This window comes from Syngnathus acus, chromosome 3, assembly GCF_901709675.1.
Source record: "Syngnathus acus chromosome 3, fSynAcu1.2, whole genome shotgun sequence".
Lineage (NCBI taxonomy): Eukaryota > Metazoa > Chordata > Actinopteri > Syngnathiformes > Syngnathidae > Syngnathus > Syngnathus acus.
Window position 1 is genome coordinate 2696349 of NC_051089.1, and position 127127 is coordinate 2823475.

General features: G+C 46.4%; 1 protein-coding gene, 1 long non-coding RNA gene and 1 other non-coding gene across 5 annotated transcripts; all 3 read right to left on the minus strand.

Annotated features, from left to right (window-relative positions):
• Window positions 1–6142: 6142 nt before the first annotated feature.
• LOC119120047 lies at window positions 6143–7169 on the minus strand. Its single transcript, XR_005097421.1, has 2 exons — window positions 7028–7169; window positions 6143–6331 (listed from the first exon to the last, which is right to left on the minus strand). It is a non-coding gene; the product is annotated as an uncharacterized LOC119120047 (long non-coding RNA).
• Window positions 6451–6563, minus strand: LOC119121148. The gene has a single exon (XR_005097634.1). It is a non-coding gene; the product is annotated as a small nucleolar RNA SNORD67 (small nucleolar RNA).
• A 4288-nt stretch (window positions 7170–11457) lies between the features above and the next one.
• lrp4 (low density lipoprotein receptor-related protein 4) lies at window positions 11458–66001 on the minus strand. Of its 3 annotated transcripts, XM_037246513.1 has the most exons (39): window positions 65698–66001; window positions 40763–40909; window positions 33369–33485; window positions 30148–30261; window positions 29952–30068; window positions 29198–29326; window positions 27967–28086; window positions 27764–27889; window positions 26488–26613; window positions 26169–26303; window positions 25455–25580; window positions 24914–25144; window positions 24637–24793; window positions 23777–23994; window positions 21825–22001; window positions 21469–21594; window positions 21068–21276; window positions 20716–20797; window positions 20519–20624; window positions 20243–20444; window positions 19774–19963; window positions 19467–19598; window positions 19231–19371; window positions 19071–19157; window positions 18822–18993; window positions 18578–18740; window positions 18016–18241; window positions 17648–17951; window positions 17359–17577; window positions 17145–17279; window positions 16961–17069; window positions 16502–16694; window positions 16244–16357; window positions 16066–16177; window positions 15513–15577; window positions 15346–15433; window positions 15133–15274; window positions 14967–15019; window positions 13968–14104 (listed from the first exon to the last, which is right to left on the minus strand). In XM_037246513.1, exons 1-38 carry the CDS (start codon window positions 65756–65758, stop codon window positions 14978–14980), a joined length of 5460 nt encoding a protein of 1819 aa, XP_037102408.1. In that variant the 5' UTR covers window positions 65759–66001; the 3' UTR covers window positions 13968–14104; window positions 14967–14977. The 3 variants fall into 3 exon arrangements, with proteins under 3 accessions (XP_037102407.1, XP_037102406.1, XP_037102408.1); XM_037246512.1 differs by lacking the exon at window positions 14967–15019 and having other exon boundaries at window positions 11458–14104; window positions 16502–16646; XM_037246511.1 differs by lacking the exon at window positions 14967–15019 and having other exon boundaries at window positions 11458–14104.
• Window positions 66002–127127: the final 61126 nt, after the last annotated feature.

Sequence of the window (127127 nt, forward strand, 5' to 3'; positions counted from 1 at the left end):
ACAAATTGTCTTCATTTTTTAAAAAAAATAGAGATATTGCTAGCAATTTTTATTATGAAGGAAGGAAATTGTCAGAAATGTATTTATTTTTGCTAAAGACTGAATTTTATTTATTTATTTATTTATGAAAACATTTTGGTTTGACATCAAAAGATCAATTTAGACAAGAGATCAAATTTTTTTGACCGCTTATTAAAATGATTAAAACATTAAAATTATTACAATTGTTAAAATTATTAAAATTATTATTGTTATTAAAATTATTATTAAAAAATTTTTTTTTTTGTAAAAGCTACCTGTAGACAATGCACCAACACGAAATCAACTTAAAGGAGTCTAAAGAGAGCAAAGGTATCTTCTTGCCTAAAATACGGCCGTTAACACTAATCAAAGTTATCGATGAAGGATATTTTTGCAGATTGCTGTGAGGTTTGGCTTCTGAGCGGCACTGTGAAAAAGAGCAAGTGATTAGGCAGCCAGAGAAAAAAAAAGTCTGTTTTAAGAGGTTACAATGTCATTAATGCGTAAATGTGTCCTGGATTACAAAACATTGATCGGTGAAAATGTTGGCTTTGCCTGTCTCTATTACTCTTCTCCTGCCTCTGTGGGGATTTGGACTTTTCACCTTCAACATCCATTAGAATTCCTGACAGACTAATCACCCTCCTCGATATTGTCTTTGACTGCATCTTTTCTGTTGCAGGAGTGTCAAACTCATTTTTTGTTGCGGGCCACATCATAGTTATGATTTCCCTCGTGGGGCCATTAATGACTATCTTATATTATCATACACACAACAGAATCCAGCATCAAAAAAGTTAAACAATTTTCTAATTTATTTTCAAAGTTGGGTTTTTAAAAAAAAAAAAAAAGTAATTATCTCACTGAAAGACAATTTATAATTTTGATGTTTTAACAAGAAACACTGAATAACCTTGCGGGCCACATAAAATGATGTGGCGGATCGGATCAGGCCCCCGGGCCTTGACTTTGACGCCTGTGCTGTAAATGATTCAGTTCGCTTGTGTTTCGATGCCTGGTTGCTTTCAGTCTTTGTCACATTGTTGTTGCTGTCACGTTATTTTGTTCCATCATGTGGTGTGTTTTGTTTTCCAATGTTTTGTTACTACTTTGAGTTTTGGATTGTGAGTCATCCCCAGCAGGTCCTCAATCCTGCCACGACTGTGCCACAATAGACTTTGATAAAGTTCACCTCCCTTCCTCAGCAGAAAAACTCCTCAAATGTTATGAATAGGGATGTGTAATAGTAAATACAATTTTTTTTCCTGCCGTGTCGCATTTAAAGAGGGTCATATAAATAAAATGAGCGAACATTGCTGAGCGAAGTGGATAACATATCAAGCAGCCGAGTGTTAAATTCTGACGGGAAGCCTGATGTGACACGGTCCATCTCCCTGACAATGGAAAGTTTAATCATCTCTCCTCAGCTCGCTTTAGATAAATCACTTCTTTTAATAAAGTGTCTCCGGGAAATTCAAGGCTCTCCGAGGAAGTTGTGATCGACTGCCAATGTCAAATATTTGCGTACGTTCCTTACTAACAATATGCTGGCTAGTTGTTTTTTTGGTCATGGAAGGTTCTGCTAAAATAAAGTAACAAGGAAGGTAAATAAAATAAGGTATTATATGTATTTTCTAACCTCGTCGTTAGGCATACTCCTCCGTAAATTGGTTTAAAAAATTTATTATTCTTTTTATTGTTTTTACTGCTTTTTTTTTTTTTACTGCAAAATACAAGCTCAGCTTGGCTCCGCGGTTTCCATCACATCTCAGTTTGAGCCAGTCGGTAGCTGAGAAAACTGCCAAAAAACATGCCGCATTAGCAGCAGCTATCAAAACAACACACAAAATAACCATTATTGGTGAAGGCAAAAGAAAAACAAAGCCGCTGGAGCAAACTGATGGCTGAATTTTTTAAGGTGGCATCAAAGAGCGCAGCATGTTAAGCTAATGTCAAGTTGTGTTTACTTTTCACATTTAGCGTTAGCCGCGCCATGATTTAGGTCGATCCATCACGAATGGTTCAAATATTTTTTCAGCCTGGAGGACATGATGATATCACCCTTCCTGCTCTTCAAATCTTATAGCTGAATAAAACCCAAGAATGCCCCCCACTCCATTTTTCTTTGAGCGCCTGCCCGATTCGCTAACGATTAAGATGGTCAGCAGAAATAACAATGTAAGTACTGCATTGTTCCCCGTTTTCAAAGTCTCTAATGGCTTCTGAGAGGAACAATGCTCTTTTTTTTTCCCTATAGACTATTTTAGCAGAAAATATACACCATTCTTCTCTTTGAAAATGTATGAAAGTGTGGCACTTTAATTTAAACTGACCTTTTGACTTGAAAGCTTTCGTTTTCAAAGAGAAACATTTGCTGTGCATTTTTCTTTCTTTGCCTGACTCAAGAGATATAATCCTCAATGCCATGATTAATCTCAAAGGGCAGACTCAAAAAATGGAAAAGCGAACACAGCAGTCTCAAAAGGATTTTATAGGGTTAAGGTTAAGGATTAGGAATTTTAAGATGGCAAACCAAAGACCACCAGCAATTTTATTTGCCACTTTCCTATAATTGCTAACTGTCAGCATCTGCAAACTTCAAATGAAATTTCAATCGAATGTTCCTCATTCGTGGCACCATCATGATGCTAGAGCACAGAGTGAATCATAAACACGGCCTTCGGTAAATGACTTCTGGACACCTCCAGTGCACAATAGACAGCCAAACGTCAAAACTCGGACAAATGAACACACGCACGCATCTCAAAAACTAGCCCATGACATTTCACAACTGTCACCGAAGCCCACAACAAAGTGATTGAAGAAAAGGGCATCAATCGGGGGATTAGGGGACTGAGTTGAACAGATTTTCATTACTCTGATCTGTTTATAAGGATGTGTTCTTAATGGGCACAGGAATGGAAAGGAAGCGCAATGTGTGTGTGTGTACGCGCGAAAGAGGTCATCCATCACTCAAGGACCTCTGAGGAGGCGAGGCAGCAGAAGGGAAGGTTAATGTCAGTTGGGAGGCGACTGAAGCGAACATCTATTCCTATCCAAGTCTCGCGTGGCAAGGATAAGCGATTTCGCCGCTGCCTTCCACTGCTCTTGTTGCAGTCATAGAGCCAAGCGAGATCACGAAGATCGCTTGCCTTTAATCACCAGATAGTGACGGGATTTTATTTTGAAAATTCCATTCATATTCCAAGTTGGGCAATTTAACAAAATATTAAGTTTTCAGAATGTGAAAATTGGCTTCCTTGCAGCCAGTAGTCTTTTTGCATTTCTTCTTTGCATTTCTTTTTTTTCAATTTTCAATATTTTGGGTTTCCTAGTTGAAAACACACAGACCAGGTGATAGCTGCTAAAACTTTTGTCATTGGTGTCAATGTGTGAAGCCACCTGTGTGGCGGCCATGGCTCAAGCATCGAGTAGAGCAGGTCGGTCAGTCACCGGAATGTCATCAGTTCAAACCCAGCTCAGTCTGGTAGAATACACAAACGTAATGTTCCTAATTTAATCTCTGTAGCACTTCTGTAGCAACAGTTTCAAAATGTACAGTAAGTTTCCCTCTTTGCCAAGCGAACCGTCTTGTACTATTTTGAAATTGACACTTCCGCGGCAAAACAGATTGACTCAAAGCTGCTTTCCGTTTGTGTGGCTAATTTGAGACAATTTCTTTCATCCTCCTTTCGACCGAGGTTGTACTTTGAGAGGCTGCCATCGAACGACGGCTCCAGAAACTGAGACCTCCTCACCTCCGGCGTGTCATTGCTCGAGCATTTTCTCAGCGCTTATCTCGGAATGCTTGTTGCATTCACCTTGTTGTGGTTCAAGTGGGAAAATCTGAGTGGGTTTTCCAGTCACACTGACATTTCATTCCAAGCACACCGTACGTTTCTTCCTATGTGTCTCCCACACGTACGGCCTGTTGCGTTTAATCTGACAAGTTTTAGCTCCCTTCCGTCTACCCGTGAAAGGAGTTTATCCTCCTATTCAGGAGTGGATAAACAGCACTGGCAGTCAGAAAACAGACGGGATTTGGGATCTGTGTCCGATGTGGTGCAATAAAACATTAACCGAGCACAAGCGGAGTGTTCAACTAGTTTGAAACCCTAACCCTAGTTTGAAACCCTCGGTTGAAACCCTAAACCTGGTTTAAACCCCTAGTTTAAAACCATAACCCTAGTTTTAAACCCTATCTTAAAACCCTAACTCTGGTTTAAAACCCTAGTTTGAAACTCTGACCCTAGTTTGAAGCCCTAATCCTGGTTTAAAACCTTGTTTGGAACCCTAACCCTAGTTTGAAACTCTAATCCAAGTTTTAAACCCAAGTTTGAAAACCTAACCCTGGTTTAAAACCCTAATTTGAAACCCTAACACTGCTTTAAAACTCTAGTGTGAAACCCTAATCTTAGTTTTAAACCCTATCTTGAAACCCCAATCCTGGTTTAAACCCCTAGTTTAAAACCATAACCCTAGTTTTAAACCCTATCTTAAAACCCTAACTCTGGTTTAAAACCCTAGTTTGAAACTCTGACCCTAGTTTGAAGCCCTAATCCTGGTTTAAAACCTTGTTTGGAACCCTAACCCTAGTTTGAAACTCTAATCCAAGTTTTAAACCCAAGTTTGAAAACCTAACCCTGGTTTAAAACCCTAATTTGAAACCCTAACACTGCTTTAAAACTCTAGTGTGAAACCCTAATCTTAGTTTTAAACCCTATCTTGAAACCCCAATCCTGGTTTAAACCCCTAGTTTAAAACCATAACCCTAGTTTTAAACCCTATCTTAAAACCCTAACTCTGGTTTAAAACCCTAGTTTGAAACTCTGACCCTAGTTTGAAGCCCTAATCCTGGTTTAAAACCTTGTTTGGAACCCTAACCCTAGTTTGAAACTCTAATCCAAGTTTTAAACCCAAGTTTGAAAACCTAACCCTGGTTTAAAACCCTAATTTGAAACCCTAACACTGCTTTAAAACTCTAGTGTGAAACCCTAATCTTAGTTTTAAACCCTATCTTGAAACCCCAATCCTGGTTTAAACCCTAGTTCGAAACCCTAACACAGGTTTAAAACCCTAGTTTCAAACCCTAACCCTAGTTTTAAACCCTAACCCTATCTTGGGTCACCAACTCTGGTCCTCAAAGGCTCCTCTTTTAGATGCAGCACTACGACACCTGATACAAATGATTGAGCTTTATTTTGCAAAATATTTTGCATTCCAGCATAGAGCACATTTCTTCTTTTGGAACTTCCTTTCCTCAACAGTTTCACGGATGTATCTCTGAGGTCGCAACACATTGCAGGCAGCCCCTTCGACGTTCTCCAACTCTTTTTCAGTTGTTTGATGTTGCAATTGGATGACTGCAAAATGGACAGCAGCACCTGAAATGCAAAACCTTTATGTACAGACAACCTGGATTGGAAAAAAAAATTCAATAGAACACACTTGTGCATACATCAAAATCTTTAAATGTGAAATTGTGGAGAAATGCATGTTGATTCATTTACCCCTCACGTTATGCTTGGCTTAAAAACAAATGGGGCCACATGAAGGTGGCCTCTCCGAGAAAAGCATATCGCCACATCAGGCCACGTCAAATTTGAAATTTCACTCGCCTCGACTTTGAAGAAAACCTGACACTGTGGTTGGCCCAACCTCATACAGTTGGGTCAGAATGACAGGAGAAGTGCTGCACTGCTCCAACAATGTGGCAGCTTGACGGACAGCCGAGGTTACAAGATTACTGGATGGCTGAAGAATGACAGCTGAACTGACATTAAATGGAAAACCAGCCACTGAAACGTGGCTCCAATGGTCAAACTCCAGTATGATGTCACTTAGAACCTTTCAGGAAATAATAAACCTATTAGCAACTGATTTGTTGTTCATCAAAAGCCACAACTGAAAGACAATAAGGCAAGTAATTGTTTTTTCTTGCATTAAAGTTTAGTTTTAAAATCTAATGCACAATTTTCTTCACAATAATTTGCTTAATCTTCAAATAATTAAATCCAACCTCCAGGTGGTAAGTTAGCACTCTCAAAAGGCATCTCACTAAAATGAAATGGCTGGTGTTTTACTGACACCTTGTGGTAGATCATGGAATTGCAACCAGACGTTGGCAGTTTGTACAAATCTTTATTCAGAGACTACGAAAACAAGGGCAGCAATAATTCCAGCTCTGGGAGTTGTTGAAGGAGCCTGCTTTGATTTTGATACTTTTTGCTTGCAGCAGGACAGCGACGGACGGTCTTGGTCCTCTTGACTCCTTCAGGCACTGTCCATCTTCTGGATACAGCATCACAACCTCAAAGAATAAAACGGAGAAAAGAGTTGTGATATATAAAAAAACAACTGTAAATCACCAATGAATAAATACATTTTTTTTTAAAAAATGGAATAAAGGCAAAGCTCAAGAATGGAAGATTTGAGTCAGATGGCCCCTGTGCACAGCGTGCGTCATCAGGTTGAATCAGATTGAAGTGTTAATGCCACTGCAACACACTCCAATCGATTAAGTGCAACTCATCACTCTCATATCCACTTCCAGGCTTTCAAAGATTCCTCTAAATATATTTAAAGATTGGAAAGGATCACTCGAGGATTTTTGACCCCCAATGAGCCATGCATGGAGCTAACTGCTGCACCCACGTGTAAACTAGTAAGCTACTGAAGTAATTCACCAAGATGTACGTTTATTATTTTAGAAGGAGACGAACCACTATTGCAGAACCGTGTCAATAAAGCACTTAGAAGATCTTTGGTTTTGCAATGAGCCATTGCAACAAGGTTAACGAATGTGTCCGTTTCCTCATTCAGGACAAAGAAAGAAACGAAAGAACTAGCTACTGTCCTAGCCGGACATTTTTGCTCGTATTCGTTGAGGTAACTAAGCCGTATAAGTCTGTAACTAACAAATACGTCATTTTCGTCGTTGAGACTGAGAAATTTGTAGAAAAAAAAAACGCAAATATGACTCTAAAGCGGTACAACAAAAACTTACCAAACATTATCTATCGTTGGAAATGGAGGTCTACATTTTCAACGGGTCGACTTGGCCGGAAACGTTACTTTACTGTGGGCTCGTGAGTGAACGATTCGTTCAAAAGAACGCATTTATTTCAGTGAACGAATCACGAATCCTAAAGTGATCCGTTCTTTTTTCAGTTCATATGACTTCCACCAGTAGGTGTCGGTAATGCCCATTGAAGCTGGTGCCACCCCGCCGTAAAAGAAAACGAAGAAGAAAACGATGTAACTTCCTGTTCCCGAACGAGTCGTGAATTGCATATCCCGTTCATCAACTGAACGGATCTGTGAGTGAACGAGTCAGTGAGTCAGTGATTTGCTTTTCCAGTTCATCGCGAGAACGGATCAGAGAGGGAACCAATCCTGACTTTCCCGTTCGCGAACGAGTCAATGGGTGAACTGCCTTCCTTCCCGTGCATCAACAGATCTGTCAGTGAACGTGTTGCGTCTCCTGGCGTGAACTATGTAAGGCAGAATGTCGATTTGCCATGGGAAGAAAGAACCACTCACTGAAACACCACTTCTTTTATGCACCTTTTCTCCAAGCTAACGGCTAACTTTAATGCATGAAGGGATGCGCCGTTATGCAACAACGGGGAGATTATGCTTCTCTTTGGGTTATCTTGATTTTATAACACTTATAGTAGTTTTAAAATAACGTGTATGCATATATACGCCTAAATATTGTTATCCAATATATCTACTGCAATTTTACATTAGATTGCTGGTTTGAAATGTACTTTTAACATGATTATTATTATTATTTTATTATTATTATTTTAATAAACATTAAAAACCTGTTAAAACTTGTCTGGTGTTTTATTCCTTGTTTTTATTTTTTTGGGCATGAAAACAAAATAGTTTTAAAATAACGTGTATGCATATATACGCCTAAATATTGTTATCCAATATATCTACTGCAATTTCACAGATTGCTGGTTTGAAATGTACTTTTAACGTGATGATTATTTTAATAAACATTAAAACCTGTTAGAACTTGTCTGGTGTTTTATTCCTTGTTTTTATTTTTTTGGGCATGAAAACAAAAATCTGAAATTTGGTTAACTGCTTTATATGACAATATGTATACATTGTGTAATATGTGTTGGTGTCCCCCAAAATAAAGAGCAAGTAGTCAAATACACATTCTTGACACGTACAATAAATGCATAAAGTTATTAGGTGCAACTGAAAATGGTTCCAATGGAGGGTCCGTGTGACGTCACAGATCAACCAGCCAATCAGGAAAACATGTTGGAATGCGGCCCCAAGTCCTAGAGCTTGACACTTGTGACCTTTGACCATAATATTTCCCTAATAAAGTGGCCTGTTATTAGGTACACTTGAAAATGGCGGTGTACCTAATGGAGTGTCCGTGTGATTCCCTCGTTAAGTGCACCTGCGTGAAAAGTTTTAGCTCCTGTAGAACGTGAAAGAAGCTAAAACTTTTCACGCAGGTGCGCTTAACGAGGGTCACTTGGAAAACATGTTGGAACGCGGCCCCGAGGACTAGAGCTTGACATCTGTGACCTTTGACCATGATATTTCCCTAATAAAGTGGCCTGTTATTAGGTACACTTGAAAATGGCGGTGTACCTAATGGAGTGTCCGTGTGATTCCCTCGTTAAGTGCACCTGCGTGAAAAGTTTTAGCTCCTGTAGCACGTGAAAGAAGCTAAAACTTTTCACGCAGGTGCGCTTAACGAGGGTCACTTGGAAAACATGTTAGAACACGGCCCCGAGGACTAGAGCTTGACACCTGTGACCTTTGACCATGATATTTCCCTAATAAAGTGGCCTGTTATTAGGTACACTTGAAAATGGCGGTGTACCTAATGGAGTGTCCGTGTGATTCCCTCGTTAAGTGCACCTGCGTGAAAAGTTTTAGCTCCTGTAGAACGTGAAAGAAGCTAAAACTTTTCACGCAGGTGCGCTTAACGAGGGTCACTTGGAAAACATGTTGGAACGCGGCCCCGAGGACTAGAGCTTGACATCTGTGACCTTTGACCATTATATTTCCCTAATAAAGTGGCCTGTTATTAGGTACACTTGAAAATGGTGGTGTACCTAATGGAGTGTCCGTGTGATTCCCTCGTTAAGTGCACCTGCGTGAAAAGTTTTAGCTCCTGTAGAACGTGAAAGAAGCTAAAACTTTTCACGCAGGTGCGCTTAACGAGGGTCACTTCGAAAACATGTTGGAACGCGGCCCCGAGGACTAGCGCTTGACATCTGTGACCTTTGACCATGATATTTCCCTAATAAAGTGGCCTGTTATTAGGTACACTTGAAAATGGCGGTGTACCTAATGGAGTGTCCGTGTGATTCCCTCGTTAAGTGCACCTGCGTGAAAAGTTTTAGCTCCTGTAGAACGTGAAAGAAGCTAAAACTTTTCACGCAGGTGCGCTTAACGAGGGTCACTTGGAAAACATGTTGGAACGCGGCCCCGAGGACTAGAGCTTGACACCTGTGACCTTTGACCATGATATTTCCCTAATAAAGTGGCCTGTTATTAGGTACACTTGAAAATGGCGGTGTACCTAATGGAGTGTCCGTGTGATTCCCTCGTTAAGTGCACCTGCGTGAAAAGTTTTAGCTCCTGTAGAACGTGAAAGAAGCTAAAACTTTTCACGCAGGTGCGCTTAACGAGGGTCACTTGGAAAACATGTTGGAACGCGGCCCCGAGGACTAGAGCTTGACATCTGTGACCTTTGACCATAATATTTCCCTAATAAAGTGGCCTGTTATTAGGTACACTTGAAAATGGTGGTGTACCTAATGGAGTGTCCGTGTGATTCCCTCGTTAAGTGCACCTGCGTGAAAAGTTTTAGCTCCTGTAGAACGTGAAAGAAGCTAAAACTTTTCACGCAGGTGCGCTTAACGAGGGTCACTTGGAAAACATGTTGGAACGCGGCCCCGAGGACTAGAGCTTGACATCTGTGACCTTTGACCATGATATTTCCCAAATGAAGTGGCCTGTTATTAGGTACACTTGAAAATGGCGGTGTACCTAATGGAGTGTCCGTGTGATTCCCTCGTTAAGTGCACCTGCGTGAAAAGTTTTAGCTCCTGTAGAACGTGAAAGAAGCTAAAACTTTTCACGCAGGTGCGCTTAACGAGGGTCACTTGGAAATCATGTTGGAACGCGGCCCCGAGGACTAGAGCTTGACATCTGTGACCTTTGACCATAATATTTCCCTAATAAAGTGGCCTGTTATTAGGTACACTTGAAAATGGCGGTGTACCTAATGGAGTGTCCGTGTGATTCCCTCGTTAAGTGCACCTGCGTGAAAAGTTTTAGCTCCTGTAGAACGTGAAAGAAGCTAAAACTTTTCACGCAGGTGCGCTTAACGAGGGTCACTTGGAAAACATGTTGGAACGCGGCCCCGAGGACTAGAGCTTGACATCTGTGACCTTTGACCATAATATTTCCCTAATAAAGTGGCCTGTTATTAGGTACACTTGAAAATGGTGGTGTACCTAATGGAGTGTCCGTGTGACTCCCTCGTTAAGTGCACCTGCGCGAAAAGTTTTTAGCTCCTGTAGAACGTGAAAGAAGCTAAAACTTTTCACGCAGGTGCGCTTAACGAGGGTCACTTGGAAAACATGTTGGAACGCGGCCCCGAGGACTAGAGCTTGACACCTGTGACCTTTGACCATGATATTTCCCTAATAAAGTGGCCTGTTATTAGGTACACTTGAAAATGGCGGTGTACCTAATGGAGTGTCCATGTGACGTCACAAATCAACCAGCCAATCAGAAAGTGGGGGTGAGGGTGGGTGTGGCACTTTTCACTTTCATTTAAGCTTTGACCATGATTTTTCCCTAATGAAGTGGCCTGTGATTAGGTACACCTGAAAATGGCGGTGTACTTTATGGAGTGTCCGAATGACGTCACAGATCAAGCAGCCAATCAGGAGGTGGGGGTGAGGGCGGGTGTGGCACTTTTCACTTTCACTTAAGCTTTTTCCCTAATGAAGTGGCCTGTGGTTAGGTACATCTCATGGACACTTCAATAGGTACACTACACGAGGTAAAATAAATAAATAAATAAATAAATAAATAAATAAATAAATAAAGTGTAGCGAACGATTCGGTGAACGATTCTTTTGAACAAATCCTTTGATTGAACCGATTCTAAAGATTCAGTTCACTTAAAAGAACTGGAATGCACATCACTACTGGCCAGAAACGACACTTCCGCTTTGAACGCCTCTTGACGCTGATTGGCTCAAAAGCTATGGCAACGTTGATTGGTCACATTTATTCACGTGACTAAAAACTTGGAAATAAGACTCAAAACTTGCGTTTTGTTGGTTAAAATCAAGATGTCAGTGGTCATTTTTGGCTTACAAAAATAAAAGCCTTATTATACATATGATTTACAAAAGATGCACCAGACAAGAGTTTCATTGAAATGCCTTTTTATATTAAAAGATAGCAAAGGGATAATTCACTATATCACACAACACAGCTTGTTAGTACTGCCATGGAAATACATATAGCGTCTGTTCATATTTACACATCAAATGACATCCAAACAAATCATAAATACCTCTTATTGTTAACTTTACAACAGCTATGAGACCTGTAATTCATAACATAAAGGGGAACTATTAAATAAATGGCATATTCCCTATCATTTACAAGGCTTGGAAACAGTGGTTAAAATAATCCAGCAAATGTTAAACAAAATGTTCTCCAGTGAGTACAATTAATGCAAGTCTAATTACAGTCATGAAATCCCTTTGTACAAAAACTATACAGCTCAACCAAACAGTATTTTCAACTGAAATGTCATATATCCGAAAAATACAATTTGTACAGTTTTAGCATTCCTGCAGCAGAGTCGGAGGGACTGTGAGTTGGGATGATGACGATAGGTTGGGTCACTATATGATACTCTGTAGGCCGACTGTCAACCAATTGTCAGAGATAAGTTTCTGTAGCTGCCAAGACCCTCTTCCATTGGCTTCAGTGCTTTGTCTAGCAGCAAAACAGCAAGTTGCTGAGCTCTAAGCAGATTCTTCAAAAATACATTGTTCTAGAAACATAGTTGAGGAGCATTGTAGTTGTGTCAACAGAATGGAGGGGGGGGGGGGGGGCGGGCATTCTAAAAGATAAACAATGTAGCGACAGGTTAAATATTTTCAAGTGATATGTTGCTAAACTACAACCCTCACTGTGGTCCATCTTGCAGACTTTCTAAATTATGCTACACTACTGTTGCAAATACTGCAAGTGCATTTTTGCACCACAGATTTGGAGTTTACCTCCTACAATAAAATGATAATAGTGTTTACTGATTTTGCATTCATATATTTTTGTTCCATAGAGAACGAAGAAAATTGCACCGGTTGAAAGATATGCTAATATTACTGTGATCGACAGCGTTTCTAAAAAAGTGTGTTCAATTTGCAGGTAATGTGATAATGTAAAATGTGATAGTTTTTTTTTTTTATGCCAAAACGAGTCAGAATATATATACTGTATATAATGTAGCAGCCTTCGAAACATTGAATGGAAAAGAATTTGGGGTTTTCTATAGCGATGCACTAAAAGACGTTACAATTAATGCACTTTTATATTACCAAAAAAGGAAATTGGCAAAGTTGAGATATTTTGTAACATTGTTAAAACCAAGAAGCTTTATGTCACAATCATAAGTGCTGTGTAGATTTTAAAATGACATGAACTAATGAGCGGTGACATAATTGTTCTGATAAAATTACAATTTTGTCTACAACAAACTTGCTAGCTATGACCAACCAAGACGCAAAATAATTAAATGCCAGAAAACATTTCTACTTTGTGTCACCTACTTTCTGCCTTTATGGTCTTATGTGTGCTTTTTCTTAAAATTTGTGGCACAAAGTATATATAGTATATACATATTTAAAAGCACAACTACCTGCATGGTGAGATGATATTTCATGTAAAATGGTTCTAACAAATGAGTTAAAAATAATGTACAGGAACATTTTCGTGACTTTTAAAATACTCTTGCGCAATCAACTTGGGAGTTAGCTTGTTCAAAAAAATATTATCAAAGAGGGTTTCTACTGTTGTGAAATGAAAATTGTGACAACTTAATATCGACTTGTAAATGTGAGAAGAAACACGGGGACTTGTTCAAGCCCCACCCTTTGGCACTGTCATAAATACAACGCTTGAATATCTGCTGCCCAAAGCTCGACACAACACTCACTGTTTCCGTGAAAGTCGGGAAGCCCACTCAGAAGTACAAAAATCATTAATAAATAGAGTTCATAAAGAGATGAGTGGTTTTAGGGTACCATAGTTAAGAATCCTGGGAGAGGGGGGGAAAAAAAAACTCTCCTAAAAATGGCGATGTTGTACACTGAGATATTTGTCGCAATGAGTCTGCATCCTTTAGTGTTTGCATCGCTCCTCGCTTCCTCCCAAGAGTCCTTTGCCTTTTCTGATTCCAGCATACTAATTAGTTTACAAATTTGCCTGAAGACATTTTAGCACAGCACGATTGGGGCCTGTGTGTGTGTCTGTGTGTGTCTGTGTGTATACACAAGTAGGACGGAGCAGCAGTTGGCAACTTGTTTGTTTGCTTTTGACTCTAAATTTACATCCACACTAGTACCTTGAAACATCTGTCCGGAACAACCGAGACAACAGACGGACGCACTTGCGTGTTTTTGCAATATAGGCCGATCGATATAAAATACACGGGCCGGCCTCAATTCTCGCTCTCCGTGGAGGGCTTGCACATGGACATCCATCCGGTGTCGGGCAGGCAACGCTGGGAGTGACGCTGAGGGGTGATGGCCGAAGGGGTGAGGGTGCTGATGGAGGAGCATTCGGACGCCTCCTCCTGAAGGAGTTGCTCCGTCTCGCCGTCATCCAGTGAAGCGCTGCTGGCCTGTAGAGAAACGGTGTCCGTGCGCATGCAGGTGTGCAGACCCCCTCGCGACGGTTTGATTTGTTTCAGATCATCCCAGTAAAGCTCCTCAGTGGACAGAAGACACACGCCCTCCACGATACGGATTTTCTCCTTGGTGTACCCTCCATCCACACCACCCTGGAGAAAAAAATGATATCAGTTAGTTAGAGAGCATCTAAAATGCTGTTCGACACCACCAAGGTGTTTGAAGATCAAGTTTTGTTTCCAATCTCCGTTGATATCAACCATGAGAGTGACCAAGCAATTATTCACTCAAAGCAAAACAACTCGCAAACAATTCAGGTCAATGTTAACCAACCCAGACATCGCATTTCTCTCTGTGGAGATTTTTTTTGTCTCACGTTTTCTTTTTTATTCTACAAAAATCGAAGTCATAGGTGTCAAACTCAAGGCAAGGGGGGCAGAAATCATTTTATGTGGCCCGCGAAGACAAATTTTTCATCGACTTTGTGTCATTACTAAAATTACAAATGTCTTCACTTTTGAAAAATAGAGACATTGCTAAAATTTTTTATTACCTTTTATAATATTTGAAAAAAATTTACAAGTCTCTGATTCCAAAACTAGTTATTTATCTGTTTGTTGTGTTTTTTTTGTGACAGTCATAATGGCCCTCCGAGGGAAACTATGACTATGATGCAGCCCTCGACAAAAATGAATGACACCCATTTTTAAATCTTCATGCTTACTGATTCTCAGAAAATAAAAAAATTGGTCCCAGTTTACTAAGTGCTCACTCTGCCATCTTTAACGGAGACATTAAAAGCGATCAAACACAGCTTCCATATTCTTTCGGCAAGACTTTGATATGGTACCGACACCTCAAGCAACTTGTTAGTCGCACTCACTACAGCAAACGTCAAAAGAAAAACAGATCTAAGAAAATGTCTCCGACACAGCATCTGGTTGTCTAGAATCGAGTAGTAAAGAAAGAAAACCAAGCTGGCACACTTTCATTCATGCCGTCATGTATCTATACCTCTCCACGTCTCAAAAGATAAAGGGGGAGAGGGAGTTGTAGGGGTGAGAGAGCTGCGGGGAGTAAAAGAGAGGCAGGAAAAGATGAGTGCGCTGGTTTAAAATCCATCCAGGTGATAAAGATCAACCCTCAAATCAACTCATTTTCAAATCAAACTTTTTATTACCTCTTTCTTATATCGAAGTTGATTATATATGGGAGGCTTCTGCGAGGCCTCGATCTTGACCTCTTGTGTGGAGGTCCGGTAGGAAGGGTTACTATAGGTCAGGTTGCTGACCCCTGGCTCGGCAAACTTGGACTTTTTGTGACTGTTGGTCGAAAATACAACAATTAAATTTCAGGCTTCAGTACATAAAATGATGTCGCATGAGAGACTCACCGGTAAATAATCAAAGCAATGATAAGAATGAGAATGGCCAGTATGGTCAAAACGCCTCCAATCACATAGCTGACGTGAAGTCCTTCACCTGTAACATCAAACATGTGTTGACTGCTCGGATTTTACGTGCTCGACTTGTCCCACAGAAGGATCTGCTGAATACTGACCATGTGGAGCAGTGACCACGTTACTCTGTAAGCAGCCATCTACATTCGGGTTCTTGTTAGTGCAGCTGCGGATTAAAATATGAAAACAATTTGAGAGAGTGAACAGATCATTTTGTGTTTATAACACGAAAAAATTCTAAAAAAAAAAAAAGTTACAATTAAATGAAATTTATTTTGTGTGTTTATAATCCAAAAAAATTCTAAAAAAAAAAGTTTGTGTTTGTGCAGCTGTGGACCAAAATATGAAAAGCGAACGGAGCATTTTGTGTGTTTATAAACCGAAAGAATTCTAAAAAAAAATTAAAATTAAATTAAATTATATTTTGTGTGTTTATAATCTGAAAAATTCTAAAAAAAAAACAAAAATTCTTGTAAGTGCAGCTGCGGACCAAGATATGAAAACAACTTGAGAGAGCGAGCATTTTGCGTGTTTAAAATCCGAAAAAAAATCTAAAAAAAGAAAAGTTACAATTAAATGAAATTATATTTTCTGTGTTTATGATCCAAAAAAAAAAAGTCCAAATTAAGCAGGAATGAAAATGTGTGGCCATACTTGATCAGTGAGGGTTCTCTTTGGGAGGTCTCAGTTGAAGTTTTGGGGATCTTATTAGGAACTGGGGTGCTGCTGGATTCTCTGCTGGGAGAAGTTGGGATGTAGCCTGCGACTAGTTAAAGAAGATGGTTTAAATATCAAAACCTTGGCCATAAAGTAATTGAGCGGGAGCACTCACTAGTGGAGCAAGGACGTCCGTCTGGTTCGTCTGGGCATGCGCAGACAAAAGTGTTGGTCTTGGCAAAGCATAGATGAGTGCAGCCTCCATTGTTTACCCCGCAGAGGTTGGTACCTGACAAAAGAGGGAGGAACTTTCAGCCAAAGAGGTCTTTTGAACCATTTTGGGACAAATCGAGCTTTGCAAACCATGTGACCTTCAACGACAGCTGCTATGGAATCACGGTGTAGTCTTTTACCACGTGAACGTATCTCTTACCCGTCTGCCTGTTAGGTGATACCACTATAATGTCCATGAGACCCTCAACATTGGCCAGCACAGTTTCCTTGTTACGGCCCGTGTGTTTGTCCACCCGCTGGATGGACTTAGTCTGCCAATCAGTCCAATAGATCCAACGGTCTTGCTGCGAGAGTCGGGAGAAAGGGGTTAGAGGGGAGGACACCGGCTTCAACTGGGGAAACGAAGAGAGGAAAGGAAAACACAGACAAGGAGAGGGGGGATGGGAGGAATAAAGGGGGGGAGGAGAAGGAGGAAGAAAAATGAGGGTCAGAGTGGAAAGGAAGAAGAAATGGTCAAGTCAAATGAGCCAAGTATGAACTGGAGGACGAGCAGATGACCGGTGAGCAGAGGAACACGGCGAGCTGACACGTGACAGAGCAGGTGAGTGGCGGAGGCAGCCATGAGGAAGGGTCAGTCCGGTGATTGCTAGCTAGCTACCTGGGTGAGGGCGAAGGGGTGGGAAACTGGGCTAACGAGGATCTGACGCAATTTTCCGTTCAGGTCAGAACTCTCGATCCGGTCCAAGTGGGCATCAACCCAAAAGATCCTGCAGAATAAAAATAGAATGGTGAGCCTGTAGATAGAGCACATGTTCTGAGACTAAAGGCAGTTCTGTTCTGACCTCCGTGTGTCGTAGTCCAGAGTAAGTCCATTGGGCCAACCAAGGTCAGTATTGATCAGGACTTTGCGATCTGTGCCATCCAGGTGGGATCGCTCGATCTTTGCGATATGACCCCAATCGGTCCAGAATAGGAACCTGCGGAGACAAGGTTGGACAGGTGAGATGAGAAGCAAAATGCTGTGAGATGTTCCATTAGGATTTCGTCCTTGCTCACCCTTTGCTCGGGAACACGGCAATGGCTCTGGGTTCATCCAAACTGTTGTTGACTAGCACTTTGCGGCTGGTTCCATCAATGCGCGCCACCTCGATGGTATTTCGTCCTGTGTCGGTCCAGTACATGTTTCTGGCCACCCAGTCCACAGCCAGCCCATCTGTGGTCTTTAGTCCCTGGCTGATGACAGTCTCCATGCCGGTACCATCCAGGTTTGAACGTCTACAAGTAAAATGAAGAAACCACGGCGGTATTACAAAAACCTTAGACCAGCAGAATTTCGGGCTGGTACCTTATCACGTCCAAGGTGACGTCGGTGTAGTAGAGTTTCCCATCCACACTGTCGTAGTCTAGCGAAATGACATTGTGTAGCTCGGGGATGGGTACATGCACGTCCGTGTGATCGTTAGTGTCCAAGGAGATTCTTCGCACGCTGACACGGTTGGAGAAGACCAGAAAGGTTTCGGGGGAGTTGTCACACGATCTGCCATCTCCCTTGAGCAGGATGCCGGTGGGACAAGCGCAGGAGGTGCCATTGGGACGAGGGAGGCACAAGTGAGTGCAGCCTCCGTTCTTCCTGCTACACTTGTTGAATCCTGAAGAAGGAGGGAGGAGAGAATGATGTTCCTGCAGGAGAAGAGATGCTCATACAAGACTTACCCAGAGGTCTCTCTCTGTCCACAGCCTGAATGTCCATTAGACCAGGCAGGTTGGAACGAACAGTGATAGTGTTATCGCCGGAGATCTTGTCTGCCCGCTGGATGCTGCGGCTCTGCCAGTCAGTCCAATAGATGTGAGAGCCTAAGAGGGTTAAACCGTACGGGTGCTGGACTGGCGTCACGAGGGTGTGGCGGTTCTGACCGTTCAGATCGGCAGCTTCGATGCGCTACGGAGGGTAAGAGGGTGGACAAGATGATTTCAGTAATATTTCGGTCATCTTCCATCAAGTACAGCGTTTTGAAGTGATGGGAAAATGAAGCTTCAAAAATGCTTCATGAATCAGTTGTATTTTTTGACTCCTCTAGATGGCATTGTTGGTTCAAATAAAGGGGTTTACAAAATTGTAAGTCAACGTATTTTTAACCCAATGTTCAACAGACAGTGTCTAGAGGACTGAAAAATACACCCACTTGTTCATGAAGCGAATTTGAAGCTTCATTTTCCCCATCACTAGAATTTTGTCCAAGCGCAACAAAGTGAGGAACAAGGAGTCAACACTCACCTCAGTATGAGCATCAGCCCACAACAACTGCGAGCCGGCCATGTCTATGGCAAGACCATTGGGCCATCCCAGGTTGTTATTGATGAGGATCACTCGATCAGAACCATCCATTGCTGAGCGCTCCAGCTTAGCATGTTCGCCCCAGTCCGACCAGTACATATAACTGTAAGAGATCCACAGACAGGTTCCGAAGTTATGTAAACATCCTGAGTCGAAATATATGCTAACAAAAACAAAGTCTCACCCCATCTCATGGTAAAGAGCAATGGCACGAGGGCTGTCCAGGTTCTGCCACACCAGAACTTTTCTCATGGAGCCATCCAGATTAGCAACTTCTATCCGGTTGGTTCCTGTATCGGTCCAGTAAATTTTCCGGCCGACTGCATCGACTGCCAGACCGTCAGTTGTCATCAGTCCTGCAGAGAGAGAAGTCGATGGATCTCGTCATATTGAAACCAGCTGTGCTTGAAATTGAGTTCTGAACAGGCGTCACCTGAAGAAATGATGTCTTCATGAGCGCTTCCATTGATGTTGGCTCTGCTGATTCTTTTAAGTGTGCTGTCCGACCAGTACACCTTGCCTGCAGAAGAGCCAACATTGAACACCCACTTTACTGAAACTTGAGCTCAGCTTCTTCGACAGGACACACAAACCGTCTTGCGGTTCCACTCCGATAGCAATCGTGTTTTTCATGGACGTGTTGACGGCGAGAACCACGTCGGCGAAATAGGGAATGTCCAAAGACACCATTCTAATGTCCGTTCGCCGTGCAAAGATCAGGAAGCTGTTCATTCCTGTTGAAAAAAAATATTATTATTTTTATTTTTTTAAGTATGGCAACAATTTATCGAAGAGGGTGATGGACTTGTGTAAAAAAAAATGTTCATACCAGGCATGCAAGTCTTTCCATTTGCTTGAAGGTTGATGCCAGTGGGACAAGAACAACTGTAGGCTTTGGGAGCAGGAGCCAACAGGCAGAGATGACTACAACCTCCATTATTCACCGCACATGGGTTGTGTACTACGAGTGGAGGAGCACAAAAAAAAATTCAGCTCACAAACGGAGCTTCCTTTCTCGGCAAATCATAAACATAAGTTATATGTGCTTAGATCTGTCACCAGTTTTGAAAAAGACATGAAACAAGTTGTTTTAAGCAGTGGCTGACTAAAAAATATTTAATTAGGGGGACACGCACCGGTTTCACGGTGTCTCTGGAACATGTGGATATCCATGAGGTTCTCCAGGTTTTCCGCAAGTGTGTGCCGACCCAGGCCGGTCAGTTTGTTAGCACTCTGGATGCTCTTGGACTGCCAGTCAGTCCAGTACAGCATGTCTTCGTGTACGGTGAGGCCAAAGGGGTGAGGCAGCTGACTGCCAATCAGAACCTGGATTGGATGACTTTGATTAATCGTTACTCAAGCAAAACCAGGTTTTGGATTTTTCAATGAGAGTCCTTCAAACTGCTACGGAAACAAAAATAAAATAAAATAAAATAGTATGAAATAAAATAGAGTACCTCAAACTTTCTACTGCTTTATAAGTATATTTACAAATAAAATACAATGAAATAAAATAAATAGAATAATTAAATTAATAAAATAAATAAATTAAATAAATGAAAAAATAAATAAATGAAAAAAAAAAAAAAAAAAATCCTCTCTAACCTGTCGTTCCGAACCATCAAAGTTCCCATATTCAATTGTCTTCATGCCGGCATCGGCCCAGTACAGCCGTTTAGTCTCGTAGTCAATGGCAAGTCCGTTGGGCCATGTCAAGTTGGAAGAGATGATGACTACACGACTCGACGAGTCCATCCCTGCACGCTCAATCTTTGGGTTGGCGCCCCAGTCAGTCCAGTACATGAAACTGTGAGGAAAAAAAAATCAACATTTGAGGAATTCCTGGAGCCTAGGGTCTCTCATATTTTTAAATATGCTCACCCTCCAATAGGGTCCACAACAATATCCCTGGGTCGGTCAAGGTTCTCCCATATGAGGACAGTCCGCATGCTCCCATCGGAATTAGAAACTTCAATGCGATCTGTGCCTGGATTTTAAAAAAAACATGATATAAATCAAATTTGCAGTCCATGTATTATAATGTCATCTAAATTAATTTGTAAAACTGGGTTGGTTACCAGCATCAGTCCAGTAGAGTTTGTTGGTCACCCAATCAATAGCCAAACCTGCTGGACTCTCCAGACTGGTGTCCACCACAACCTGCAAAAAAAAATTAACCAACCTTTTAATATCATTCACAAGACTGGAGACTTCATCGCAAATTTGTTCTTTTGTTTTTTTGTTATGGAGTTGTCTGTACTCTTCAATGGGTTTCATCAAGATAACATTACACTTCTTCATCGCTAGATGGCAGTATTGTACCAAAGAAAAACTCTTCTTGCACCAAAGAAAAACTCTTCTTGCCTTGCTGAAAGTTGGCACTGAATAAACCACACAGAATTGGTCCATTTGGAAGAGTTTTTTGCTTACCTCCTGCTTGCTGCCATTCCAAAGGGCTCTGTTGATGGAGTCAGTGGTAACATCCGTCCAGTAGATGTAGCCATCTTTGGCATCCCAGTCCAGTGCCACAGCGTTGCGCACGTCAGCCAGAGGGATGACATCATCTGACATATCCTCTGTGTCAAAGCTGATTCGTCGGATGTCCGTCCTTCGGGCAAAAAGCAGGAACTTGTCAAGACCTGATTAAAGACCAAAGGTCTTCTGTCAGTCTTCTATTTTTAACAATGGGTCAACAATAAAAAAACAACAACACAATGTACACCACTCATAAATCACCATTTTTATTTTGAAAAATGAATAATACGATGTGACTGGTTTATTCATTCTATCTACATATTAATGTGAATAGTTAGAAGAAGTAAAGAACTCACTGTTAGCGCAGTTGCTGTAGTCCACTTTTTTAAAACCAGTTGGGCAAGCGCAGGTGTAAGTCTTGTTGCCAGGGAGACACAAGTGGCTGCAACCTCCATTGTTAGCACCGCAGCGGTTCTTTCCCCCTACAACAGAGCGAACCACAAAAAGTAAACAACAAAATTGGGGGAAAACGTATGTTGTATTCTAAAACAAATCTAAATGGAAATTAATTTACAAAAAGTTAAATAAGAAAGAAAGCTAAAACGGTTGAAAAAAGAGAGTAGAGAAACTCATTTATTCCCAAAAATGAAAGAGGAGAGAGTAATGCAAAAATTTAATGCAAGCATCCAACATTTCGTAGTTGGTCACTAACCTTCAGGTTGCCTCTGTGGGTGCAAAGTGTGGATATCCATGGGGAAGTGCAGTTTGTTCCGAATAATCTCCTGATTCTTGCCAGTAAATTTATTGGCGCTGTTGATGCTCTTGGTGTGCCAGTCAGTCCAGTAGAGACTGTCCTCAAACACAGTGATGGCAAACGGGTGAGGCAGGCCTAAGAAGGAAAAGACAGAAAAGATGCCTAATGAGAACATTCAACAAGGGCAGCAGTTGCTAAAAAAATAAAATAAAATCCTCTCAAATTTTAAGGACTGCAGTGTTCACTGGTGTTATTATCTTCCATCAGTTGCCAGAGCGACAGAGCAGAGTCCCTTCATGGATTCCGAAATTCTTTTGATTTTCCCAACTCGGTCAGGTCCAGGTGTGCATCTGCCTGTGTTTTCTGATACTATCTCAACATGAGGGCGACAAATAATGGACCTTCTTCCCTCCAGTGAATCACAAAAGCCATAGAGGAAACTAGTTTTGTCATGGTCACCTTCTCCCGTGTCATCAACACGTACTTCTCGTCCCCTCTGCTCTTGTTCTTTTCCGGGACAGCTGGACGAGCAGCTGCGAGCCGACGGGGCATCGAACGCTGCGCCGAGCCTTCACAATAATGTCCCCTTTAACCTACATGTGGCACCTCACACACACACCACTGCGGAATCTGCCCCACTCATCACTGATAGTAGCAAGCATTGCTTCCAGATGGACATAAATGTGCTTGGATCAGAGCGGAAGGGATTACATAACCAACTTTTGCGTGTGGGCTTTTTTTTTTTTTTTTTACTACTTTGTACTTGACTGAAGTTTGTGGTGCTCAATGGCTGACGGGATGAATCAGACTACCGTATTTTCTGGACTATAAGTCGCACCAGCCATAAAATGCATAATAAAGAAGAAAAAGACATATATAAGTTGAAACGGCGTATAAGTAGAATTCTTGGGGGGAAATGTATTTGATAAAATTCAACACCAAGAACAGACATGTCATCTTGAAAGGCAATTTAAAATAAAAATAGAATAGGCAACAACAGGTTGAAGGTAGGGTATGCTCATCATCAGTTGCAATTCCAATTATTCCACAGGCCCAGACCCTCTTTATGCGGTTTAGTGTGAAAATAACATGTGAAATGATATAATTTGTTAATAATTTCACATGTAAGTCGCTCCTGAGTATAAGTCGCACCCCCGGCCAAACTATAAAAAAAGCTTAGAGAAATATGAAGTACTTTTTTACAAAACATCTTTTTTGTTCGCCACAAGGACGCTCCGTTCCGTTGCTCTCTCATCTATGTCCCTGAGGACAAATTACCCCGCATAAAAAAGACGACTCACTCATTGTGAAAGAGGCGTCTTTACCGTGCCGAATAACTCGAGGCACATTTGCTCCGAGATCAAGTTGACATCCCCCACGGAACCCTCATCTTGTCTTTGCCCCCACCCTAGGGGTCCACAGGTGTGTAGGCTGGTAAAAGATTAAACCGCCACACCCACCCACTGCTCGACTCCAGGAAGTTGGCGTATAGCCAGCTGAAGCATGAAACGCAACTGTATTGTAGGTGACTGTAGGGAGATAGTCATTAAAATTCCTTGGCGCAGAAGCCCGGCCAGTGGAAATGAGCGGACGCACACACGCACGTCCCATTTGTCCTGTGTGTTGTCTGAGCAAACAGAGGTTCTGGAGAACAGACAGGGCCAATTACAGCCTTTTATCCTCCGAGCACACATCATTAAGGAGTGCTCACCCGCACAATGGCGCGGGCACGCAAACACACGACGCCCCCCCCCCCCCCCCCCCCCACTTGAACACTCTTGACTGGCGCTGATGTGTTTTGTGGTTCAAAACAGTCGAAAAATACTTTCTTTTATAAATGTATCATCGCCTGTCAAAGTATATTTTATTATTCCAAATGGGAACAATCTTTGTTTAAAAACGACGCTTGCCTTGGTTGATGACAGCTTTACGATTGCGTCCGTCCAGGTCGGCTCTTTCGATGACATGGTGCTTGGCGTCCACCCAGTACATGCGGTGGCCGGCGTAGTCGATCGTCAGGCCGTTCGGCCAGAACAAGTGAGTGTCGGCGATGACTCGGCGATTGGAGCCGTCCATATTGGCGTACTCGATGCGAGGGGTGTTGCCCCAGTCGGTCCAGTAGATCTTACTGAAGAACAAAACAACAGCATCGACGTTAGATGGCTCTTTTTTTTTTAAGACCTCTGGGACAGAATCAGTTAGTTATTTAGGACAAAAATTCAAGTCCAGTCGATGTGGTTGAGTACTTTTAGATGTCTGTATGACTGCCGAAAAAACAATTACCGTATTTTTCGGACTATCAGTTGCTCCGGAGTATAAGTCATATTAGCCATAAAATACATAATAAATAAGAAAAAGACATATATAATAACATGTGAAATGATATAATGTGTTAATAATTTCACACATAAGTCGCTCCTGTGTATAAGTCGCAACCCCAGCCAAACTATGAAAAAAAACTGCGATTTATAGTTCGGAAAATACAGTAAGTGTTCTGCGTTGACATTTTTCAATGGCTTCATCTGGCATGTGTTTTCCTGCCACTGCATTGACATTGAGTCGAGTCAGGGAATCTCAGCCAGCACTTCTTGTATGAAATTTTTGCTCCAGCCACACTTGCCTGTGGGCACTGTGCACCACTGCCAAAGCCTAATCCCCGCTGTGGAACTGCACTACAACTGGGACGCATCCAGAAAGGATGGTGTGCACATTTGAAAGCATTTGCGGTGAATCATTTAGCATGTGTGTGTGTGCGTGTTGGAGCGCCTACCCCTCTATAGGGTGCAGCGCAATGGCCCGGGGCTTCTCCATGTTCTGCCACAGTAACACCTTGCGATGAGTCCCATCCAGGTTGGCCACCTCGATGCGGGATGTGCCGGAGTCTGTCCAGTACAATTTGTTGTGGATCCAATCAATAGCCAGCCCGCCTGTTTGAGAGAAAAGCGATCAATTTCAATATACTGTATATAGAAATGAATTTTTTTAGCGAATAGTTGCCATGACTGCATTGACAGGAACCATTGGAAAATAAGAACTGTGGGGCCCACCTGGGCTCTCCAGGCCCGTTGAGACGACCTCTTCCACATTGGAGCCGTTGAGGTTGGCTTTCATGATGCGGTCCAGCGTCACGTCCGACCAGAAAACCAGCTCTTGGCTGTGATGAAAATCCAGAGCGATGGCATTCTCAAGGTTGTTGAGTAGCAGCGTGTACTCGGAGCGGTGAGGCAGGACCTGACGGATATCGATTCGATTGGCAAACAACAGCACCGGCTCTGGACCTGTTTAAATAAACAAAACAGAAATAGGGGGATGAGAATGGAAAACCAAAACGGAAAAACAGCCTTGATGCCCACCCCCACTTAGTAAGTGGAAGGTTCATTGCATCTGACAGTGACTCAGTATTTGGGTTCTGCAACAGATTGATGGGCTGATGTACCAGCACTCAATTCTCACATCATCTAATCTACTCCAGACCTTCAGAATTTGCAAGCCCCGGAGCCAGCAAATGGATACAGTTACTGCTGAGGAAAATATAAACAAAGAGGTTTTTGCCCTTGTGGTGAAAGTTAGAGAAGAGTGCATCTTTACCCAGCGCCTTGCAGCTCCGCTTGTCAGGCCGCAGTTCATAGCCTTGAACGCACCAGCACTGGAAGCCGCCCTCGACGTTGGTGCAGCCCTGGCTGCAGTAGCCTTCTTCGGCACACTCGTCCACATCTGGAACACACAAACCGTGGAGGCGAAAAGAAAAAGGGAAGGGGGTGGGATGGAAAGCTGTCATAATAGAACATCTGGAGGGTTCAAAAACCATTCAAGGGTCATGACCTCGTAGCATGATAAAAGAACATGGAAGTCATCAAAGATGGATTTTTATGAGATGTGACTTACATTGTCTCATTTGTTAACTTATCACACAACTTTAGGCGTCCAAGCGAAATCACATGGGCTTTATCATATTGCATCATACTGATGAGCCCAACACGCTGTATTTTTCAAATTATAATGCGCATTTAAAATTTTCTCAAAATTGGCAGTGCGCTTTACATTATAAATAGTGCTATAAATAATAAAATATAGATATTAAAAATTAATAATAATAATTATAAATAAAAAAAAATAATAATAAAACAAACTATAATTTTAAATTGAGCTATTTTTTTCTCGCTGTTCACCACCTTGTCTCTCGGGTTTCAGGAATGTGTAATGATACACAATATAAGTAAACAACTGAGCAGTCATTGCTGTGTCAAAGATATCAATTGTGTCAACACGCACACGCGCGCACACACACACACAAATAAATACCCTGGCAGGATCTTCCGTCATCCATCAGTCGGTATCCGGTGTGACAGGTGCACTGGACCAGTCCTCGGACCATTTGACACTTCTGGGAGCACCCGCCGTTATTCTGGTTGCAGTTGCCGTCACTGGAGCGTGGACCTGAATGGTAACATTGAAGAATCACAAACATTGCAGACTCACTTGCTGTGTATACAAACATCCCAGCAGCCATATTCCACCTGGAGTATTTGTGTTTTTGAAATCCCCAGTTGGCCAGGATGCTACTTCCTTCTAGCCACGTTAGGTTGGCAAAGCTGAAGTAACTAAAACATGGTCAACTCACGACATTCATGATGTGGAAGTTCATCCGTCCCATCTTCACAGTCATTGACCTCGTTGCACACCTTCCTCTGGCCGATACAGCGCCCATTCCCGCACTGGAACTGGTCCGGGGCACAAGGTGACGTCTCTGCGGCGACACCAACAGGAACCTCATTTTATTTTGTGTTGACAAAACAAAGTTGTCATAAATGTTCCTACTGGGATGAACCATTTTCTCTCTTTGGCTCTTGTACTTCCATCCATCCATCCATTTTCTGAACCGCTTAGTCCCCACGGGGGTCGCGGGAGTGCTGGAGCCTATCCCAGCCGTCATCGGGCAGTAGGCGGGGGACACCCTGAACCGGTTGCCAGCCAATCGCAGGGCACACAGAGACAAACATCCATTTGCACTCGCACTCACACCTAGGGACAATTTGGAGTCTTCAATCGGCCTACCAAGCATGTTTTTGGGATGTGGGAGGAAACCGGAGTGCCCGGAGAAAACCCATGCGGGCCCGGGGAGAACATGCAAACTCCACACAGGGAGGGCCGGAGGTGGAATCGAACCCGCACCCTCCTAACTGTGAGGCGGACGTGCTACCCGAGCCGCCTGCTCTTGTACTTTTCCTTCTTAATTTTCAGGAAGCATATAAGGCTGTTAACTACATCAATTTAATTATATACAGTAAGCCCATCACTGAGTTAATTACTACATAGGATCATCATTAGTGTCTAATGAATTTACATCTATTTAAGTATACACAAAGATGTAGCAGCATAATGAATCAGTATATATCCAATTAAAAGCAGATTAGCTCATGTGCATATGTGATGTACATCGGGGATTGCATCGTGGATGAGTCATGTTTCCATACATGATTGTACAAAAATAACACTTCAATGATGTTTTGGCCCCCAAGCAATTGAAAGCTTTGAAATCCCCCTGCAATCTCCAGTAGCAAGTTACAGCCTGCACGAGGAGCGGCTCATCAACTACAAACAGGGAAAATAAAATGAAATAAAATTATATTAAATTAAAAATAAATATCATATATTTTACATTTAATGATATAAAAATAATAAATAAAATAAAATAAATTGAATTAAAATTAATCAATAACTACGTTATTTGTGCATGTCTCAAGTGTTTCCTGAAACAATTGGTGGGATTATAAACCCACAGAGACACTCAGGCTCAACTCAAAACACATTTTGGAGAGTTCCACTGTTGCCATGACTACAACTTAAATTCGTCCTATATTTAGCTTCTGACACGATGATAACAAGCACAGTCTCACCAGCTTTTTCACAACCCTCTTCGTCACTGCGGTCTGAACAGTCGTCTTCGCCGTCACATCGCCATGACAACCGGACACAGCGTCCTGTTCCGCACCGGAACTGGTCAGCTGTGCACATGGACGTGGCTGCAGAAGAAAAATGAATTAAGTGTGACGGGAAGCCGACCAACAGGGCAACGGTATGCGCAAATGCGGCTACTCACTGCAATTCAGCTCATCGGATTGATCGTCACAGTCGAACTCGCCGTCGCACCTCCAGCCCGCGTTGATGCACATCCCGCTGCTGCACATGAATTCGACCGACCTGCATGGCTGGTGGGACGCTGCGGGGCAAGCAAAAAAAAATCCAAACATACGTCTTGTTAAAATGGAAGACGAAGATTCAGCAAGAAACGAGAAAATCCTCACTGCGAAACTAAGTGACTAAGAGTTGTCTCCATTTATTGCGCAACTCCCTGCCTTCCTTCTCCAGATCATATATCACGACTTGCAATTAAAGATGGAAGAGATGCTCCAGCTGGCAGCAGATGAGGGCGGAGGTGGGAAGGCAGATTAAAGCGGAATCAAACGCACGCTTCCTAAATCATGGGCGCCTTTTTCTCTGACATGTTTTCTCCTGACAGCACGCGTCTGTTCCCCTTGAAGAGGGGGCCACAGATAAAGCTAGCGGCAAGAGAAAGCAAAAGAAGAGGGTGGAGAAAATGGAGGGGATCAAAACAGCAGGTGGGATACTCGATTGATCCCCTTTGACTTTCAGAACTTTGCAATGTAGCCAAAAGCAGTATCAGCGTTAGCAACAAGCGTATGTGCACATGACAAGTGGAAAGACAGAAACAGTTTTCCCCGAACAAAGAAGCCTTCATGTGTCGGGAGATTGTATGGAATGCTATGCGAGGATGTTTTATGCCTCGGAGGAATGCTTCCAGTATGTGTGCTCGACATTCTTTTTTTTTTTTTTCCTCGCTGCTGAATGAAATGGTTAAGTGTGGGATTCACATTGTAAAACGAGTAAAGCAGGCAGCGCCATTGAGAAACCTGGAACAGAGAGAAGCGTTTAGGCAGCCACGACCTTGGTGACACTCAAATGATGACGGCAAACCTTGAAGTCGTGCTTATCGCCGTGGAGATAAAAACATCAGACGGAAAACCGATGAGAATGTGTGCGTGTGCGAAAAAGTGAATGAGTGAGGAGGTGGACGAGAGAACAAACGTGCGTGTGTGTGTATTTGTGTGTGTGCGCGTATGTGTGTGTGTATATATGCCGGAACAGAACAGTCATTATGTTTTTAATAAACGAGTGAAACAAAGCTATACGAAATGAATAGAGCCCAATTTTTTATGCCGATTTTTGGCTGGAAAAAAAAAAATACTGACTACCTTACCAAGAAATCAGTCAATTTTAAAGTAATATATATAGAGTAGTGACTTTCTTACAGCAATCCGACTCATCCGACCAGTCTCCACAGTCGTCATCTCCGTCACAGTGGTAGATGTCCAGGATGCAGCGGCCATATGCGCACTGGAACTCTTCAACGCTGCAGGTGGCCGCCATCACATCTGAGGCTACTCACACATACGGGAAACAGATGACAGTATTTAGAAAGAGCTTTGGACTGTCAGGAGCATTTTGAAGTACTGTTAGAAATGAAAGACGATTGAAGATCATAATGCACAAGGTCCTTAGTGTCTGCATTCACTATTCATTCATCATCATCATCATCGGTTTAAAGTCCGCTTTCCAGGCGCCGCTGGGTTGGACTGAACACTAGAACAGTATTAGATTATTATATAATATACAATATTACTATTTGTTTTACACCGAAGGAGGACACACCTATACAGGCTATTTAGACTATTTGAATATTTTTGGGAATCTCAGCTACATAATTGGATGGGTAAATTGGCCGGAAAATAAATCAAGTCTAAGTAATAAATTCGTTTTTTTTTTTAAAAAACTTTCTTTTTTATTTCCAATTTCACGGATCACCTGTAATACCGCCACGGACCACTAGAAGGCCGCGGACCACCGATTGACAATCCCTGCACTCGAACATTCATTTCACCTTGATAGATGGGTTTAGAATTTCAATGGTTGCCAAATTTGAAGTAGGCTACTATACGGTAATAGAAAAAAAAACATTTGTTTCTTTGAGAAGAATTCGTCACTCTTTGGGGCCCAGCAACTTACGACAATTTGCCTCGTCAGACCCGTCCTTGCAGTCCGTGTCCCCGTCGCAGTACCAGTGTTCAGCAATGCAGCTGCCGTCAGTGCAGCGAAATTCCTTGTCTGAACATTTGCGCATGTCTAGAAAGACCCAAATGGAAAGTGTTAGCGCTCTTGAATCATGTGCTTACCAGACACGCCGGTGACTTTTTGTACCCACCGCACTGTTCGTCACTGTTGTCCCCGCAGTCGTTGTCTCCATCGCAGTGCCAGAGGCTGCGGATGCAGTAACCGTTTTGGCATTGAAACTCATCTTCCTCGCATTCTCGAGGAGCTGGAGAATGAGATTGCAAAATTGCATTATAGCGGACACAAAATGACACAGATTAATGTAAATTATTTATCGGGGTGGGGTTCCGTCGTCTATTAAACATAGTAGTTAAGATTGTTGTTCCACTTAAATTAAACCAACGATGTGATTTTTAAAAAAAAAAATCAAAATCAGAATGAAATTTGACTTTTTTTAAATTTTATATTTTAATTTTTTTTACTTTTTTTGTTTTAAATCTTATTTTTTTTCTACTTTTAATTTTGATTTGGCCTGATATCGATTGAGGTGTTTCTATGGAGCATTTGCTTTTTTTCATTCCAATTAAAATTCAGCGCTCAATGTAAGTGTCTTGCCATCCCCCCAAAAAAATATCTATGAATAAGCTCGACAAACATATTCAAGTGGAAAACAGAGCCAATTCTACAGAGTCTATCTCATCAAATTTATAGCCACGTTGATGCAATGTATTACTTGGAGAATTCATTTAAAACAAAAATCAATAAGCGGAATAATATCCCATTTGATTTATATGGAAACCCGGTTGAAATTTACAACTACCCCTAAGGCTCACAGCTTGATTTATGCCTTAATTGGGAACCCTGACTGCAATAGAAAAGGAAATGCAATTTCACAAGACAGTTAACCTTGAGACTGGACATAAAAGACGTTCGTCATCCGTGGCCTCTGCCTACATGAGGTCGTTAAGTAAAAAGTCGCAACTTTTGACACCGTGACTTTCACATTGTCTCTATTTTAAACCCTTTTCGCGAAGCCAAACTCCTCCATCTGGCTTTTTAATTAATCACACCCTTATTGATTAAAGCCCCGAATGGATTTTCAAAAACACAGTCTACAGTGGCTGCCGCTGAATCGATAGCAAATCCAAGCTTCGCCAGCCCGGAGGCAGAGTAAACCCGTTAGTCAAGGGGAACCAATGACGAATAGCTCAAGGCAGATGGCGATCTATAATTTATCATTGTTGTCCATGTATCTGTGTGTTTGTGTGATAGACAAACAGAAAAAGATAAAGCCAGAGCGAGGAACACGGAGATGTCGAGAGAGCAGAGATCTCAGCTTTGTTTGAGTTCTTTTAAGCTCCTGCTTCAAAGTGTGAGTCAACTGGGGACGCCAGTGACATGATACAAAGCGGTCCTGGAATGCGAGCAGCTGAAGGGCATAGCTCATAGATCTATGATATGCTATGCCCTGTGGAAGTGGCACAATTCTCAGAATTCAGATTTAGCGGAATGCGGTTCACAAAATCAGCACTCGGAAAATGCCGTCTTGTCTCCATGAAAATTAATGGTCGTAGGAAAAAGTCAATGTATTAAAATTGCAGTATAAACTTAAAATCCAAAACTAATTTGAATGTTTTTTAATCCATATTTGAAAAAGTAAAAGCCACTCCCCCAATGCTTGTGTTATTTGCTGCCATCAGCGAGGTAAACAAAGAAAGGTCAAAGGTGAACAAGCCCTCAAGACCCTTATCAGTCACCCAGCTGCCAAACGGCAAAGGGCAAAGGGTGCTCACTCATTACCTGGCTTCCTGAAAGTGTGCTTGCTTTTAATTTTTTGGTTCCCCCGGAGTTTTCTTTTTTTTAACGAATAGAATCACTGACAAACACACCATGAATAAAAATTCTCTGTTTGTGTGTGTGAATGTGACAGACTCTTTAGGTCACTGTCTCTAAATAATTGAATAAAAGGGAAAAAAAATGTGCGGAAGGGGAAAAAAACCAGGAAAAATGCATGAAATAATAAGTAGTTTGGGGGAAAATCTTTGCTGCAAGATAAAAAATTAAAAGCCGTCTCACAAAGGACAAGTCCATTGGCAGTCTTTGATGAGTGCTTGCTTGTCATTTTTTTTTTTACAAATTTCATGGTCTGCCTCCTTTAGAAGTCAACTCGGTAAATAATTGAGTTGCAAAGCGCAACAAAAGGCTCAAATACAAAGTGGCACTTACAGTTATATTCTACACACAAATAAGAGACGCTCGGTGCTTTTGCTGCTTTTGAATTGACATCATCGCAATTACAAATATTCAGGTGGAGCATAGAAAACAAGCTGATCGTTCAAAAAAGTCTTCTTTATTGCATCTTATGATAAGAAGAGGGGGAGACAATTTGTATTGATCTGTACTGTATGTGATGAAATTGGATTTTTAAAGGGCACTTAGTGACCCTTACTGCCATCAGGGGGAAAAGCACAAAGTGATTAAACTGAATCTTTACACGGACCGAGCGATCATAAATCGCTTTCTGTAATCAGGTTCATTTCCTCCAACGTTGAGGATGTTTAGTCAGTGTCCTCTACAGCTACAGTTCACCTTGCGCAACCATTTTATCAATATCAATGTCTGATGATTATATTTTTTATTATTATTTTTTTTAGCACATGACTCACTATCCTGTACACGCTGCCCAGCTTTAACATTCTGAGTCAATAAAAATCTCGGTCGTGTGTATTTTACAGCAGCCAATTCAAGCAACAAACTAGTTGGCCCGAAACGACTTCAACTCTGGGTGGTCTGTTGATACATAATTCATGTGGCCGGCATATTTCAACAGTTTATTCATCCGTCGGATGGAATTTATTGATATGGAGAAATCTTACCCATCTCAAGTTAACTTTTTCAATAAAAGTGGTTGCAGTGGAAACGCCACAAATTCAAAATATTGCTGATACAGCACAGCACCTAAATTTCACCAAGTTTTCAATAATACATTAAGAAATCTGTCGATGGTGTTTCTCATTTTGTGATGAATGGCCTCAAAATTTTTTTTTTTTAAATGAGGCCACATAAGCACAAGACAAGCTTACATACTGTTTCTGATGCACGCAGTTAAGAATTACTTTCACAGTTTCACTTGACTATCTATCTATCTATCTATCTATCTATCTATCTATCTATCTATCTATCTATCTATCTATCTATCTATCTATTCAGTCATTTATTTATTTATTTATTTATTCATTTGTCTATCATATCATCTATTTATATACTTTATTTATTCATTCATTCATTCATTCTTTTCTTTATTTATTCTTTTATTTATTTATTTTTGCAATCAGTGTGTATGCGCTTTGTAATATTTATACGAGCACTTACGACAGTCCTGCTCATCCGAGTCATCCTCGCAGTCGTTGTCGCCGTCGCAGACCCACGAACGTCGGATGCATTTGCCGTTGTCGCAGTGGAAGTCCAGTGGCGAGCAGGTGGGAAGCACTGCAAACAAAACAAAGCCAAACACGTCCGTTAGTGTCAAAGATAAACAAACGCTTACGCAGCGGAAATGAGGGTGTGTAGATTGCTGGAAAGGTTTTGCTTTTGTTTTTTTTTTAACTTCAGTTGTTGTTCTCTTCCACATGGTCACATTCTGTTAAAGTTCTGCATACAAGCTCAAGTCAACGCATTCCTGCGTAACTTCATATCCGTTCTAAGTGCAGCTCCTCACTGTCTAATGACTGGCTCTTTGTCATACGCAGACAGAGCTAATTTAATTACGGCCGGCCCAGAGATGGATGAAAGTGGGAGGAGGAGGGGGGGAAGCTGCTTGTCTTGCCACCGGCCCCGACTTGTCAATAGCAGATATTAAATATTGACCGGGCTTTGCAGACTTTATGAAAAATGCATGACGTCACCGAGCGAGTTAACCACCATGGCAGACAGGCAGACAACTCGGGGCTCGGGGAGTGAATTAAGTGTGTGTGTGTGTGTGTGTTGGGGCGTGGCGCCCGTCTCTCGGGTAAAGTAAAGCCCCACTGACCCACATACCCTTGCTTGGATTTTACATTATTCAAGATAACGGCGGCGAGACATCATCGGACAGAACTTGTTTGCCCAATCCCTCGACATTCTCTTCGCGTCTGATGGATGGAAATTTTCCATTAAGAGAGCAACGTGATTGGTGAGATAGATACTCTCTCACAAGGCACACCTTGTTGTTGTTGTTTTTTCCCCGTCTCAATATGAGGAGGATCCACCGGGGGCATCGTCGAATGGTTGATGAGCTCTCTTGCTTCTTTGATCCCGCTTATCAGACAGATTACGCTTAACTCAGATTTGCTACCAATGCATTCCTTCCCACTGAGACTGACAAATGTGCACACCCACGCACTCATAAAACCCTCATAACATTTCACGTTTCCCTTTGGTCGTACTTGAACGCATTCCGGGGAATCAACTGACTGTATTTGAACCTTTTTCTCTTTGCGATGATTGTGAAATCATTACCAGCAAGTGGTAAATTTGTTAAACCCACACACAATTCTTCAGGGTGAGGAAGAGGAGGAGACTCCGGGGAGTACTTTGCAAAACAAAACAAGTGGAAGGGCCTCATTTTAAAGCCTAAAAAAAAAACAAGACGGCAAAAGTTTGATGAAGTCGGAGGCTCGATGTAATTCTTGCCTGCTTTGCAACTAAATATTAAGTCTCATTCCCTTTAATCTATCTGAAGCATATCTGTTACGATAGCTTTGCTCACATCTAGAGAGAACTCAAATATTCATTCTTTGATGTTATATAAATAAGTATTGGCCTGCAAATTTGACTGTATAATGGAGCCATTTTTTTTATCATTTTTGGCCAGAGAAATGCAGCAACGCTATCGATCATTCATGTATGGTGAGAGAATTCAGCCGAGTAAAAAAAAAAAAAGTCTGTCCGCAAGTGTACGTGCTGGAAATGAAATGTCTGTGTGCATCTTTAAGTGGCCTTGAGCAGCAAGTTAATGGGGCGCTCTTTCCTGTAGAGCAGCGGAATCAAGTGCCTCTAATGGGAGCAATATATCTGTCTTAAAGCTGCTTATCACCGGGGCTCAACACATCAAGCCAACGTCTTAAGAAGTAAAACCTTGTGGAGAAAACAGATGTGGACTCCCGAGAATGATGGAGGAGCACAAAGAAGGAGGCGAAGGATTTTCAGGAAAGGTATGCTTTATGTGTCCGTCAAATGTCATTTCTTCTGCAGATGACTGTCATCTCCCATGGAAACCGTTAATCACGGCGGAATTATGTTATTCCACACACGGATTGAGGAACACATCCAACATTGTGACAAATATAATTTAGGGTGATGAGCTTCAATAGAATTGTTGATGATTAGTTTGAAAGGAAGAGAACTTGAGGAATTGCATGAATGAAAAATTGTTTGATAGGAATTAAAAAAACTTCCATTTTTGCCCTAACAAAGCTATTGAACATAGAACTGGTTTTTCAATTCCGTGTAATTAGGGTGGCTGCTATTATTGTTGCAGTTTTTTTCTGTAAATTAATTTTTCAAATGTTAAACTGATTTTTATTTTTTATTTATTACTATTTTTATTTATTTATTTCATTTTATTTGGTGGGGGCATTTTGTGCATACAGCCCCCGTTATTTTTATTTTATTTCATTTATTTATTTTATTTGGTGGTGGCATCTTGTGCATACAGTTCCCCATCCCCACCCCTCAAAAAAAAGTGCTCAACCGCAATGGAAAAAATTACCCGGAGGGCACTGGAGGCTGTTGTACTGCAGCCGAAATTGTTCCTGTGGGAATGATTGCTGCTTTCCAGAAAAGCCCGAAAATGCCTCTCTCCTTTGTCAATGTGATCTCTTCTCCTGTGCTTGGGCTTACTTGACACAGAGCCCTTATCTGATTCGAGACAGCTCAAGTCAGCAGCCATAAAAACTTTGACACTGGCAGGGCAGAGTAGAACTACCGGCTGAGTTTTTTTTCTTGGCAGAGTATGTGGCAGCGGCCCGTTTGATGTGTTTTATTAGACATCCTGGACTTCTACCAGCCATAAAAGCATTCATAAGTTTGATATGTGTATCTTAATTTCATTTACCTATTTGCATTACTAGCTTTACAGTTCAAAATGTTGACTCAGGTTTTGAGTCATCTGCTTATGATTATTGTAGAATTAAAAAGCATCCAAGTCATCAGACAACTGGATGAATCCAAATATCTCAAATGTATCATTCATAGTTTTGGAGCGTGAAATTGCAAAGCCAACAATCCCCTAAAACTGTGGCTGAATTCCGAACATTTGTGAGCTGAAGAGCCAGACCTTGCTTGCTCTTGGAGAGCAAAAAGCCAAAGCTGTCAAACTGTACTGATACTAGATCATGGCAGGAGTACAAAATTAAAAAAAAGTCTCTTGTAAGTTGCCAAGAGTAAAACCATCTTCTCCACCCGGATCATGTTTACTGGAGCCGATTGCTGTCATCTCAATTTTTTTCCCGATATTTTTTGGATACAATATAACCACTCAGGGGATGAATTAAGATATCAAATTGTTTCCATATTGGTGATCAAGAGTTCAATATTGGGACCCAAGTTGATGTGGTAACTTTATTTTGTTACTACATAGTTTGAACATTATTATTTTGTCTTTGTACTTTTGACCCATTTAGCGTTTCAAAATAAGGTTGGGCCAACTGTGACCAAAAAAAAACAGCACATAAGCACACTAATTATGTTTAAAATGAAAACAACATCCTAAATTGAAGAACCCGTTTTAAATCCGCTCAAACTAGCTTGTGAAAGATCTCCTTTCTAAGCCCGTATCAGCCTAGATTTTTCTTTTTTCTGTGCCAGCTTCATTTACTGAAGAGGCTGTAAATACTGAAAGAAGAAGTGGCGGAAAGAAAAACAGCCTGGACTAGGTTTGAGGAAAACGGAGGCATGTAGAGGACGAAGAAGAAGAAGGGAGGGGAGGTGGGGGGGATTATGCTAATGTTTCCAAAGCTTCGATCAAAGCTCGAGACAGAAAGACGTAAAAAAGAAAAATACAAGGCGGTAAGGAGATGGACGAGAAGGCAAACATGCTGAGCCAAGCAAGAAAAATTCCACCTTGTGAGAAAGAAATGAGAAAGTCTTGGATTAAAATAAGGTGAGAAGCATGATAAGGGGATGGCGGAGAGGATGCTGAGATGAGCTGATGGAGGTTTGAAGTGAGAAATTGACGTGACAGAGAAGGTGGGGATGGGGTCCTAATCGTCTTCATTCCTGCTTTTGGAGCAGTTGTGCTCCTGCTGGTCCAGTTGCTTTCTGATTGGTGCAGTGGTGGATTCCAGGACAGCGGGGTGATTTCTTATTTTTTGGTACATTGTCTACTTTTCCACATGTGGCAATGGTTCCGGGAGAACCACTTTACATTTTCAACATGTGTAGATATACTGCCATGAATTATTGCATATTTTGTTTCTAAGGAACACTTCTAAGGGACGTAATAGAAATATTTTAAGACGGTCTGAGTTTGCGTGAAATAATTGCAAATGTGGTCATTTATTTGGGAATATTTTTTTAATTTTAAAATATTACCACAAAAATAAGTTAGGAAAAGTCAGTAAAGTAAGTAAAAATAAATATTAAATATACATACATGTATTTTTTTTACAATTTTAAAAAATGTCAGTTAAGTAAATAAAAAATAAATATTAAAAATCACTATTAAATTAATTGCAAAAATTGGAAATATTTTAAAAAGCAAGCTATTGCACTCTTTAGAAAGAAACTCAAGCGTAGTCAGAAATCAAGTAGACTAGTGTCTTTTTCCCCATTTTTTATTTTTTTTATCTTCAACAGTGGTCCTCCTTGAATTGATGCTGCGAGTTAAACCCGACAGAGCAGTGTGTTTGCGCACGCACCCCCTCCACCTCTTCATAAAACGCTTTCTGCGTGGGGATTTTACTCCAGCGGTGATTTAAAACACCAGCAGCACAGAATGCTGGATCAGTACATTTGCACACACTTGGGTACTATATTGCGGTTGTTCATAATATGCCACAAACAAGCAAGGCCGCGTCGAAGTGGGCTCATATTTATAGCAATGCTTTCCAATTTGCGAGTGAAAGAGGCCACACGCTGTATTTGACATCCATCTTCTTTTGCTTTTATGTCCCCCCAAGCTGGAGCTGAAAGCATTTACACTTGAACATGCTCAGCTACTTTCACAGCGGGAATCCGAGCATAGCTCAAGGCCTGCTTACATCAGTGGAGTGTGACCAAAATAAATCCAAATCAATTTGAATGATGTGCAGAACGATGAGGGAGGTGCTGTAAAACTGACAAAGATATATAAATCTTGAACCATTTTTCAGTCACATATTCCGTGTTGAACATGGCGAGTCAGTGTGGGTTGTTTTGTTTTATAACATTGAACTTTGGAAAGAGTTCATGAAAGATAATCCAGATAAGAGATGGGAGACACACGCATTAATCAGTATCAGTTAGTTTGCTTGTTTCCGTTCTACAATGAGGGTAATTGAAGAGTTCAAAGGGACGTGCTGCTTATTTTCCGGAAGAATTTTGCTTGTGGCCCAAAGACAATGGTACACTGCATTAGTTTTACTTCCTCCATTTTCTCCAGGCTGTTTACTGTACAAGTCTGCCAAGATTGTTGTTTGCTTTTAGGACTCTGAAATCACTGCACCAATGCATAATAATAATAATGACAAGTGGTGCAGATGATGGATGGATGGATGGACGGATGGACGGATGGACGGATGGATGGATGGACGGACGGAAGGATAATAATGATAATAATAATAATAATAATGAACATGAGGCTAAATTATTACTTAAGTGAGGATGCCCATTATGATTTACAAGACATGTTTCCTTTCCTACTACTGTATAAGGTGACTGCAAGCTGCAAAGGCCATTTGCCATTTTCTACTCACCTTGAAACTCCATCAACTATATTAGTGTTCCTCGAGTGTCATTTGCTCTGTCTTTCACTTCAACGGACTGGCATGCCTATTAAATAGAAATTTAATGTCCTTTAAAGTCCCTCGTCAACTCTCCTTTTCGCCTTAGTCTCACTACGGCGATGAAAGTTTATCTGGAGGAAGAAGAGCCTCACGTCTATACTTGCGGAAACACATCGAGACAATTTCCATGTGATTCCCACGTTGTAATTAGATCCAAAGTTTACAAAAGGGAGCTTCATAGACTTCTCGTTTCTCCACATTCCTCCAGTGTGATGCAGAACAATGGGCACATTCTCTAAGAAATTTATTAATTGACATCAATGTATAAGTTCAGAAGAAAGTCTCCAGTCGTCACACAATTGCACTGTTCGAAATATGCTGAGAGGAGCCGTCTCTGTGTTTATGACTACAAATGTGTGTGTGTGTGTTGTCATTTTGGGTCTACACTCCCACGGTCACAAATGCCTGTTGTTTCTACTGAGTTACAGAAACTACTTTGTTTAAAGAAAAAAAAAATCAACCATAAATTTCATTTGATTTCCAGTAATCCAGTCCCGGAACAAAACAAGACTTCAGAGATCAAATATGTTAGCGTGGACAGTGTGAGCAGAATTATTGGAATCAACACTTTTATTTCCGCTACTGTAACTGGATCGTTTACTACTGAGGATTTGTAGTGGTACATACAAAATCTATCCACTCAAACTACATGGGGGGAGTACTGATCAAACTGTACTAATGGTTTGGAAAGGGCCCCCACCCCCTACATGCTTTGATATCTGTTGACTGCATCCATGTGTCTCCTCCAATAAGCATCGCACAACGGATCAATACGGCCGCAATCAGACGTTGAACTGGCTGCAGATCAATAACACTTAGTATCCTATCTGCCACTTTCGAACTCATTTGATGTGACAAGACAGATTGCTGGAAACAGAGGATCATCACACCCAAAGAATCCAACAAGATTTTTTTTCCACATTGCTTACATTGACCTTTTGCATTTCTACATAAAATTTTGAAACTGAGAGGACATCCCGCTCCTGACGACTGACATGTTCGTGAAGCACTTGTACTGCAAGGTCACAGACACGGATGCAAAGTGCTTCTGCTTGCTTCTGCACGAGAAATACGAGGCTGCCTGGACCAATGAACCGTTCAGTGTTTCCCTTGGTGATGATGGGATCCATATGGGGCCAATTATACTTGGTCTTTTTATTATTTTCTTCCTATTTATGCAGGAAACGGCTGCCCGGGCACATGCGTGCTTTTCTGGCATTATTTAGAAGTCCAGTCGTCAAATTAGCACCATGCAGGCTAGACTTAAATTGGTACATGTTAAAATTCTGCTAGAATGTGTTCCTGGATTTTTTTTTCAGACTATAAGCGCACATAAAACCTTTTTGTTTTTTCAAAAGAAAAACAGGTGCATGCTTCATATGAAAATTTCCAAAATGAGTTCATTGAGACTGCGCCTTATAATTCAAGTGCACCTTATGGTCCGAAAAAAACCCGCAGTGTGGAGTCTTGAAATGGAAACTATAGAATTGCCAGCTTTGTGTTTGAAATGGAATGTAACAATAGAATAGAAAGAAAGTACAAACCAGTGCAAAAAAACAACTTTGTGTTTGAACCACTTTGTGTGTACGTTTCTTCAAAATCAAAAAACTTGTAGCGTTCATTGTTAATCCTGACCTCGAATTATTTCTGAGTGTTTTGCAAACGGGATATTCCGTGAAACACGGGTCAAGTAAAGAAACGGAAATGGGAGGGAGATGAGATAAAAAGAGTTTTCAAACTTACTACATCCATCCTCATCACTATGGTCCCCGCAGTCGTTGTCTCCGTCGCACTGCCACTGAGCCGGAATGCAGGTGCACTCGCCGAACGCACTGACGGCACACGTGAAGTGGTTCCTCCCACAGGAACACTCAGCACTGCCCTCAACTCCTACACGCACAAAGAAAAAAAATTGATTCAGATTTTTTGCATATTCTTACTAACAATAAAATGGTTGGCAGTTAATATTAAAACTGGTCAGAAGTTTTCAAATGTTTTATAAAAAGAATATACATTGCATGATTCCTGCTAGGCACCAAAACAAACACACAGATCAAGTTACGAGACACGGCTACGATTTCACGTGTGATGGAACATCCATGTGTAACACGGCTTGGGGTAGTTTGCGTTCTCAGAAAGATCAAATCCAGCCCGTGTCTGCCAGTTTGAACAAGCACTGTCGTGTCAACTCGGAGATAACATCTTTCTACAGTAGCACGCCTGTTGATTTATTCACATTTCCTCATTTCTGTAACTCTGTACGACAAAAACACGAGTGCAAAACGTGTTCTAGGGAGAAAGAGATTGACTTGTTTCAAACAAATTAGAAGTTTACAAGAATATTGGATGCATATGTTGTGTTAAGAAAATAAATCAGACCATTTGTTGTTTTGTTTCAGTCTTTAAATAAGATGAGGGCGTTGGAATGGAACAATTAAATTAAGTTATTTCTTGGTTATGTTGTTTTTGAAAAATGTAACAAAATATAGCTAAGGGTCTCTCGCTAAATATAAAGTGTACGATTAGCTAAAATGCTATTGTGGCTACATTATTGTACAGTATGGAGCCTCAGGCATGTCCATTAGAATCATAGAAATAAGTGACCCACACATATTCTGGGAAAGGCATAAATGTTTATTTGAAAGTACATTAATGACCACCTAGTTAGATAAAGCTAGCTTGTATTTAGCAACAAACTCAGTGGATGGTGGATGGTTTTGGATAGTCTGATCATGTGTGTGTGTGTGTGTGTGTGTGTGTGTGTGTGTGTGTGTGTGTGTGTGTGTGTGTGTGTGTGTGTGTGTGTGTGCATGCGGTTTCTGGCCCCTTCACAAAGGCATCAGTCAACCCAGGAGGGCCTGGCAGAGAGAGCTCAGTAACCTTCAGATCCCTCCCACTGCACTAAATTAATGGCCTCTTTCTTTTTTAGTCCCCCATTCTTTCTTCTCATTCCTTTCTTTTCACCATCCCTTCATCACACTTCCCCTAAAGCTGTCCGTCTTATTTCCAGCCCTTCCCCACCTTCTCTTCCTCGCTGACCCTGATTTCCAGACCTCTCTGTCTGATGGAGAAAAAGGGAACACCCTAATTCCAGAGTTTCCTTGCTCATCATTACTTAATGTGGAATAATTAGTCTTTTTTTAATTTCTTTTATAGCCCCCAACCACACACATTTTATATAATACCTAAAACTGCAAATAAATAGTGGCCTGATTCGTTGTTAACACGAAACGGCAAGTGATAAAATTAGGAACATTCCGTAACTAATTCCTCAACACAGAAATGTGATCAGCTCCATTTAAAATAAAATAAATAAAACATATTTTTTTTATAACTCCAGACCAACAGATTATTAGTTGAAGGAGCACATTTGGAAGGGGATCAGAATCAGCATGCAGCTGCCAGGCATGGCAATGTGCTGCTTTGAAGGCAACCAGCATGACTAACCTCCGATTCATCCCACAGATAGCAAATCACATGCCGGCCCCGTTTTGAGGAGACACCGAGCTTTACGTTTTCAGCCGCCATTCAGTCTTTACGAGAATATAGAATCGTGAATGTACAGCAGAGAACATGGGCTGTGCTACTTTAATGGCCTGTAAACTGTCAACTATCCCACAAAGTATCTTCCATTTCTTGTCGTTGATGTCTGAGTTTGAAAATAACAGCTTTTGTCTTTCGGATAAGGCAAAAGTGTTTCTTTCAACATACTACACAAAGGCTTCTTCTTTCTTGGTCGTCAGGCAATTTGCCGACTAAACTCTGCGTTCACCTGCTGCTTCTGCCAGAAGCTTCTCCGTGTGTTGTAACCGGGAACCGTCAGAGAGGGGAAAAAGAAAACAAAGGCCACCATGGATCCACCGCCGCTTCAGCCACAAACTGTCTGAACAGGCCTGCTGTGGAACAGCACAGGTGGTCCCACATCTCAAGCAAATAATACCGCAAAACTCGCCCGAACACCACACCTCGCACCAAAAAAAATTTGCAGTTGTTATAATTGACATGTGTGAGGAATGGAGGAGAGAATGGTGGGGCCAAAACACACAATAGTAAGCCGAGCTTGATGGGGGGCAGGTTTTGAGCTAAAAAAAAGGCTGCAAGTTAATTAGCCGCCGACCGCCCAGGAGACTACCTGGAGGGTCTGAACGACATTTTTATTTTGTTTTTTTTAAAAGTGTCACGCTTTGAAAAGTGATAAGCAAGAAATAAAGGACGGTTGATTGGGTCACCTGACATAGTAACGAGATGGGAATGCCTTTTGGTCACCTTTACGCTGCCGTAATGGCGTAGTTGAAGCAATTGTGTCCCGGCAACTGTTGAGCCTGAAACATCCACGTGGTCCGATATCACAATGGATCCGACTGGAATGCCATTTCATAGTGTTTGTGCTTTGTCACTTTGCAACACTGCTGACACAACGCAAAATAACGACCTATAAAGAAACTCTGAAAAACAATAACAAATACCACAATTTATGAGGACGCATAAAACTCTGGTAATATTTTCATAAAGTGGAAAAATGCGGGCTGGAAATAAAAGCTCAGCGTCGATCCAAACCAAATAGACACTTTGTTACATCAATGGAACTAATTAATCACTATTAAATCTTAAACTAAAATGCTTTGGAGTATTTTTCCATTCAATAGATCAATTTCTTGAATTTCACTTGTGGGACTATAAAGACAACGAGCCAGTTCTGCTCCTGATATCTCGAATTGTAAAAACACAAAAATCTAAGGTAGGCTGACAGGTCCAGTTTAGTTGTAAAGTTAGTGACTGTAACTTTACGGGAAACCGTCCAGAAACAATTCCCGGGTTATACATAACTGAATTTGCAGCTTTAAAAAACATTAATTCCATTCAACTCCAATAAGTGAACATTCCATTTCTCAGGGTCTTTGTTCCTATTTTAACTCCATGCTACACTCTATGACAACATATGGGTACTTTTAAGTTTCTCCATGGCGGCCACAAAGAACACATTCATGACATTCCCTGTGGTTCTGTGGGCTCTGCCACGCTGACATGACTGTAAGATGCTAAACGAGCCAGTTCTTCTGCTCCATTGGCTCATCTACACCTACTAATTTACCCATCATAGGTCAGGCTGCATCAGTGCAGCCGGCCGCTAACCACAGCAGCGGCAAGTTGAGCCTTGCTCAACAAAGTGTATGAAAGAGGTTCGGAGGTTTTGGAATTCACTCCAAAAGAATCGGTTTGGGGACTCGGGAATGTGCTAGTGACAAACAAGCTCTGAGTCGATGCCAAATGTTCAAAGCATAACTAAAAATCTTTCTGGACAGGCTCATCATCACAAGCTCATCCCTCGGGCTCGCACACAACGCGGGTTTTCTTTTCACACCTGCTCATCTCGGACTTTCATTAAAACTCTTATCACACAGTGGCATTCAATCACTTTCTTATAACTCAGCGGGAGGGTGTGTCTTTTTGTTCTGACTGCCGTTGGCCGACCTTTGATGGCAAACAATTTCCAGCCTTGCTGTTGGCTGACCTTTCATGGCAAAACATTCTCCAGCCTAACTTCAATGCAGAGACACATTGCCGTGTTAGTCATGTGCGGTGATTCATTCAAGCACATAAGAGAAAGTACAGAAACAACCGAACAAGTGTCAGTTAACAAAGTGCAACTAAGAAGTACGTGGGGGGGATACCTCCTCTCTTCTCTTGAAAGGAACAAGAACACCATAATTAGAACGATTTATCGCCCTGTTGCTAAAGAGGTTATTAGTTGAAATGAAAAACCAAATGACCAGAACTGCATACAGTCCGGTACTGAAAACCCGCACACACACACGCACGATCCATAACTGGCTCTGAATTCAGTTCAAACATAACACTGACTTGGCCGGCGATAAGTGGACGGCTGCCGGTCATTCTGGCTGGCACTTTGTTGAAGAGGCGAGAGCCAGACAGAATGAGACCAACATAGAAAGGAAAAAGAAAGAACATAATTCTGACATACACAAAGAACTGCGATGGTTTGTGAGGAGCACAATAGTTGTGTGACGACTTCTTGTTTCCAACCAAGAGTTCAATTATCGGCAGACATACACATTTTATATTCGAAATAACAATTCAGTTTTATATGAGTTGAATGTTCTCCGGAATGTTCTCACGACAAAAGACAGACTGCGTGAAAAGTATCACAAGCAGAACTGTAATGACTTGATGACCTTGATGGTGAACTGCAAAGACAACAAACACGACACAGGGTAATGAAGATGCAGATGGTGCTGTTGAATTCCTTAAAAAAAATGGCTGCTGTGTTAGCCATAAAGCGGGAAGATAAGGAAGTACGGGTCCTAACCAGTACTTCCTTATCTTCCAGACCATATGGCACCAGACTGGTGGTCCTAACCGTGAACAGGAAAGCCTCATGTGGTCTTTTTATGAGGTGAGGGTGAGAAACCAGCACTCTGCGTGAAGCCTGAGAGGAAGGGAAATAGAGTGAGAAAGCGAGAGAAAAGTCTATCTATTTGTTCAAGGCCTGCTGAGTCAGCACCGTGACTGTCATAGCAGTCAGATAAATGCTGGGAAAGAATGACACTTTTGACAAGATTGGGTGACAAATTGCAATAAAAGTTGGCAGGGACTGAAATGTGTTTAAAAACGATAAGGTAACGCATGTCGGTGGTTATCAGTTTGTGACCAAGCTCCGTTTTGCCCAATTGGTTGTCGGCCATTTTGAACAGAAATTGAAGCAGTAGCTGAATCGTTTTAAACCACATAAAGCGCCATTAAAATGTGTGATGTGTCTTTCGTATTGAATCTGGAATGTTTACATGCATCTCTGCCTTATAAGAAAGAAAATATTTTCATATTCACCAAAATAGTTCTGACAATGTAATCACAGCAGTGTTCTGCATTTTGCCTCTGGCTGCAAACTCCATACTTGGTGGGTAATGTGCTGAGAGAGCACTTGGTGTCCGAGCTCACCCTAATCCGCAGATTGTCAGACAGATGACACCCCCCACTGACACACACACACATACACACACAACCAAAAGACATCCAAAAACTTTACCCCCAAACTAGGGCCTCTGCTAAGCACACAAGTATCAGAACTTCAATGTGTCCAGAACATCAGTGAGTTTGAGTCGCGATCTCGTCATTCTGCCTTCAGACTAGTATCACCAAATGCTTTGGTGGCTTCCAAGAAAGACAAGAGCACCCACTAGAAGAAAACACATACAATCCAAAAGTCCAACCTGAATTAAACCAATTTTCCAGTAACCCTAATATACAGTTATATATATCTAACACATCATTAAACTTCCCCACAAGTAAATGAAGAGTGTCAGCCTTTTATTTAATGAACAATAAAAAGTTTGCATGTAGGTAGCTACTGACAAAGTTCTTCAAACATCTTAACAGCTGGGTCTCAAACCTCAAACACACACTACGTGACCTAAAACACACATCTTCTACTGTGGAAGCAAGCAAATCCCAAGTAGTCGACCCCCCAAGATCAAGTCGAGCTGAACCAATAGATGTCAGATGGAATTTGAAACCTCTGCCTGTGCGACGACTTGCCGTTTCCAGCCGCACTTGCCCACAATGGACACGCTCTGCTAATTCATGCCTTTCTATTATTTGTGTGTCTGTAAATAATGTTGGCTGGATTGGATCCAGTGCAGAGTCAGACTGGGATTGCTACATGAGTCACTAGTCTGTGCCAAAACATACGCCTTCCCCTCTCCTCCTTGGAATTCATCAATTTTTTACTCTGCGACTGGGTGATGAAAGACTAGAGTCAATCTGGGGAAGAAATCATGTCGATTTACGAGATGAACAGAATGAAAGACAGAGAAGCAGACCTGACCATGATTTTGTCCACTTCCAGATTTTGGATTTCCATACTGAGGCCCCTTCGGTTAAAATTTCCATCCCAAGCACAAATGATTGCAACAATCTAAAAATGGCTCGAAACTGGATGCCTATTTTTAAGTGGCAGTTATCAAGTCTTCAAAAGAACCTCAATTGAAAGATGACAACACGCAGGTTAGCCTTCTCCAATCATCTATTTGAACAGTTGTCTTTTCTGCAGGCTCCAAAGCAAAGATGGATTTTGCACATGAGCAATTTTCTTCATTAAACGTCTTGGAGCGGCTGCAAAAGCCAGATAAATCTGCCAATGTGAACTCACTATGAGGATATAAATGTAATAAGAAGAGATTATTCCATGTGGGCAAGCGCTAACTCGCTTTATGGGGCTTTGCCTGGATGAGAAGAGCAGGAACCGAGGTCCCAGCTCTGCAATCAATATTCAGTTAGAAAACGACACGGCATCGAGGGATTCGCTCGACGGCTTTAACCTGGCATACATTTCGACGTAACGTTAAAACTGCCCGGTTTGGGGCGACGACGGAATTATTAGATTAAAGCTGGAGTTGCCAGCGTGAGTATAAGGAGCCCAGTGTTTTCCACATTTGGTCACACCAATTTGGACTTCAAGGAGCTTGCGTATACAAATGAGGACCTCGTCCGTAAACAATCATCGCAAACCACCACGTCTCCACGGGACAGCAAAATTGCCGAGTATTCTGGCAGAGGTGGGTGTAGAGTCCGCAGGGCATCTGGGGGGGAAGGAGTTTGAATTGGTGACTTGGAAGGCGAAGTTTTTTTTCCAGAATTGAATCCGACAACCTGCGGTTGAGGTTGAATTCTTTCCTTTTCTGCCTCCTTTCAGAATAAGAGGGGAAAAACGGCAAACACAGAGCCTTTCATTCAAAGTAATTTATCCCGATGGCCAAGCCTTGTTTGCCGGCTGCAATGGCCCCCTTCCGGGGCTGCCCAGCAGGATGCCCGCAAGTGGCGTGTGAAACTCTCCTGTGTCGTTCAGCTCCAAAGAGAAGGATGAACAATACTCCACGCCAGGCGCTGGCCCCGAACAATCCCTCTCTCTCGGCCTAACTTTCTCCATCCCAAAAAGCAAATCCACATTCCTTCATCTGTTCACTTTCTTCTCAATTTGTTTACACCATTTCACCCCAGCCTCCTTCCCATCGACATTTCCTATTTTCCGCCACAAAATTTCTGTGCCAAAACTCAAATAGAAGGAAAATACAACTTGTCCATTCCGTTCTGCTCTGGTTTTTCAGGACCCAATTGGACCCTTTTTTCCACCCTTAAATATCAAACCACAGTATGACCCTTCGTCAGGATGAGGAAAAAAATCATTACCTTCCTTTTTTTTTTTTTTTCTTTTTTTTTTCAGAAAACGATCTGCACCGCCTATAGGGCTTTGGAGCAAACATATAAAATCAGATTAATAGCACATTTGGAAGGGATGTAACAACATCTGAGTTTGATTTATCGTACCCCGTGCAAGATCTCCACAACACACCAACCACAAGCATGGTAAGACAGATCGCTGTGTGCCTTGATGAAAAACTTCCATCCACAATGTTGGTAACCACAGCAGAACATTACGTCACAAAAATCAGATCAACCAGGAACTAAAACGCTCTTAAGATCATTCGACGGTGACTAAAGTCCCAGTCGGCGTTTCCCGACACCGCGAACCTCCGAGACAATCCGCGCAGCCATTTTTACTCCCAGTGCACAAGCATTCAGCAGCGTCTCCTACAGAGCTATTGAGCATTCACTCGGCACCTCCACATCCCGACAAGCTCAACAAAAAGCATTTAAAGCAACACCCCCCACAGTTTCCCACACTATTTCACCTGTCAAATGCTTACAAAACACCCGAGGAGGGCCAACTGCTGCTCAGGGGCGCCACAGCACACCTCTTGCCAGCCCATGCGCCACTAAATACATTATCCCCCTTTCCAAGAGAGAATACACTATCAATCTTTCCCACCTACTATCTTGAGAGCACTTTGAGCCACAAAAAAAAAACTTACACCTAAATAAACTTCATCTCAAATGGGTAAGAAAATTAAAGACATCTTAGAATCATTCTCCCAGAACAAGCGAGTGAGTCATTTCAGAAAGATGTCGAAGAAATCAATACGAACCAATTGTATGTCTGAAGAAGGAGACGAGGAAAAACAAAGAAAAGGCAGAACAGGAAATCCATTGTTGTAGAAAATTAGGAGGCACCTGCAGAGTTAAAACTTTGTCTGACTGATTGATTATTTCACTATTGATGCCAATGTGCAAATAGCGTCTCGGGGTGGAGCAGAACGACGTTTCTCAGGACAATTAGTGACTCGAGCTTTTCTCAAGATCTCTTTAGAGGAATGAGGTATTGAAAAACAATTGAAACGCAAAATCCGATTTGTAGCTGGAACTGGTCCTGATTTGAAACGATACTTCCTGAATTTTAAAATGATGTCGGCATACCTTTGGATGAGTCTGTTTAAATCGAGACAAATGCTCCATATATAGTATATATAAGATATGATTTCATTTTAAGAAGCCACGTAACTCCCACTACCTTTGTTTTCTACCGTGTGTAGGATAGCGAGGCGCCGCATCATCCGGCCTAATAATAAGTCCTCACCAACTGCTTTTGTTGCTATGGTGTTATTTGCCAAAACCGGAAAGTCAAATATAGTTTAGCTGAAAGGGCACAGTGGATTTTAACACCTTAAAAAAATGATGTTGTTTTCAAAATGTTGTTCATAATGACATCTAAAACTATTTCCTGCCCTAATGACCTCCCTATTGCGCAACAATTTCCGATGTATGCTTTGTCATTCCTGTCATCGCATAGCACACCTACAACTAAGAATTATTTCAATAATCGTTTGATTTTTCCATTTTTGATGATTAATCAATGAATCGGCTTCAGTTGCTTATTTTCCACCCCTTGGTTCAATTATAAGATATTTTTTCAGTGATAGCGCAAGAAACGGACAAACGGATTATGTTTCAGTTGGTGGTTTGGTCCGTAACATGTCAAAACAGGCCAAAATGTTGATCATTGTTTTCCCAAAGTGAAAACAGATGTTCCAAAAGGCCTTATTTTGATTCATTGCTATGACAAGAAATCTGCGCTGAAATATTTACAGATGAGAGGTTGCAATTCTGAAGATTTGAACAATTATTTCAAGAAAGGTCTCAAAAGAATCAATTTTGAAAAAGAATCCTTGATTAAGATGATAATTGATTAGTTCTCGATTAATTGTTTCACCTCTACTCGTCTTACGACTTCAGTGCTATGATAAGAGTTCACGGACTGTTAACCTTCACATTAAAGTGGGAACATCAAATTCAATTTTTTTTACGAGCATTATAAAATGCTGCAAAAATGAAACGGTGACATCATCCAATTATTCAGTCTGACCACCTCATCTTGATCACCAATTAGACATTAAATTTGGGATTTAATACCTTCCTGGGAAGACCGAGGCGGTTTTAACGAAAGGACTTTTACGTGCGCTGTGTTTCAATAAATGTTAATGTGCCCCAAGGCTTTTGGAAATATAAAGTTATCAATCTTTGATGGCCAGCACACGGGATTAGTAAGTGACAGCTGCACACTCACAGCACCAATATCATTAAGGGGAGAACAAAGAAAAGGTTTCAGGTTGTGCTCATAAAACAAGTTGCTGTATGTTTTCATGTTGATAGCAGGAAGGTTGAATGATATATCGTTTTTCTATCGATATCTAGACATGAACATTCAAGATCATAACACTATCGGGTATCGTGTTGTTTAATCTTGGTATAGCTTAGACGATGCAGTAAACAAAAGTTGGTCCTTACGTAGTTATTCTACACAAAGTTCTACAAAAACATTCCAGCGAGCTTTCAGATAATCTTGCATTCTATATGGATCGCTTCGTCCATACAATACTGTTGACTGACCAAACTGACGACTCCTACAAGTGTTTTCCAGGATCGTCTGTCTGTGTTGATTAAAAGCAACAAGCCCTCCAGGGCACTTCAAACCATAAGGGCAGTGTCATATGACCCAGACGCAAAAGAGAAGACAGTGGAGGTGCCGTCTGACGTCTGAGCGTGGCGAGGGGCCAGCTGTGGCTTGCCTGTTGGCCCGAATTCTTTCAGGCTTGTTTACGGCACGCCGTCGCAGGGATACGACTTCTTTTCTCCATATGAACATAACACCGCGTTAATTTGACAATTATCGAGTGATGACTGTTATTAATGGATGATGCACAATTTGAGACCGCCTTTCCTTAAGCGTTGCATGTCAGAAACACATTTAGAAAATTGTGCTAATACCAAAACACAATATCGTCCTTACAAGACCTGATAGTAATTGACTTTAATCGATAGCCTAACCATGAATTTGATGGCTTAGTTGAAAGTTATAAAGTTCATGGATTAAATTGGACAAAACTTGCTAAAAATGTAGCCAAATTATTTACCTTCAACTTCAGGTTAGCTGAGCAAAGGTTAGTTAAATGTATACATTTCAAGCTAATAGCTAAATTTCTGTGTCAACCAGTGTTGAATCAACCAAAACGTCAACAAGGGGCCTTATTGTCGGCCTTGGGGATACTCAAAACACACAAGAGTGAAAACCAACTTCAGAATGATTTAGAGTTCATAAATCTTTGGCTTATTTTAGGTTTGAGCTCCAACCAAAACTTGGCTTCCATTTTGTGTGTTTGTGATGAACTGCCTGTCTCAGGAGTGAACAAAGCAATGTTTTTGATTTGCCGAGGGGAACCGACAAGATTTAAGGACCGCTAGCCTGCTGAACAGAAATGACTAAGTTGCTTTATTTCATTTCTATGCAGGAATATTTCAGAGGCCGTAACTCTAAGTGGAGCAGAGAAGCTTGGAGCTTTTTTTTGTTGTTTGTTTTATGCCAGTGGGGGAAAAGAAGGGTAAGATTTCGAGAGACGTTAATGAAAAACCCAGCGACCCACATCAGACCTGCTAGAGGAAGACAAGCTGAACCTTCTCAACAGCAGCCTCTTTAGGCTGTCAACAAACTGTTGAATAATGAAGCTGTTTTACTGCTAAGGGAAGAAAAGCGATTGCTGACCTCCAGACAGAAGGGGAGATTAAATGCTGCGATGATTAAAAGAACTTTCAGTAAATCATTGACTACTTTTCATTCAGCTCAATGAAGTGTGCGTGCAATCCTGCACGGCAGAAGTTTAGGAAGGTCCCTTCCAAGTGTAACAGCTGCAGAACATAATGTTATTGAAACTAATAGAAGTGAGAATGGAAATGATTTAACAATCCTTAATCAAATATGAAAGCAGAAGAAAGTTATTGTGTTAAACATTTGTGTTTTAGCCAAAATCACAAACAACCGCCACCACAAAATTCGGAAATTAATTTTGGTAATTTTATTTTTTATTTTACTTTGTAATTTATTTCAGATTTTTCAGACTTTTTTTGGTAATTTAATTTTTTATTTTACTTTTTAATTGTTTTCAGATTTTTTCACTTTCAAATGACAAACTACTGACATTATTTTATTTCAGTATTGATTTATTATCGACACCATAGTGCTAATTATAAGATACTGCAGTATTGTTATAAAAACAGATTCACACATTGAAATACATATCAGCAGCTTGTTGGCCTTTTGGGGAAGTTGAATAGATCTTAAAGGTCAAACGGAACACTTGGCAGTCTGTCGACCAGCAAATTTGACAAAGTGTACTCAAATAAAGCAAAAGGAAATATGCTGAACCAATATCACAGACACAACTACTCGAGAAACACAAATAGTACAGTTGTAAAATTGTTTGAGATGACGAAAAAGCAATTCAGTGGTTTTGATAAGAAACCTATTGATTAAACAAAACCGTGGGCGGAGTCCTGTGTGTCAATTTGCATATTTCAGAGCAGAGGCGACAGCAATTAGCCACTTACTGCACTTGTGGTTAAGAGCGCGTACATACACACACACAAACACAAACACACACCTCTTTTCAATCCTATCACAGGAGCGACCACATCCAACTTGCTAGCTGAAAACCCCAATTTGTTTATTCCTTTGGGGATTACGGGGAGGAGAAGGGATGAAATGCATCCAAACAGAGAGTTGGGGCCCCTTCTCAAAGCTCTTTAATTACCGCTCCTCCTCTTCCCTCCAAGAGCCTCCCAACCAAACCGCCTCCCGGAACTCATATGCAATGAACTTGAGCTCGTGCATGTGCGTGTGACAGGAAGATAGGCAATGAGTAAGGAAGCGATAGATCACTGGCCAAACAGCCATCCTCTCCCCTCCAGTGCACCCTTTTTCATCTCCTATCAAAGCGTTCCAAACCTTGCGGGAGGCCAACGTGCAGGAGCAAAGTGAGAGAAAAGGAACAGCTTCCGATCAGATCTAGCGAGCACAGCGGCGTCACCTGCAGCACACCTGTGGCAAGACTGATAAGAAGTTATGCTGTACTTTCTTCCGAGTACATAACAAGGATTCATTGGCAAAGTGACAATAATAAATCCTTTACCCTAAAGTCAGTTTTATGTTTCGCAAATAATTTGTCTAAGTTGTGATTTCTTGTGTTCATAACACTGAGGAACACAATTTTGGTTGAATTAAGTCTTATAGTACTAGTTATGGACTCCAAAACTGATCTTAGTTTTTCTACATTTCAAAATTTTGAGCCTGGTTTTCTTTAAAAATATGAAATAAATGTGTATGTGTGTGAATTAAACTCTAAAATGGATTAGTTACAGGTGTTAAAAACAAAAACAAAACAATACTAGTTTAGGTCAGTTTCATGATATCGTAGAATCCTTTTTTAAACGCTATAGTAACACTCGTTGACCTTCTTGTTGGATTTTAAACCCCATTTTTCCTTCGTTACTTCTCGCCGCCACCCTCCCCTGTCTTTATAAGACAGACAGAGGAGGGGGTCCGAGAAACTCCTTTTTTCTTCCAAGACAAAATAGAAGAGGAAGACAAACAGTGAGGGTGATGAGTGTGAGGCGCCGTGATTGATTAGAGCCAGGAGGGGGAAAAACGGTGGCATCTCACATGAAACACTGAAGCACTTACAGATGACTATTCACAGTCATTAAAGAGCCGTTTCCAAAGGCCAGGCTCGCTCCACACATACATAAATACAAGACCAAATACTGCACTTGAAGACACTCGGAGAAAGCGAAATAAATGTTCTGACACGCTCAGAAAAGTACAGACAATTTGACGCTTGCATGCAGATTCTAAATAGTTATATTTAGCTGGGGGAAAAAATGACAGAGTACCATTATTACAAAACAGGACAACATGGACACACATGGATGCATCCTGAAGGTACCTATTCTTTCTTTGTATATTTATTATATCATATATCAATTTGCAAAGATGCTGGGAGAAAGCACACAAGACTATCAAGTGGCAGCGGTCCGTCGGCCCATGGACGGAATCAAGCGCAAAGGGAATTTCACTGTGATCTTATGTGTGACTACACAATAGGCGGCACAAGAGGGCTTTTGCTGGGGCCTGTTCTAACAGAAGGCCGATGCAGACTGGTCTTTGAGGGGGCCGTCCCACATTGACTCTTGGGAAGAGAGCAAGGCTGACAGGTCAGTCTTAAAGCTTTCAAAAAAAAAATGGGGCCAGGATCAGGGGGTTCTGTGGGACAGGACTTCTCCCGCCACTCCCAGAGTACTAGCAAAGGCTTATAGACAACATTGAGGGAAGCTAATAGAAAGTGGTGGCTAGGGAGAAGTTATGGCATGGAGAAGGCAGTTGGGGCACACTGATCCAGCTGTCCTATGGAGCCGCACCAGTCTACGTCGGCCATCTTGCCCAAAACAAAGTAAATCAAGTAACAATCAAAACCCCCTCTCCAGACTGGCAGGATAGGCGCTGATTTGGGAGACTAAGGGCCAAAGGATCAAAGCCCATAGGAGAGAAACACAACAGATCCATCCAGCTGGATGCTTCCCTCTTGTCACCTCAAAAGGGGGATGGGGGTGGGGCTTTTCTGATGGGGGAGGGGCTTCAGAACCATAAACCGCAAATCAGCAGGGTACTTGGTTATATAGCGTGTGTATGTCTGTCTATGCCGGTTTATGTGGGAGGGGGTGGCCTAGACTCAGTTGTGACAGAATTCGAGCCAAAGCGCAAATCTGTCACGGTTGTTGCTTAGCAATGGAGCAACTAGAAGAACAAAAAGTGATGAAAGAGTGACGATGGTCGAAGAAAACAAACATCTCAATTTCTGCATGGTAATAATAGCACTTAGGATTCTTCAAGCGTCATACGGCCGCCCAGTCATCCAACTGATGATTGGCTAAGCCCAAGTGTGACCCCTCAGCCCATGTCCATTGACCCGGAAGTTAGATCCATTTGGGGCATCCATTTTGAAACTCTATTAAAGGCAAAAGACAAACTGAAGAAGACTGAGGGGGGAAATGAAGGGGCAGAATTATTGAGTACCAGCACAAGGATGTTTTGGAGAGGTCAAAGTATTTGTGGATTTGAGAGCCCAACAGCAAGCAGCATTCCGAGTCTTAACAGCTGAGGGGGAGGGAGGGAGGGAGGCGCAGCAATAAAGACAGACGAAAGGCAAGAATGGTGGTTTCAATTGTTTCTTGATTTTTATGAGCAGTGTGGAATTCATTAAATGCTCCAAAATGGTTGATGATCATTATTAGTGGTCATATTTTAAAATGTTGTTTTAAGTGAAACGTGTAAATAAATAAATAAAATGTATTAAAATATTTTTAAATGTGTTTTAAGTGAAACATGTCATGTAAATAAATAAATAAATAAAAATTCATTCAATAAAATAAAATGAAATTTAATTACCGTTTTTTTCCGTGTATAATGCGCCCCCATGTATAATACGCACCCTAAAAATGGCATGTTGATGCTGGAAAAAAGCCTGTACCCATGTATAATACGCACCCAATTTTTTATTTTTTTTTTATTTTTTTTTTTTAATTTGTTTTTTTTTTTTAAGTCCCAATGATCGTCACACACGCAGGGAGGCAATGGGTCCCATTTTTATAGTCTTTGGTATGGTCTTAACTAGGCTGGATGTATTTTTTTTTGTTGGCGTTGATTTCTCCGACTGCCCATAAAGGCACCACCGCGATCAGATGAAAAGAGAGGAAAGTGACGTGCGGACATGTGAAAAAGGCGGGCTCTGTATGGGAGAGACGTTGAAGAGGAATAAAAACACCCTTGGAAACCAAAACTTGCCCCTCGTCGTGACTCGGAGCCGCAACAAATGTTTCGGATTTGTGTAGGGTACATTGTGACAGCAAACGAGCAGGTGATCGAGCAAGCGTCTGATACGAGAGCATTGCGTTCGTATGGAGCGTGTTTGAAGTGAACAGCAGAGACGAAAGGAACAAGGCAAAGTGTTGTGAAATAAAATATTACCTGTAATACGCATTTGTTATTTGCTGATTGTATTAAACTATCACATTCATTGTCAGTCAAGAAGAGAAGAGGACTATTATCCCTTCTTTGACGAAATGACCAGAGCACAGTACAAACACACTATTGTTCTTGTAACGTGTTTTGTATTTAAGTCCTGTCTGCCCCTCGCTCACCGTCGGATCATTGCATGTGTTACTGTCATGATGTCTGTTTGGTGTCTGTTCCTGTCTTTGGTAATGTCACCCTGTCTTTTTGTTCCACGTCTTTGTCGGTCAGTCCTGTTGTTGGTTTTGTTGTACCATGATTTTCTTAAAAAAAAAAAAAAAAAAAAAAAAAAAAAAGAAAAAAAAAAAATTAAAAAAAAATTGTACCCATGTATAATGCGCACCCCAGATTTTAGGACAATAAATTAGTTAAATTTTGCGTATTATACACGGAAAAAAACGGTATTAAATAAAATAAATACTGTGCTCAGTAATGTGAATACTCAAATAAAAGTTGTCCTCATACTTGGTCTGAAAAAAAAAGTGGTATTGGTGAACCTCTGACACTCATGTCAGTAATGTCTTCAATGGGTTCATTCTCACCCCAAATTATGAATCAATTTCAGGATAAAAGCATCCGACAGAGTGGCAGTCTCCATGGCAGTCTCCATGGCAGCAGAGTGAATGAGTTACAATTGAGTTTTTGTGTAGCCCACACAGAAAGATTCAGAGCCAAGTATGGGATGAGTATATTTAGCATCCTTTGATTAGGATGTTCTTCACCCGCTACTCCAAAGGCTGACTTTCTTATTGCACTCACAGAAAAAGTGAAATATCAGCAAGGACACTGCATTCAGAATAAATTGAGTATAATAAATACAGTGGAAAATGGGAGAAATAATTCATGTTGGATTGAAAAGAAACTCTGGGCTGGTCTATATGAGAATGACAAGGTAAAAAAAAAATAGTTTTTGGTTCTAAATAAAAACTGTGTCTGCTCTCATTTGGAGCTTTAAGGATTTGGTTGTACCGTCAAAGACTTCATGGTCAAAATTAGGTGGGGGGAGGACAAATATTGGAAATGACGTAATTGACAGGAACAAATGAATAGCATTTGTCTGTGTAGCGGAACTAAAGACGTTGGGATGGTTCAGAGTATCATCATGAGTTCAAGAGTGCTTTAGTGAATGGCGGCTCTGTTACAGCATAGCAAGCCTGATCCAGAACACGAGGTCAGCACTTGATGTCCCCTGGATATTGTTTCATCTCATCATGTGAATTACCTCTGGACGTGCGAAAGGCAAGCGTCACTCTGGGGCTATCAGTTTAAAAAAAATAATAATAATAATAATTATGTGGGCGGGAAAGCGCTTATCTGGCCAGAACATCTCAGACTCAGCGATCGAAATAGTGCGGTGCCTTGAAATAAAACATTTTGGGGGGGGGTTCAAATAACGGAACAGAAATGAACATTTTCCTCGCCAGGTTTCTGAACACCAACAAAGGTCAGAGGCAGTTCAAGGGTAAGTGGGTGATTCGTTTGCATTCCAGGTCGCTTCAATGTTGCTTAAGAAGTCGTCATTTGAGAGACTTGGAGGCACACGCGTTCCTTGTCCTCCTCTAAGGGCAAAAGGTCATCTTATATGGGGTAGGGAGTGGCAGGTGCCTAGAAACCACTACACCTAAGAATAGCCTCCACCACAAACTCTCGAAGCGGTACACAGCGATTCCACTGACACCTTATCTGTAACGGGATTGAAATAGTTGGTCTCTAATGGAGTCCTCCTTGGCTCTTGTTTCAAAGAGAGTTCACAACTTGGTTCATATTTTAGTCCATTATCCCCAAAGAACATTTATAAGGTCAGAGGTCACTGAAAAGACACCACGGCTCACAATCACTGCTCTAGGTCATCCCAAAATTATTTGATGGGACTAATGAGGGTTTCAGCCCAGCCCATTGTCCTTGCGTGAAGAGATTGCTACCAGGGGAAATGACCCAGTAAAATTTCAAATGCAAAGATGGCATAATTTTAGATTATATTTTGGACAGTCGGTATTGCATCCACATGCTGGGTCCATACTGAAGCCATCAGACTAAAAAAATGTAAATCGAGAAAAGTAATCTGCTATATGTAGAAGATCACATGACCTAACCCATAGGTGTCAAACTTTAGGCCTGGGGGCCAGATGCGGCCCGCCATATCATTTTAAGTGGCCCGCGAAGACAGATTTTGCATCGACTTTGTGTCTTACTAAAATTACAAATTGTCTTCACTTTTAAAAAAATTGAGATATTGCTTACAATTTTTTAAAAGTTTTTACTAGTCTCTGATTTCAAAACTAGTTATTCATCACTTTGTTTCGTAGCCTATAGTGTAGATAGAAAACATTGACAATCATAATGGCCCTCCGAGGAAAACTATGACTACGATGCAGCCCGTGACAAAAATGAGTTTGACACCCCTGACCTAACCCAAAAAAACAAGTGTGGGGTTTTTGAGTAGGAAGTGTCGTGACCTGATTAACTAACTAAAGCATATTTCGTTCTCTGTCACTTGCCACAACTCATCTTGTCCTTATCTTGCACTGCCAAAGTTCTATTTCGAAGGTGCTGTTCTGAAGCGTAACGTAGGAGTTGTCGTATTCCACATGGCTTCCTCAGGCCAACTCTTTAATCAGCCGCTGTAATTGCCGAGGATAAATAAGGGGACGAGAGCGAGGCAGCAAGAACCTGAGTCCGTTGCTCGATCTTCCAAGCGTGGAGGAGCAATGAAAGGCTTGCAAACTGACGACATTTTGGCAAATGAGTGGGTGGAGAAGGCGGGAAGGAACAAGATGAAGGGAATCGGGACGGAGGATACAATATTACACGTGTCCCTCAGTAGCACATTTGAGGAGTCCAAACAAGGCTCTCCTCAGAATACTAAGGCCTTTTGACAGAGAAACTGCTATAAAGACCCAACTTTTAAGCCTCCTCCTTCTTCTCCTCTGAGGCCCCAGCGATATATGGGGCTTCCAACCGCTTGTGCAAGAGTATCCCTAATTGGAAGTGGAGGCAATAGGAGGGGTGTTTGGGAGCCCGGGAATGGGGGAAAGAGGCAAGGAGGGGTGCTTGATTTAAGAGGCCATTGTTTTAGCAAGTACTTTTTACCTCCCTCTCCTTTCTCCTCGAGCCCTCCCCTTCAGATGCCCACACTCCGAAGAGTCAAAAGGCGGCGTTTAGCCCCTGTGAGCAGCAAGGGCCCGGGCTTGTTTTGACACTCTGTCCTCCTTAGCCTCGGTGGAAAAAAAGCCCCACTTCTATGGGCCACTCGAGTTCATTAGGGAGCGCGGTGCTTTCACTTGTGTCCCCATTCCAGTTTCGGGCTTCAATGGGGGCTCCAGATCCCTTTGCTGTTGGTTTAATGAAGTCCTCTGCCACCTTCACAACAAGCGGCTCAAAAAGGATCGCGGGTTCTTCACGTTGCGTGCTTGTTGTGTCCAGTGTCAGGTTTCTGCTCTCACACTTTGAGGTGACATCATTGTGCAGCAGTGAGGGACAAAAGTGAAAGATGTCATTCTAGAAGGGCAAAGGCAGTGGCATAACATGCGGTACACACCCTGAGGATGTTTGAGCTGCCTCTGCAAGTGCGTCTCGGGATGCACGGGGATTTCACGCCAGTATCCTCGAGGAACGTGAAACGGCAGATTAAATCGGTTTATGTAATCTAGTAAAATATGTCAGTAGTAAATCAGCTAAAAACTGTAACAAATCAGATTTGATTGATAAAAATATAATTTATATAACAAAATAAATTAAAAAATACAAATAAAATATAATTTAATAATTTTAAAATAAAATAATAAAACACATCATAATAATATATATATATAAAATAATATAATAAATAATATAATAATAAAATAAATAAACATATTAATAAAACAAATTTAAAAACATGACAGCTTTTAAAGGGTTGTTAAAATGTTGACTGATTTCCGCATAAGCAGTTTTATTGAGCGGGTTTCTGCTTCCATATATGCCTCGGTATGCCTTCTACTCATTTCAACAACTCGAAGGACATCAGATATAGAAGCAGGTGCTTTCCTACAGTTGTCTCGGGGAAGTACAGGAGCGAAAAGCGACACTACCACATGCTCATACAGTAAGCGGGCTGACAAAAAAAAAACTCAAATCCAATCAGCTGTTCTAACACTGAGCTAAATGATTGGTTGTCAAATTCCATCTCGTCTCGTTCTGAAAATACAACTGAGCTCTTTGTTTCAATTAAGAAGTAAGTGCTTTTGCTTTTAAAAGCCCATTGGAGCCTCACTTAAAAACAATCCCACTACTTTTAGTCTCGCTAAGTGGTTGGCAATGATGAATAATGTGATCTTGTAGTTATCATTCCATCTAGCAAATGAAAAATCCGCCACTCACGGAACTGCATGTTTGCATTAGTACAAAATGGCATCCTGATGCGATTAAAAGATTATTCAGCTCATCTCCACTCATTTATATATATCGCCAAGACGATTGAAAATTATCTATCGGGCCGTTTCTTTCCTATTGCTTTTTGCTATAAGTTCTGGTTCTGCAATTTTGGTTACATTCCTTTCAGGTCTGATATGATACGATACGATGCAATACGATAGGTGACAGAGCTATATCTGATATGTCCACCAAATGACGAAGCCTGTCTGTCTCTCAGGTTATTTATACACTCAACTCTCACCCAATCCATTTTTGTCTACGGTGAGGTCGGAGGACAAAGCTTAACTGTACTAGCATTTATCGGTGCGCTTCTTTAAAAAGAATACCGCTTACTTCCCTTTTGTCTGCAAATCCTATAAAAAGACAAAAGCCAGCAAGGCATCGAGCCTTGTGCGGCTCCGCGCGACAAGCCCTAACTGTGCCACGATCCCATTTGTTCTTAAGGGAAATGTAAATATATCCATTACAAAGGCAGTGTAGTAATAAGCTCAAACAGCTGGCTAGTGGACAACAAGGTGACAACATTGCGCACTTCTTGCCGGCTATTTAGAGCCTCAAACACATTTGGTGAACATTTATAACAGGAGGGGCATAGCTTTGGATTTTGTCCTACTTTACACATGTTAGCAAAGTCTATTTTTAAGTTTGACAATGTTCATGAGTACTACTGTGGAGAATTGAATATGATAAATACGATTGATGATACACATCACAAATGTGCAGTTCATGTTGAAAGTATGGCTACCCAAAGCGCCAACAATGATAGAATGACATTGGAAGAGTGTCCTACATTTCTCACCAAAGGGCTCCAATGATGTGCATACCACATAAGTGGCTTTTTTATAATGCATGGCGAAGAGTACACTGGGGACGACGAGATTCTTGTAACGCCGCAATCTGCCCAACGTTTAATCTTTTTTTCATGTCAGTGTTTCAAATGTGAGTCACAACTGCCAAGTCAAAGAAAGCAAAGCCAAGCTTGAGAATTAAGTTACTATGGATGTGTGCATGCGTGTGTCCTTCAAAATGCCTTTTGGTCCCCTCCCCCTCCCCTTTCCTCCTCTGGTTGTGCTCAGACAGTGAGTCTCCAGCACCGCTTATCATTCTGTCCTCTACAGCAGCCCCCTGCCGAGACAGAAAAGCAGAGTTTATTACAGCCTGTAATAATCTGCCACCCCCAGGAACTCCACGACGCACTACAGGGGCGATACGCCACATGTGCCCCTTTCCAAACCAAAACGAAAATTTGATTGGCTCCATTTACGTGACTGCCCGTCAAATCGAACCTAAAATAATGTAAAATGGAGGATAAGCTCTTCAGATAATAAATGGATAATGAAAAAAAAATGTAACAACAATTATTTATTGATTAAAATTAATTTTAAAATTTAAATTTTCAATTTTGAAATTTAAATTAATTTTACTGTATTTTTCCCATAAAATATGTTTTTATGATAATGAAAACCTTAACGCAAAATTGCTATAGAGAAAATTCAAATTAGATTTTTTTTTTATTTTATGTATCGAAATTAGTAATAGTATCGGTACTTGGTATCGGTATTGCTGACTCCTCAAAAGTTGAGTGGTCGGACAAAAATTGCAATCAAATCTCCCTACTAAATATATTACTAGATTAAATATGTTATTATTTGCATTATAGAAACATGGCGTGCTACAAACGAGGGCAGATTCTGAATCTATGCAAAAAAAATAGTATACATATCATCAATCGTACTTGCATCCCAATTGTTGACAGGTAAGTTTATACCTTTTATTAAATGCCCACATTTGACCTTAACAGTCTTTTATCAAGTAAATCTTAGGCGCCTACCGACTTGCACTTGTCCAAAGTGTGCTTTACTTTGATTTCTGCCCGTGTGGTCTTAAATCTGACATCTGTACCATATATCATCATAGTGAACATAATTGAAATTGGCCTCTGGGCTATGGCATCATGTTCTGAAATCAGACACGGCCCCAAAAAGAGAGCCTGGAGGACTCTTGCGAGGGAGGTTGGCCTTCTACTGTGAGCGAGCGCTGTGATTTATAGGAAGGTGGAGGAACATGAGCACAGGAATGTGGATCGGGGAAGGGGGGTGTTTGAAACATGACATTTATCCATATGAGAAATGTGTGTGTGTGCGTGTTGAGGGGGGTGAAATCAAGTAATCATAGGTTACTTCCATTGCTACCTTGGAGGTGCAATCGCATCTCTTTAGCTGGGCCAAACAAAGCACAGTGGGGGTATCAGGTGGCTCACTCTGACGGGCCACAGTCAATGCAAAAGCCTGCCTGACACCAACCTAACCAGCAATACCAAAGAGGCCTGGAAAAAAAAAAGTGAGCATCAAACAGTGCTAAATCTGACTTTGTGAAAAGATGAAAAGCTCGCTTGTGTTATGCCAGTGATTTCAGAACTGCAGCACAATTTAGAATATACTACTCGAGGGCGACATTTGGCAGTCTTCATTTAGCCGAGTTTATTAGCTCGGCGGCATTAGTCCAAGTCTTCATAATTGCAACACTGCAATCTAATGAAGAATTTACGCACCTCCAGCTCCACGAGCCCCTGAAGAGGTTAAGCATGGAGAAGAAACTCGAGGGAATGGAAGCTAAATGTTTTATGTACACTATGCATTTTCTGCCAGGAAAAAAAAAGAAAAAAAAGCTAGTGATTCATAGACATCAGTGAGGGCCATATCCTGCAAAAGAGAATATGGCTTTCAGAGTGGAATCTGGACCAAAATCAACTTGTGGCTAACAATGAATCTGTCTGTCTTTTATGGGTGGACGTCAACATTGCCAACATGACTGCCAACCAACCAACTTTGGGAGCACTTAATCTAATGGGGTGCTGTTGCAAAAGCAAGTCCTTAATCTTCATTGAAGGCTCACTGGGTAGGTAAAGCTACATCTGCAAGTTCTTTGAAAGGCTACTAGTAAAGGAAAAATAAATAAAATAAATATATATATGTATATATAATTATTATTATTAATATATGTATATATGTATACATATATAATGTATATAAAAAATATTAAAAAATTAGATATAAAAGGTATCTTTTTTCGTACAATAACATTCTCAAACAGCCTATGTATGTGCAGAAAGGATCGAAATCGACATTTGTTGCAAGTCACATATTGACTTTGTATTCTTCTTCATCTTTTCATTGCTTGGCAGATAAAAACAAACAAAATCCACCCAAGCAGAGAAATGTTGGAACGCTGCCTGGGTGTCAGATTGGTACTGAAGCGTTTGTCTTTGTCTGTCATTCTCTCTGTTCCCCCCCCAAGAAAAAAAATATCTTGAGCAATTCAACCCAAGCCTGCATTGTTAGCAATATGTTTATATTTGAGAAATACGATGCTTTCAATTGTAGTCGACGTAAATTTAACGCAAAGTCGCCTTTAAAGGATGGCGGCATTCAGGTAAACCCGTGAGTCCAATTAACACTTGATGAGTAAAAAAAAAAAAAGAAGGCGGTGGACGGTGAGAAACAGAGGTTGAGATGATCATCCTGTCCCAGAGTGCATTATTAAAAGTGTATCCTCCACCCTCCAGCATACCATTAGTCAAACTCGGCCAATTACCGCAAGGCCACCAGACATATCAAGGAAGGCATCTTGACCTCACACTGATTGCAGACACGCACACACTCAAACAATCGCACGAGTTTTCCAATGTTGTTTCCAGGCAGATGGGACCATCTTGCCTTTAAAATACCAAACGCTCCGCTCCTCTTTGTCAATCAATAATGGTTATCCTTTTATAGATGACAGAGAAGAAATGTCACGTGCACAGTTGCACTTATCTGTATTTTCAAACACAATAATTGCTTGGAGTCATGTTGTCTGTTTATTCACTTTTTTTTTTTTAGTTATTTGACAAAGGAAAATCTGTGGTCTGATTAATTAACATTTATGTACCATGGTCAAAAACAAGACACGGGCCAGCTAAGATAATTGTTTCGTGACAGAAGTGCGCTCATGATTAAAACAAGCACGAGATAAAAAGCTTACAGAGGCAGGGAAACATTGATAATGAAGTCGGAGGTGATGACGAACACACAGAGGGAGGATGTGGATCGAGCAGGGGGTCTTGGATTCATTTCTCTCTCTGCTTGACATTTTGAAGAGAGTCATACGGTGACATTTAGCAGCAGAAACAATCACCGCAGCCTCTATTTGAAGTCCAAATAGCCAATTACAGGTGTGATTTTCGCCTTCCTGTCTGCTATATTTTTAAGGTCATGTCAGAGGGCACGGCATCTGTGGGTGCGTTTGAGCGTCCGTGTGTCAATGCGTGATGCGCGCAGCCTGTTGTGAGAGCTTAGGAATAGCTTCCGTAGGGTCTGTGCATTCCAGCGGCTGTTCTGACATGTTGTAAATACAAGGTGTTAGAGAAAACATTGGAAGGGGGTGGTGGAAATCACTCTCGGCAGCTGAGGGTGGGGAAGGGGGGAGGAAGCAGGCTATCATACATAAACAAACTAGCTCATCTGCAATCAGAAATGGGAAAAACTCTGTTTGGCAATGATATGGAAAATACACCCAAGCCATTGTCACCCAAGATTTAGGCAAGGTTATATTCTCAAAGTACATGCATCTCGTAAGCTCCTGATGTAGCAAGCTTAACCTTCATTTAAACCTCTGAAGTGAAAAAGGTCAAACTCAATAAAAAAGATAATAATTCACTGTTCAGACTAGTATAAGTGCACTATTACTACAGATTCAGAACAAATGTCAAAAGGGACCATAAGTAATGAAAGGGAATTTAAAAAAAAACTAATTACTACAGATACTGGTCTAAAGTTGAGAACCAGCTCTTTATTTGACTATATTGGTATATTGAAGAAGACCACCGGCATGAGACCACCACTGCGGCTCCAAAATGACCTCAGCTCCGCGAGCGTGCACATTTATTTTGCAGCACTTGACGCAAGCATTTTCTTACCTGCACTCAGGCTGAGCAGCGAAGTTGTCACTGCAACCCACAGCACGGCACCCGGCTGCATCTTGGAGCCCGCTTGTATCGCTCTTCTCCGGGCTTCCCCTTGCGCCTTCTTCTCTCTTCACTTAAATCAGCGAGCTTGGGACACTAAAAGACGCTCCGGCATTTCACGTTAGTCTAATAGCATGACTGATGTCGCCCGTTTTTGCTGAAACGTCACTCTGCCTCTTGGATGCACGGACGAAACTAAACGGAGATTTAAAAGTTAACTTCAATGACTTGCTCGTCAACAGTCTCAAGCATGTTATGCTCCGCTCGCTCCGGCCGGAGTTACCATAAGGCACTTCGGACTGTACCAAAGTAAGCCGGAGGGAGGATGTGGTTGAGTCTTTCGCCGTAGATTTTGGAATGACTCGTCAAATGTTAATGATATAGTAAAATATTGATCGGACTGCTCTATTAGGAATGAATTTCCCAAATACCTTGTTTTTACATATCCTTATTTTCCCTTCATTATCACCCAAAAAATGAAATGACCCCTCTCTCTGCTGTGCTTTGGGTGAACCTTTTTCTTTTTGTAAATACCAAAGTCAAAATAAGTATGACATCCGTGGCAGGCGATCTAAATATTAGTGAATGGTGACCAAGATATTTGAGTCTTCGTGTTTGCAAATATTTAAGACATATGTAAACTGTGTATGTAGAGAATGCATACAAATGGACAGCTCATCTTCAGTGGAAGTGCCCAAAAGGCATTATCCAGTCTTAATGCAACATGCATGTTACAATAAGAATGGTATATGAAACATTCTTTCACCCCAGTGGCCTCTTTAGATAGACACACATCTATCTAACTATTAAGAAGCCTAATCTAACATATGTCTATTTAAACAATACATTTAGTATGTATGTTTAACATGAATTTTCAAAAAGTACCCTTGTTGAAAGATGTTCAGGTTTCTGACTCAGAATTTAACTAGCTTTAAATTTGGGGAATGATTATAACATGTGGCAAATACGAGCCAACTGTACACTCCAAATGTGAACTAAAGGAGTGTGTGCACACATTTATAAATCTGAAGAGAATTTAGTGGTGGCTGTGAGTGCGTCAATACAGGTCGCCATGGCAGCAAAGTGTCTTCTAATACTGGAGAATGCAGTGCTTTCATAAATGACATTTCTAAAATCTCTTATCTTTCGTTTTGGCGAGATCTCCACAGAAGTCTTTGTCATCCCAAGTGTTTGAGAATGACTATGCCGGTGGTTGAAATGATATTTACTCATTTGCAAATGTCACCTTCAGTGTTTCAAGTGTGTTATAGTGACTTACAATAATACTAAATATGCTTTTTTTAAGTACAGTAAACATCTTACAGATTATGCTGGTTTCAATGAATGGGACATCTGATCCGGGATCATGACTTCAACTAAATTGTCTGACATCCCGAGTGGCCAACCTGCAACTGCCAGCTGTGGCCTCTTTCAACTTCCCTCATGTCACTGAGAGGCGAAATAGAGACGTTTAATTAAAATCTATGATTAATGTGAGCAAGTGAGCAAGATGGAGTCTCTATGAATGGTTGCAAAGCCTTCCGGCCAACATACAGAAAGACAATTTGCATGCACATGACCTTGTCTGAAAAAGACATTACCAACCATTAATGCACATCACTGTTTTTTTACATATTTATTTACATAAAAAAACTTTAATATTCAGTTATTATTTATAAGTGAACACATTGAAGAGTGTCTTGATTTTTATTCTTCAACTCAAGCCATTCACAGACTATATGAATAAAAAAAAGGTTTTACGTACAATTCAATACTGTTACCAAATTTGGCACCCCCTAGTGGTACTAAAGGGGGGTCTCACGCTCAGGCTTACTTTCAAGACTAACATAACACATCGCCAATAGAAGTGAAACGATTCGACACTGTAACTGTTGCAGTGATGAGCTCAGATGTTCCTCAGCTTGCACTTTGACATTCAGCCCATTGCTTTTTCTGTCCCACATCCTGTTACCACTTTTATTCATTACTCCTAATTTCAGTTTGCAGCTGTGTTCAGCAAACCTCAGGTTAACGTCAGTGCACGCTTGGTTTGGAACTGGATGCCCTGCTCTGCGGGCTCTTTAAGTATAAGGCTTTTTCTGTGTGACTTTTACTTTGCGGATGCTTAACTCTTCGTGCTTTCCTTGGATTATGTACACATTTGCATGTGCGTAAAAGTACAAAAGGGCTCAGTTCTTTCAAAGAATGAATCAGGACGAATGAACAATTTACGACAATAAATCTTAAAAATAGGTAAATCCTGTAAATTAATGCCTGGTATGATGGATTTCTTGTGCCACAAAATTAATGACGCTGTGACTCTTTCATCTTCGAAATCAATTTGTTTTTCATTCTTGCCTGTAGTTGCTTTTTGATCAAATCATGAGGTACAACAAATAAAGGAGCCGCCGACATCAGTCAGCTTGCGTGATCCAACATTAAGTGTACCGACGTGCACAAAAGAGATTGAGATCCAAACGTACATACTCAGCAGCTAAGAAAAGCAAACACACTTGATCCCGCAGGTGCACTTAGCGTGAATGCTTTCACATGCAAGTAAACACGTGCAAAGCATACAGTGCAAATCTATAGAGGTCCAAGCCGCTGTCTTGGCATCACTTCTTCAAACCCTCATTGGGAGCCCATCGGATCTTTCGTGCGTCTCATTGTGTTGTGCCCTCGGCGCCGCTGCTATCAAAGAGTCCCAAGCGAGAGGTGAACTTCTGGATTTCTGGAAGCTTTAGGTGGAGCAAAGGACGGTTAAGATGTCTTTTAAGGCAGCTGAAAGACAAACTAAAAGGAGACAAGCTTTCGTATGAACGGAATGCGGAGTTCTGAATGACAAATTTAACTCAGATGGAACCAAATATGGATGCAAAAAACAAAAAAGCTGCTACAACATGTTTAGTGATTTAACGCCACCGAGGTCTGCATCCACTGTGGCATGTCTGCTGGTTCACACCCTGCATCAAAGTTCACAGTTCATCTTCTCATAAGAGTGGTGTCATATCAAAAATGCCATTTCGCGTGGAAGACATTGGATGCTCCAAATCAACACAACACTGTGACTTTCATGCAATCAATGCACAAAGCTGGTATTCAGTTTGCAATGTTTGGACTGTTTCACCCTGTCAACTAAATGTTCCCCATTAAAATATCGCTTTGTACAAGCAACACATCAGTGCCGACGTGCTTCATTGTTCTCGTTATTCAAACAAACAAATAAACTCAGTCAATAGATTGATTTTATATTTTATTTTGGATTTTACATTTTGTTTGAGCCTTTCAAACTTACATTTAATGATGGTAAAAAAAATATTGTAATTGTGTGACCTATGCATGACTGTTCTTCACAGTAATAATAAAACATGGACTAACATTTACTTTTGCACTAGAAGCAGCTGCACGTTGCCTATAATTACTGAAGTGTGGCAGTATATTTAAAAAAAAAAAAAAAAGGCTCCAAAGTCCTACTATCATCATACATTGTACAGTATAATATGCAGGCAGATTTGTGTACACAAAATCTCGATTTTCTCTGACAAAAGCTTTGCATTCCCTCTATAATATTTTTGTCCTCTGAATGTTTTTGTGTGCTCGGATTTTCTTTTAACCTTCATAATAACAGATTTGTGATGTTTGCATGTTTCTATGGAATCTTTTTTTTCGCCAAGTAATATAGGCCCAAGTTCGGGCCTGCAGCTGTGTCAATAGACTACCAAGCAAACCCAAAGTACTCTCAAAATCCTGCAAACTCTCTTTTATGTTGGCCATCTGGCTATAAGGCAGGGCTGTTTACATTTTTTTTCATTGTCAAAAAAGAAAGAAAATTCACCTGTGGTTGTGGGTATGTGTGTGTGTGTGTACCTGTTGAGTGACAAACAACACCTGTTTGTCAAAAGGACCTTTGACCTATATCTGAGTCGGTGAGCTTGAGCTAGGTACAGATGGAAAAACATTACAAAATCACATTTCTAGTTATGATTTCAGTCGAGGTTGCTTGATATTTTATTTACACTGATGTGTTTACCAAAGGGAAAGTGTTAACTATTTAATAGACAAGAGTCAAAATAGAAAAACGCCACGGAGAAATTGCGCTGTGGCAACACAAGATGGCCACCGGTGGCTTTACTTCATGCTATGGCAAGTAAGCAGCATTGTTAGTCCGCATACATTTTAGACGAGAAGAAACACTATCATTCATACTTTGACACCGTTTTGACACCTCCTCAGGACAAAATGTATGAATAAAAATAAATATATTAAATGCTTTCCACAGTGCAGATCAAGCGATCAAGATTTTCCACTGACATTTAATTTAGGTTAGCAAATAAATCACGGTGGTGCGCGTGGTAGCGCAGCTGCCTCACCGCAAGGAGTTTAGGGTTGGGATGGCAAGCCGATATTCCGAACTTAGGTCTGAGTGTGCATCTTCTCCCTGTGCTTGGGTTTTATCAAGGTGTTGTTCCTTCTCGCAGCTGTTTGGCTACTTTTGAATCTGAAATGTCCCTAGGTCCATTTATCTTCAGTCCATCAGCTCAACATGCCGATTTTACCTCATAGTATATTTATTTTATTTGTGCAAAATGTTATTTTCTTCCTAATTATGATTGAGGACGAAACAAAAGACTGAAGAGAAACGGGATCGTCTTCAATCTCCTCCCATGGCACTATCCAACGTTCCTAATTCAACCCAGAATGTATGCTCTCTGTGCAAGTTGATGCAAAATATTGTCTTGCGTGAACAATCAGCGACTGTTTTGAGAAAATCAAAGAACAGTTAGTGCATAAACAAAGTTGAATAACATGCTGTCACAGACACTTATTTAAATGAATTCCATATTATCTGTGCTGAATATTACAACTGAATGGTGAAAGGTTTTCGAGAAATGTCATCTCAATTTCAATCTTAAACCTCAGACGGAATTGTTTGGTTTCAAACGACTGACTTGTACAGAAGACTTCTGACCGAACAATTATACGTGTCAAGAGGAGAGGGATCTGGCGCCATCGGCCTTCGTAACGTGCCATTATTGAAACCGCAACATCGCCGTGACACATCTGGGTTTTCAACTAAAGATCAACTGCCACCTCATAAAAGTACGCATATAAAAAGTCAGACAGACAGACATTTTTTGTGGGGAAAAATGGACAAAAGGAGTTGTCACACTTAATGTCAGTTCTTTTTCATTCCATGAATGCTGATTTTTATGAGAGAGAGCATTTTGTACTGGGAAAAAAATATTCACAGTGAGTGGTTATTTTCTTGTTTGCTTCAAACCCTTTGTTGACAAATAATGCCTTGGGAAATGTAATATGAATTTTTTTTATTTAGCTCACTGTTTTGCATGATGCTACGAGAAGAGAGAAAAGCAAGCAAACCCTTCTGAAGTTCAGTGCTGAAATGCTTACCGGATCTGCGGTCTCTAAATCCCCAGAGCCTCATTCGGGTTTATTACCCCTCCTCGCCCCCCCCCGTCCCGTTCACTACTTAACCTCTACTCCTACACTTACACTGTCCGCTTTGACAGATTGGAGGAAATGAACATCTGCAAATTGGCTCTCAGTGGTGAGGCGAGACCATACACGCAAGATCTTCTTTCAAACCAAAGTCTGGCATGCTCCAAAATCACCTGTCTTTCTTCTCATTTAAATTAGCATAAGAAAGACGTTTTAGATTTTATATATATCTATATATATATATATAAAGATATAGCGTGGACTCCATTTAGCTTAATAGACACTTCAAAATGTATTTTATGTCTCTAGCAAGCGACGTAAGGGACTATATGCGTGAGACGTGTACATTGTTCTTTAATTAGGTTTGAGTGTTTTAATGCACTCTGAAGTGTGTACACAGTTTGGTGTGTAATGTGCACTTGCAAGATGAAGCATTGTGCTCATGATAAGTGCCGCAAACACTTTTAGGGAAGTGTTTATTCATCTATGATGAACTCATAGTTTTAATTTGCTATATAATAAGGCTATATTTGGTCTGCTCCTGTGTGTTGATTTGCATAATCATAGAAATTGTAGAGCCCAAAAGCAGACAAAAATGTTAGGTATTATGTTTTTTTTAATGATGATGGCAACGGGAAATACACATTTGTCGTCACTCTTGGTACAGAACGTCGCGACATTTCTTTACCTGATGTATTTATTATTAAAAACAGAGATTGAAGGTGTGAATGCCTTTCAATGTGTAAAGTTCCTTTTGCACAAGTCACACATTTCAACCGCCTCGCAGAAAAACCACATACAAGTCAGCCAAATATGCTGAATATCCCTTTGCTGTAATATTTAAATCAAAGTCTTCTAATAATATTTTTACATCTCTGGAAAATTGGCAGGATGAAGGCTTATTTTGAATCCGGGATTCTATAGTCTGATTGCCTCGACTGAAGTTACACTGATGTCGGTTTCAGCCGCTCACAAACATGAGCAAATATGATCTGCAGTTCATTTTCGTATTAAATTAAGTCCAAACAAACCGCAAATGGTTCTAACAGACCACACAGAAAGAATTTGCCTTTCAAAAGACAAGCGATACAGTATATATATCCCACAACAAAGTTTATTATTTCCAGTTGGTTTGAGATTATGCAGATAATTCTTGAAACCACAATACTTGACTAAAATTGCATTTAAATTCTTTTCTTCAACCCTCAACTAGCTAGAATGAATTGTTCCACTTTATTTATGTTTGCAGATGGTTATTTCATAGCCGTGCGCTGTAGCCAATCGCAGCTAATAGAGTGTGTGTCTAACAGAGGTTTAAATAAAGGACACAATGTCTGTGGGGAGAAACAGGCAAGGTGACAAGGAGAGAGAGCGGCCAGCCAAGGAGATGAAATTAGGGAAGGCCGGTGGCTAAGATTGGCTCGACACAGACATTTTCTGTGAATGTTTGATGGCGCCTGAAACATCCCTTGCCTCCGTTGGCTGCCTGCCTGTAAGCCCGTCCTGAACCCACATGCTGAGAAACTATTTCCAGGTGTGAAATGGATCCAGTGTGGCACTGCTTTAGGGATTTGGAAAGGCGGAAAATGGAAACTTCATTTTGATGAAGACTGCAGCTAAAGCATAATCTACCTTTGCTGGGCCTCTGTGGCTTAGACATTATGAGCTACATTGGAAGAGAAAATCCCGCAATACACCGCAAATGCTAATATCCGTCAATAGCAAGTTAGCTAAATATATAAACACAACGTGCTTGTGGCTGTAGTCTGATAGCCTGATATGTTTTAGACTTGGGAATAGAAAGTGCCATTTTTCGGACAACCTCTTTGTGAGCGCAGTTTTACTCCTGCGATGCTCGTTAAGTATGTCCGCTCCCGTCAATTTGTCACATCAGTGAGGAATTCGGCGAAAACAAGTCACATTTCACTTTTTCTTTCCTGTTGTCTGTTGCAACTATGTCAAAATGTCTTACCACAACAATGGGATTATATTTGACACTGAAAATTCATTCACATAACCAGTCTAGGTTCGGGCTGAAACGGGTTCTTTGGTGGCGTCAAAGACACAAGTCTGCTTGTGGGTGTCAAGTGCGCTGTGGTGTGGAGAGCTGAAACTTCTTGAAGCCCCGTCACTTCCCAGGCCCTGCCCTTGAGCCAAAGTCAATGTTGTCCTTGCGTTCCTAGCCCAGTTTCAGGAGGGAAAATGAGGGTGACGGAGTTGTTCAAATTAAACTGCCGCTTGGGTAAACAGACTGGATTTTCTCCTCATCACCTGTGTCACCTGGTTCTGCCCGTCACTTCTCACCCCTCCATTCGGCGATTTGCCTTTTACTGTCCAGATAGCCTTCATGCAGGAAACCTAAAGAAACATAAATATAATAGCTGTGTTTGGATAAGAATCAGTTTCACTTCCAGTCATATTAAGGTCATTAATCTGTTTTTTAAGAGATAATCACTTACTGGGCTGAGCTTTACCTTAATTATTCATATTTTGCTGCACAAGTGGGCAATATATTAGAATCAGAACCACCTTTTTAACTTCATGAATTAATGTTAATTAATTCCTAAAATGTCATTAAACCAGATGGCGAGCCTGAAATACCTCATCACATTTTTACCCCCACTATTGACAGAAGAGACAAAGGCACAAAACTGAACGTATCGTTATTTTAAAAAAAAGTAATTTTCTCAAGTGCGTTGCATTGTGTCATCTGTTTGCATAGTAAATTAGAAAGAAAATGAACATTGAGTTTCTTGACACTGCAGGCACTTCCAACAAGGGCAATTTGTAATGCACGATGACTGTAATGGATTCAGTTTCGGGAGTTAGGAAGGCAGAGCCCGTCCTGTCCTCCCAACTGCTCTGCATTCAAAGCAGCCATTGTTTATTCCACCAGACAGTACCTGCCTGCAATTGCACCTCTACTATTCCCAGAAACGAAAAAGGCGTTCGTTAGCGACAAACTGGCGGACGTTTGGAAGTCTGTGCAGATGACAGGTCAACAAATTCTAGGGTGGATTATGTTGGACCTCGAGTTGCAATACAATCTTGGTTGTTTATGTATATATATTCAGTATGTATAATGTGTTTCTGAAATCTTCTCAAGGGGCTTTTCAATGATTTTCCATGGATAAGAACAACATATCACTCATTTGCTGTCCTCTCCCCTTCCCCCCTTGGAATGAGCTCATCACATTTCCACATCCCCAACCATTACAAAATCTCTCTTTTCTGCCCACAATCCATCTTGGCTCTCTTCATTTCTCATGCCTTTTTTCTCATAAGCACAGTTGACCTTTCAGTGGTATTGTCTTGTTGCGATCAGCACAACATAAACAAATGTTTGTGCGAATGAGAGCTGGAGAGCACGAGGGCGACCACGATTTCCCCTCTTGGCTAATGGCAGGTTTTAAAAATGGAATCGAGTGAATGAGTAGCCTGAAAAGCATTGCCAGAATGACATAATGAGATCCAAAAACAACACAGAGCTAAAAATGGAGCGGGGCCTCTCAAAAACAACACACTCCAGCAAAGATTATTGCTTCTATCTTCACACTGATTTAAGGCCAACGTGAAAATGACGACAACTGAAGAGACTGTACCAATTTTCAATCAGAACGTTCAATATGCAAGAGAGGACGTAGACGAGAATTTATGACATGCATGCTTCATGCTCTGCGTGTGTCCAAGGAAATGTTCTCGCAACTCCCGCTGTCATGCAGCCTAGAGTGTTTATTGATTCAATAAAGCTTTGAGTAGTTGACGTTTCCCGCTCACCTGTGTGTTTGTTTGCAAGCTGGTAATTATGAACCCGAATGCTGCAACGGGAGATCGTGTTGCTTGGGCAGAGAGGAGCATGGGGATCAAGCGTATCATGGCTGAGGTGAGAGACAGATGTCTGGCCTCTGATCACAACAGGTCACCGCTAATGTGATCAGAGGAGGAGCAGTGACACGCTGACACCACACACGCATGCACACGGCTGCACAAGGAAAGAATTTGTAGTTTGTAACTGATCCGACCGAGCTTGGCCTGCTCTTTAATACAACAGCACCATTGTTTTTAATCTATTTACCTCTATTCTGTTTTGGTTGTACAAATAAACAGAATTGTGATTGATTTGATGCAATATACCGTACTGTTGTAAGACTAATGATGATTCCGTTTTTTTTTTTGGGGGGGGCATTCCGCTTTCATTCTGCCTGAGTGGCAAGTTCATTGTAGTGGAGAGGTTTGTGTCCAAGTGAGCCAAGTTAACTTGAGCTTAATGCCTCTGGCAGGGTCTCCCTGGGCAATTATATTTCACTATCCCGTCACAATTCACCCACAGATTTACTATTTAAACACCATATTCGCAGTTCCAGCTGCGAGACTTGTCATCGCTAATACAAAAAAAAGTTCCACAGTTAACATCATATCAAAATCACAAGTGTGTGTTCCTGTTGTCTAGCTACGTATCTATGCTAGCTACGATGGTCATATTGATAACTCTGGTTCATCTTAACCATATAATCCATAGTACAGGTTAAAATAAGAAAGAAAAATGAATGAGTAATCCCTTCTAAGTAAAAAGGGTTTTGATTTTTAGCCAGACTATTGTAATTTGTTTTACAGAAATTTGTCTATCCATCACTGTATCTATGCTAGCTACTAGCTACTATGGTCATATTGGTTTTGCAAAATCTGGTTCAGATTTACAAAACAATCCATAGTACAGGATTAAACAAGAAAAAAAAATGAAGGGGTAATCCCTTCAAAATAAAATGTATTGTTTTTTTAGGCAGACTATTGTAATTTCTTTACAGGTGGTCTTTTATTTTTTACCATCCCCTGCTCGGCGCAAGCAAAAACAGTCTCTGAAACTTGAGTAAATCTGTCGGGCCAGCAGCGATCTGTTCAGTGTTTTAGGCAGCTGCAGATTTATATTTTTACTGTAATTCCATCAAGCTTCATTACAGCGTCAAGCCTGAACTGGAAGGTGTTGGACGTGATACCACAAGATGGAGGTTGGAGCGTGATAAACTTTTGTTGGCCAGCACTTGAACAGCATTCGAGCTTTGAGATTAATTTGAGAGTCGGGTATGATTTGGAATGGAAATGTTTACTCTGTTCATTTTCACACTTTTCATTACAAACCACAAAGGACTTGGAAACAACAGAGTCATTTTTTATTTGATGTTTAGATGATACATATACGTATTCACTTATGAGCTCATGGATTCGCCCTCGTAATTAATTTGTTCTGTCCAGTAATTCTTGTCAACATTCTCTTCAAAAACTTGGTGTAAATGTTCTTGGCCATTTTTTCCTGTAATTCAGTTTTTTCTTTCAGCTTTGGTATGAAACCACCCAAAACAAATTTTCTGCCAATGACATATTCCTCTACGACACATTCTCAACAAAGAGGCCAACCACAAAATTTTCAGAAAGGACTAACACAATATTTTTATTTCAATCAAAGTAGATTTAATTTGCCCAGCCTTACATCGTCTGTTTTGACCTGCAAGCCATCATGTACGTTTGTAGTTTTCACATGCCCAAATAATTTGTTGGCTACAAACGCAACAAAAGCCTCTTGAGACAAACACAAAACAGAATTATTTTCTCATGGTGGAAAAGGGGTTGGCACGGCAACAGACCACATGGACCACGTACACTCTGTCCATCAATAGTTTTAATACCGCTCCAGATCTGGAGGCCACATGTGACTTTGTGACAATTACGTTATTCCTTGTGTACTTTTAAATACAATCTTTGAGCTATGTCTGTGGAGGCATTGTATGCGACCTACTTTGTATTCCAATACGGGTAACCTGTAATATGCTTCAGAATGAAATTTAATTTATGATAAAAATATCTTGAAAGAACTCTTCAGAACCTTTTAGCATGTTGATGCCTGTACATGTTCTTTAGATAACATGACCTGCTTTTCCGGGTAATCATAGAGTCGACACGCTCGTCTTTGCGATGACTCAGTCATCCACTTTGTATTCTAGTCAGCTTGACGTCAGGCAGTGTTGACACAACGTAATTGAAGACTCGGGTTTGTGCTAAATATCGTTATTGAGCTTTTGTTGGAGAAAAGTCTATGTTGTTTCCACAAAAACAAGGAGTCTAATTGGCCTCTAGCATTCACTTTGGCTTTTACGAAGCATAAAAAGCATCCGGTTTGAACCTCTCAAGTAATCACCATTATGATTTGATGTCGAATGCATTTATGACTTCAGACAAAACTATAATTATGATAGATAGACCTAACCTTAGTTTAAACATTTGATTTTTTGACAACGCAGCCTCTTATTTGGATTTGTACAGCAAACCAAGTTAAACATCTTTACTCTTTTAATGAGATGGCTTGATGGAAAAACAGACAACTGCAATGCTAGTTATGGGTGGCGAGTGGTACCCTGAGCATAGTGATCAACTAATGAGGTAACCATGGGTTTGAAAAGAGCATTTCCACATCAAAACGACGTGGTGGAACCAGATGGGACACTGAAGAGCTCGAACCCTTCAAGAAATATGAATGGCGTGAGCCACCATATGAGACAAACGTGACGGTTAGCTATAAGGAGAAAAATGCCTGAGAATGTGTTTGCAAAATGTGCAAAAAATAAATAATAATAATAGTAATGTTTTATTAATGAAAATATGCTTCCTAAGAAATATATATAAAAAAAAAGAAAGAAATACGTCTGTGGCAAACACTTCTGCAGCTTTCTGTATGTCCTCTGCCCAAACTGTCACAATCCTCAAGTTGGCCGCCTGCTGTTCTGGCAGCAGCCTGTTGGCGCTGTCAAGGTGTTTGAAGTTGTGGATTCCCCAGAGGAGCCAGAGAAGAGCCTTATGCTCCTGTCACATTGCTACACAGGAGTTGGAAAGTTTTCTTCAACCGTGGCAGTCTGTTAAGTGAAATAGTCAGTTGACGGGAGTGAGATATCCATTGACCCAAAGGTGGTGAGATACTTAGTTTGTCTGCTGGAGAATAACCTTCCATTCCATGTAATCTTCAAAGTACAGAACGGGTCAATAGTTCTCATGATTGGCCGGTGCAAAAGTGGATTTTAAAATAACAGCATGACAGTAAGTTAGCCATTGTTTTCTTTGAGGTCCTTCCAAATACATCCCACCGTAACAAGAAAACGACTAACTAAGCTAAAGACAGTCTTTGACATGAACCACAGCCATTTTTTTCCCAGCCAGGCATCTTAATTAGTGCCTTTAAGTGCATGTGGATCCTAATGCGCAGCACCATATGCTGGACTGAATATTCATTGAGTCACCGAGCAGGCCGTCCCCGTTCCGGACCGAACTCTCTCGCCCTCATTATTCCGACATGCTGACAAAGAGCAACACAGCAAAGAACACGGAGGAAAAAGCAAAGTCAGACTCAAACTTCATGACAGCGGTAAACACAAGTGGGGAGGACAAATGAAGTTCTATAGCCTCCGTGAGAAGCATTTTGCTGAGTGTGAGGGATTGTAAAGTTTTTACTATTGGACGTGGAAGGAAGATACAATAACAATTTATTAATCCCTGAAGGGAAATTCAGGGCATGTAAAATGAAAAGCACTTATAAGATACTGTTCATTAGAGCAGTGTGCTTTCAATAGTACATGTGGAACCTATGAACCGTGTCCGTATAAATCACTGAAATGTGTACTGTCAAACTACACTGACCCCCCCTCCCCCAAGACGAAACTTCAGAATTTAACGCAGCTTAGCGCCTTTATTATTGGGTAAAGAACGAGTCCCTCCTTCCTCTGTTACACCATTTCAACAAAAGAGGGCATTGCGTATGACAAGAATTTTAATTGGGGCTCAGTAGGGAACGGCGCTATTTAGCGGCGGGTCGTCACTCCCTGCCACACACACTGACTATTTATCTTAGAGAACTGTGTCACAATTCCTGTCAAGTGCAGTTGTACTGTATTCACAAAGAGCAAGTGTGGAAAAGTGTGACGAGCGCGACTTGAGGTGGAGGAATGATGAGCAGCGGGTTCTTGGCTCCAGCGGCCATATTTGGAGGAGGTCCAAATGTGGGCAAGGTCAGCAGAGCTCTGTCACTTATCCCCTCGGTCCACCTTTGAGTGTGTGCGTGCGTGCGTGTTTAGACTGGGGGCATTGGCATGTACGCAAGGGCAAAAACAAGCCTTGATGTGTCTTTGTGTTTGTTACCCTGGTAACGGAATTACAACACACGAAGAGTACAGTGAGTATTGTGCAAGCGGTTCAGTACTGTTAAAACATGCCGATGTCACCGAGGCAGGATTGTACAGCGATCCCTCGCTACTTCGCGTTCCGTTTATCGCGGCTTCACTACATCGCGGATTTTTTTTCCAAATTAAAAAAACATTTAAGAGTCAAAATAAAACTTCTAAATTGAGGAAACGTGTCTAACCTTTAGAACAATGTAGTATTGCTCCAAATGTTCGTTTACATTCCTTTAGAAGTCTGTTTTCGCGTGTTAGCACGATCGCGAATTAGCATCTTTCCGCTAACTCGTTAGCCTGCCCAGTACTTCTTGTTGGTGACTATACTTAGTGGATTTCACTTATCCCGGGTGGTTTTTAGAACCAATTATCCACGATAAACGAGGGTTTATTTTACTTTTTCTTTTTGGAATGTTTGCAAGCTGAGCTTCACAACAACTCCAAGAGGAATCTAAAAATCACTATAACCTTTGGGTGAACCTAATTTAATCTTTTGTAAACTTTTGAATGCACTTTTGCATTTATTATACTTGACGGCCATTATCCCTTCCATTTTTCAAATATATTCTCAATCCCACAATGGGAAGGCAACCACGAAGATAGATGTAAACAGGAGCTAAAATAACAAATTAGTTCTGTCATATAGGGTACTGTAAATCCAAAAATCTGATTGTCAAAGGAATTTATGGGTGCAATACAAAGATTTTCTTTGAATGTGGCATGTAGGCCAAAGGTCAAGTTGGGATGATACATAAAATATATCTTTTCAACCAAGATTTAGTTGAATATAGTTGAGGTTTTGCAAATATAAAGAGCTGGGACAGGGGCAACAAAAGACTGAGAAAATCACCTGTTTCACTTGCTATCCAAAATACAATTTGCACATAATGAATTAAAAGTATAATTCTATCTCACTTTTCTGACGAGCGATCAAATCTCCAGTTGAATTGTCAGTCTTGACTCTGAACTTCCAGTATACCTCCACCTTTACCGTTACAAATGTCATTTGTTGGCCAATCTTCAGGATGAAGGCTGGAAGCGCCCGAGCGTGGAGCATTTCATTCCTATAACGGCTCTCAACAACAATATCCTGTTCATCACTGCTTTGTGGAGCCCCGAGCTGTCAGCATATCACCCGCCAAGAATGAATAAGTAATGGTCGGAGTGCGGGGGGTTGTTCTACCTTGACAAAGCCTTGGGGCATCTGAGCAAACTCGAGCTGCCCCGGCCTTCCCCTAATCAGCCGCTGTCCATCAAGCGTGCCTCAGCTCCGCTGCTGACTCGACGCATCCGAAGAGAAGGTAGCTTCACCCGCCTCCGCCAGCGCTTCTCCCGGTTCCAAGGCGAGCCGCACATGTCAGTGTACACAAATTAGTCGTGTGTGCTCCAGGACATCACTTAATTGGCACAAACTTACTTTGCAGCTCCATGACTTTCTCTTTTGACAGTTAAAGGGAGAAAAGTGCAAGCAATGTGCAGAATGTGTGGATGTCACCTTGACAGACTTTAGGTGTCATGTTTCTCATTCATGCACAGAATATGGAGTCAGTGGAGTTTTCTATCAAATATTTGGTAGGGCACCAACTATTTAGATCAGGGGTGCCCAAACTTTTCAGCTCACGAGCTACTTTTGAAATGACCAAGTCGCAAAGATCTACCCACGGAAGATAATTAATCATATATGTATATATGTATATATATATATATGGGTGTTATATTGGAATTATGACGACTTCAACATTGATATAGGTTTGTTAGCATTGTGTTTTAGCATTAAGCTCAGACAAAACAAACCTCCGGGAGATGCTAAAATAATTGTCGTATGGAGTGACTTTTGTAAATGAGAAATAATGACTTGTTAGCTGTTCTCAGGTATTCAGATCATAATGGCTGACATAATTTTTGGAACCGCATTCAAGGTGGTCCCGGTGTTGTCCAGGAACATCCATGGTGCATCCACGGCGCATCCAAAGCGGTCCCGGCGTGGCCCAGGTGCATCCAAGGGAGTTCCGGCGTCATCCAGGCGCATTCAAGGTGTTCCCGGAGTCGTCCAGGCGCATCCAAAGCATATCTAAGGTGGTCCTGGCGTCGTCCAGGCGCATCCATGGTGCATCCACGGCAGTCCCTGCGTCATTCAAGCGCATCCAAGGTACATTCAAGGTGCATCTGAGGCAGTCCCGGCGTTGTCCAGGCGCATGCGACACAGTCCCGGTGCATCCAAGGCGCATCAAAGGCGATCCCGCCGTAGTCCAGAAGCTTCCAAGGCGCATTTGAGGCGCATCCAAGGCAGTGATGGCATTGTCCAAGCGCATCCAAGGCGCATAATAGGCACAACCAAGGTGTATCCAAGGCACATCCAAGGCGGTCCCGGCGTCGTCCAGGCGCATCCAAGGCGGTCCAAGTGTCATCCAGGCGCACCAAAGGCGGTACTGATGTTGTTCAGGCGCATTCAAGGTGGTACCAGTGTTGTCCAGGTGCATCCAAGGTGCATTTAAAGCAGTCCCAGGATCGTGCAGAAGCTTCCAAGGCGGATCCAAGGCGGATACAAGGAGCATTCAAGGCGGATACAAGGCGCATACAAGGCGGTCCCGGCGTCGTCAAGGCGGATCCAAGGCGCATAAAAGGCAGTCACGGTGTTGTCCAGGTGCATCCAAGGCGGTCCCGGCGATGTCCAGGCCCATCCAAGGGAGTCCCAGCGTCATCCAGGCACATCCAAAGCGGCCCCAGCGTCGTCCAGGCGCTTCCAAGGTGCATCCAAGGCTCATCCAAGGCAGTCCCAGTGTCGTTCAGGCGCATCCAAGGCGCATCCAAGGCACATCTAAGGCAGTCCCGGCGTCGTCCAGGCGAATCCAAGCCGGTCTCGGCTTCGTCCAAGCGCATCCAAGGCGATCCCAACTCCATCCAGGCACATCCGAGTGGGTCCCGGCGTCTTCCAGGCGCATCCAAGGTGGTTCCGGCGTCGTCCAGGCGCATCCAAGCCAGTCTTGGCATTATCCAGGTGTATGAAAGGCGATCCCAGCGTCGTCCAAGGTGCATCCAAGCAGGTCCCAGCGTCGTCCAGGCGCATCCATGGTGGTCCTGGTGTTTTCCAGGGGCATCCAAGGCTCATCTTAGGCACATTCAAGGTGCATCCCAGGCAGTCCCGGCGTCATCCAGGCGCATCCAAGGCAGTCCAAGCGTTGTCCAGGCACATCCAAGGCAGTACTGATGATGTCCAGGGGCACCCAAGGCATTCATCCAGGCAACACTGAGGCAGTCCTGGCGTCATCCAGGCGAATCCAAGGTGCATTGAAGGCGCATCCAAGGCAGTCTCTGCGTCGTCCAGGCGCATCCGAGGCTTATCCTTGGCACATCCAAGGTGGTCCTGGCATCATCCAGGCACACCCAAGGATGTCCTGGTGCCGTCCAGGCGCAACTAATCCAAGCATCATCCAGGCGCATCGGAGCGATCCCGGCTCCATCCAGGCGCATCCAAGGCAGTCCCAGCGTTGTCCAGGCGCAACTAAGGCAGTCCCGGCGTTGTCCAGGCCCATATAAGGCGGTCATGGCATTGTCTCAGCGCATGCAAGGCAGTCCGGGCATCGTCCAGGCGCATCCAAGGCGGTCCCGGCGCCGTCCATGACGCATCCAAGGCGGTCCCGGTGTCATCCAGGCGCATCCAAGGCGGTCCAAGCATCATCCAGGCGCATCCAAGGCGATCCCAGCTCCATCCAGGCCCATACAAGGCGCATCCAAGTGAGTCCGGCATCGTCCAGGCGCATGCAAGGCGGTCCCTGCCTCTTCCAGGCATGTCCAAGGCGCATTCAAGGCAGTCCCGGCGTCGTCCAGACGCATCCGAGGCAGTCCCGGCATCATCCAGGCGCAACCAAGGCGGTCCCAGCATCCAGGCGCATTAAAGGCGGTACCAGCATTGTCCAGGCACATCCAAGGTAGTCCCAGCGTTGTCCAGGTGCATCCAAGGCAGTCAAAGTGGCATGCAGGCGCACCCAAAGCGGTACTGACGTTGTCCAGGAACATTCAAGGCAGTCCCAGCGTTGTCCAGGTGCATCCAAGGAGCATGTAAGGCAGTCCCCAGGGTCGTCCAGAAGCTTCCAAGGCTGATCCAAGGCACATCCAAAGCGGTCCCGCCGTCCACGCTGGCCAAGGCGCATCAAAGGCGGTCCCGGCCAAGTCCAGGCGCATTCAAGGCGGTCCCGGCGTTGTCCAGGCCCATCCAAGCCAGTCCAAGCGTTGTCCAGGCGCAACCAAGGTGGTCCAAACGTCCAGGCGCATGGAAGGCAGTACAGGCATCGTCCAGGCACATACAAGACGGTCAACGGCGTCGTCCAGGCGCATCCAAGGCGCATTCAAGGCACATCCAAGGCGGTCCCGGCGTCCTCTAGGCGCATCCAAAGCGGCCCAAGCGCTGTCCACGGGCGCCCAAGACAGTACTGACATGGTAGATTTAAGGCGGTCCCAGGATCGTCCAGAAGCTTCCAAGAATGAGCCAAGGTGGATACAAGGAGCATCCAAGCCGGTCCCGGTGTCGTCAAGGCGGATCAAAAGCAGATACAAGGTGCATTAAAGGCACATCCAAGGCGCATCCAAGGCGTATCAAAGATGATCCTGCCGTCATCCATAAGCTACCGAGGTGCATTCAAGGCGCATCCAAGGCAGTCCCGGCGTTGTCCAAGCACATCCAAGGCGCATATTAGGCACAACCAAGGTGTATCCAAGGTGTATCCAAGGCGCATCCAAGGCGGTCCCGGCGTCGTCCAGGCGCATCCAAGGCAGTCCCAGCTTTGTCCAGGTGCATCCATCCATCCATCCATCCATCCATCCATCTTCTTCCGCTTATCCGGGGTCGGGTCGCGGCGGCAGCAGCTTCAGGAGGGACTCCCAGACTTCCCTCTCCCCAGCCACTTCATCCAGTTTCATCCTGGAGGATCCCAAGGTTTTCCCAGGCCAGCTGAGAGACAGTCTCTCCAGCGCGTCCTGGGTCATCCCCGGGGTCTCCTACCGGTGGGACATGCCCAGAACACCTCCCCAGGGAGGCGTCCAGGAGGCATCCTGATGAGATGCCCGAGCCGCCTCATCCGGCTCCTCTCAACGTGGAGGAGTAGCGACTCTACTCTGAGTCTCTCCCGGATGACCGAACTTCTCACCCTATCTCTAAGGGAGAGCCCGGACATCCTGCGGAGAAAACTCATTTCGGCCGCTTGTATCCGGGATCTCGTTCTTTCGGTCACGACCCATACATAGCTCGTGACCATAGGTGAGGGTAGGAGCGTAAATTGCCTGGTAAATTGAGAACTTTGCCTTTTGGCTCAGCTCTCTCTTTACCACGACAGACCGGTACAGAGTCCGCATTACTGCCGACGCTGCACCGATCCGCCAGTCGATCTCGCGCTCCATCCTCCCCTCACTCGTGAACAAGACCCCAAGATACTTAAACTCCTCCACTTGGGGCAGGATCTCATCCCCGATCCGGAGAGGGCACTCCACCCTTTTCCGATCGAGGACCATGGACTCGGATTTGGAGGTGCTGACCCTCATCCCGACCGCTTCACACTCTGCTGCGAACCGCTCCAGTGAGAGCTGGAGATCACGGCCAACAGCACCACGTCGTCTGCAAAAAGCAGAGACGCGATGCTGAGGTCCCCAAACCGGACCCACAACGCCTCGGCTGCGCCTAGAAATTCTGTCCATAAAATTTATGAACAGAATTGGGGACAAAGGGCAGCGTTGGCGGAGTCCAACCCTCACTGGGAACAAATCCGACTTACTGCCAGAAATGCGGACCAAACTCTGGCATCGGTGATACAGGGACCGAACCGCCCTTATCGGTTGGCTCGGTACCCCGTACTCCCGAAGCACCCCCCACAGAACCTCCCGAGGGACACGGTCGAACGCCTTCTCCAAGTCCACAAAACACATGTGGACTGGTTGGGCGAACTCCCATGCACCCTCGAGGATCCTGCTGAGGGTGAAGAGCTGGTCCACTGTTCCACGGCCAGGACGAAAGCCACACTGTTCCTCCTGGATCCGAGGTTCGACCTCCCGGCGGACCCTCCTCTCCAGCACCCCTGAATAGACCTTACCAGGGAGGCTGAGGAGTGTAATTCCCTGTAATTGGAACACACCCTCCGGTCCCCCTTCATAAAGAGGGGAACCACCACCCCAGTCTGCCAATCCAGAGGCACTGTCCCCAATGGAATTGAGGAGGTCTTCGAAGTATTCTCCCCACCGACACACGACGTCCCGAGTCGAGGTCAGCAGCACGCCATCTCCACTGTAAACAGTGTTGACGTCGCACTACTTCCCCCTCCTGAGACGCCGGATGGTGGACCAGAATTTCCTCGAAGCCGTCCGGAAGTCATTCTCCATGGCCTCGCCAAACTCCTCCCACGCCCGGGTTTTTGCCTCAGCAACCGCCGAAGACGCGTTCCGCTTGGCCATCCGGTACCTGTCAACTGCCTCCGGAGTCCCGCAGGCCAAAACGGCCCGATAGGACTCCTTCTTCAGCTTGACGGCATCCCTTACCGCCGGTGTCCACCAGCGGGTTCGGGGATTGCCGCCACGAAGGCACCAATGACCTTACGGCCACAGCTCCGGTCGGCCGCCTCAACAATGGAGGCGCGGAACAAGGTCCACTCGGACTCAATGTCCACTCGGACTCAATGTCCCCCGCCTCCCCTGGGACGTGGGAAAAGCTCTGCCGGAGGTGGGAGTTGAAGCTCTTCCTGACAGGGGATTCTGCCAGACGTTCCCAGCAGACCCTCACAGAGCGTTTGGGTCTGCCAGGTCGGACCGGCATCTTCCCCCACAATCGGAGCCAACCCACCACCAGGTGGTGATCAGTTGACAGCTCCGCCCCTCTCTTCGCCAGAGTGTCCAAAACATGCGGCCGCAAATCCGATGACACGACTACAAAGTCGATCATCGAACTGCGGCCTAGGGTGTCCTGATGCCAAGTGCACACATGGACACCCTTATGTTTGAACATGGTGTTCATTATTGAAAATCCGTGTCGAGCACAGAAGTCCAATAATAGAACACCGCTTGGGTTCAGATCGGGGGGGCCGTTCCTCCCAATCACGCCCTTCCAGGTCTCACTGTCATTGCCCACGTGAGCATTGAAGTCACCCAGTAGAACGATCGTCCAGTTGCATCCAAGGTTCATTTAAGGCGGTCCTGGGATCGTCCAGAAGCTTCCAAGGCGGATCCAAGGGGCATCCAAGGAGCATCCAAGGCGGTCCCGGCGTCGTCAAGGCGGATCCCAGGTGGATGTAAGGCGCATAAAAGGCGCATACGAAGCGCATCCAAGGCGGTCCCGGCGTCGTCCAGGCGCAATCAAGGCGGTCCCGGCGTCGTCCAGGCGCATCCAAGGCGGTCCCGGCGTTGTACAGGCCCATACAAGGGAGTCACAGCGTCATCCAGGCACATCTAAAGCTGTCCCAGCGTCATCCAGGCGCTTCCAAGGTGCATCCAGGGCAGTACCAGCGTCGTCCAGGCGCATCCAAGGTGCATCCAGGGCAGTACCGGCGTCGTCCAGGCGCATCCAAGGCGCATGTAAGAAACATCCTAGGCAGTCCCGCCGTTGTCCAGGCGCATCCACGGTGGTTCCAGTGTCGTCTAAGCGCTTCCAAGGCACATCCAAGGCACATCCAAGGCAGTCCTGGCGTCATCCAGACCCATCTAAGGTTCATCCAAGGCAGTCCCGGAGTCGTCCAGCCTCATCCAAGGGGATCCCGGCGTCGTCCAGGCTCATTCCAAGGCGGGTCAGGCGTCGTCCAGGCGCATCCAAGCCACATTCAAGATGGTGTCGGTGTCCTTCAGGCACATCCAAAGAAGTCCTGGTGTCGTGCAGGCGCATCAAAGGCGCATCCATTGCGTATCAAAGGTGGTCCCGGCGTCGTCCAGGCGCATCTACGGCGGTCCCAGTGTCGTCCAGGTGCTACCAAGGTGGTCCCAGGGTTGTCCAGGCGCATACAAGGCGGTCCCAGCGTTGTCCAGGCACACCCAAGGCGTTCCCGGCGTCGTCCAGGCGCATCCAAAGTGCATCCGAGGTGGTCCCGGTATCGTCCAGGCGTCGTCCAGGCGTCGTCCAGGCGTCGTCCAGGCATCGTCCAGGCATCGTCAAGGCGCAACAAAGGCAGTCCCGGCGTCGTCCAGGCGCATCCAAGGCGGTCTCGCCATAGTCCAGGCGCATCCATGATGCATCCAAGGCAGTCCTGGTGTCATTCAGGCACATCTTAGGCGGGCCCAGCATCGTCCAGGCGCACCCAAAGCGATTAGAGCATCATCCAGGCGCACCCAAGGCTGTCCCAGCGTCGTCCGGGCGCATTCAAGGCAGTCCTGGCGTTGTCCAGGCGCATCCAAGCCGGTCCCGGAATCGTTCTGGCGCATCCAAGGCGCACTCAAGGCACATCCTAGGCAGTCCTGGCGTCATCCACGCGCATCCACGGTGGTTCTGGCGTAGTCCAGGCGCATCCAAGGCACACCCAAGGCAGTCCCGGCGTCATCCAGGCGCATCCAAGGTGCATCCTTGGCAGTCCCGTGGTCGTCCGGCCTCATCCGAGGCGGTCCAGGGGTCGTCCAGGGGCATCCAAGGCTGTCCCGGCGTCATCCAGGCGCATACAAGGCACATCCAAGAAGGTACCAGCAACGTCCAGACACAACCAAGGCGGTCCTGGTGTCGTGCAGGCGCATCAGAGGCGCATCCGAGGTGCATCCAAGGAGCATCCAAGGCAGTCCCGGCGTCGTCCAGGCGCATCCAAGGCGGTCCTGGCGTCGTCCAGGCGCGTCCAAGTCAGGCCTAGCGTCGTCCAGGCGCATCCAAGGCGCATCCAAGGCGCATCCAAGGCACATCCAAGGCACATCCAAGGCAGTCCCGGCGTCGTCCAGGCACATCCAAGGCGGTCCCGGTGTCGTCCAGGTTCATCCAAAGCATATCCAAGGCCGTCCCCGCGTCGCATCCACGGCGCATCCAAGGCAGTCCCGGCGTCGTCCAGGCACATCCAAGGCGGGCTCAGCTTCATCCAGGCGCATCCAAAGCACATCCAAAGCGGTCCCGACGTCATCCAGGCGCATCCAAGGCGGTCGTGGCGTTGTCCAGGTGCATCTAAGGCGGTCCAAGCGTCGTCCAGGCGCATCCGAAGCAGTACTGACGTTGTCCAGGGGCACCCAAGGCATTCATCCAGGCGCCACCGAGGCAGTCCCGGCTTTGACCAGGCGCATTCAAGGCGGTCCCTGCGCCAATCAGGTGTATCCAAGTTTGTCCCGGCGTTGTCCAGGTGTATCCACGGCAGTCCCAGCGTGATCCAGACGCATCCAAGGCAGTCCCAAAGTTGTCCAGGCGCATCCAAGTCACATCCAAGGTGGTCCCGGCATCATCCAGGTACACCCAAGGAGGTCCTGGTGTCGTCCAAGGCGCATCCAAGGCGCATCCAAGGCGCATCCAAGGCGCATCCAAGGTGGTCCCGGCATCATCCAGACACATCCAAGGCGGTCCCGGCGTCGGCCAGGCGCAACCAAGGCGGTCCCGGTGTCGTCCAGGCAGATCCAGGGCAGTCCTGTCATCGTCCAGGGGCATCCAAGGCGCATTCACGGTGATCCTGGCGTCGATTAGGCGCGTCCAAGGTGCATCCAAGGCATATTTCAAGCCAGGCCCGGCGTCTTCCAGGCGCATCCAAGGCGGTCCAAGCGTCGTCCAGGCGCATCCAAGGTGATCCCGGCGTCGTCCAGGTGCATCCAAGGTGGTCCCGGCGTCGTCCAGGCACATACAAGGCGTCCTGGCGCATCCAAGCCGCATTTCAAGCCAGTCCCGGCGTCGTCCATGCGCATCCAAGGTGATCCCGGCGTCGTCCAGGTGCATTCAAGGTGATCCCGGCGTCGTCCAGTCGCATACAAGGCGGTCCTGGCATTGTCTCAGCGCATCCAAGGCAGTCCGGGCATCGTCCAGGCGCATCCAAGGCGGTCCCAGCATCGTCCAGGCGTATCCGAGGCAGTCCTGGCTTTGTCCAAGTGTATCCAAGGCAATCCTCTCTTCGTCCAGACGCATCCAAGGCAGTCCCGAAGTTGTCCAGGCGCATCCAAGTCACATCCAAGGTGGTCCCGGCATCATCCAGGTACACCCAAGGAGGTCCTGGTGTCGTCCAAGGCGCATCCAAGGCGCATCCAAGGCGCATCCAAGGCGCATCCAAGGCGGTCCCGGCGTCGTACAGGCGCAACCAAGGCGGTCCCGGCGTCGTCCAGGCGCATCCAAGGCGGTCCCGGCGTCGGCCAGGCGCAACCAAGGCGGTCCCGGCGTCGTCTAGGTTCATGCAAGGCGGTCCCGGTGTCATCCAGGCAGATCCAGAGCAGTCCTGTCATCGTCCAGAGGCATCCAAGGCGCATTCACGGTGGTCCTGGCGTTGATTAGGCGCGTCCAAGGTGCATCCAAGGCACATTTCAAGCCAGTCCCGGCGTCTTCCAGGCGCATCCAAGGCGGTCCAAGCGTCGTCCAGGCGCATCCAAGGTGATCCCGGCATCGTCTAGGTGCATCCAAGGTGATCCCGGCGTCGTCCAGGCGCATACAAGGCGATCCCGGCATCGTCCAGGTGCATCCAAGGTGATCCCGGCGTCGTCCAGGCGCATACAAGGCGGTCCTGGCGCATCCAAGGCACATTTCAAGCCAGTCCCGGCGTCGTCCAGGCGCATCCAAGGTGATCCCGGCGTCGTCCAGGTGCATCCAAGGTGATCCCGGTGTCGTCCAGTCGCATACAAGGTGGTCCTGGCATTGTCTCAGCGCATCCAAGGCAGTCCGGGCATCGTCCAGGCGCATCCAAGGCGGTCCCAGCATCGTCCAGGCGTATCCGAGGCAGTCCTGGCTTTGTCCAAGTGCATCCAAGGCAATCCTCTCTTCGTCCAGACGCATCCAAGGCAGTCCCGAAGTTGTCCAGGCGCATCCAAGTCACATCCAAGGTGGTCCTGGCATCATCCAGGTACACCCAAGGAGGTCCTGGTGTCGTCCAAGGCGCATCCAAGGCGCATCCAAGGCGCATCCAAGGCGCATCCAAGGCGCATCCAAGGCGCATCCAAGGCGCATCCAAGGCGCATCCAAGGCGGTCCCGGCATCATCCAGACATCCAAGGCAGTCCCGGCGTCGTACAGGCACAAGCAAGGCGGTCCCGGCGTCGTCCAGGCGCATCCAAGCCAGTCCCGGTGTCGTCCAGGCGCATCCAAGGTGATCCCGGCGTCGTCCAGGTGCATCCAAGGTGATCCCGGCGTCGTTCAGTCGCATACAAGGCGGTCCTGGCATTGTCTCAGCGCATCCAAGGCAGTCCGGGCATCGTCCAGGCGCATCCAAGGCGGTCCAAGCATCGTCCAGGCGTATCCGAGGCAGTCCTTGCTTTGTCCAAGTGCATCCAAGGCAATCCTCTCTTCGTCCAGGCGCCTCCGAGGCTGTCCCAGCATCGTCCGGGCACATCCAAGGCGGTCCGGGCGTCGTCCAGGCGCATTCGAAGGAGTCCTGGCTTCTTCCAGGCACATCCAAGGCAGTCCTGGCTTCGTCCGGGCCCATCCAAGGTGCTCCTAGCTTTGTCCAGGCAGTACTGGCTTTGTCCAGGCGCATCCAAGGCGCGTCAAAGGCAGCCCCGGCGTTGTCCAACATCCAAGGCGTTCCTGGCTTTGTCCAGGCTTATCCAAGGAGGTCCCGAATTCATCCAGGCGCATCCAAGTCGGTCCGGGCGTTTTCCAGGCGCATCTAAGGCAGTCCAGGCGGATCCAAGGCGGTTCCAAGGCGGTTCCAAGGTGGTTCCAAGGCGGTTCCAAGGCGGTCCTGGCATTGTCCAGACGCATCCAAGGCGGTCCCGGCTTCTTCCATGCACATCCAAGGCAGTCCATGCTTGAGGTTTTTCAGCGAAAACGGGCTGAATATTGCCAACAATCATCCCACTTTGTGAATGCTACTTCAGCATTCACTATAAGCATCATATAAAGCAGCGTACCAAATTGCTCAGTGCGAGAAAAAAAAACACTATTGCAGAAGACCTACTTGCAGTCGTGGATATGGTCTCCGTCATGCTGCCTCATTTACATTATAAAAGAAATCATTTTATTTATTTTTGTTTTGTAGGGTAAAATGTTTATATATTGTGCTCCTTACATTGAATTGAATATTATTTATTGCTGTTATTTTATTTCATATTATGTTAGCTTATTTTATAGTATTTTCTTCAGCATAAAATGGCAGTTGGTCAAGAATGTTTAGAATTTAAATATTCATAATTTATTTTTTAATTTCAGGCAAAGTGATGCACATTGAATCGGTTCTGTTACAGACACAAAAACAATGTTGTAATAAAGTTATTCTTTACTGTAAGTTGACCTTTCTTTTTTATTTATTTTTTGTTTCTTTAATCATTAAAGAATCATTAAAGTTTAATGTTAATAAGGGTACAAGCGCAACATTTTTTCTTCTCCTTGGGGGGGCATCAGGGAATTGATTGAGCAGCACTGATCTAAGCGCAGGCGCAGGGCAGGGCAGGGGTGGGCAGGGCAGGGCAGGGCAGGGCAGGGCAAGGGCAGGCAGGGCAGTTTCAACCAGAAGCAGGCACATGACATAGCCGCAAACAACAGACTGATGCTAGTTGAGTTAATCTGTCGATGGTGTTTTCCACCATTGATGCGTTAGCATCAAGCTAACCAACCTTAGCATTCATCACATTTTCTTCACATACTGTGTCAAATCTGTATTGGGTGGTTCGCAGCCACCAAAATATTTTAGCCACTAAGCTTCAATCAGTTTTAGTATACATAATATATTGTCTGCTGTGAGTATTGTTATATTTTCTGCCTACAAGTGTTGCTGCAAAGTTTGTGTTCAAATATCAGTGTTATATTGCAGTTATAACGACTGCAATATTAATTTAGAATTGTTAGCATTGTATGTTAGCATTAAGCTCAGACAAAACTAAAACATCCGGGAGATGCTAAAATACTTGTCGTACAGTGTGACTTTTGTAAATGAGAAATAATGACTTACTTGTTTGCTGTTCTCCTCGAGTATTCAGATCATAATGGCAGACGTAATTTTTGGAACCACATTTAAGGCGGTCCCAGCGTTGTCCAGGTACATCCAATATACTTTTCTATTTTGATCTACTTCATCTATTTACTCTTCTACTTTTATCTATTTACTTTTCTATTTTTATCTGTTTATTTTTATCTTTTTACTTATCCAGTTTTGTGTATTTAATTATCTACTTCTATATACTTATCTATTTTATGTTTTTCCATCCCTCCATCCATCCATCCATCCAGCCACTATTTTTATCGGTTTACTTATCTATTTTTATCGACTTTTTACTTATCCATTTTTATCTATTTACTTTACTACTTCTATATACTTATCCATTTTATCTATTTAATTATCTAATTTTATCCATCCTCCATCCATCCATCCATCCAGCCACTATTTTTATCTGTTTACCTATCTATTTTTATCTACTTTTTACTCATCCATTTTTATCTATTTACTTATCTACTTCTATAAACTTATGTATTTTATCTATTTCCTTATCTAATTTTATCCATCCTCCATCCATCCATCCATCCAGCCACTATTTTTATCTGTTTACCTATCTATTTTTATCTACTTTTTACTCATCCATTTTTATCTATTTACTTATCTACTTCTATAAACGTATGTATTTTATCTATTTCCTTATCTATTTTTATCCATCCCTCCTTCCGTCCATCCATCCATCCACTATTTTTATCTGTTTACTTATCTATTTTTATTTACTTTTTACTTATCCATTTTTATCTATTTACTTATCTACTTCTATAAACTTATGGGTTTTATCTATTTCCTTATCTATTTTTATCCATCCATCCATCCATCCACTATTTTTATCAGTTTACTTATCTACTTTTTATCTACTTATCTATTTACTTATTTACATTTTTAGTTATGTATTTTTATATATTTACTTATCTTATTCTCTCTATTCGGCATCAGTCTCAAAAGTCTCTTGAGTCTGGACGTTTGGTCTTCACACCGCGTCTTCTGTAGCTGGTGAGTCCAATCCATAAGAGACAAACGTGGCCGCAGATGTTACAGGTGTGGGCCGGATCTGGTGTTGGTGGGGACATCCAATGCGGACCCGGCGTCATCCAGGCGCGGCCGAGGCGGTCCCGGCGTCGTCCAGGCGCATCTGTGAAGGTCCCGGCGTCGTCCAGGCGCATCTGAGGCAGTCCTGCCTTTGTCCGGGTGCATCCAGGGCGGTCCTGGCTTCATCCAGGCGCATTCAAGGCAGTCCTGGCTTCGTCCAGGCAGTCCTAACTTCGTCCAGGCTCATTCAAGACAGTCCTGGTTTTGTCCAGGTGCATCCAAGGCAGTCCAGGCGCATCCAAGGCAGTCCCGGCGTGGTCCAGGCGCATCCAAGGCGAACCCAGCATTGTACAGGCGCATTCAAGGCGGCCCTGGCGTGGTCCAGGCGCATCCATGGCGCATCCATGGCGCATCCATGGCGCATCCATGGCGCATCCAAGCCGCATCCAAGCCGCATCCAAGGCGGTCCCGCCGTCGTCCAGGGTCACCCAAGGTGATCCCGGCGTCATCCAGGCGCATACAAGACGGTACCGGCGTCGTCCAGGCGCATCCAAGCCGGTCTCTGCGTCGCTCAAGGTGCATCCAAGAGGGTCCCGGCGTCGTCCAGGCGCATCCAATGCGGATCTAAGGCTCATCCAAAGCAGTGCCGTCGTTGTCTGGGCGCACGCAGGGTGCATGTAACGCGCATTCAAGGCGGTCCCAACGTCGTCCAGGCACAATCAAGGCGGTCCTGGCGTCCAGGCGCATTCAAAGCAGTCCCAGCATCGTCCAGGGGCATCCAAAGTCCCGCCGATCTCCAGACGCATCCAAGAAGGACCAGGCGTCGTCCAAGCGCACCCAAGGCAATCCCAGCGGCGTCCAGGCGCATCCAAGACACTCCCGGCGTCGTCCAGGCGCATCCAAGACGGATCCAAAGCGCATCCAAGGTGGTCTCGCCGCTGTCCAGGCGCATCCTAGACGGTCCCGTCATTGTCCAGGCGCATCCAAAGCGGTTTCGGCGTTGACCAGGCGCATCCAAAGCGGTCCCGGCGTCCTCCAGGCGAATCCAAGCCGGTCTCAGTGTCGTCCAGGCACATCCAAAATGATCCCTGCGTCGTCCAAGGCGAATCCAAGGCGGTCCCGGCGTCGTCAAAGCACATCCAAGGCAGTCCTGGCATACAGAAGTATTCAAGGAGTATCCGAGGCAGTCCCAGCATCATCCAGGCGCAACCAAGGCGGTCCCAGCGTCCAGGCGCATTCAAGGCGGTACCAGCATCGTCCAGGCACATCCAAGGCAGTCCCAGCGTTGTCCAGGTGCACCCAAGGCAGTCAAAGCGGCGTCCAGGCGCACCCAAGGCGGTACTGACGTTGTCCAGGCACATTCAAGGCAGTCCTAGCGTTGTCCAGGTGCATCCAAGGCGCATGTAAGGCGGTCCCCAGGGTCGTCCAGAAGCTTCCAAGGCTGATCCAAGGCGGATCCAAGGCACATCCAAAGCGGGTCCCGCCGTCGACGCGCATCCAAGGCGCATCCAAGGCGCATCCAAGGTGGTCCCGGCCAAGTCCAGGCGCATTCAAGGCGGTCCCGGTGTTGTCCAGGCCCATCCAAGCCAGTCCCAGCGTTGTCCAGGCGCAACCAAGGTGGTCCCAGCGTCCAGGCGCATGGAAGGCAGTACAGGCGTCGTCCAGGCACATCCAAGACAGTCACGGCGACGTCCAGGCGCATCCGAGACACATCCAACGCGGTCCCGGCGTTGTCCAGGTGCATTTACGGTGGTCCTGGCGTTGTCTAGGCGCATCCAAGGCGCATTCAAGGCACATCCAAGGCGTTCCCGGCGTCCTCTAGGCGCATCCATAGCGGCCCAAGCGCTGTCCACGCGCGCCCAAGACGGTACTGACGTGGTACTGACGTGGTACTGACGGGGTCTCCTACCGGTGGGACATGCCCGGAACACCTCCCCAGGGAGGCGTCCAGGAGGCATCCTGATGATGCCCGAGCCGCCTCATCCGGCTCCTCTCAACGTGGAGGAGTAGCGACTCTACTCTGAGTCTCTCCCGGATGACCGAACTTCTCACCCTATCTCTAAGGGAGAGCCCGGACATCCTGCGGAGAAAACTCATTTCGGCCGCTTGTATCCGGGATCTCGTTCTTTCGGTCACGACCCATACATAGCTCGTGACCATAGGTGAGGGTAGGAGCGTAAATCGCCTGGTAAATTGAGAACTTTGCCTTTTGGCTCAGCTCTCTCTTTACCACGACAGACCGGTACAGAGTCCGCATTACTGCCGACGCTGCACCGATCCGCCAGTCGATCTCGCGCTCCATCCTCCCCTCACTCGTGAACAAGACCCCAAGATACTTAAACTCCTCCACTTGGGGCAGGATCTCATCCCCGATCCGGAGAGGGCACTCCACCCTTTTCCGATCGAGGACCATGGACTCGGATTTGGAGGTGCTGACCCTCATCCCGACCGCTTCACACTCTGCTGCGAACCGCTCCAGTGAGAGCTGGAGATCACGGCCAACAGCACCACGTCGTCTGCAAAAAGCAGAGACGCGATGCTGAGGTCCCCAAACCGGACCCACAACGCCTCGGCTGCGCCTAGAAATTCTGTCCATAAAATTTATGAACAGAATTGGGGACAAAGGGCAGCGTTGGCGGAGTCCAACCCTCACTGGGAACAAATCCGACTTACTGCCAGAAATGCGGACCAAACTCTGGCATCGGTGATACAGGGACCGAACCGCCCTTATCGGTTGGCTCGGTACCTTGTACTCCCGAAGCACCCCCCACAGAACCTCCCGAGGGACACGGTCGAACGCCTTCTCCAAGTCCACAAAACACATGTGGACTGGTTGGGCGAACTCCCATGCACCCTCGAGGATCCTGCTGAGGGTGAAGAGCTGGTCCACTGTTCCACGGCCAGGACGAAAGCCACACTGTTCCTCCTGGATCCGAGGTTCGACCTCCCGGCGGACCCTCCTCTCCAGCACCCCTGAATAGACCTTACCAGGGAGGCTGAGGAGTGTAATTCCCTGTAATTGGAACACACCCTCCGGTCCCCCTTCATAAAGAGGGGAACCACCACCCCAGTCTGCCAATCCAGAGGCACTGTCCCCAATGGAATTGAGGAGGTCTTCGAAGTATTCTCCCCACCGACACACGACGTCCCGAGTCGAGGTCAGCAGCACGCCATCTCCACTGTAAACAGTGTTGACGTCGCACTACTTCCCCCTCCTGAGACGCCGGATGGTGGACCAGAATTTCCTCGAAGCCGTCCGGAAGTCATTCTCCATGGCCTCGCCAAACTCCTCCCACGCCCGGGTTTTTGCCTCAGCAACCGCCGAAGACGCGTTCCGCTTGGCCATCCGGTACCTGTCAACTGCCTCCGGAGTCCCGCAGGCCAAAACGGCCCGATAGGACTCCTTCTTCAGCTTGACGGCATCCCTTACCGCCGGTGTCCACCAGCGGGTTCGGGGATTGCCGCCACGAAGGCACCAATGACCTTACGGCCACAGCTCCGGTCGGCCGCCTCAACAATGGAGGCGCGGAACAAGGTCCACTCGGACTCAATGTCCACTCGGACTCAATGTCCCCCGCCTCCCCTGGGACGTGGGAAAAGCTCTGCCGGAGGTGGGAGTTGAAGCTCTTCCTGACAGGGGATTCTGCCAGACGTTCCCAGCAGACCCTCACAGAGCGTTTGGGTCTGCCAGGTCGGACCGGCATCTTCCCCCACAATCGGAGCCAACCCACCACCAGGTGGTGATCAGTTGACAGCTCCGCCCCTCTCTTCGCCAGAGTGTCCAAAACATGCGGCCGCAAATCCGATGACACGACTACAAAGTCGATCATCGAACTGCGGCCTAGGGTGTCCTGATGCCAAGTGCACACATGGACACCCTTATGTTTGAACATGGTGTTCATTATTGAAAATCCGTGTCGAGCACAGAAGTCCAATAATAGAACACCGCTTGGGTTCAGATCGGGGGGGGCCGTTCCTCCCAATCACGCCCTTCCAGGTCTCACTGTCATTGCCCACGTGAGCATTGAAGTCACCCAGTAGAACGATCGTCCAGTTGCATCCAAGGTTCATTTAAGGCGGTCCTGGGATCGTCCAGAAGCTTCCAAGGCGGATCCAAGGGGCATCCAAGGAGCATCCAAGGCGGTCCCGGCGTCGTCAAGGCGGATCCCAGGTGGATGTAAGGCGCATAAAAGGCGCATACGAAGCGCATCCAAGGCGGTCCCGGCGTCGTCCAGGCGCAATCAAGGCGGTCCCGGCGTCGTCCAGGCGCATCCAAGGCGGTCCCGGCGTTGTACAGGCCCATACAAGGGAGTCACAGCGTCATCCAGGCACATCTAAAGCTGTCCCAGCGTCATCCAGGCGCTTCCAAGGTGCATCCAGGGCAGTACCAGCGTCGTCCAGGCGCATCCAAGGTGCATCCAGGGCAGTACCGGCGTCGTCCAGGCGCATCCAAGGCGCATGTAAGAAACATCCTAGGCAGTCCCGCCGTTGTCCAGGCGCATCCACGGTGGTTCCAGTGTCGTCTAAGCGCTTCCAAGGCACATCCAAGGCACATCCAAGGCAGTCCTGGCGTCATCCAGACCCATCTAAGGTTCATCCAAGGCAGTCCCGGAGTCGTCCAGCCTCATCCAAGGGGATCCCGGCGTCGTCCAGGCTCATTCCAAGGCGGGTCAGGCGTCGTCCAGGCGCATCCAAGCCACATTCAAGACGGTGTCGGTGTCCTTCAGGCACATCCAAAGAAGTCCTGGTGTCGTGCAGGCGCATCAAAGGCGCATCCATTGCGTATCAAAGGTGGTCCCGGCGTCGTCCAGGCGCATCTACGGCGGTCCCAGTGTCGTCCAGGTGCTACCAAGGTGGTCCCAGGGTTGTCCAGGCGCATACAAGGCGGTCCCAGCGTTGTCCAGGCACACCCAAGGCGTTCCCGGCATCGTCCAGGCGCATCCAAAGTGCATCCGAGGTGGTCCCGGTATCGTCCAGGCGTCGTCCAGGCGTCGTCCAGGCGTCGTCCAGGCATCGTCCAGGCATCGTCAAGGCGCAACAAAGGCAGTCCCGACGTCGTCCAGGCGCATCCAAGGCGGTCTCGCCATAGTCCAGGCGCATCCATGATGCATCCAAGGCAGTCCTGGTGTCATTCAGGCACATCTTAGGCGGGCCCAGCATCGTCCAGGCGCACCCAAAGCGATTAGAGCATCATCCAGGCGCACCCAAGGCTGTCCCAGCGTCGTCCGGGCGCATTCAAGGCAGTCCTGGCGTTGTCCAGGCGCATCCAAGCCGGTCCCGGAATCGTTCTGGCGCATCCAAGGCGCACTCAAGGCACATCCTAGGCAGTCCTGGCGTCATCCACGCGCATCCACGGTGGTTCTGGCGTAGTCCAGGCGCATCCAAGGCACACCCAAGGCAGTCCCGGCGTCATCCAAGCGCATCCAAGGTGCATCCTTGGCAGTCCCGTGGTCGTCCGGCCTCATCCAGGCGGTCCAGGGGTCGTCCAGGGGCATCCAAGGCTGTCCCGGCGTCATCCAGGCGCATACAAGGCACATCCAAGAAGGTACCAGCAACGTCCAGACACAACCAAGGCGGTCCTGGTGTCGTGCAGGCGCATCAGAGGCGCATCCGAGGTGCATCCAAGGAGCATCCAAGGCAGTCCCGGCGTCGTCCAGGCGCATCCAAGGCGGTCCTGGCGTCGTCCAGGCGCGTCCAAGTCAGGCCTAGCGTCGTCCAGGCGCATCCAAGGCGCATCCAAGGCGCATCCAAGGCGCATCCAAGGCGCATCCAAGGCACATCCAAGGCACATCCAAGGCAGTCCCGGCGTCGTCCAGGCACATCCAAGGCGGTCCCGGTGTCGTCCAGGTTCATCCAAAGCATATCCAAGGCCGTCCCCGCGTCGCATCCACGGCGCATCCAAGGCAGTCCCGGCGTCGTCCAGGCACATCCAAGGCGGGCTCAGCTTCATCCAGGCGCATCCAAAGCACATCCAAAGCGGTCCCGACGTCATCCAGGCGCATCCAAGGCGGTCGTGGCGTTGTCCAGGTGCATCTAAGGCGGTCCAAGCGTCGTCCAGGCGCATCCGAAGCAGTACTGACGTTGTCCAGGGGCACCCAAGGCATTCATCCAGGGGCCACAGAGGCAGTCCCGGCTTTGACCAGGCGCATTCAAGGCGGTCCCTGCGCCAATCAGGTGTATCCAAGTTTGTCCCGGCGTTGTCCAGGTGTATCCACGGCAGTCCCAGCGTGATCCAGACGCATCCAAGGCAGTCCCAAAGTTGTCCAGGCGCATCCAAGTCACATCCAAGGTGGTCCCGGCATCATCCAGGTACACCCAAGGAGGTCCTGGTGTCATCCAAGGCGCATCCAAGGCGCATCCAAGGCGCATCCAAGGTGGTCCCGGCATCATCCAGACACATCCAAGGCGGTCCCGGCGTCGGCCAGGCGCAACCAAGGCGGTCCCGGTGTCGTCCAGGCAGATCCAGGGCAGTCCTGTCATCGTCCAGGGGCATCCAAGGCGCATTCACGGTGATCCTGGCGTCGATTAGGCGCGTCCAAGGTGCATCCAAGGCATATTTCAAGCCAGGCCCGGCGTCTTCCAGGCGCATCCAAGGCGGTCCAAGCGTCGTCCAGGCGCATCCAAGGTGATCCCGGCGTCGTCCAGGTGCATCCAAGGTGGTCCCGGCGTCGTCCAGGCACATACAAGGCGTCCTGGCGCATCCAAGCCGCATTTCAAGCCAGTCCCGGCGTCGTCCATGCGCATCCAAGGTGATCCCGGCGTCGTCCAGGTGCATTCAAGGTGATCCCGGCGTCGTCCAGTCGCATACAAGGCGGTCCTGGCATTGTCTCAGCGCATCCAAGGCAGTCCGGGCATCGTCCAGGCGCATCCAAGGCGGTCCCAGCATCGTCCAGGCGTATCCGAGGCAGTCCTGGCTTTGTCCAAGTGTATCCAAGGCAATCCTCTCTTCGTCCAGACGCATCCAAGGCAGTCCCGAAGTTGTCCAGGCGCATCCAAGTCACATCCAAGGTGGTCCTGGCATCATCCAGGTACACCCAAGGAGGTCCTGGTGTCGTCCAAGGCGCATCCAAGGCGCATCCAAGGCGCATCCAAGGCGCATCCAAGGCGCATCCAAGGCGCATCCAAGGCGCATCCAAGGCGCATCCAAGGCGCATCCAAGGCGCATCCAAGGCGGTCCCGGCATCATCCAGACATCCAAGGCAGTCCCGGCGTCGTACAGGCACAAGCAAGGCGGTCCCGGCGTCGTCCAGGCGCATCCAAGCCAGTCCCGGCGTCGTCCAGGCGCATCCAAGGTGATCCCGGCGTCGTCCAGGTGCATCCAAGGTGATCCCGGCGTCGTTCAGTCGCATACAAGGCGGTCCTGGCATTGTCTCAGCGCATCCAAGGCAGTCCGGGCATCGTCCAGGCGCATCCAAGGCGGTCCAAGCATCGTCCAGGCGTATCCGAGGCAGTCCTTGCTTTGTCCAAGTGCATCCAAGGCAATCCTCTCTTCGTCCAGGCGCCTCCGAGGCTGTCCCAGCATCGTCCGGGCACATCCAAGGCGGTCCGGGCGTCGTCCAGGCGCATTCGAAGGAGTCCTGGCTTCTTCCAGGCACATCCAAGGCAGTCCTGGCTTCGTCCGGGCCCATCCAAGGTGCTCCTAGCTTTGTCCAGGCAGTACTGGCTTTGTCCAGGCGCATCCAAGGCGCGTCAAAGGCAGCCCCGGCGTTGTCCAACATCCAAGGCGTTCCTGGCTTTGTCCAGGCTTATCCAAGGAGGTCCCGAATTCATCCAGGCGCATCCAAGTCGGTCCGGGCGTTTTCCAGGCGCATCTAAGGCAGTCCAGGCGGATCCAAGGCGGTTCCAAGGCGGTTCCAAGGCGGTTCCAAGGTGGTTCCAAGGCGGTTCCAAGGCGGTCCTGGCATTGTCCAGACGCATCCAAGGCGGTCCCGGCTTCTTCCATGCACATCCAAGGCAGTCCATGCTTGAGGTTTTTCAGCGAAAACGGGCTGAATATTGCCAACAATCATCCCACTTTGTGAATGCTACTTCAGCATTCACTATAAGCATCATATAAAGCAGCGTACCAAATTGCTCAGTGCGAGAAAAAAAAAACACTATTGCAGAAGACCTACTTGCAGTCGTGGATATGGTCTCCGTCATGCTGCCTCATTTACATTATAAAAGAAATCATTTTATTTATTTTTGTTTTGTAGGGTAAAATGTTTATATATTGTGCTCCTTACATTGAATTGAATATTATTTATTGCTGTTATTTTATTTCATATTATGTTAGCTTATTTTATAGTATTTTCTTCAGCATAAAATGGCAGTTGGTCAAGAATGTTTAGAATTTAAATATTCATAATTTATTTTTTAATTTCAGGCAAAGTGATGCACATTGAATCGGTTCTGTTACAGACACAAAAACAATGTTGTAATAAAGTTATTCTTTACTGTAAGTTGACCTTTCTTTTTTATTTATTTTTTGTTTCTTTAATCATTAAAGAATCATTAAAGTTTAATGTTAATAAGGGTACAAGCGCAACATTTTTTCTTCTCCTTGGGGGGGCATCAGGGAATTGATTGAGCAGCACTGATCTAAGCGCAGGCGCAGGGCAGGGCAGGGGTGGGCAGGGCAGGGCAGGGCAGGGCAAGGGCAGGCAGGGCAGTTTCAACCAGAAGCAGGCACATGACATAGCCGCAAACAACAGACTGATGCTAGTTGAGTTAATCTGTCGATGGTGTTTTCCACCATTGATGCGTTAGCATCAAGCTAACCAACCTTAGCATTCATCACATTTTCTTCACATACTGTGTCAAATCTGTATTGGGTGGTTCGCAGCCACCAAAATATTTTAGCCACTAAGCTTCAATCAGTTTTAGTATACATAATATATTGTCTGCTGTGAGTATTGTTATATTTTCTGCCTACAAGTGTTGCTGCAAAGTTTGTGTTCAAATATCAGTGTTATATTGCAGTTATAACGACTGCAATATTAATTTAGAATTGTTAGCATTGTATGTTAGCATTAAGCTCAGACAAAACTAAAACATCCGGGAGATGCTAAAATACTTGTCGTACAGTGTGACTTTTGTAAATGAGAAATAATGACTTACTTGTTTGCTGTTCTCCTCGAGTATTCAGATCATAATGGCAGACGTAATTTTTGGAACCACATTTAAGGCGGTCCCAGCGTTGTCCAGGTACATCCAATATACTTTTCTATTTTGATCTACTTCATCTATTTACTCTTCTACTTTTATCTATTTACTTTTCTATTTTTATCTGTTTATTTTTATCTTTTTACTTATCCAGTTTTGTGTATTTAATTATCTACTTCTATATACTTATCTATTTTATGTTTTTCCATCCCTCCATCCATCCATCCATCCATCCAGCCACTATTTTTATCGGTTTACTTATCTATTTTTATCGACTTTTTACTTATCCATTTTTATCTATTTACTTTACTACTTCTATATACTTATCCATTTTATCTATTTAATTATCTAATTTTATCCATCCTCCATCCATCCATCCATCCAGCCACTATTTTTATCTGTTTACCTATCTATTTTTATCTACTTTTTACTCATCCATTTTTATCTATTTACTTATCTACTTCTATAAACTTATGTATTTTATCTATTTCCTTATCTAATTTTATCCATCCTCCATCCATCCATCCATCCAGCCACTATTTTTATCTGTTTACCTATCTATTTTTATCTACTTTTTACTCATCCATTTTTATCTATTTACTTATCTACTTCTATAAACGTATGTATTTTATCTATTTCCTTATCTATTTTTATCCATCCCTCCTTCCGTCCATCCATCCATCCACTATTTTTATCTGTTTACTTATCTATTTTTATTTACTTTTTACTTATCCATTTTTATCTATTTACTTATCTACTTCTATAAACTTATGGGTTTTATCTATTTCCTTATCTATTTTTATCCATCCATCCATCCATCCACTATTTTTATCAGTTTACTTATCTACTTTTTATCTACTTATCTATTTACTTATTTACATTTTTAGTTATGTATTTTTATATATTTACTTATCTTATTCTCTCTATTCGGCATCAGTCTCAAAAGTCTCTTGAGTCTGGACGTTTGGTCTTCACACCGCGTCTTCTGTAGCTGGTGAGTCCAATCCATAAGAGACAAACGTGGCCGCAGATGTTACAGGTGTGGGCCGGATCTGGTGTTGGTGGGGACATCCAATGCGGACCCGGCGTCATCCAGGCGCGGCCGAGGCGGTCCCGGCGTCGTCCAGGCGCATCTGTGAAGGTCCCGGCGTCGTCCAGGCGCATCTGAGGCAGTCCTGCCTTTGTCCGGGTGCATCCAGGGCGGTCCTGGCTTCATCCAGGCGCATTCAAGGCAGTCCTGGCTTCGTCCAGGCAGTCCTAACTTCGTCCAGGCTCATTCAAGACAGTCCTGGTTTTGTCCAGGTGCATCCAAGGCAGTCCAGGCGCATCCAAGGCAGTCCCGGCGTGGTCCAGGCGCATCCAAGGCGAACCCAGCATTGTACAGGCGCATTCAAGGCGGCCCTGGCGTGGTCCAGGCGCATCCATGGCGCATCCATGGCGCATCCATGGCGCATCCATGGCGCATCCATGGCGCATCCATGGCGCATCCAAGCCGCATCCAAGCCGCATCCAAGGCGGTCCCGCCGTCGTCCAGGGTCACCCAAGGTGATCCCGGCGTCATCCAGGCGCATACAAGACGGTACCGGCGTCGTCCAGGCGCATCCAAGCCGGTCTCTGCGTCGCTCAAGGTGCATCCAAGAGGGTCCCGGCGTCGTCCAGGCGCATCCAATGCGGATCTAAGGCTCATCCAAAGCAGTGCCGTCGTTGTCTGGGCGCACGCAGGGTGCATGTAACGCGCATTCAAGGCGGTCCCAACGTCGTCCAGGCACAATCAAGGCGGTCCTGGCGTCCAGGCGCATTCAAAGCAGTCCCAGCATCGTCCAGGGGCATCCAAAGTCCCGCCGATCTCCAGACGCATCCAAGAAGGACCAGGCGTCGTCCAAGCGCACCCAAGGCAATCCCAGCGGCGTCCAGGCGCATCCAAGACACTCCCGGCGTCGTCCAGGCGCATCCAAGACGGATCCAAAGCGCATCCAAGGTGGTCTCGCCGCTGTCCAGGCGCATCCTAGACGGTCCCGTCATTGTCCAGGCGCATCCAAAGCGGTTTCGGCGTTGACCAGGCGCATCCAAAGCGGTCCCGGCGTCCTCCAGGCGAATCCAAGCCGGTCTCAGTGTCGTCCAGGCACATCCAAAATGATCCCTGCGTCGTCCAAGGCGAATCCAAGGCGGTCCCGGCGTCGTCAAAGCACATCCAAGGCAGTCCTGGCATACAGAAGTATTCAAGGAGTATCCGAGGCAGTCCCAGCATCATCCAGGCGCAACCAAGGCGGTCCCAGCGTCCAGGCGCATTCAAGGCGGTACCAGCATCGTCCAGGCACATCCAAGGCAGTCCCAGCGTTGTCCAGGTGCACCCAAGGCAGTCAAAGCGGCGTCCAGGCGCACCCAAGGCGGTACTGACGTTGTCCAGGCACATTCAAGGCAGTCCTAGCGTTGTCCAGGTGCATCCAAGGCGCATGTAAGGCGGTCCCCAGGGTCGTCCAGAAGCTTCCAAGGCTGATCCAAGGCGGATCCAAGGCACATCCAAAGCGGTCCCGCCGTCGACGCGCATCCAAGGCGCATCCAAGGCGCATCCAAGGTGGTCCCGGCCAAGTCCAGGCGCATTCAAGGCGGTCCCGGTGTTGTCCAGGCCCATCCAAGCCAGTCCCAGCGTTGTCCAGGCGCAACCAAGGTGGTCCCAGCGTCCAGGCGCATGGAAGGCAGTACAGGCGTCGTCCAGGCACATCCAAGACAGTCACGGCGACGTCCAGGCGCATCCGAGACACATCCAACGCGGTCCCGGCGTTGTCCAGGTGCATTTACGGTGGTCCTGGCGTTGTCTAGGCGCATCCAAGGCGCATTCAAGGCACATCCAAGGCGTTCCCGGCGTCCTCTAGGCGCATCCATAGCGGCCCAAGCGCTGTCCACGCGCGCCCAAGACGGTACTGACGTGGTACTGACGTGGTACTGACGGGGTCTCCTACCGGTGGGACATGCCCGGAACACCTCCCCAGGGAGGCGTCCAGGAGGCATCCTGATGATGCCCGAGCCGCCTCATCCGGCTCCTCTCAACGTGGAGGAGTAGCGACTCTACTCTGAGTCTCTCCCGGATGACCGAACTTCTCACCCTATCTCTAAGGGAGAGCCCGGACATCCTGCGGAGAAAACTCATTTCGGCCGCTTGTATCCGGGATCTCGTTCTTTCGGTCACGACCCATACATAGCTCGTGACCATAGGTGAGGGTAGGAGCGTAAATCGCCTGGTAAATTGAGAACTTTGCCTTTTGGCTCAGCTCTCTCTTTACCACGACAGACCGGTACAGAGTCCGCATTACTGCCGACGCTGCACCGATCCGCCAGTCGATCTCGCGCTCCATCCTCCCCTCACTCGTGAACAAGACCCCAAGATACTTAAACTCCTCCACTTGGGGCAGGATCTCATCCCCGATCCGGAGAGGGCACTCCACCCTTTTCCGATCGAGGACCATGGACTCGGATTTGGAGGTGCTGACCCTCATCCCGACCGCTTCACACTCTGCTGCGAACCGCTCCAGTGAGAGCTGGAGATCACGGCCAACAGCACCACGTCGTCTGCAAAAAGCAGAGACGCGATGCTGAGGTCCCCAAACCGGACCCACAACGCCTCGGCTGCGCCTAGAAATTCTGTCCATAAAATTTATGAACAGAATTGGGGACAAAGGGCAGCGTTGGCGGAGTCCAACCCTCACTGGGAACAAATCCGACTTACTGCCAGAAATGCGGACCAAACTCTGGCATCGGTGATACAGGGACCGAACCGCCCTTATCGGTTGGCTCGGTACCCCGTACTCCCGAAGCACCCCCCACAGAACCTCCCGAGGGACACGGTCGAACGCCTTCTCCAAGTCCACAAAACACATGTGGACTGGTTGGGCGAACTCCCATGCACCCTCGAGGATCCTGCTGAGGGTGAAGAGCTGGTCCACTGTTCCACGGCCAGGACGAAAGCCACACTGTTCCTCCTGGATCCGAGGTTCGACCTCCCGGCGGACCCTCCTCTCCAGCACCCCTGAATAGACCTTACCAGGGAGGCTGAGGAGTGTAATTCCCTGTAATTGGAACACACCCTCCGGTCCCCCTTCATAAAGAGGGGAACCACCACCCCAGTCTGCCAATCCAGAGGCACTGTCCCCAATGGAATTGAGGAGGTCTTCGAAGTATTCTCCCCACCGACACACGACGTCCCGAGTCGAGGTCAGCAGCACGCCATCTCCACTGTAAACAGTGTTGACGTCGCACTACTTCCCCCTCCTGAGACGCCGGATGGTGGACCAGAATTTCCTCGAAGCCGTCCGGAAGTCATTCTCCATGGCCTCGCCAAACTCCTCCCACGCCCGGGTTTTTGCCTCAGCAACCGCCGAAGACGCGTTCCGCTTGGCCATCCGGTACCTGTCAACTGCCTCCGGAGTCCCGCAGGCCAAAACGGCCCGATAGGACTCCTTCTTCAGCTTGACGGCATCCCTTACCGCCGGTGTCCACCAGCGGGTTCGGGGATTGCCGCCACGAAGGCACCAATGACCTTACGGCCACAGCTCCGGTCGGCCGCCTCAACAATGGAGGCGCGGAACAAGGTCCACTCGGACTCAATGTCCACTCGGACTCAATGTCCCCCGCCTCCCCTGGGACGTGGGAAAAGCTCTGCCGGAGGTGGGAGTTGAAGCTCTTCCTGACAGGGGATTCTGCCAGACGTTCCCAGCAGACCCTCACAGAGCGTTTGGGTCTGCCAGGTCGGACCGGCATCTTCCCCCACAATCGGAGCCAACCCACCACCAGGTGGTGATCAGTTGACAGCTCCGCCCCTCTCTTCGCCAGAGTGTCCAAAACATGCGGCCGCAAATCCGATGACACGACTACAAAGTCGATCATCGAACTGCGGCCTAGGGTGTCCTGATGCCAAGTGCACACATGGACACCCTTATGTTTGAACATGGTGTTCATTATTGAAAATCCGTGTCGAGCACAGAAGTCCAATAATAGAACACCGCTTGGGTTCAGATCGGGGGGGCCGTTCCTCCCAATCACGCCCTTCCAGGTCTCACTGTCATTGCCCACGTGAGCATTGAAGTCACCCAGTAGAACGATCGTCCAGTTGCATCCAAGGTTCATTTAAGGCGGTCCTGGGATCGTCCAGAAGCTTCCAAGGCGGATCCAAGGGGCATCCAAGGAGCATCCAAGGCGGTCCCGGCGTCGTCAAGGCGGATCCCAGGTGGATGTAAGGCGCATAAAAGGCGCATACGAAGCGCATCCAAGGCGGTCCCGGCGTCGTCCAGGCGCAATCAAGGCGGTCCCGGCGTCGTCCAGGCGCATCCAAGGCGGTCCCGGCGTTGTACAGGCCCATACAAGGGAGTCACAGCGTCATCCAGGCACATCTAAAGCTGTCCCAGCGTCATCCAGGCGCTTCCAAGGTGCATCCAGGGCAGTACCAGCGTCGTCCAGGCGCATCCAAGGTGCATCCAGGGCAGTACCGGCGTCGTCCAGGCGCATCCAAGGCGCATGTAAGAAACATCCTAGGCAGTCCCGCCGTTGTCCAGGCGCATCCACGGTGGTTCCAGTGTCGTCTAAGCGCTTCCAAGGCACATCCAAGGCACATCCAAGGCAGTCCTGGCGTCATCCAGACCCATCTAAGGTTCATCCAAGGCAGTCCCGGAGTCGTCCAGCCTCATCCAAGGGGATCCCGGCGTCGTCCAGGCTCATTCCAAGGCGGGTCAGGCGTCGTCCAGGCGCATCCAAGCCACATTCAAGACGGTGTCGGTGTCCTTCAGGCACATCCAAAGAAGTCCTGGTGTCGTGCAGGCGCATCAAAGGCGCATCCATTGCGTATCAAAGGTGGTCCCGGCGTCGTCCAGGCGCATCTACGGCGGTCCCAGTGTCGTCCAGGTGCTACCAAGGTGGTCCCAGGGTTGTCCAGGCGCATACAAGGCGGTCCCAGCGTTGTCCAGGCACACCCAAGGCGTTCCCGGCGTCGTCCAGGCGCATCCAAAGTGCATCCGAGGTGGTCCCGGTATCGTCCAGGCGTCGTCCAGGCGTCGTCCAGGCGTCGTCCAGGCATCGTCCAGGCATCGTCAAGGCGCAACAAAGGCAGTCCCGGCGTCGTCCAGGCGCATCCAAGGCGGTCTCGCCATAGTCCAGGCGCATCCATGATGCATCCAAGGCAGTCCTGGTGTCATTCAGGCACATCTTAGGCGGGCCCAGCATCGTCCAGGCGCACCCAAAGCGATTAGAGCATCATCCAGGCGCACCCAAGGCTGTCCCAGCGTCGTCCGGGCGCATTCAAGGCAGTCCTGGCGTTGTCCAGGCGCATCCAAGCCGGTCCCGGAATCGTTCTGGCGCATCCAAGGCGCACTCAAGGCACATCCTAGGCAGTCCTGGCGTCATCCACGCGCATCCACGGTGGTTCTGGCGTAGTCCAGGCGCATCCAAGGCACACCCAAGGCAGTCCCGGCGTCATCCAGGCGCATCCAAGGTGCATCCTTGGCAGTCCCGTGGTCGTCCGGCCTCATCCGAGGCGGTCCAGGGGTCGTCCAGGGGCATCCAAGGCTGTCCCGGCGTCATCCAGGCGCATACAAGGCACATCCAAGAAGGTACCAGCAACGTCCAGACACAACCAAGGCGGTCCTGGTGCCGTGCAGGCGCATCAGAGGCGCATCCGAGGTGCATCCAAGGAGCATCCAAGGCAGTCCTGGTGTCATTCAGGCACATCTTAGGCGGGCCCAGCATCGTCCAGGCGCACCCAAAGCGATTAGAGCATCATCCAGGCGCACCCAAGGCTGTCCAGGCGCATCCAAGGCGGTCCTGGCGTCGTCCAGGCGCGTCCAAGTCAGGCCTAGCGTCGTCCAGGCGCATCCAAGGCGCATCCAAGGCGCATCCAAGGCGCATCCAAGGCACATCCAAGGCACATCCAAGGCACATCCAAGGCAGTCCCGGCGTCGTCCAGGCACATCCAAGGCCGTCCCGGTGTCGTCCAGGTTCATCCAAAGCATATCCAAGGCTGTCCCCGCGTCGCATCCACGGCGCATCCAAGGCAGTCCCGGCGTCGTCCAGGCACATCCAAGGCGGGCTCAGCTTCATCCAGGCGCATCCAAAGCACATCCAAAGCGGTCCCGACGTCATCCAGGCGCATCCAAGGCGGTCGTGGCGTTGTCCAGGTGCATCTAAGGCGGTCCAAGCGTCGTCCAGGCGCATCCGAAGCAGTACTGACGTTGTCCAGGGGCACCCAAGGCATTCATCCAGGCGCCACCGAGGCAGTCCCGGCTTTGACCAGGCGCATTCAAGGCGGTCCCTGCGCCAATCAGGTGTATCCAAGTTTGTCCCGGCGTTGTCCAGGTGTATCCACGGCAGTCCCAGCGTGATCCAGACGCATCCAAGGCAGTCCCAAAGTTGTCCAGGCGCATCCAAGTCACATCCAAGGTGGTCCCGGCATCATTTAGGTACACCCAAGGAGGTCCTGGTGTCGTCCAAGGCGCATCCAAGGCGCATCCAAGGCGCATCCAAGGCGCATCCAAGGCGCATCCAAGGCGCATCCAAGGTGGTCCCGGCATCATCCAGACACATCCAAGGCGGTCCCGGCGTCGGCCAGGCGCAACCAAGGCGGTCCCGGTGTCGGCCAGGCAGATCCAGGGCAGTCCTGTCATCGTCCAGGGGCATCCAAGGCGCATTCACGGTGATCCTGGCGTCGATTAGGCGCGTCCAAGGTGCATCCAAGGCATATTTCAAGCCAGGCCCGGCGTCTTCCAGGCGCATCCAAGGCGGTCCAAGCGTCGTCCAGGCGCATCCAAGGTGATCCCGGCGTCGTCCAGGTGCATCCAAGGTGGTCCCGGCGTCGTCCAGGCACATACAAGGCGTCCTGGCGCATCCAAGCCGCATTTCAAGCCAGTCCCGGCGTCGTCCATGCGCATCCAAGGTGATCCCGGCGTCGTCCAGGTGCATTCAAGGTGATCCCGGCGTCGTCCAGTCGCATACAAGGCGGTCCTGGCATTGTCTCAGCGCATCCAAGGCAGTCCGGGCATCGTCCAGGCGCATCCAAGGCGGTCCCAGCATCGTCCAGGCGTATCCGAGGCAGTCCTGGCTTTGTCCAAGTGTATCCAAGGCAATCCTCTCTTCGTCCAGACGCATCCAAGGCAGTCCCGAAGTTGTCCAGGCGCATCCAAGTCACATCCAAGGTGGTCCCGGCATCATCCAGGTACACCCAAGGAGGTCCTGGTGTCGTCCAAGGCGCATCCAAGGCGCATCCAAGGCGCATCCAAGGCGCATCCAAGGCGCATCCAAGGCGCATCCAAGGCGCATCCAAGGCGCATCCAAGGCGCATCCAAGGCGGTCCCGGCATCATCCAGACACATCCAAGGCGGTCCCGGCGTCGTACAGGCGCAACCAAGGCGGTCCCGGCGTCGTCCAGGCGCATCCAAGGCGGTCCCGGCGTCGGCCAGGCGCAACCAAGGCGGTCCCGGCGTCGTCCAGGTTCATGCAAGGCGGTCCCGGTGTCATCCAGGCAGATCCAGAGCAGTCCTGTCATCGTCCAGAGGCATCCAAGGCGCATTCACGGTGGTCCTGGCGTTGATTAGGCGCGTCCAAGGTGCATCCAAGGCACATTTCAAGCCAGTCCCGGCGTCTTCCAGGCGCATCCAAGGCGGTCCAAGCGTCGTCCAGGCGCATCCAAGGTGATCCCGGCATCGTCTAGGTGCATCCAAGGTGATCCCGGCGTCGTCCAGGCGCATACAAGGCGATCCCGGCATCGTCCAGGTGCATCCAAGGTGATCCCGGCGTCGTCCAGGCGCATACAAGGCGGTCCTGGCGCATCCAAGGCACATTTCAAGCCAGTCCCGGCGTCGTCCAGGCGCATCCAAGGTGATCCCGGCGTCGTCCAGGTGCATCCAAGGTGATCCCGGCGTCGTCCAGTCGCATACAAGGTGGTCCTGGCATTGTCTCAGCGCATCCAAGGCAGTCCGGGCATCGTCCAGGCGCATCCAAGGCGGTCCCAGCATCGTCCAGGCGTATCCGAGGCAGTCCTGGCTTTGTCCAAGTGCATCCAAGGCAATCCTCTCTTCGTCCAGACGCATCCAAGGCAGTCCCGAAGTTGTCCAGGCGCATCCAAGTCACATCCAAGGTGGTCCTGGCATCATCCAGGTACACCCAAGGAGGTCCTGGTGTCGTCCAAGGCGCATCCAAGGCGCATCCAAGGCGCATCCAAGGCGCATCCAAGGCGCATCCAAGGCGCATCCAAGGCGCATCCAAGGCGCATCCAAGGCGCATCCAAGGCGCATCCAAGGCGGTCCCGGCATCATCCAGACATCCAAGGCAGTCCCGGCGTCGTACAGGCACAAGCAAGGCGGTCCCGGCGTCGTCCAGGCGCATCCAAGCCAGTCCCGGCGTCGTCCAGGCGCATCCAAGGTGATCCCGGCGTCGTCCAGGTGCATCCAAGGTGATCCCGGCGTCGTTCAGTCGCATACAAGGCGGTCCTGGCATTGTCTCAGCGCATCCAAGGCAGTCCGGGCATCGTCCAGGCGCATCCAAGGCGGTCCCAGCATCGTCCAGGCGTATCCGAGGCAGTCCTTGCTTTGTCCAAGTGCATCCAAGGCAATCCTCTCTTCGTCCAGGCGCCTCCGAGGCTGTCCCAGCATCGTCCGGGCACATCCAAGGCGGTCCGGGCGTCGTCCAGGCGCATTCGAAGGAGTCCTGGCTTCTTCCAGGCACATCCAAGGCAGTCCTGGCTTCGTCCGGGCCCATCCAAGGTGCTCCTAGCTTTGTCCAGGCAGTACTGGCTTTGTCCAGGCGCATCCAAGGCGCGTCAAAGGCAGCCCCGGCGTTGTCCAACATCCAAGGCGTTCCTGGCTTTGTCCAGGCTTATCCAAGGAGGTCCCGAATTCATCCAGGCGCATCCAAGTCGGTCCGGGCGTTTTCCAGGCGCATCTAAGGCAGTCCAGGCGGATCCAAGGCGGTTCCAAGGCGGTTCCAAGGTGGTTCCAAGGCGGTTCCAAGGCGGTCCTGGCATTGTCCAGACGCATCCAAGGCGGTCCCGGCTTCTTCCATGCACATCCAAGGCAGTCCATGCTTGAGGTTTTTCAGCGAAAACGGGCTGAATATTGCCAACAATCATCCCACTTTGTGAATGCTACTTCAGCATTCACTATAAGCATCATATAAAGCAGCGTACCAAATTGCTCAGTGCGAGAAAAAAAAACACTATTGCAGAAGACCTACTTGCAGTCGTGGATATGGTCTCCGTCATGCTGCCTCATTTACATTATAAAAGAAATCATTTTATTTATTTTTGTTTTGTAGGGTAAAATGTTTATATATTGTGCTCCTTACATTGAATTGAATATTATTTATTGCTGTTATTTTATTTCATATTATGTTAGCTTATTTTATAGTATTTTCTTCAGCATAAAATGGCAGTTGGTCAAGAATGTTTAGAATTTAAATATTCATAATTTATTTTTTAATTTCAGGCAAAGTGATGCACATTGAATCGGTTCTGTTACAGACACAAAAACAATGTTGTAATAAAGTTATTCTTTACTGTAAGTTGACCTTTCTTTTTTATTTATTTTTTGTTTCTTTAATCATTAAAGAATCATTAAAGTTTAATGTTAATAAGGGTACAAGCGCAACATTTTTTCTTCTCCTTGGGGGGGCATCAGGGAATTGATTGAGCAGCACTGATCTAAGCGCAGGCGCAGGGCAGGGCAGGGGTGGGCAGGGCAGGGCAGGGCAGGGCAGGGCAGGGCAAGGGCAGGCAGGGCAGTTTCAACCAGAAGCAGGCACATGACATAGCCGCAAACAACAGACTGATGCTAGTTGAGTTAATCTGTCGATGGTGTTTTCCACCATTGATGCGTTAGCATCAAGCTAACCAACCTTAGCATTCATCACATTTTCTTCACATACTGTGTCAAATCTGTATTGGGTGGTTCGCAGCCACCAAAATATTTTAGCCACTAAGCTTCAATCAGTTTTAGTATACATAATATATTGTCTGCTGTGAGTATTGTTATATTTTCTGCCTACAAGTGTTGCTGCAAAGTTTGTGTTCAAATATCAGTGTTATATTGCAGTTATAACGACTGCAATATTAATTTAGAATTGTTAGCATTGTATGTTAGCATTAAGCTCAGACAAAACTAAAACATCCGGGAGATGCTAAAATACTTGTCGTACAGTGTGACTTTTGTAAATGAGAAATAATGACTTACTTGTTTGCTGTTCTCCTCGAGTATTCAGATCATAATGGCAGACGTAATTTTTGGAACCACATTTAAGGCGGTCCCAGCGTTGTCCAGGTACATCCAATATACTTTTCTATTTTGATCTACTTCATCTATTTACTCTTCTACTTTTATCTATTTACTTTTCTATTTTTATCTGTTTATTTTTATCTTTTTACTTATCCAGTTTTGTGTATTTAATTATCTACTTCTATATACTTATCTATTTTATGTTTTTCCATCCCTCCATCCATCCATCCATCCAGCCACTATTTTTATCGGTTTACTTATCTATTTTTATCGACTTTTTACTTATCCATTTTTATCTATTTACTTTACTACTTCTATATACTTATCCATTTTATCTATTTAATTATCTAATTTTATCCATCCTCCATCCATCCATCCATCCAGCCACTATTTTTATCTGTTTACCTATCTATTTTTATCTACTTTTTACTCATCCATTTTTATCTATTTACTTATCTACTTCTATAAACTTATGTATTTTATCTATTTCCTTATCTAATTTTATCCATCCTCCATCCATCCATCCATCCAGCCACTATTTTTATCTGTTTACCTATCTATTTTTATCTACTTTTTACTCATCCATTTTTATCTATTTACTTATCTACTTCTATAAACGTATGTATTTTATCTATTTCCTTATCTATTTTTATCCATCCCTCCTTCCGTCCATCCATCCATCCACTATTTTTATCTGTTTACTTATCTATTTTTATTTACTTTTTACCTATCCATTTTTATCTATTTACTTATCTACTTCTATAAACTTATGGGTTTTATCTATTTCCTTATCTATTTTTATCCATCCATCCATCCATCCACTATTTTTATCAGTTTACTTATCTACTTATTATCTACTTATCTATTTACTTATTTACATTTTTAGTTATGTATTTTTATATATTTACTTATCTTATTCTCTCTATTCGGCATCAGTCTCAAAAGTCTCTTGAGTCTGGACGTTTGGTCTTCACACCGCGTCTTCTGTAGCTGGTGAGTCCAATCCATAAGAGACAAACGTGGCCGCAGATGTTACAGGTGTGGGCCGGATCTGGTGTTGGTGGGGACATCCAATGCGGACCCGGCGTCATCCAGGCGCGGCCGAGGCGGTCCCGGCGTCGTCCAGGCGCATCTGTGAAGGTCCCGGCGTCGTCCAGGCGCATCTGAGGCAGTCCTGCCTTTGTCCGGGTGCATCCAGGGCGGTCCTGGCTTCATCCAGGCGCATTCAAGGCAGTCCTGGCTTCGTCCAGGCAGTCCTAACTTCGTCCAGGCTCATTCAAGACAGTCCTGGTTTTGTCCAGGTGCATCCAAGGCAGTCCAGGCGCATCCAAGGCAGTCCCGGCGTGGTCCAGGCGCATCCAAGGCGAACCCAGCATTGTACAGGCGCATTCAAGGCGGCCCTGGCGTGGTCCAGGCGCATCCATGGCGCATCCATGGCGCATCCATGGCGCATCCATGGCGCATCCATGGCGCATCCAAGCCGCATCCAAGCCGCATCCAAGCCGCATCCAAGGCGGTCCCGCCGTCGTCCAGGGTCACCCAAGGTGATCCCGGCGTCATCCAGGCGCATACAAGACGGTACCGGCGTCGTCCAGGCGCATCCAAGCCGGTCTCTGCGTCGCTCAAGGTGCATCCAAGAGGGTCCCGGCGTCGTCCAGGCGCATCCAATGCGGATCTAAGGCTCATCCAAAGCAGTGCCGTCGTTGTCTGGGCGCACGCAGGGTGCATGTAACGCGCATTCAAGGCGGTCCCAACGTCGTCCAGGCACAATCAAGGCGGTCCTGGCGTCCAGGCGCATTCAAAGCAGTCCCAGCATCGTCCAGGGGCATCCAAAGTCCCGCCGATCTCCAGACGCATCCAAGAAGGACCAGGCGTCGTCCAAGCGCACCCAAGGCAATCCCAGCGGCGTCCAGGCGCATCCAAGACACTCCCGGCGTCGTCCAGGCGCATCCAAGACGGATCCAAAGCGCATCCAAGGTGGTCTCGCCGCTGTCCAGGCGCATCCTAGACGGTCCCGTCATTGTCCAGGCGCATCCAAAGCGGTTTCGGCGTTGACCAGGCGCATCCAAAGCGGTCCCGGCGTCCTCCAGGCGAATCCAAGCCGGTCTCAGTGTCGTCCAGGCACATCCAAAATGATCCCTGCGTCGTCCAAGGCGAATCCAAGGCGGTCCCGGCGTCGTCAAAGCACATCCAAGGCAGTCCTGGCATACAGAAGTATTCAAGGAGTATCCGAGGCAGTCCCAGCATCATCCAGGCGCAACCAAGGCGGTCCCAGCGTCCAGGCGCATTCAAGGCGGTACCAGCATCGTCCAGGCACATCCAAGGCAGTCCCAGCGTTGTCCAGGTGCACCCAAGGCAGTCAAAGCGGCGTCCAGGCGCACCCAAGGCGGTACTGACGTTGTCCAGGCACATTCAAGGCAGTCCTAGCGTTGTCCAGGTGCATCCAAGGCGCATGTAAGGCGGTCCCCAGGGTCGTCCAGAAGCTTCCAAGGCTGATCCAAGGCGGATCCAAGGCACATCCAAAGCGGTCCCGCCGTCGACGCGCATCCAAGGCGCATCCAAGGCGCATCCAAGGTGGTCCCGGCCAAGTCCAGGCGCATTCAAGGCGGTCCCGGTGTTGTCCAGGCCCATCCAAGCCAGTCCCAGCGTTGTCCAGGCGCAACCAAGGTGGTCCCAGCGTCCAGGCGCATGGAAGGCAGTACAGGCGTCGTCCAGGCACATCCAAGACAGTCACGGCGACGTCCAGGCGCATCCGAGACACATCCAACGCGGTCCCGGCGTTGTCCAGGTGCATTTACGGTGGTCCTGGCGTTGTCTAGGCGCATCCAAGGCGCATTCAAGGCACATCCAAGGCGTTCCCGGCGTCCTCTAGGCGCATCCATAGCGGCCCAAGCGCTGTCCACGCGCGCCCAAGACGGTACTGACGTGGTACTGACGTGGTACTGACGGGGTCTCCTACCGGTGGGACATGCCCGGAACACCTCCCCAGGGAGGCGTCCAGGAGGCATCCTGATGATGCCCGAGCCGCCTCATCCGGCTCCTCTCAACGTGGAGGAGTAGCGACTCTACTCTGAGTCTCTCCCGGATGACCGAACTTCTCACCCTATCTCTAAGGGAGAGCCCGGACATCCTGCGGAGAAAACTCATTTCGGCCGCTTGTATCCGGGATCTCGTTCTTTCGGTCACGACCCATACATAGCTCGTGACCATAGGTGAGGGTAGGAGCGTAAATCGCCTGGTAAATTGAGAACTTTGCCTTTTGGCTCAGCTCTCTCTTTACCACGACAGACCGGTACAGAGTCCGCATTACTGCCGACGCTGCACCGATCCGCCAGTCGATCTCGCGCTCCATCCTCCCCTCACTCGTGAACAAGACCCCAAGATACTTAAACTCCTCCACTTGGGGCAGGATCTCATCCCCGATCCGGAGAGGGCACTCCACCCTTTTCCGATCGAGGACCATGGACTCGGATTTGGAGGTGCTGACCCTCATCCCGACCGCTTCACACTCTGCTGCGAACCGCTCCAGTGAGAGCTGGAGATCACGGCCAACAGCACCACGTCGTCTGCAAAAAGCAGAGACGCGATGCTGAGGTCCCCAAACCGGACCCACAACGCCTCGGCTGCGCCTAGAAATTCTGTCCATAAAATTTATGAACAGAATTGGGGACAAAGGGCAGCGTTGGCGGAGTCCAACCCTCACTGGGAACAAATCCGACTTACTGCCAGAAATGCGGACCAAACTCTGGCATCGGTGATACAGGGACCGAACCGCCCTTATCGGTTGGCTCGGTACCCCGTACTCCCGAAGCACCCCCCACAGAACCTCCCGAGGGACACGGTCGAACGCCTTCTCCAAGTCCACAAAACACATGTGGACTGGTTGGGCGAACTCCCATGCACCCTCGAGGATCCTGCTGAGGGTGAAGAGCTGGTCCACTGTTCCACGGCCAGGACGAAAGCCACACTGTTCCTCCTGGATCCGAGGTTCGACCTCCCGGCGGACCCTCCTCTCCAGCACCCCTGAATAGACCTTACCAGGGAGGCTGAGGAGTGTAATTCCCTGTAATTGGAACACACCCTCCGGTCCCCCTTCATAAAGAGGGGAACCACCACCCCAGTCTGCCAATCCAGAGGCACTGTCCCCAATGGAATTGAGGAGGTCTTCGAAGTATTCTCCCCACCGACACACGACGTCCCGAGTCGAGGTCAGCAGCACGCCATCTCCACTGTAAACAGTGTTGACGTCGCACTACTTCCCCCTCCTGAGACGCCGGATGGTGGACCAGAATTTCCTCGAAGCCGTCCGGAAGTCATTCTCCATGGCCTCGCCAAACTCCTCCCACGCCCGGGTTTTTGCCTCAGCAACCGCCGAAGACGCGTTCCGCTTGGCCATCCGGTACCTGTCAACTGCCTCCGGAGTCCCGCAGGCCAAAACGGCCCGATAGGACTCCTTCTTCAGCTTGACGGCATCCCTTACCGCCGGTGTCCACCAGCGGGTTCGGGGATTGCCGCCACGAAGGCACCAATGACCTTACGGCCACAGCTCCGGTCGGCCGCCTCAACAATGGAGGCGCGGAACAAGGTCCACTCGGACTCAATGTCCACTCGGACTCAATGTCCCCCGCCTCCCCTGGGACGTGGGAAAAGCTCTGCCGGAGGTGGGAGTTGAAGCTCTTCCTGACAGGGGATTCTGCCAGACGTTCCCAGCAGACCCTCACAGAGCGTTTGGGTCTGCCAGGTCGGACCGGCATCTTCCCCCACAATCGGAGCCAACCCACCACCAGGTGGTGATCAGTTGACAGCTCCGCCCCTCTCTTCGCCAGAGTGTCCAAAACATGCGGCCGCAAATCCGATGACACGACTACAAAGTCGATCATCGAACTGCGGCCTAGGGTGTCCTGATGCCAAGTGCACACATGGACACCCTTATGTTTGAACATGGTGTTCATTATTGAAAATCCGTGTCGAGCACAGAAGTCCAATAATAGAACACCGCTTGGGTTCAGATCGGGGGGGCCGTTCCTCCCAATCACGCCCTTCCAGGTCTCACTGTCATTGCCCACGTGAGCATTGAAGTCACCCAGTAGAACGATCGTCCAGTTGCATCCAAGGTTCATTTAAGGCGGTCCTGGGATCGTCCAGAAGCTTCCAAGGCGGATCCAAGGGGCATCCAAGGAGCATCCAAGGCGGTCCCGGCGTCGTCAAGGCGGATCCCAGGTGGATGTAAGGCGCATAAAAGGCGCATACGAAGCGCATCCAAGGCGGTCCCGGCGTCGTCCAGGCGCAATCAAGGCGGTCCCGGCGTCGTCCAGGCGCATCCAAGGCGGTCCCGGCGTTGTACAGGCCCATACAAGGGAGTCACAGCGTCATCCAGGCACATCTAAAGCTGTCCCAGCGTCATCCAGGCGCTTCCAAGGTGCATCCAGGGCAGTACCAGCGTCGTCCAGGCGCATCCAAGGTGCATCCAGGGCAGTACCGGCGTCGTCCAGGCGCATCCAAGGCGCATCTAAGAAACATCCTAGGCAGTCCCGCCGTTGTCCAGGCGCATCCACGGTGGTTCCAGTGTCGTCTAAGCGCTTCCAAGGCACATCCAAGGCAGTCCTGGCGTCATCCAGACCCATCTAAGGTTCATCCAAGGCAGTCCCAGAGTCGTCCAGCCTCATCCAAGGGGATCCCGGCGTCGTCCAGGCTCATTCCAAGGCGGGTCAGGCGTCGTCCAGGCGCATCCAAGCCACATTCAAGACGGTGTCGGTGTCCTTCAGGCACATCCAAAGCAGTCCTGGTGTCGTGCAGGCGCATCAAAGGCGCATCCATTGCGTATCAAAGGTGGTCCCGGCGTCGTCCAGGCGCATCTACGGCGGTCCCAGTGTCGTCCAGGTGCTACCAAGGTGGTCCCAGGGTTGTCCAGGCGCATACAAGGCGGTCCCAGCGTTGTCCAGGCACACCCAAGGCGTTCCCGGCGTCGTCCAGGCGCATCCAAAGTGCATCCGAGGTGGTCCCGGTATCGTCCAGGCGTCGTCCAGGCGTCGTCCAGGCATCGTCAAGGCGCAACAAAGGCAGTCCCGGCGTCGTCCAGGCGCATCCAAGGCGGTCTCGCCATAGTCCAGGCGCATCCATGATGCATCCAAGGCAGTCCTGGTGTCATTCAGGCACATCTTAGGCGGGCCCAGCATCGTCCAGGCGCACCCAAAGCGATTAGAGCATCATCCAGGCGCACCCAAGGCTGTCCCAGCGTCGTCCGGGCGCATTCAAGGCAGTCCTGGCGTTGTCCAGGCGCATCCAAGCCGGTCCCGGAATCGTTCTGGCGCATCCAAGGCGCACTCAAGGCACATCCTAGGCAGTCCTGGCGTCATCCACGCGCATCCACGGTGGTTCTGGCGTAGTCCAGGCGCATCCAAGGCACATCCAAGGCAGTCCCGGCGTCATCCAGGCGCATCCAAGGTGCATCCTTGGCAGTCCCGTGGTCGTCCGGCCTCATCCGAGGCGGTCCAGGGGTCGTCCAGGGGCATCCAAGGCTGTCCCGGCGTCATCCAGGCGCATACAAGGCACATCCAAGAAGGTACCAGCAACGTCCAGACACAACCAAGGCGGTCCTGGTGTCGTGCAGGCGCATCAGAGGCGCATCCGAGGTGCATCCAAGGAGCATCCAAGGCAGTCCCGGCATCGTCCAGGCGCATCCAAGGCGGTCCTGGCGTCGTCCAGGCGCGTCCAAGTCAGGCCTAGCGTCGTCCAGGCGTATCCAAGGCGCATCCAAGGCGCATCCAAGGCACATCCAAGGCACATCCAAGGCAGTCCCAGCGTCGTCCAGGCACATCAAAGGCGGTCCCGGTGTCGTCCAGGTTCATCCAAAGCATATCCAAGGCCGTCCCCGCGTCGCATCCACGGCGAATCCAAGGCAGTCCCGGCGTCGTCCAGGCACATCCAAGGCGGGCTCAGCTTCATCCAGGCGCATCCAAAGCACATCCAAAGCGGTCCCGACGTCATCCAGGCGCATCCAAGGCGGTCGTGGCGTTGTCCAGGTGCATCTAAGGCGGTCCAAGCGTCGTCCAGGCGCATCCGAAGCAGTACTGACGTTGTCCAGGGGCACCCAAGGCATTCATCCAGGCGCCACCGAGGCAGTCCCGGCTTTGACCAGGCGCATTCAAGGCGGTCCCTGCGCCAATCAGGTGTATCCAAGTTTGTCCCGGCGTTGTCCAGGTGTATCCACGGCAGTCCCAGCGTGATCCAGACGCATCCAAGGCAGTCCCAAAGTTGTCCAGGCGCATCCAAGTCACATCCAAGGTGGTCCCGGCATCATCCAGGTACACCCAAGGAGGTCCTGGTGTCGTGCAAGGCGCATCCAAGGCGCATCCAAGGCGCATCCAAGGTGGTCCCGGCATCATCCAGACACATCCAAGGCGGTCCCGGCGTCGGCCAGGCGCAACCAAGGCGGTCCCGGTGTCGTCCAGGCAGATCCAGGGCAGTCCTGTCATCGTCCAGGGGCATCCAAGGCGCATTCACGGTGATCCTGGCGTCGATTAGGCGCGTCCAAGGTGCATCCAAGGCATATTTCAAGCCAGGCCCGGCGTCTTCCAGGCGCATCCAAGGCGGTCCAAGCGTCGTCCAGGCGCATCCAAGGTGATCCCGGCGTCGTCCAGGTGCATCCAAGGTGGTCCCGGCGTCGTCCAGGCACATACAAGGCGTCCTGGCGCATCCAAGCCGCATTTCAAGCCAGTCCCGGCGTCGTCCATGCGCATCCAAGGTGATCCCGGCGTCGTCCAGGTGCATTCAAGGTGATCCCGGCGTCGTCCAGTCGCATACAAGGCGGTCCTGGCATTGTCTCAGCGCATCCAAGGCAGTCCGGGCATCGTCCAGGCGCATCCAAGGCGGTCCCAGCATCGTCCAGGCGTATCCGAGGCAGTCCTGGCTTTGTCCAAGTGTATCCAAGGCAATCCTCTCTTCGTCCAGACGCATCCAAGGCAGTCCCGAAGTTGTCCAGGCGCATCCAAGTCACATCCAAGGTGGTCCCGGCATCATCCAGGTACACCCAAGGAGGTCCTGGTGTCGTCCAAGGCGCATCCAAGGCGCATCCAAGGCGCATCCAAGGCGCATCCAAGGCGCATCCAAGGCGCATCCAAGGCGCATCCAAGGCGGTCCCGGCGTCGTACAGGCGCAACCAAGGCGGTCCCGGCGTCGTCCAGGCGCATCCAAGGCGGTCCCGGCGTCGGCCAGGCGCAACCAAGGCGGTCCCGGCGTCGTCTAGGTTCATGCAAGGCGGTCCCGGTGTCATCCAGGCAGATCCAGAGCAGTCCTGTCATCGTCCAGAGGCATCCAAGGCGCATTCACGGTGGTCCTGGCGTTGATTAGGCGCGTCCAAGGTGCATCCAAGGCACATTTCAAGCCAGTCCCGGCATCTTCCAGGCGCATCCAAGGCGGTCCCGGCGTCGGCCAGGCGCAACCAAGGCGGTCCCGGCGTCGTCTAGGTTCATGCAAGGCGGTCCCGGTGTCATCCAGGCAGATCCAGAGCAGTCCTGTCATCGTCCAGAGGCATCCAAGGCGCATTCACGGTGGTCCTGGCGTTGATTAGGCGCGTCCAAGGTGCATCCAAGGCACATTTCAAGCCAGTCCCGGCATCTTCCAGGCGCATCCAAGGCGGTCCAAGCGTCGTCCAGGCGCATCCAAGGTGATCCCGGCATCGTCTAGGTGCATCCAAGGTGATCCCGGCGTCGTCCAGGCGCATACAAGGCGATCTCGGCATCGTCCAGGTGCATCCAAGGTGATCCCGGCGTCGTCCAGGCGCATACAAGGCGGTCCTGGCGCATCCAAGGCACATTTCAAGCCAGTCCCGGCGTCGTCCAGGCGCATCCAAGGTGATCCCGGCGTCGTCCAGGTGCATCCAAGGTGATCCCGGCGTCGTCCAGTCGCATACAAGGTGGTCCTGGCATTGTCTCAGCGCATCCAAGGCAGTCCGGGCATCGTCCAGGCGCATCCAAGGCGGTCCCAGCATCGTCCAGGCGTATCCGAGGCAGTCCTGGCTTTGTCCAAGTGCATCCAAGGCAATCCTCTCTTCGTCCAGACGCATCCAAGGCAGTCCCGAAGTTGTCCAGGCGCATCCAAGTCACATCCAAGGTGGTCCTGGCATCATCCAGGTACACCCAAGGAGGTCCTGGTGTCGTCCAAGGCGCATCCAAGGCGCATCCAAGGCGCATCCAAGGCGCATCCAAGGCGCATCCAAGGCGCATCCAAGGTGGTCCCGGCATCATCCAGACATCCAAGGCAGTCCCGGCGTCGTACAGGCACAACCAAGGCGGTCCCGGCGTCATCCAGGCGCATGCAAGCCAGTCCCGGCGTCGTCCAGGCGCATCCAAGGTGATCCCGGCGTCGTCCAGGTGCATCCAAGGTGATCCCGGCGTCGTTCAGTCACATACAAGGCGGTCCTGGCATTGTCTCAGCGCATCCAAGGCAGTCCGGGCATCGTCCAGGCGCATCCAAGGCGGTCCCAGCATCGTCCAGGCGTATCCGAGGCAGTCCTTGCTTTGTCCAAGTGCATCCAAGGCAATCCTCTCTTCGTCCAGGCGCCTCCGAGGCAGTCCCAGCATCGTCCGGGCACATCCAAGGCGGTCCGGGCGTCGTCCAGGCGCATTCGAAGGAGTCCTGGCTTCTTCCAGGCACATCCAAGGCAGTCCTGGCTTCGTCCGGGCCCATCCAAGGTGCTCCTAGCTTTGTCCAGGCAGTACTGGCTTTGTCCAGGCGCATCCAAGGCGCGTCAAAGGCAGCCCCGGCGTTGTCCAACATCCAAGGCGTTCCTGGCTTTGTCCAGGCTTATCCAAGGAGGTCCCGAATTCATCCAGGCGCATCCAAGTCGGTCCGGGCGTTTTCCAGGCGCATCTAAGGCAGTCCAGGCGGATCCAAGGCGGTTCCAAGGCGGTTCCAAGGTGGTTCCAAGGCGGTTCTGGCATTGTCCAGACGCATCCAAGGCGGTCCCGGCTTCTTCCATGCACATCCAAGGCAGTCCATGCTTGAGGTTTTTCAGCGAAAACGGGCTGAATATTGCCAACAATCCCACTTTGTGAATGCTACTTCAGCATTCACTATAAGCATCATATAAAGCAGCGTACCAAATTGCTCAGTGCGAGAAAAAAAAAACACTATTGCAGAAGACCTACTTGCAGTCGTGGATATGGTCTCCGTCATGCTGCCTCATTTACATTATAAAAGAAATCATTTTATTTATTTTTGTTTTGTAGGGTAAAATGTTTATATATTGTGCTCCTTACATTGAATTGAATATTATTTATTGCTGTTATTTTATTTCATATTATGTTAGCTTATTTTATAGTATTTTCTTCAGCATAAAATGGCAGTTGGTCAAGAATGTTTAGAATTTAAATATTCATAATTTATTTTTTAATTTCAGGCAAAGTGATGCACATTGAATCGGTTCTGTTACAGACACAAAAACAATGTTGTAATAAAGTTATTCTTTACTGTAAGTTGACCTTTCTTTTTTATTTATTTTTTGTTTCTTTAATCATTAAAGAATCATTAAAGTTTAATGTTAATAAGGGTACAAGCGCAACATTTTTTCTTCTCCTTGGGGGGGCATCAGGGAATTGATTGAGCAGCACTGATCTAAGCGCAGGCGCAGGGCAGGGCAGGGGTGGGCAGGGCAGGGCAGGGCAGGGCAAGGGCAGGCAGGGCAGTTTCAACCAGAAGCAGGCACATGACATAGCCGCAAACAACAGACTGATGCTAGTTGAGTTAATCTGTCGATGGTGTTTTCCACCATTGATGCGTTAGCATCAAGCTAACCAACCTTAGCATTCATCACATTTTCTTCACATACTGTGTCAAATCTGTATTGGGTGGTTCGCAGCCACCAAAATATTTTAGCCACTAAGCTTCAATCAGTTTTAGTATACATAATATATTGTCTGCTGTGAGTATTGTTATATTTTCTGCCTACAAGTGTTGCTGCAAAGTTTGTGTTCAAATATCAGTGTTATATTGCAGTTATAACGACTGCAATATTAATTTAGAATTGTTAGCATTGTATGTTAGCATTAAGCTCAGACAAAACTAAAACATCCAGGAGATGCTAAAATACTTGTCATCAAGCGTAACATTTGTAAATGAGTGATACTAACTTACTTGTTTGCTGTTCTCCTCAAGTATTCAGATCATAATGGCTGACGGAATTTTCGGTACTCCAAATGAACACGCATGGAATTTACAGTACACCATTGAAATGAAGGCAAATACAATTCGTGCAGCCCCCTAAAAAAAAAAAAAAAAACAATGACAAAAGAAAAAATTTATTTCGTTCGTTTTTTTACGGTGTAAAACCCTACAGTAATAGCATAATTGAAAAGAATAAAAAGCGTTACAGAAAAACAGTTTGCAGTCTGTACATCATGATTTCATGCTTCAGTATAATACAAAGAGTTGAGACACTAAACTTCAATCAGTTTTTAGTATACATAATATACTGTATGCCCGTGAGTACCGTAATTTTCGGACTATAAGTCACGGTTTTTTCATAGTTTGGGTGGGAGGGCGACTTATAATAAGGAGCGACTTATGTTTTTTTTCAAAAATTTTCCCCCCAAAAAAAAAAGTGAAACCGCGATAAACGAACCGCAATGTAGCAAGGGATTACTGTAATTTGAATTTCAAGTGACGTCAGCAGCGCGACGCAGCGCGACGCAGCGCGGCGCAGCGCGGCGCAGCGCGGCGCAGCGCGGCGCGGCGGTTGTTTACATAAAGGACAAAGATTGATCACGGGATGACGAAGGGCCCCACGTACTACCGGCATCATTAGCGGCTTTGTTTCTAAGTGACACGGCGGACGAAGAGTTGGAAGAATTTAAGGATTTGGAGTGAGACAGAAGGTTTGAAAAACTATTATGGCTTTTACACACGCCCGGTCCTACTCTAAGGAGCTCTCTTTCACCTCCGTGGATTGAAGTCGGGGGCCGGCGCTCGGCCGGGTGGCTGTCCAGGGACGGTGGATGGGGCTCGGACATGGCTTTTACGCACGCCCGGTCCTACTCTAGGTAGCTCTCTTTCACCTCCGTGGATGGAAGTCGAGGGCCGGCGCTCGGCCGGGTGGCTGTCCGGGGACGGTGGATGGGGCTCGGTCATGGCTTTTACGCACGTCCTATTCTATGGATCTCTCTTCCACTTCCGTGGCTGGAAGTCCATGCCGCCACACGCCTGGAAGTTTGTTTAGTTAAATAAAGAGCCGTTTACCAAACCCACGTCTTTCCTTGTACTTTGTTAAGGCTGCAATATAGTTATATACTAGATCTGTGGAATAACGACGGGGCTAATGTCAGGGCTCACGCGCGGCATTGTTGACAAAGGACGATGAATCTGATCGATGGATTTAATGATTTAGAGTGCACAGATGGTTTGATAATATTATTGCTTATATAATAGTTATTTGATTTCTAATTTATATATCGTTATATGGGCCTGTGGAATATTTTGAAGTGCAAGCGCCGTCAGCGGCGCGCACACATTGTTAACAAAGGACAATCGATGGATTTAATGAATTAGAGTGACAGATGGTTTTATAAACGTGTTATTTATGTAATAGTTTTTTTTAAATAACTGAATGTTACGTCAGGGCCGTTCTCAGCTCTTCGTTTGTGTTTATGTCACGTTAGCATACCTATCGTTTAGCCTGTTGTTGCTCGTTCATGACTGTTCTTGGTGTTGGATTTTGTCGAATAAATTGCCCCCCAAAATGCGACTTATACTCCGGAGCGACTTGTGTTTTTTTCACTTTTTGGGCATTTTATGGCTGATGCGACTTGTACTCCAGAGCGACTTATGGTCCGAAAATTACGGTATTATATTTTCTGACACATATACATACACATACACATGCATATATATACATACACATATATATACATACACATATATATATATACACATATATATATATACATACACCTGCATATATACACATATATATATACATACACCTGCATATATATACACATATATATATATACATACACCTGCATATATATACACATATATATATACATACACCTGCATATATATACACATATATATATATACATACACCTGCATATATATACACATATATATATATACATACACCTGCATATATATACACATATATATATATACATACACCTGCATATATATACACATATATATATATACATACACCTGCATATACATACACCTGCATATATATACACCTGCATATATATACACATA

Excerpts from the sequence above, each read along its gene's own strand:
- lrp4 (XM_037246511.1), bottom strand. The coding sequence starts at position 65,758 with ATGCAGCCGGGTGCCGTGCTGTGGGTTGCAGTGACAACTTCGCTGCTC. Across the intron at positions 25,581-26,168 it reads TGACGGAAGATCCTGCCAGG|ATGTGGACGAGTGTGCCGAA; the intron begins GTATTTATTTGT and ends TGTGTGTTCCAG. Across the intron at positions 22,002-23,776 it reads TAAAGCTGTCATCAACCAAG|GCCTGCCTCACCCGTTTGCC; the intron begins GCAAGCGTCGTT and ends TTTCCTTCTTAG.